Source organism: Glycine soja, chromosome 11 (genome assembly GCF_004193775.1).
Source record: "Glycine soja cultivar W05 chromosome 11, ASM419377v2, whole genome shotgun sequence".
NCBI lineage: Eukaryota > Viridiplantae > Streptophyta > Magnoliopsida > Fabales > Fabaceae > Glycine > Glycine soja.
Window position 1 is genome coordinate 44,500,724 of NC_041012.1, and position 136,088 is coordinate 44,636,811.

Here is a 136,088-nt window from a genome sequence, read left to right on the forward strand (position 1 = left end):
TTCTCACATATACTCAAACCTATCTTAGTAAAACAACGATCTGAGACTTGCTAACCGTTGGATTATTGTGAAAACTGAGCACTAGGTTTTCAACTCATATCCAGACATTCTCACCGTTGGAAATTACAAAAAATTGTTGAAGGTGAGAGAAATTCCCTTCGCGTCTTATCTTTCTCTTTTCCCGCAAAGACCCAAAATTTGTTCCAATAAAACTGTGACTCCGGACTCGTTAATCGTTGGATCATTGTGAAATTTGGACACCAAGTTCACAATTCATTTCCACACATCTTCACAGTTGGGATTTGCAAAATGATGTTTGGGGAGGGAGAAATATGCATTGCACGTTGACAGTGGAATGAAGGCTTCAATCTCTTTTCATTCTCTAACGTTTTGAAACCTTATCAGGGCAACCAGAGGAAAAGCTTGAGGAATGTCAAGGAACCGTTAGAGATGCCACTATCGCTGTCGAAACACGCATGAGCCCACTTAGAGGTAAGGGATAAATTTATCGCAGTTGGGGTTAAAATGAACATGTGTAGAGATCCTTATATGATTAAATTGAGGTTTATTTTTAGATGTTTATTGAATTATAATTTTTCCTTTACAATTATAAATACAATATTGTTGTGTTTGATGTACCAATTGATGTTCTGATGAGAATTGGTTGATAAACTTGAGTGCTCATGATGTTTTTGTGTTTTAACCTATGATTTTGATTCATTGATTTTAATATGATTGTGTGAAATTGTTTAAGGGGTTTTACTCCCCATGTTGTGAGAAATATTTTGTATAATTTGTTATAGTGAGATTATGAAATGGTGATTCAAATTGTGAGTAAGTGACAAATTCAACCTGTGATGAATGATATGTTTATTGAGATGTTACATGTATTGAATTGTGAACTATGAACTGTGCAATTACACAATTGTAAGACTCTTTAAAGGCAACAAGTTTTTGGATGACGAGTATTGTGATGGGATCCACTGTGGGAATCTGACGAGTTGAACCACTTTGAGGCGCAACGAGTTAAAATGATTTTGAAAACAAAACGAGTAGTTGTATGTATTACATAGTTCATAAGTAAAATGTATATGATTCATGAGGTGTGATAACATATTAAATTGAGATTATACCATTGTGATTGAGACCGAATGTATGTGATAAACTGAGTATGTATTAACTTGTAATATATATGTGCATTGAGATGTTGTGTGCATTAAATTGTGAACTATGAATTGTACAATCACACGAATATAAGACCTTTTATGGGCGATGAGTTAATGCGCAGTGAGTATTGTGATGGGAATCCTTGTAGGGACCCGACGAGTTTAATCACAAGCGTGATGAGATAATATTATTTTGAGAATAATTGAGGAGTCGTGTATTTTTTACAATTCATAGATAAAGTCTGCATGCTAAAATATTTTATGGGTTAGACCTGAATCAGAAGGGAGAGGTCTTAACGGACTCTTTGGAGTGTAGGCCTTGGGGGTAAATACACCCACTTTGAGTGCTTCTTTAAGTCTGTGTCGATCCCACATGGTTGGAGCATTCTTGTAGAACAGTGTGACCCTGACTGGTCCCTTTATGATTTTACCTAGTGAGAGTGACTTGACTTACTAGTGTGTGGTTTGTCTTGTCATGTACTCCTACGCGCCCAACAAGGTTTTTCACTAACATGATACCACATTGCATATAGGATTGAGTCTTAGTGTATTTGTTGCATAACGCTTGTGCATTGATCGATATTGATTGATATAGTAATATTGTGCTTTGATCCTTGAGTACGTGAATGACGTGAGCTATGTTTAAGTAGGTTGTATCTCATTTATATATGTATATCTATGTTGTCCCGTTTCTCTCTATTAGCTAGGGATGTGATAACTCACTTCCCGTGTGCTATTTGTGTTTAGATCCTATGATAATCTCAAACTTTGTATTCATGGGAGCAGATGATTAGGTGGATGACTATGGAGAACCTCATGCTAGAGGACGCGGGAACACAATGCTCTGATAGGATATGACATTGGGGTATAAGTTTTTATATTAATTGCATAAAGTCTTAGACAACCTTGTTTTGAGCTAAGATGATTTGATTATTTATTTGGATAAGTTTTATTATGATGTTAGAAAAGAGAATATGAGTCGTTTACCATTTTGAAAGACTTTTATTTAAATGTGTTTTAAAAAAATTTAATCAATTTTGATTTCTTGTTCCTTTAATTATTAGTACATATATGTGAGAGGTAGATGGCGTCACAGTTCCCTTCCCTTTGATAATAATGTAATCGCCATGACCAATTCTAACTTTGGATACTTGTGACTTATTCGAATCTCTAAAGAGTTCTTCATGACTGGTTATGTGATTAGTACAACCACTGTCTACAAGCCAATAACCATTAGAGCTTGAACAGCTACTTGTAAAACATGATGCTACGAATAGTTGTTGCTCTTCCTCTTGTTCGGTTACTGCTTGGGCATTGTTCTTCCGTTGAGAATTGCTTTTGCATATTCTTTCATGGTGGCCATGTTTATGGCACTTCCCACACTTTACATCAGGTCTTCTCCAACATTTGAAAGGAGGACAACCCTTCTTGTTACAATGTTTGCAAGGAGGAAAGTCTCTCTTCTTATTGCCAGCTATAACACTTGGTTGAAATTCTTCTTAAAACTCCTCCTTTTTTCTTTCTCTCCTTGATTGTTTTGTAAGTTAGCTTGCAATGCTCTTTTCACATAATCTTCACTCCTCATCAGTCTCATTTGTTCTTGATCTTGTAAGGCATTGGTTAGTTTTGCCAAGGTGATTTTTTATAGATCTTTTCTATTTTCCATGGTAGATATAGTAGCATTAAATCTTTTAGGAAGGGTTACAAGTATTTTTTGAACGATTCTAGAATCAGAAAATTCAGAACCAAGCAACCTTATTTGGTTAGCAATGCTAAGAAGCTTATCTGTGTACTCATTGATTGTCTTTGACTCCTTCATTCACTGCATCTCGAACTCACGAATTAGATTGAGCACTTTCATACCTTTAACTTTGTCATCTCCTTCATCTTCAATTTTAAGGAAATTCCAACTTTCAAATGCTGAGTTTTGGTGCATGATTCTGGTAAAAATCTCTTCTGAAACAGCGGCAAATAATGTAGCTTTTGCCTTCGACTTCCTTGATTTCTTTAAAGTATGACTCTTCAACTGAGTCATGGTTGGATTATCTATTAAGGGAAGAACTTCATAGTCTTCCTCAACAGCTTCCCAGAGATCATTCGCTTCGAGGTGGGCTTTCATCCCAAATGCCCATAGTTTATAATTTTTACCCTTAAACATGGGTGGCGCTAATGCTATAAATAGGTGTTTCAGAATCCATGTTATGGATTGAATTAAGGAAGGTAAGATTTGCTGTTGAATTACTCACAGATCCCCTTGAGAAAAATAGGTCTGATACCAGTTTGTTGGAGATATATTAATGAAGATGAGAGTTGAATATTGTAAATAACAAAAATGCACACTTTTATTGATTGCATCAGATATTGCTTAAATAGATTAAGTTAAAAAACTGAAAAACTGAAAATAACAACTAACTAGCTAAACTTCAGCAACTAAGCTTAAGCTGCTAAGTTACTCACACATAACAATCAGACAACCTAACAACAAACTCCTTAAAACTTGGTAAATAATTAAACATAAAAATAAAAAATAAAAAACCAAAGCTACTGATGCATACATTTGCACACGTTCAAACAATCACAAATAGATTTACAAGAAAGAAATGAATTTTGCACATAAACTCACAACAAAATAATTAATACAAAATTAAAGCAACTTTTCTCCAAAGTCTTTAATCTCTCTTCTCCAAGTAAGAAGAATCTAGGCCCACAGGATAAAGATCTGCTACAGAAGTAGATGAAGCTGTCCATGGTTCTTCCTTTGAGTTACTCAGCTCTTGGTAATACAATCTCATTTTCTCCATTTTCTTCTCATCCAATACCTCAGTTGTCTCTCCAGAAAACTCTTCATCAACAACAATTTTTCCTTCTAGCATGCTGACCACCGATGACATGGTTGGCCTAAGTGCTGCAGTCACATTAGTGCATAAGAGAGCTACCTTGATCATCACTAGCGCCTCCTCTTTGTTGAACTCTAAACCTAATCTTCTATCAACTAGATCCATTATATCTCCTTTCTCTCTCAACAGATGTGCCTGGAAAACATAATAGTATAAAAAACAATTTGATTCCAAAAGTCAATTTAAAGTTCAAAATAACCAACTATATATATTGAAACAATTTTAACAGATTTATAATCGAGTAAGAAGTTGTTAACCTAGCTATTGGCTCATAGTTTGAATATTTAGAATGGATCAATTTGTAAAGAAAAAGCTAGAAGAGTAAAAGGACTTCAAAAATAGGAAACAATTAACATATTCTCTCCTATTGGTTGAAATTCACATTGTTCACACTATGAGGAAATAAGACTAACATGAATTAATCACCTATGAGAAAATAGTGAGTTAGAAATATAGTTTATTGAAATAACACTTCTCTTTTTACATATCTAATCATGGGAAACGTGAAACATGTTACTCTTAAAGTCTAGTAATAGAAACTCAACAATATTATTTATAAATTAAATCTTATCAATGGTTTGTCAATATCCTCAAAAACAGTTGGTTGAAAACCACTTGAAAATACTTACCCATTCAAGAACAGAGAATGATTCTTCTTTTTGTCGGTGAATAGTATTGCTCCTTCCGTTTATGATTTCCAAAGCAACAATTCCAAAGCTATAGACGTCTGCTTTATCAGTCAAGTAACCATGCATGGCATATTCTGGAGCCATATATCCACTATATAGTAAAAAAAAAGTTTATTAGCTACGTACATAAACCGAGAAACCTGCATAATCCTTGGTAATTATTTTTACTACAACAAAAAACAACCTTAATTAGTCTTATCCCACCACTAAGTAGATTAACTGGCTACATGGATCAATGAAATGTCAGACTGTATTAAAGACTAAATTTCTCATGTAATCCACTTATTCATATTAGTTATTAAGTTGGATAATTCGAAAAGTTGAATTTGATTAGGTAAATCACCAGTATACAGTCCCCGTGCTTTTGTTTCTTTAGAGTCCAATCATATGCATAACAAAATTTCACGTTTGGTTTTGAATTAGAGACTACGTTAAATTGAAATCAAAATAAAAAAAATATTTCTAAATAAAATTTATACCAAAGGTATAGGAACTTACAATGTCCCAGCTATTCGGGTGCTAATATGAGTGTTGTCCTCTTCATCAAGCTTGGCCAAACCAAAGTCTGATATTTTTGGATTGAGATCTTGATCAAGCAACACATTAGTTGCCTTAATGTCCCTATGAACAATCTTCAATCTTGATTCTTCATGGAGGTATGCCAAACCTCTAGCAATACCAACACAAATCTTGTATCTTGTTGTCCAGTCCAATTTTATTTGGTGTTCTTCGGCGCCTTTATTTGGGAAAATGATTTAAATTAGACAATAGTTACGTGTAGTCATGTGTACATAAGTTAAACAATATCACGTAAATGACAACCAAAGTTGACCATATAAGAAGAATTACCAAATAGAGCGCGAGCAAGACTATTGTTTTCCATATATTCATATACCAACAATAGTTGATCTCCCTCCACACAACATCCATAGAGTTTAACAAGATGAGGATGCTGCAGAGCAGAAATCATGCCTATCTCATTTAAAAACTCACGATTCCCTTGCCTTGATTTAGAAGAAAGTTGTTTGACAGCTATTAGTGTTCCATCTGAGAAACATCCCTACATTTTAAAGGATCGATGCAATATAGTTATTGTAATGTTGAAAAAATTATTTTAAAAATAAATATGTAAAATTATATAAATGTATGATAATAAAGAGAATTTATTATATAATGGAAAATACCTTGTACACAGGACCAAAACCTCCTTCTCCAATCTTATTGGCAACATCAAAGTTGTTTGTCGCTGCTTTGATTTGTCTTAAAGTAAACAAACCCGTTCGCAGGTCTAAACCTTGTAGCTCTGTTGATTGAAGTAGAAGAAATATCAGATCGAGATCTCTTATAATGAGAAATTTTTACGAATGCATTCTGCATATGAGCATGCAACTTTCTACTTAGCTAGATAATTACTAGCCTCAAAGGTCCAATAACAAGATATAGTAATTAAGGCACATACTCAAACTTATTCAACATGCATAATTTCTCCTTTTTTTTCATATGAATAATACAGTGCGTTTAGCAAAATGTTTGACTGATAATCATGACAACAAAAGTAATTTTTTTGTAAGTACCTCTCTCTAAAGAACTTTTCTTTCCGAAGCAGCCTTTCCACCAAAGTATACCAAGTACAAGGATGATAACAACTGCTCCTGCTGCCACAACTCCAACCACAACTCCTACAGATATGCTACTTTTGTTTTTCGAAGGAGGTGTAAAATCTGCTTAATTATTATACACAAGACACACATATTACACAATAATATCATGATGGCATATATAGCATGAGAATAAACTTAAAGAGAATACAATAGCCTACCAGGTTCCACAGATATAGCTGATATAAGAGGACCATATACTGATCTAAATGGAAGACTGGTTGTTCCTTTTCCAGCCCAATACAAGCGGATCTCCAAGGTATTACTAGTCACAACAGCAGTGAATGATGTGATGACTGCCTTACCAATTCCTCCTGCTTCTTCTACAATATCAAAGTCCTTCTTCACTAGCGCTCCCTACAACATTTCAATTCAAACCCTAATGCTCCATGATAATTATAAGCTATGAAACACAAACACCTCTCCTGTTCGAAGCATAAGCATGTTGGACCCATTTTTGACCCCAACATTTGTTCAACATTTCTTATTAGATGTCTAGTTTAAAAGTGATTTTTTGTTGGTTGAAACACTTAAGTCATTAACTTTATGCAGCTAATATACTTAAAAAAACATAGAAGACCTATTTAAAAAAAAGGTGAACATACTATCAATTTAAATATATTGATATATGTTACTCATATTTCATTTAATTAAATTTTTTTTATATGTGTATGTGATATTTCAATATCCTATATTTTAGACATTAATATATTGTATTAAAATATCTGTGTTTATGTTATATCCTGTGTCGGTTAGAGTTCGTGTTTCATAGATTACAAGCCTTAAATATTTTAATTTTCATATTGTTTTAAAAATATTGTACCAAATAGCAAATGATTTGATAAATGAAGTTAAACTAGTGACTGTAGAGCCGAAAAATATATAATTGCTAAGATATTTTATGTATGAAAATATTTCAAAAGTTTTCCTAATAAAATCAAAGCTACCACCTTCATTTTATATATGAAAAAACGCCATGACAAGGGTAAAAAAATGTTGAGTATATATATACCTGAATATAGATGTCAAATACTCGTCTTCCTAAGCTGTTAAATGTTTGATCATCAATGAACATGATTTCCGCAAAATGTAGATTAACCGTGTAGTTTCCATTTCCCAGGCAAAATCCATAGTAAGTAAGAGAAATGGGAGAAACTCGAGCATCCATGTATAGGTCAACATTGTCCATAGAAAGCAAAGTTTTATTTTGCACGATATAATAGGCGCCAGCGTCATTATCCATAAAGTTACCAGTATTGATATATGCCCAATTTTTTGTTCCACTTCGGTGAAATCTTGCTGGACCTCCAGTATCTGAATCATCATCATATGTGCTTCCATTGTCTGTTACTATCTTTCCTCCACAATTTATATGAAGAGAATATAACGCTGTGATAAAAATTAAAAATAAAAGTTAGCAATAATTAAAATATTATTTAGAAAAATACATTCCTTCAAATTGTATTTTTCTATTCCTTTTCTTTTCTACTCAAAATAAAGATGCAGTGGAGTTATGTTAACTTATATAGGTCTAACTAGTGAAAGAAAGTGATGATATTTTTGCTGCTGATATTTTGTTTTTCATGGAACACATAAGATGATTTATGTATGCTCGAAGGTTGGCATAAGCAGGAAAAATGAGAAGATAATTATCTTGAAGTTATAAAATAGATTTTGAGAAATTAGAAAACAAAATAATTAGAAAACCATTCATGAGTTCCATGTTAGCCTCTTATATGAAACATTTCATGGAACTAGATGTCAAATGGTCAACAACAATAAAAGTCTTATCCCATTTATTCCAATTGGTCAAAAATAAAAATTCTTACAACATTAACAAATTCATTAGTGATTCATGGTTATAGAATGAAAGAATTTTTAACCTACTTACAACAAAAGATTAATTAATGCAAAAAGAAGAAAACTAAGATAAAATGTTATGTAAATCAATATATGTTGCTCTTTTGTCAGGCTTATATATTGTTAATCATTGATCATCTAAGATTTTTTTTACTATACTTCCAAAAGGAATCCAAAGAAAACCTAAATAAGTGGTTTATATTGTTGTGAAATGTCAAATGGTTCCACATTGTTAACTTTTAAACTACCAAAACAATATTTTTTATACAAGCGTGATTTCTTTAGTCTCTTTTCCTCCTTAAAAGGACTTAAACAAAAGCTTAAGTTAGAACAACATAACAGTTAACAAAAAAATTTCCACATGCAAAGAAACTTACTTTCTTGACAGACACTGCTTCCTAAGCATGCAACTGTTCCTCTGTGAGAACAATGGAAGGAACAAAATGCATTAGCATAATCCCCATCATGATCAATATAATATTCCTTGCATAATAAGGAAAATGAAAACTATATGCATGTAATAAAAATAATAAACTTACGAGTCATTGTGCGTCATAGAGCTAGCAAACAAGTTCCTGTGACATAAAGAGATGATTACGACTTAGGTTCTTGATTAAATTTGCAAACAAAAAAGCACACAACTACAAGGATTCTTACACATTTCCAATTTGACATGTACTCCCTTGGCTTGTGACGCTGAAGTTGTTAAATGAAATATCCCTACATACAAGTTATAAATTTTGATTCAAACTCTAAAAAAAGATTAATGCTTAAAAAAATTAATTTCATATTAAGGATCATTTATATGTTTTTGAAGATCAAGATCTAGAATAACTAAAACACATTTAGTGTAACTAGGTGGTGATGAGTCTCATGACTTAATGCCCAAGGACAAAAGCATAAACTATATATAACTAAAGCTACATTAATTTGCTTTAAAAAAAAACTAAAGCAACATTATTTCTTAAAATGAAAATAAGAGAGAAAATGGAAGAAAAAGGGAAAAAAATTAGAGTCTCCTTAGAAAGAAAACAAGAAAAAGGAATAAATGATACGATTCTATTTTATTGCTACACAAATGATGTGTATTGCTAAGTCCAAGGAATCATATAAGTAGCATTTGAAAGAGAACTCACACATTGTCACTTTTCTCTGTCCATGCAGGTACTTGTCCATTGAGAAGATTCCCAGTTAAATATCTACGTACATTAGAAAAAAATCAAGGGATTAATATGCAAAATATATCATTTATTGATGATCCAAAACTATGGAAAATAAACTAGTCATCCTTAACCAGACCCATTTATCTATGTTCTTATTCTCACACAAATCCTTCTATCTGCAACTAGTATTTTGATTCATAGAAACTAATCAGGATCAGTGAAATAAATGGAGTAATATTAATGTACTCAAACCCAAGATCCTTAGTTTATTGAGTTGGTTCTCATTATATCTGATCATTATCTTGTTCTTTCTCATTATTTATTTTCTCTTTTTAAAAAGATAAAGACACGTGATCCTTTTTTATAGAAAAATATTTCATTATGAGTCTACATATGAATAATCTTGATATTTTGAAATAGCAACCAATATTTTTGTTAACTTCAATTATATCTCTTTTAGGATGAAATCAAGATATCTTCCACTGAGATCCAAAGATTAATCCCTGGAGGTACAAAGATTTATTTATAAGACTAACATTTGCCTATAAATGTTTTTTCCATATATGTGGATGTAAATATCAATCTTTGATTTTATATTAAAGGGTCGAGATTATTTGTTAATCATATCACATCATATTAATAAAAATAACTTATACTTAATATTTTTGCATTTATATATACAAATTTCAAAATAGTTCATTCCTATCTATTCTAATAAAACCTTGGTTTTTGTTACTTAAGCCTCCATTAGGTATTTCACATGTTAATCTAATTAGGATTATCCTGCTATCATACTTTAGACTAAAAGTGGAGCATAGTACTCAAATCAATGCATTTATGACTAAAAATATATCACAAATTAAGATATGCTAGGAAATATGATAAATATTTCTTACATGTAATCCACTTTTCTTAGGGCATCATAGGTACTTGGAATTGGTCCAGTCAATTTGTTAAAGCTAAGGTCTCTGAAAGAAAACATATTGAGAATGAGTTTAGAACTGGCAAAGAAAACTATTATTGCAAAAAATATCCTACAATTTAATGGTTTGGATATAATATTAAAGTTATATCATCGAAACAGGTACTATGAGACATAACAATATATTAGAAGTTACAAAATAATATAAATCACATTAAAGAAAATAAATCATTAATTGCAATAAAAAATGGAAAAGTATGCAATTACAAGTTTTTTAAAGTTGTCATATTCCCAAGATATGGAGGTAGTGTTCCATTGATGTTGCAATTCCTTAGAATCCTACCAAACAACAAAATTGATAAGATTATGTTATTGGTTCCTTTTGCTTAACTTCTTTGTATTTTTATTCAAGAAAAAAGTCAAAGCAATAAACTCACAGATATTTCAAGTTCTTCATCTGATTAAGTTGTGGGAAAAGAGAATGTTCAGATCCATTCAGATCACTAATTCTCCTGTATATCACATTAAAATAATAGCTAAGTAAACACGAATAAAATTATCATTGATATTGAAACCTTGCTTACTGTATAAATTCACACATACAAGTCCGTTAAGTTTTCTAGAAATGAAATTCCAGACGGAATTGGCCCGCTTAATCCACTCCCTTGAATCACTCTATATCAAGTACAATAATCATATCATTAGTGACTTCGGGAAATAAGACAACCTAATTCAAACAATAGAAAAACAATTATATTAAAGTACACCAATTCAATAAAGTAAAAAAGGAGAGTTCATACAGTTTTTGGAGACTTGTCAAGCTTTGAATAAAATTAGGTATCTTCCCAGAGAATTGATTATCCCCAATTCGACTGCATAATGAGAGGGTATGAAATGAGCAAGGGTTGTTTTTAATTCAAAAACAATACTCTTTAAATTTTTCATCACTGAGTAGAATAAATAAATAAAATCAAGCTTACATATCCTGCAACGTAGTGAGCTTGACCAATGTTACTGGTAATTCTCCAATAAAATTGTTGGAGGAAAGTAGCCTGTGTATAATTGATAACAACAAACAAGAATAAATTATGAATCTAAACCATACAAATAGATTTCAAATATTGGCCTCTGGCCATGGAAAGAAAACAACAATGAAGGAAGTTCGAAGAATTTGAGCTTAGGTCTTAGCTCAAGTCAAAACTAGTTTGGGAGGTTCTAACTAAGGTAACCAGACCCCACAGAGGTCACAATTAAGGCAGGTTAGTTGTCACCGTTATTAAGGAAACTTTCTAACACACTTCCTCACAACTAGGTAATGAGCCTAGAGTGTGACAATACAGGTGATATCAATATTGAATTTAAGATAAGTTCTAATATCATAAAATTTGAGATAAATATCTAATTAAATTTTACAAAATTGACTTAGATAAGAATTATCAAGTCATATATAAGCATTATTCGGGCCATATTTCTAAACAATAAAGGACTAAACAAGAAACACACCTCATTGATGCTACAATTAAGAAAGCTCCCAAAGAGGCCGCAATTATAACAAATCAGAAATAATCAAACTTATGTGGCTTTCCAACATAATTCAAATTGCCAAAGGGTATTTAACATAAGGAGGTGTAAATGGGAAATAAAATAAAGTGCATACAGTCTTTGAATTTGGGTTAGATTCCCAAGCTCAGGAGGAAGATTTCCAGACAGTTGATTGCCCTCCAAGACCCTGCCCAAATCAAGTTGAAGTTAGGTTCCATTCCAAAACTCTTTAATTTTGTTACATAATAATTACATAATATTTGAAATGGAAAAAATTTCTTTGATAAGGTATATATGGATAACAACAAACTCACAAACTTTGAAGAGTGGATATGTTTGCTATCTCTATTGGTATTGAACCTGTTAATCGATTTCCTAGGAGGGAACTGTCATGATAAAGAAATATGTTGGCATTAGCTTCAAGAAATATTGATAACAATTATTAAGTCTTTTAAAGAATGTAATGTACGACAAAACTCTGATACAGTTCTATAGGTGTTATTGGTAATATATTCTCCGATTAAATTAATTAGAGTAATTCATCTCAATAACCAACACCAACCTTAAATGTCAACTTTTATAATAGAGGTTAATGGAGTGAAACTCTAATTTTGATTGAAAAGCAATATAAAAAAAACATCTAAAAGTATGTATGTAGAATTTATCATATTATATAATTCCCTTTATGTCAGGAAGCAGGAGCGAATTATATAAGCTGATGATTTAAAACTCAATAAAAATGACCGGAAAATCATACATTATGGCAAGTTTCGTGGAGCCCCATTCTTTAGGAATTGTACCGTTTAGGTAGTTGCGAGTAAGGTCACTGCAACAAAGATTGTGTTGACATGCAAAATAAATACATAGATGTTAGCAAACAAAGAAAATAAGCAAATTCGTTATCTGTGATGGAAGTTGAGCAAAGTTTGAGAATTACATACATTTCTTGAAGGAAAGGCAACCTGAACAAATCCCGAGGGAGAGTGCCAGGGAGGTTTTGTGATTTCAAAAGTCTACACATTTATTTAACCATGAAAATGGTTAGAAAATAAGATTTGGTTCCTCTAAACTGAGAAAAATACATTTAATAATAACCCTTAACAAGTCTAAAAGGCAAATGTAATTTAACTATTCATTAATTTGACATGATTGATGAAAATTACATTAAATAGAAAGAAAAAAAAAATTGGCAAGTATGAAATCTTCCCACTTTTAAGTTCAATTTAAGCCCATAATCTTTGGGCTCTGAGAAGTAAGTACAAGCAAATTTGGGCCTTAAAGAAACCATCAACTTAATAATTAGAAATTGCAATTTACTGTACAGTAAACGTGTATAAGTTTTTTTACATCAAATGTAAAAATAGGAAAACAACAAAGAGAATAGATAAAATGTGTGATATAACGAAGAGTAGGGGTGGAAATAGGTCAGGTTGGACTATAGGGCCTACGACCTGGCTTATATAAAAAAATTTATTGGCCTATTTAATTAAAAGGTTAAGCTAAGACTTTTTTAAAAGCCTATTAAATTAAATAGACCAGGCTTAGGCTTATTAAAAAGTCTTATAAGCCTGATATATATATATATATATATATATATATATATATATATATATATATATATATATATATATATATTTTGATACCAATATATAATATTATTTTTTGGATACAATTAATTTTTTTTGAAACTATCCGACTGCTCCATAATTTCTATTCTTATAATCAAGGACTTTAATTACAATTTAGGTGTGAGTCATGTTCCATTTTATATTCCTCATTATTTTGATTTGACTTTCCTTTTTCTTTAATTTTCCTATTACGTTTCTACTCCATAAAATATTAAATATTTATTGTGAAGAAGACTTTTAAAAAGGCTATCAGGTCAGACCAGACTTTTAAAAAGGTCAAACCGAGCAAAAAATAAAAGTCTTTGATAGACTATAGACCAAGCTCAGGCCTCAAAGATTCATCATAGGTTAAGTTCAGGCCTTTCAAAGCCTGACCTGACCTATTCTCACCCCTAACGAAGAGATATATAAAAATAATATGTAGGGACGGAATTGGGGTGGGGGTGGGCAGATGCAAGACCATGGAGCAGTCCCCAGTCGTTTAGCTAATAAACTACAGTGAAATGAATAAAAATTTCAAAACAAAATTCTCATTTACCATTGTCAAAACAAAATAATAAAATGTGAATATCATGCGTAAGTTTATATAAAATAAGGGGTGTGGGAAATGACTTGTAATATCCTTCCCATATATGCAGGGCAGTAGCGGATCTAGGATCCTAGTTTAGGGGAATAATTTATTTTAAAAAAATTTAATAATTATTATCAGAAAAGGGAAAAAAATTAAGAACAGGAGATTCAAATGTATTAAAATTAGGAACAATAAAATATACACATTTAAATTATTTATATGTAATTTTCTAAAAATGACCGGATACATTTTCATTAATTTCTTCAAGTAAGTGTGAAATTAATCAAATGCAGGAAGAATGAATAGGAAACATTCTGTGAAAATCTATCATTGCTAAGCAATATTGTTTAAGTTTGTGAAGCTTTTTTAGGTGTTGAAGTCTCCCACCCACCCACCCTTTGCTTGTAGCTAGATTCCCTTGTTATTTTAGATACTTCTCCTTTCATGTTTGTTACTATGAGACTACATATTATATTTTTAAGAAAATGTTAAATTTTTTTAAGAACTGGTTCTATATTTGGCAATAATTAATTAATCCCAATGAGATTAACCTAATGATGAGGAATTTGCACAAAGAACCAAACTAAAATAATAGGTTAGTTGTATTTTAAAAACCTACAACTGCTAACAAGAATATAATATGTTTGTTGCGTGCACATTGAATACGGACTTTGCTTTCATGGTGATCATATTGAAATTCAACGCTAAAAGATAGAGAAATAAAACAAGCCAGACAAACCGACATCTCAGAAACAAGTTGCGAAAAAAATACAAATCTCACAAACAAGTTGCGAAAAAATAAAAGATTTTAAAGATGCATGGTGGGTTCAGAAAAGTCCAAAGTGAAAAATAGATTAAAATTCTTCATTCTGCAGCTAGCACAGTCTGTACGTATACGGAATCAATGAGCTGCTGAAAGTTGACTGAAGTGCTATTTGACGACTTTCATTTTGTTTACATTATATTTAGACAAAATATATAGCTTTTTGAATGATTCTTTTAATTGTTTAATTAAGGTTAAACCAGTAAGGTCTTAAATTATTTGGGAATTTTTAACTAATTTTTTAAACTATTTTTTTATAATATTGTATGTTTAATTTTGTAAGAAAAATTATATTTGAGTCTCTGAAATTAGATTGTCAAAAAAATAATTATTAATTTGTCACAGTTTTTTTTAAAAATAGGAATTTAATTAAAAAAATCCATATATAGTTATGGAACTTATTGATTAACCTTAGTTAAATATAAACGATTTTTATGATATTTTCCATCTCCATGAAAAATTGAAGAATTGAAATAGAATGTGTTTTCTTAAAAAGGAATCTAATGAATACCAAATAATTAACTAAATTTCCTGATCATAATTACCTAGCTATCATACCCTTAACTGTTCCTATCAAGAACATAAAGAAAAGAAAAGGAGTGAGACATTTACATGTTGGTGACATGGCAGACGGTGCCATTGGCAAAGGTACAATCACATGTGACATTGTTTTCACTCCCTTTCACTTGAACCGCAGAAGTCCAATTACGTTGTCCACTGCACGGATCTACGTTGAAATCCCAGTCCTTCTTCCCAAGTGTCTTGGCTATATCTTCCAGAGCTTTCACTGTAATAATATATAACAAAATCATCAAGCCATTTTTCTTGATTCGTACAATTCCAAGACATATAGCAAAAATTTATAATTACTCAACTGTTCAACCCTCTTCTGTAATCATGAAGTCATTTAACTATGTATAATTTTTTTATCTGTAACGCCCACCTAATCATTCTTATCTGGAACGCAACTAGTTAATTAGTTTGATCTTTCTTTCATTTTATTAGAATAGGAGTAGTCTCACCATCATATTTTATATTGATCTCTAATGTGAAAACTTTTATTACGTGAGGAAATAAAATAAAATTCCAATTATATATGAATAAAGATTAATATAAAAAACATCTAAAAAATTAAATTTGTCTAGCTGGGGCAAGCTATTTACGTACCTTCATCTTGAAGCAGAGTGGCTCCAGAAGCAAAGTTGGCAAAGCTAAAGGCAGCAAGAAACAAAAGGAAGAAGAAACCAGGGGAACTTACTGATCTCATGCTTGCTCTTGCTGTTTTGATGATGACTAAACTATTAAACCTCAGAATTTATGAGAAGAAATTAAGTAGCTGCGGAGAAAGATATAATTAAGTAGCTATCATTCTATATGGCATGAAAGAGTTGGTGGGGAAACATTAATGGCAGCCAAAGATATAACGCAGAAGATGACTTTAATTTGTATGGTGAGAAATTGAATAAGTGAAAGTTCACACGAAGTTACATAAAAAAGGGGTGCTGAAATATATATATATATATATATATATATATATATATATATATATATATTAAAGATAATGATTAAATAAACACTATTGTATGTTCTGTTTAAGATAGAGGCAACGCCGGAGTGGCTGCCCATTTGTATAATTTTATGAAATATATAATTGAATAAAGAAACAATAATGCATGACAATTGGATTTTAATTTTGAAGACATATTGTTAGAGGAGATAAGCATTATTGAAAAATATACAAGAATCCAAGACTACTTATTTAATTTTTATACACACACTCTCTGCAAGTGGTTGATTGGCAGCCTCTAACAGTTGGCTTAGTCAACTTTTTATAAAAACTTTAAACGTTATAGAGAAAATATAAATTGTCAACTTGTGCGGATAACACGGTTTCTTATAATATTATCAAGATTGATATATTAAGTTGTTAGGAAGAAAACAGGGTTTTTATACTTTTTTAATTAGAGTTTAATTTTTATGTATTATCATTAAAATTTTATATTTTTAACTAATCAGTAATTATCATTAACTTACTGTGATTTTTCAAATAATTATTTTTAAAGTTAATAAATTTATTATATGATACATCTTTTTACACTGTGAATATATATATATATATATATATATATATATATATATATATATATATATATATATATATATCCCCTGCATGTTTGCCATTGAGTGAGAGTATATGTGCATAGCCAATATTGATTCCAAAAGAATAATAACAACATTTAGTTTTGTGCCTTGTATGTCGATGATTATATCCTTTGTTCCAATTTTGATCTTGCTTTGCAGTATCACAGTTCTTGAACCAACAAGTGGCGCTGTATGTGGGAAGTAACGCAAAGGTTAACAAGATCATTCAAGAAATGGCAACGAAGTTTGACATTGAGAAGTTTTCTGGCTCCAATGACTTCGGACTATGGAAGATCAAGATGGAAGCAATCTTGATTCAACAAGGATGTGATGAAGCGTTGAAAGGGGAGTCGAACATGCCGCCAACCTTGACGCATGCAGAGAAGAAGAGCATGATTGACAAGGCAAGAAGTGCAATCATACTATGTCTTGGTGGTAAGGCACTAAGGGAGATTGCAAAGGAGAAAACTGCGGCTGGGATATGGGCAAAGTTGGAATCACTGTACATGACCAGGTCTTTGACCCATAGGTTGTGTCTCAAACAACAACTCTATTAATTCAAGATGGCGGAATCAAGGACGATCGAGGAACAACTCGCAGAATTCAACAAGAACATTGATGATCTTTAGAATATCGGAGTGAAACTAGAAGATGAAGATAAAGTTGTCATTCTTCTAAATGCTTTACCTAAGACCTTCGAGCACTTTAGAGATGCTCTTCTGTATGGGAAAGATCAGCTAATTACCTTGGAGGAGGTGGTCAACTCAATTTGAACCAAAGAATTCCAAAAACTCCAAGATTCAAAGATTACAGAGGAGGTGTCATTTGGTCTAGCAGCAATGAAGGGAAAAGGTAAGAAAGGAGAAGGTAAATGGAAGAAGTCAAGGCCTGAAACCAAGAAGCAAATCCGATGTTTCAAATGTCAAAAGGTTGGCCATATCAAGAAACACTACCCTGAGAAAGGTACCAAGGCCTCTTAGGTTACTAAAACTGTAGATGTTGCAGAGGCTTCTGAAGGATACGAATCTGTTGGGGTCTTGGTGGCTTCATCTGATGATTCACAAAAGAGTTGGGTCATGGACTCAGGATGCACATACCATATGTGTCCTGTAAAGGATTACTTCGAGGATCTTGAACAAAAGGAGTATGGAACAGTACTCCTTGGGAACAACAAGGCTTGCAAGGTGTATGGTATTGGGACTGTCAGACTGAGAATGTTTGACAACAGGGAAATGTTGCTGCAAGATGTGAGGTATGTTCCAGAACTCAAGATAAACCTTATCTTTATAAGCATGTTTGATCTTATGGGATACACTACAAAGGTTGAGAATGGGATAATGAAGGTGTCTACAGGAGCCTCAATCATTGCTAAGGGAAGGAGAAGCAATGGTCTATACATCCTGGAAGGATCCACAGTAATTGGACAAGCATCTGTTGCAAGTCACACAATGGAAGATAAGTCTAAATTGTGGCACTTGCGGCTAGGCCACATTAGTGAGAAAGGCTTGATAGAACTTGAAAAACAACACCTGCTGATGGTGATAAACTCCACAAATTGGAATTTTGTGACCACTGTGCCTTGGGGAAATCTTACAGGGTGAAATTTGGGATAGGTAAGCACACCTCAACCAGACCTTTTGAGTATGCTCATGCAGATCTATGGGGACCATCTAGGATCCAAACACATGGGGGTGGATCCTATTTCTTGAGCATTATCGATGACTATTCAAGAAAAGTATGGGTCTACATCCTAAGGAACAAAGCTGAAACATTTCAGAAGTTTAAGGAATGGCATACTCAAATTGAAAATCAGCAAGGAACCAAGTTGAAGGTCCTAAGGATAGACAATGGGCTTGAATTTGTCTCAGACCAATTCAATACTTTCTGCACACATCATGGAATCAAGAGGCACAAAATAGTTGCTGGTACCCCTCAACAAAATGGCCTTGCAGAAAGGATGAATAGAACCATCCTGGAAAGAGTGAGATGCATGCTTCTTGGAGCAGGTTTGCCCAAGGTTTTCTGGGGAGAAGCAGCAAATACAGGTGCGTATTTGATCAACAAGAGTCCCTCATCTGCCCTTGAATATAAAACACCAATGGAGGTTTGGAGTGGAAGTCCAACAAATTACTCTAACCTAAGGGTGTTTGGAACCTTGGCATATGCACATGTCAAAAAGGACAAGTTGGATGCTCGAGCTAAAAAATGTCTATTCCTTGGGTATGCTGAAGGAGTCAAGGGGTACATGCTGTGGAGGTTAGGTCCTAATTCTTTTAAGCTCATCATCAACAGAGATGTGACATTTGATGAGACAAGAATGGGAATGTATTCTGAAAACTCAGAGTGTGGAAAGGAGAAAACTCACATTGAGGTGAAGCCTTTTACTGATAAGGTGCAGGAAAACACTCCGATAAATCCAATTACTGACCTAGACAATATAGCAGACGAAATTGGACACTCAATTTCAAATTTGAGGAGATCAGATCATGCCATTAATGATTACCAACTGGTTCGTGGTAGGGAAAGGAGGATTCCTAAACCAAACAGAAAGCTTACTCAAGTTGATCTCATCTGCTGTGCTTTAACAATAGCTAAGGAAATTGAAGGATTAGTAGAACCAAGGAATTTCAAGGAGTCACATGAAAGTGAGGAGAGACAACTTTGGCTTCCTGCAATGGAAGAAGAACTTGAAGCACTCAGGAAGAACAATACTTGGAGACTTGTGGAACTACCTAAGGGACAAAAGGTAGTTGGCTGCAAGTGGATCTTCAAAAAGAAAAGTGAAATTCTTGGGGTTCAGAAGACAAGATACAAGGCAAGGTTGGTGGCTAAAGGATTTACCCAAGTTGAGGGTGTGGATTATAATGAGATATTTGCACTTTTGGTAAAGCACTACTCTGTCAGAATCTTGATGTCAATTGCCAACCAATTCTAGCTACACCTGGAACGATTGGATTTCAAGACAACCTTCTTACATAGAAACTTAGAGGAAACCATTTACATGAGGCATCCAGAAGGTTTTGCTTTGGATGATAGGGTATGCCTCATGCAAAAATCCTTATATGGCCTGAAACAAAGCCCAAGGCAATAGTATAAGAAATTTAATGATTTCTTGATAAAGATGGAGTTCAAGAGATACAGTTATGATAACTGTGTTTATGTTTTGCACCAGGAGGATTGCCTATATCTTCTACTATATGTAGATGATATTTTGGTGACTAGCTGCAACAAATGTATGATTAATGACCTAAAGTCAAGGTTGAACTCAGAATTCGAGATGAAGGATCTTGGGGAAGCTAGACGAATCCTTGGTGTTGATATTAAAGAAGATTAACTGAAAGGAACCTTGCTATTATCCCAACAAGCCTATATGCAGAAGGTAGTGGCGAGGTTTAGGATGCATCAGTCCAAACCTGTGAGCACACCTTTGGGGCAGCACATGAAGCTCTCGAAAAGCCAAGGTCCAATATCAGATGATGATAGGAAGAAGATAGATGTAGTTCCCTATTATAGTGGGGTTGGAAGCATCATGTATGGAATGGTCTATACAAGACCAGACTTGGCTCATGCTGTGAGTGTTGTTAGCAGGTTCATGGTGGAACCTGGTCAAGCACACTGGGAGGCTTTAAAGTGGATGTTGAGATATATAAATGGAACTCTCGACTCTAGCTTACTGTATCAGAGAAACTCTCAAGGTGGAACAGTGATCGAAGGGTTTGTGGATGCAGATTTTGCAAGGTGCTTGGACACAAGGAAATCATTGTCAGGATATGTGTTTACCTTGTTTGGAACTGCAGTTAGTTGGAAATCAAACCTCCAGTCAGTTGTAGCTCTATCCACCACTGAAGTTGAGTAATGTCTTGGCTGAAGGAGTGAAGGAAGGTCTATGGCTGAAAGGGATACTACATGAATTGGGGATTGAACAAGAGACTATCCAAATACATTGTGATAGTCAAAGTGCTATTCATTTGGCCAATCATCAGATGTACCATACAAGGACCAAACACATTAATATAAAGCATCACTTCATTCATGAAGTGGTGGAATCAGGAGCAATCAAAATAATGAAGATTGCATCTAAAGACAATCCAGCTGATATGTTGACTAAATTCCTACCAAGGGATAAATTTGAGAAGTGTTTAAGCTTGGTAGGATTTGGCTGAGATTAGTGTTGTTAGAAATGTAGAGTCAAGGTGGAGATTGTTGTTGTAACTGCCGACTCTATATTTGATTGGTGCCTCTACCTATTTCTTGTAATTGCTTTAAGTGTCATGATTGTTATAATTGTTAGGGTTACTGCTATATATATATCCCCTGCATGTTTGTCATTGAGTGAGAGTGTATGTAGAGAGCCAATATTGATTCCAAAAGAATAACAACACCATTTAGTTTTGTGCCTTGTGTCTGTGTGTGATTATATCCTTTGTTCCAATTTTGATCTTGTTTTGCAGTATCACACTTCTTGAACCAATATATATATATATATATATATATATATATATATATATATATATATATATATATATATATATATATATATATATATATATATATTATTTATTCTTTTTATTAAAAGCTAAAAATAATAGTCTCTTTAAAAAAATATTATAAAATCAATTTACCATGACTGATACATAATTGAGTTTGGCATGTTCATTAGGTTTCTCTCGTATGATTTTCTTGTTTTGATTTTTCTTTGGCTGCCGACCTATAATGTGCTGGTCCCTCTTATTTTAATTTCGCCTTCTTTTTTCTTTCTTAAAGTATTTTCATTTTCCTTATTTTCTATGGTATATGGCAGTTGTTGTTCCCATGAAACTTCTTTCACAGTAGTTGTTGCTAATAAATTCCTTGGTCTTCTAGAATTGAAACAAAAATAGAAATTACAAGGAATTAACCTATTACAGCACATGCCTGTCACAATGCTCAATCGTGATGCTTAGGAGGATGGGGAAAGAAAAGTGAAGGGTATATACAACTTTGTAATCATAGCCCATATAACCCACACTATATATGCAGGAATACAACTACGTACTGAACTTTTTCTATATCATGCTAAGATACAATTTGTTCATGTAATTGTATTTGCGTCAATTCTCTGATGCTTAGTTCTACGAAAAATAAACTAAAATGAACGAATATTTTAGATCTTTTTAGTATAATTTCATCCCCGTTTTTCATTTATTTGTGTAACTATTGCACCCAAAATGTTTTTAATTATATTTCATGTTAAGAATCTGTTAGGTGATAATGTAACATTCTATTAATTTATTATATCATTCATTTTAAAGCTGATTTCAAAATGATTCAAACCAATTATAAAGTTAACATTTATCCTATTATACTATAAACCTAAAGACTATCAAGATTTATTAAACTAAAAATATTAAAAGTCAAACAAATGAGACTTAAGTCTAATATAAATGACAAGGTCCAACAAAAGTCAAAATAAATATGTCTAATTTGTTTGCAAGTAAAACTCCTTAGATATGTCTCCATCATAATTTTTGTGTAAGAATTGAAAATGACAATAAGAAATACTTAAGTCCAATTTTTGTAGTTCTAATGGTATAGATGAATCATTATAAAATTTGTTGCGTTATTGCTTTTTTCCCTCATATGTTTTAACTGATGCCTAGGTTGTGATTTTCATTTTACAAAACTAAGTTTTTAATCTTCTATAAGAATCTTCGTCTGTGTCTGCTTGAGTTTGTAATCTATTTTTGAAACAGCTATCAGATGCAAGCCTGATTACAAAAATCTTGCGAAATTTTTTTAAGATCACAATCAACCCCCTTGTGATTTTTGCCTTAACACCAACAAAGTACATACAAAAATTGAAATACTAAAGTTGAAGAAGCGAAACACTGATTGCAAATTTCTTCTAGCATTGAATGTGAATACACTTTTTATATCCTCATTTTGAATACAACAGACTAACTGAGTAACATTTATCTACAACTAAAAAGTAACTAACTTTACTAACATTTGTCCTTAACCATGACTGTGCTGTTATGTACTCTAGAACTCTTTGACTTCTTTTTTTTGGTACTTCTGCTACGTACCTATAGTTATATATACATATACCCTTTTGCAGAGAAAAAAAACTACTATTGATACTTCATGCAAAATATAAACTATATGGTACCAAACACTTGATTAATATTCTATCAATACTTGTGTTATAGCCACAAATTAAAAAAGTTTTACAGTTCAGAGGAAAAAATACACTATATAATGGAATCATAAATGGATTTATAAGGAAAAAATGAACTCTGCATACCAACTGACAACAAAAATAATTGATAAAAAATATTGTAATTTCTCTCCGTATTATCTATCCTCTCTTCTCCCAATAAGAAGAATCTAGGTGTGTAGGATAAAGATCTGATGCAGACGTAGATGAAGCAGTCCATGATCCTTCTGTTGAGATACTCAGGTCATGGTAATATTGTCTCATTGCCTCCTACCTCTTCTCATCCAATACCTCACTTGTCTCTGAATACACTTCCTCAACAATAGTTCTTCCTTCTAATATGCTTACCACTGATGACATGGTTGGCCTTTGTGTTGCAGTCACCTTAGTGCATAAGAGAGCCACCTTGATCATCACTAGTACCTCTTCTTTGTTGAAGTCTGAACCCAATCTTCTATCAACTAGCTCCATTAGACTACCTTTCTCTTTCAACAAATTTGCCTAGAAAAACAGAATAAGTATAAAAGGCAAAATGATTCCAAAGTTCAAAATAACCAACTATTGAAGCATTTTGATATGTAACAGGAAGAGATAAAAGAGAGGGATAACTAAGATTGAGAGTTTCTGCTTGTTTATTCAATCTTCTTTCTTACAAATTTATACTAATGAATTCTAACAGAATTCCAATTTGTTATAACAGAATTATCCTAGCTAACGGAATGCTATAATCACTACAACATGGTGCTTCAAACATAGTCTCCTTAAGTGGGCTTCTTAGTGACCCTCTTTGGCCGGTTAGTGTTGCTGCACGTTTCTGTACTGAGTCCTGTATTATTATTGGTACGTGCTGAATTGCTATCACATTTTCTTTTAATTCCCATTACAAATTTTATAAATGAGTAAGAAGTTATTAATCTGTGGACTTCTAGTCTGAATATTTTCACATTTTAAAACAGAACAAATTTGTATAGCTAGAAGAGTAAAAGGACTTCAAAATCAATAAAAAGCTAAACATCATGGCATTTTCTATATGTGGAGTGCTAGCAACACACTCTTTTCTGTTGGTAAAAAATCATGTGGGTTGCACAATCTTAGGAATGGGCTAATAAATAAGGAATGAGCCTTGCATGAATTCCACCTAAGAGAAAAGAATGTGTCAAAAAGAAAGTGTATTGCTAGCACTTCTATGTTTATATATATATAATCTTGATTAACTTGATGCATGTTACTCTTAAAGTCTAGTGATAGAAATCAAACAATATTCTCAAAGATAGTTGGCATGATCAAAGCTTTTGAGAATACTTACCCATTCAAGAATTGAGAATGATTCTTCTTTTTTGTCGGTGAATGGTATTGTTCTTTCCATTTATGATTTCCAAGGCAACAATTCCAAAGCTGTACACATATGTTTTATAAGTCAAATAACCATGCATAGCATATTCTGGAGCTATATACCCATGATAATGGTTAAATATGAGCTATTTTTTTATAATAATAATAATATATTAAAAATATCTTTAAAAATATTTATTTAATAGTTATTTTTGGCTAGTTATTTTTGGATTAAATATTAAGAATTAATATTTTTCTTATTTATGATTTGCAAATATGAAAATGAGGGATTAAAAGCAAAAAAATTCAAAAAATATAAATAAGGAATATTTTTTTATAAGGCCCAAGTTTACTCCAATAACTATAGAAAGGGAGTCAAGTCCAAGTCCACTTCTAACCGCTATAGAAAAGGAGTCAAGTCAAGAAAAAGAAGACACATCGAATCTCAAAGCACTCTAATACATATCTAAAGGCTGAGAACTCTCCCTTAGGAAATTCTTTCTTCTCTTTCATCGTTTTCTATTCCTTTTTTTACATCCCAACCCTTTTTATAATGTAAGATCCCTTATGACTATGAGAGGCTAAACCCCTAGTTAGGGTCTGACAGACCTAAAAAGTTAAAAGATGTATTGTACACTTCATATTTATTAATACAAACAAATGTTTTATTTCCTATTATTCTTTCTTACTTTTAATTTCATGCATCATTCATCCTTGCATCATCTTTGAGGGTTAGGCGCTCGACAAAGGGTAATCCTTAATAGAAAAACAAGGACGATTTTACATGCATGTATTTTAGGAATTAGTTGCTCGACAAAGAGTAATTTCTAATAAAACTCAAAGGAAGGGATATCTTAATAAAATCATTACTAAACATAAAGTGATTGCATTATGTTCATGCATCAAAGCAAGTATTTAGAATTATAACAGCTTCATGCATTTTATCTATTGATTCTTTGCAAAGACATTTGAAAAATAAATAGGTAAAATAGGCTTGTCATCGTGAAATATCAAAGACAAGAATTCTAATAGATATGGGTAGGATAAATTCACCTGATTGATAAAGAAAAATCATAAATAATACATCTTAGACAAATAAGACATGTTAGGTCCGAACATCCTAAGAATGAAAAGAGGGTGGTGTAAGGTAATGATTGACACAATGGTTTTTTGCCAAATTATAACCTTTTGATATCTTAACATGTATAATATTGATGCACACTTGTTGGAGTCCAATGTACACAACTTGTTTGAGTGGTCCATGATTCAAGTTATTATTGAGTAGCTTTATTTCTAGCAACATATGTTATTATTGACTAGCTTTATTTTTGTCAAATTCCACGATATGATATATCATTTCATGTAAGAGACCCTATAAGCATGTTTCACGAGATAGGAACTATAAGTGACAGGATTCCAGAGTCTCATGCATCATTTCATGTATCTATAAGCATGTTTCACAATATACCAACTGTGAGTAGCATGTGCATGCTTCTTACACATCACTTTGCTTTTATACTATTCATGCATGTGCAATATATTGAAGTGTATAAAGTTTTAATATTAGTGTTTTCAACATCTTCTTCTTAAGTTACCATGTGCAAACATTAAAACATTTTCAAAGCGTGTGTTTTTTGCAATTTAAATTATAATGACTCTGTTGATCTTGCACACAAGTTGAAAAACATTTTCAAAATTTATCAATATCATTTTCATTCCCTTAGAAGTGAAGACACATGGACGTAATATTTAGATCCACATTTTATGACTAATCCTTCCAAACGATGGCAGACATCAAGCAGGTTAGTCACTATTTGAATACATAATGAGATAGACAAATCAATTCCAAATAGATATAAGAAATGCTCATTATGTAGAAGTGGAGGACATAATCGTATTAATTGTCCATACAAACAAGTATATGATTAATGTAGCTTGTACTTTTTATGTTTTTCTTTCATTTGTATTGTGCGTTTTATATTAATGTATTAATTTTGTTTTTAATTTTATTATGTATTTTTATTAATAGATTATCTAAATTTTAAATAAACAAAAACATTTAAATAAAACAATATTAAAAATATATAACATATTTTAAATAATAAAATATTAAAATAAATTAATATAATATAAAATAAAACCATAAAAAATATACTAATAAAAATTCAAATAAATATTATTTATTATAAATTAAAATAATTTTTTAAAAAATTAAAAATAAGAAATAAATAAAGCATAAAAGTTTTATAAATTTAAAAAAAATAACTTAAACATTAAAAAAAAAAGTGATTTACGAATTCAAAATCGTAAAATAAAAATTTACAACTTAAAAAAAAATTATAACTTTAAAGTCGTAAAATAAAATAAAAATTCTTACGACTTTAAAATTGTAAAAACAAATTTAATTGAATTTATAAATAATTTTATAATTTTTAATTCAGAATTCATAACACTTATTATAATTTATCTTTTTTAATTAATTTTTTAAACTTACCCCGATCAAAAAATATAACGAAAAAATATAGCCCTGGGAGATCGATAACATGCTCATACCACATGGAGAGCAGTCAAACTACTCCAATGCCAGAATTACTAGTATTAAGTGATAGGGTACGCATACATTCTACATACAAGAGCAGAATGTGAATTTCAAATTGGGTTATTTAATAATACAATTCATCATCAGTTCGTACATGATATATTAAAGACAAAGATGGGTCAAACATACCAATTAATAAAATTTTAAAAAGTACGTAGAACCCTGTGCTCCCTGCTGTTTCCCACATGGATGATGGACCTATACCTGAGTCCTGAGATGTTTTTGCAAGGGTTAAATTATCATCATCATTTTATTTTATAAAGCAATGTTTAACATGCTGCTTAAAAAGTTTGGGTATACATGGGTACGTACACTTGTTGACTACGGCGAATTTGATATTAGCCTACTATTATACTTTACCAATTAGGTCTTACTTGTTTATTGTTTACGACAATAGTTTTTGTGTTTTCCAAATTTATTTGTTTTTTTAACACATTTGAATGTCATGCATTGTCTCATTATCACATTTTTGTTTTATAAAAGTTTGTCCACTATATACTTGAACAGAACTGGTGAATAAACATGAGAATACGGGAAGACATCTTCTCACTATTTCTGGTTTTTTATAATAAATAAAAACTTGTTTTGAAAAGAATCTTCAAAACTTGATAGATTTTAGATGAAAAATCAGTGCTGATTAGCCTGAAATTGTTTTAAAAAATAATATTTAGGACAAAAAGGTGAAAAGAAAATCATAGGTGCAAGCTATCCTTGTAATTTCATCTCATAAAATGGCAATAAATAAAAGAGAAACAAAGCCCTTGTACTTTGAAGTAATCCAACCGCAAGATCTAACTAATTAAATAAATACAATACCTTATCATAATCAAGTGAGTTAATGTCCTCTAAACCAATTTCAATTTTTGTCAAGTATTAATTTATTACTTATCCTTTTATATTTGAGCAAGTCGAAATGTTGAAGAAAAGATACATTCATTGCTAACGATTGGTACGTAGGATCATCTCCAAATCAGGCCACTCACAGTAGTGATGAGCATTTAGTCAACATGTGGAAAGGTGCTAGAAAGAAAGAAAAATGAAAAAAGATGACAGTATTTTCTAGGCTTTATTGTGAAAAAGGATATATAGACTGGAAGTGGGGATCATTCCTCATCGTTCTCTGCAAATCAATTTTGGTAGCTATCTAGTCAAGGTCAATATTGTATGCTTATGAATTAAATCTGGTCCATTTGTATCCTCTTCTTTTACAAAACATAAATATATATATTAATTAAAAAGGGAATTAAACTATTATACAATTCCATTTTCCACTCAAAAAAATTCTTCTCCGAAGTAATCTTCAGTCCAAGTCTCTAATATCCCGTGTCAACCACAATAACCTTTTACTTTTACACCAATGATATATGATTGATATAACCCACTATTAAAACTGTTTCTAAAGTCACCAAATCCTACCATCGCCATTCCACAAAGATATTTCTCAAGTTATTTAGTGTTCTTCTATTTCTCTTTCTCGATCATTCTTTTAATGTGTAGCCTCCTATGTAGCCTTCCTAAGTCCCTTTCATCAAATAGGCCATTTTTTTAATATATCCCGTTCTCTTTGATCGTTACTTCCCCCACGATATTTGACCATTCCCATACCACCCTCTTTCAAAGAGCTTTTATATTTTAATTTAAGTTAAAATGTAATTTTTGTCTACTTATTTTTTAAATTTTGTAATTTTAATTTTTTTATTTTTAATTGAGACAATTTATTTTTTACTTCTAAAAAATCTGTAATATCAATTCTTTTATTTTTAATTTACATTTTGTCCCTCATTTTTTTTTAAAAAAAGTTAATTTTAATTTTTTTTCAATTTTAGATCTGATTATGTATTTTATTAATAAACTAAGTTTGTTAATAATTAAATAATTTAAAAAAATATTTTTTCATGTGGATAATAAATAGATATATATCAATCAATATTTACAAAATATATAGATTAATGTTTAAAATTGTGATTTTTTTAAAAATAGGAGTCAAAATGTTTTAATTAAAAAATATGAGAACTAAAATCATAAATTTAAAAAAAAAAATAGAAGAAGGAAAATTAAATTTTAACCTTTAATTTATTATGAAAACTTTCATCTCCACTTTGCCTGATAAAGCCAAACTAATCCTCTGGAATCCCGTTCTTCCATATATCCCATCTCACCAGTGCTATATTTGGACTCCTCACTCCCCCAAAAACAATTCACATGACAAACTTTAGACGTATATTTCTATATTAATTTGTCGTGTGTTTCAATGACTGAGCATTAGAATGAGACATTTCACCAATAAATTCGCTCAGTTGGAGATGGGCTCCATGTGCACCCTTGAATTGAGATGCATGCATGCACCTTAATTAATTAATTAATAACCCTTGCATTCATCAACAGCTACTCAGATAGCGAGTAGTCTTTTTATTTTTAAGGTGTGTCGCTAAACAATCAATTATACATACTAAAAAAAGCTTTCAGCAAAAAAAATTACTATGTGTTTTTTTATCAATAAGAATTAAACTCAACCAACTCAAATATATTCTAAATATTTATATATATGTTTGGGATTACAAAAAAATCCTTACAACATAAATAAAGTAACCTTAGTTTTGTAAAAAAAATATTAGACTGTGATTCAATTATATTTCATCATATAAAATAAATTTATTAATTTTTAAAACAATTATTTTAAAGTAATTCAAATAATTCAACGGTACATAAGTATTAAATTTCTTTAATAATTTAAAATAAAAAATGTTTTTTATATTAAGGATAAAAATAAGAAAATGTTAAGAATGAATATGCATTTTCTATAACGTACGTTCTTCTTAATATGATTTTTGTTATTGACTAGAGTTTACTGAGAATTACAAATTTTTGTAACTATCATTTTTTACATTTAATGAGTTCTACTAATAATTTTTAATTTAGGCAAAATGTATTGAAACTATAAATTTATTAGATAAACTTAGGTTAAATTATAATTTTGATGTTTTTTTAATTTTTATACGTGATTTTGATCTTTTAATTTTATTTTTAATTTCTCGTATTTTAGAAAATCTGCATATGAGGATCGGATTAAAAATTTGTGAATTTTTAAAAAATTGAGGGCTGAAATCATGAAAAAAATAGAAAAATCAAAATCACATACCAAAAATTAAAATTATAATTTAACCTAAAATTAAAACACCAGAGATACAAAATGAATATAAAATTTGAAAATTGTAGGAATTTTTTTTTCTTAACAAGGAGACCTAGAGCTCCAAAGGAGATGGTTATTTTTAAAGTTCGGATAGTCGACAATGTGGAAGACATAGTGGTTGAATGGTTGATGATTGGTGCCGATCGAAAGGACATATGTTTTCCTTTGGTGATGATATTAGAAAGAAAGAAAAGAAAAAGGAGACACCTTGGCACAATATCTAAGTCAAACCAAGGCGATCGATGCCCCAAATTGATATTTAATAATATGCTTCATCACTATCATCATACCAACCCTCCTTGTAGGTCCTACGATATGGCCACCCACGAAACCACCCATGCATCTTTAGTTATCCTATTTCGTACATTTTCCACGTCTATTAATTCTATTATTTTATAACTAATGATGGATTAAACTAGAATCATTCACACACAAAATAATGGATTAAAGTAGAGTAAATCACTCTCACATCTCCATCAGATTGTATATAAAAGTAGAATAAACTACACTCTCATTTTTTAAGTTCTGTGATATTACACAAAATCTTCTTATTCTTTCTATTGCTACGTAATTTTTTAAAATTATTTAAAAAGCATTACATTAATACTTTTTATTACACTGATTCTTTTAATTGTTTGAATGATATTATATTATGATTTTTTTATAAAGAACAATAAATTCTTATATGACATGCATTTACGGGAAAAAAAATATTGTAACACTTAATTACATGTAATGTGATAATTAATTATGAACAATGTAATTTAAAAGAACCTAATACTTTTTCTTTTACAAGAGGTTGTTGTAAATAAATCTTAAAAAAAAAAACCGAAAGAAGTTGTACAAATCTACCAAACCTTAGGAGATGTCAGTATATTTATTCATCAAAGTAATATCAATATACCAAACGGATATACGTGTCATGTTTTTTTATGCATTTTTTTTCCTGGCTAACTAGTTCCCATCAATCGGTCTCTCACGCACTTGCTAATTGCTATATTTTGTTGTTTTTCTACTTTCACGACGGATTCTACCGTATGTAAGTAAACTTTTTAAGAGCAAAAGGATAAATATAAATGAAAAATTTAAATAAATATATACTGTTAGATTAAATGGAGATTTTTTTATACATTTTTTTCCTTTTCTTTTTCTCTATCTTTCCGGATTTCTCTCACATTCCAATTTATTCAACTTCCATCAATACCTCACAACTGGCATCAATGACAATACCTCCACCACCTTCCAAACAGTACACCCACATCTACACCGAGTCACTTCTCTCTGCCAACAATCCTTCGTGCGGCGAAGAGATGATGCTGGCGTATAGAAAATTAGGGAAGAAAAAAGAGAGATAAAAAAAAAAGAGGGATAGAAAGGAAAAGATAATCAAAGAAAGAGAAAAAAAAAATAAAAAATTAGAACCATGAAAACTAAATTAAATCGGACACTCAAGATTTCTTTCGTATCCTGCAAATATATTTAGCATGAGACCATTCCTAAGATTTTTGGGGCCTCTGAATCCAGTGGTAAACTACCATGTTGATTCTAGGTATTTTATTTGATTTCTTTCGTATCCTGCAAATATATTTAGCTTTCGCACAGTGAAGTCTGTCTTTTTTCACGTTTTTTGTCTCTTCCATACGTCTACGTGCATGTGGCTGCTGTTATTTTCGCGGGATTTTATACACTGCGCCACGTAGAAGAGAAAAAATACAAAGTAGCCTCGATCAACGAGAATGGAAATTGCAATATCTTCTCCATAAATTTTTGTATAAATATTTATTAGAAAAAAAACAAATGAGTATTTTACATTAATTAATTTTATTTTATAAAATAAATATCTTCTTATTTTTTATTTGTCCTTCAGCTTGATCTTATGCCCTGACGCACTTTTCGTGGATAAAACTTACAGAGGAATCCTTGGATTTTTGAAGCATTGGATTTTCATCAATGTTTGTATTATTCAAGCCAACATTATATCGTAATATAAGACAAATTTAATATTTTTAATGACTTATTTATTTTCATGCCGTTCAACTTCAACCAACGACTCACTAGTATAATTAGTGACATGTCAATTATCAATTGGATTTCCGATAACACTACTTTCAAGTAGTAACTGATTAGTGTTTTTTTTTCTTCCAAAAAATAAGGTATTCTCATACTATATACACGATAAAAAAAAAACTTTGGCTCCATTTCATTTATAGATAATAGAAAATAATAGACATTCTTGCTTTATACTCTTTAAGCATGGAAGTTATACCCATACAATAATTTTTACTTTAATTTATATAACATTATATTTGTGTTTATCTCTTTCCTTCATGTTATCATTTATTATATTTTAAATTTAAATTTATTTTTCTTTTATCTCTTATCTCTTAGTTGCATATTTTATTGTACAAGTATAATTTCTGCTTTTCTAATTCATATAAGTGATAGATTAAATTATATTTTTTATTTTTTTCATTTAGATTCAATTTGGTCACTTTATCTTTTAAATGTGGTTTAAATTGATCCTTTAATCAATATATAAATAACATTGTTAATAATTTTAACATAATGACACTTAAAAATTACCACGAAACAATATGTGCATGTTTAGATGTAATTTTGTACATGTAATTAATAAAGTGATAATTTTTAGTTGTCATAATATATAATATTTAAAATTTATAAAAATTAAAAATGTCTTCGCAAATAACTTAAAGATGTTTGTGTTCGATTTCTCTTGGTTTCATAAATCTTAAAATTGATTGAGAGTTTTTTATCCTATATATTTCACTCAATATAGTCTAAAATCAAATTATTTCGGTGAAGCATGTGCGAAAATTGAATATTTTCATGTTGAGGATTGTATGAAATCCAAAATTTTTTATCTATGCCTTGAGTCCATGTTTTTGCAATGGACTGAACAATTCAGGTTCTTTCTCATCTAAGCAACATATTCAAAAAATATTTCTTTTCAATCAAGAACAAAAGAAGTTAAATGAATTGGATCAAGTTTCTGGATTGGATAAACTTGTTTTATGTAGGAGTGTTGCTAGGTGCACTCAACATTATTGTTGGTGCACCCAGCACTTAAGATGAAATGATAAGAATACTCTTGATCCGTAAGCCTTTTAAGTTGATCCGTAAAAAGCTTATGGATCAACTTAATCCGTAAGTCTTTTACGAATCAACTTGATCCGTAAAAGCCTTATGGATCAACTTGATTCGTAAGCCTTTTACGGATCAAGTTGATCCATAAGACTTTTACGGATCAAGTTGATTCGTGTTGTTCCATAAAAGGCTTATGGACTAACTTGATCCGTGAACCTTTTATGAATCAACTTGATCTGTAAACCTTTTATGCAACAACACGGATCAACTTGGTCTGTACAAGTCTTACAGATCAAGTTGTTCCGTAAAAGGCTTACAAATCAAGTTGATCTATATGCTTAATATCAATATACGGATCAACTTGATTTGTACGATTTACAGACCACCTTCATGCACACTCATCACAAATGCGAAAAAAATACAAGGATAGTGTTGGTATTTTTTAAAAATGTTGGGTGCACCAGTAATAATGTTGGGTGCACCTAACAACACCCTTTATGTAGCATGGTTTTAACATGACCCACTTTTATTTTATTTTTAGATGAGTTATTTTAGATTGTTACAAAATTTAGGACATTCTAATAGGGAATCAAACAATCTAAAATAACTCTTAATTAATTTTAGGTTTAGTTACCCATTTAGTCTTTATAGTTTTCAAATTTATCCAATTTAATTCCTATAGTTAATAATTGACTTTTTTAGTCCCGTGGTTTACCTTTTAATTTCATCCCTACCGTTAAAATTATTTAACACTCGTTAATGGACTTTGACAAAACTTCCTCTGCACCGCACCGCACCGCAAAACTCTCTATGCATTTTGAATTCATCTCCCTCTCGACAATTGTTGTCCATTGTTGGGAATTAAAACTCATTGTGATTTGTTACAACCAAACGTTGACCCATGTCGTCCATTGTTGCAACGAACTAAACAACAAATGTGTTCTTCTTTAATAGAGGATGAAGACAGGTTAAGGTACGAGGTGTGGTGCCATGTGCGAGGTGTCGTGTGAGATTGTATCAAATCGCAATGAGTTTTAATTCCTAACAAGGGAGAAGTGGTCGAGAGGGAGATGAATTCAAAATGCAGGGAGAGTTTTGCGGTGTGCTAGAGAGGGAGTTTTGCCAAGGTCGGTAAATGGTGTTAAACAATTTTAATGATATGGATTTATTGGGAATTAAAAGGTATACTATAGGACAAAAAAACCACTTATTAATTATAGGTACTAATTTTAATTTTAAGATTTATGTATCTTACGAAAGAAATTGAACGTATGAAAGAAATTGAACACAAATTTTAATGCTATTCACATTTTTTTTAATTTTTAATATTAAATATTATTGTAATAGCTAAAAATTATACCTTTGTTAATTACACGTAAAAAAAAAACACATTTAGGTTGCCTGTATCTGAAATGGTGGGCCAACCAATTACTTTTTTCATTAAAAGAAAGTTTTTAAAATTAACCATTATTATAAGGATGTGGGGTTATTCGTGGGACCCATTTAGTTAAACTTTTGTAAAAATATATAGCTGTGAGATACTTAAATCTTCTAACAAATAAAATACTTAAATTGAAAAAGAAAAAATTTAGTGATGTGTTTTCTTGTTCACTGCAACATATATTAATGGTGTTTGTAATTCATCAGTGAGTAAATTCATCACGCAACTGAAACAAATATTAAACATGCACGTGTAAAAACACGACTCACTTAAAAATTCAAGAGAAACCGTAGATTGTCCGAGAAACTCAATTTTTTTTTACACATATATTTATGAAGAAATTTATCTAAACATGATCTAACTAATCAAATTATTATTTAAAGAATATATATATATATATATATATATATATATATATATATATATGAAAAAAGGGATATGCACGATTAGTATATAAATTTTTGCATATTCATTAAATCACAATAAATTTATTAATTTTTTAAATAAATATCTTAAAGTAATTTAAACATTATTTGATATATAATTTAATGATAATGTAAAATTATTACTACATAAATATTAAACTTTATTTCTAAATTTATATCTTTATTTGTGTAATAGAACTGAGTTTGAATTTGTAATTTTAAACCAATTTCTAAATTAAAATTTCAAAATCGAACCCGCAAATGTTCAAAAACCACGAAATTGTATGGCAGAAGTTTACTTTGTATAGAAGCCTGATCATGACCATCTCTTTAAACCAAATTGACAGTTGACCAAGGAATTCAACTAAGTTGAATAATACTTTATTAATCATGAAGAAAAAAATCAAAGTTTGATTGAACTGTTTTACCTCATGATATGAATGGTATGTTTAGAGGGAAATAAAGAAATTGAGAAAAAAATACAGATAATATAATACATGATGTTTTTTTAAAAAAAATGGAAAGAAAAGAAATTGAAAAAAATAAAAATAATATCATACGTGATGTTTTTCTTTTTGAAAGAAGAAATGTATCACCATGTTATGAAAGTCACGAGATTAATTATCTGGGCATAAAAATTATTTAAATGAATTTTTTCTTTTCAATAAACTTTTTTTCATACACATGATCAAATATAACATTTTCTTTTAGATGAAGAGAAAGTAAAAATAAAAAAAAATATGACTTTAAAAAAATATTTATTTTCCTTTAATTTTCTTTCCACCATACCAAAACAAACTTTATTTGTTTTCCTTTTCAAATTTATTGGAGGTTAATAATGTTGGCAGGAACTGATCCAAGAGTTCTTCAAATGGGGGATTGATATTTTTTTTGTATTTTAATTATTAATTATCTAACATCAAATAAATAAACATTTAAGAAATAATGATTTTTATCAAATTATTTATTAATTTTATGCATAAATTTAAAATTAACTTTTATTTCAAATGATAAAGAAAAAAACATGTATATTTATACTAATTTTTTATTTTAAGTTTGGAAGACTTTTTGAGTTTACAAGCTGAATAACAATTAAACAAAACACACGACAATAATTTCACAACAAAAAGGGAACAAACTTATTAAATACAATGATAAACAAAATCATCCAATTTTATAACAACTATATATAATATATATGAATATGTTTATAATATAATGTTACTAATTAGATGTATAGATATATAAATAAAACTTATAATAATACACAAAATATAGTTAATCATCAAAGTAATAAAAATTGATGAAAATTCATAAAGATATTATATATATATATATATATATATATATATATATATTTGGATTACAATATAATTAATTACAAAATATATTATTAAAAAAATTAGTATATAATTAGTGATAAATGATAACATATATTATCAGATTTATTAATTAGTATATATATATTTTATTTTTTCTGGAACTAATATATATTAATTATTTATTAATATATTGTTTTTATTTAAAATATTTTTTTAATAAAAATATATTAGTTATTATATAGCATTAAAGGAGTTTGAGGGATGGGGGCTAAAGCCCTGGTGTCCCCGAAATCCGTCTCTGATTGTTGATAAAGTTTAATTGTAATTTTGATTTATGGAAATATTTGTCATTAAATTGTGCAGTGTTTACAATTTAAGGGTCTTTCATAATTTTTAAAATCGCAGTCCACCAAATAATAATAATAATAACTTTTTAAAGTTGATGCGTATATAGAATCAATATTTTGATTCATTAATTGCCAAAAATTGATTTGAAACTGATGACCATCATCATACACAGGACAGAGCATGGGTTGTGCTGTGTCAAATTGGCCAAGGGATACCTGCGGTAACTCATCCATACACATTCATCGACCAATTATTTTATTCCTATAACATGTTGGTTTTTAAATATTTTGTATTATTAAAATCTTGAATTATTATAATAAGATTATTATCAACAGGAATTAAATCTAACGAAAAGATTTAATTTTTTATAACATAGTAAACTAAGATTTTCTTTTATTATGATAAACCAAGATCTGAACCAATGCGATTTTAGTTAATAGTATATATATATATATATATATATATAATGTATATTTTTAAATTGATAATGTATTAAATTTATATTCTATATTTTTATAATTTATTTTTTCTTTGTGCATATTTATTTTATCTCTTTTTTCTTTCATTTCTCTTCTAATTATATTAAAAAGTAAAAGTATTTAAACCTGAAATTGGACCCCAAATTAGATAGATTTAAATTATGTGAGATCCTCTTATTAGTTCTCCACTTATCTTTCTGACTGTATCTAAAGCAAAAAATCCCTTTAAAAGTTTCTCATACGTCATTATATACCCTTTCCCTCCAACAAAAATAATCTTTGCCCACTCTCTTTGTTCTCTCTTCTTGTTTAGCCTCTGTTCCGTTTATTCTGCTTGCCTTTTTTTTTTTCTTTTTCTTTTTCATTCAATTCTGAAACTCTCCTTTTCAAAACCAAGATACGGTGGTTCTTTTCGGATCCTGACAAACCGCCGGACCATGATGCGGTTTGTGATGTCTTCAAGCAGCATACGTGTGTCGACTATGTTCTTCATTTTTATGTTCCTGGCTTCCCTACACTTTGGATCCAACGCTCAACTCATACCACAAGATGAAGGTACTTAATTCATTTCCATTTTTGTTTTTTTTTGTTATGATTTTTGATATGTTACTATCTCTGTTCGAAACACTTTTGTAACTATATATAAAGTGAAACTGTCTCTTAACTTTTTTTTTTTTTAGAGAAAAACTGTCCTTACTTTTTACACCAACTTCATAAAGCTTCAATCTTCATCACTTAGTGCAAACCCCATCTTCCAGAATTTAGTTCATCCACTTGCATTGTTGCTTCTGTCACCAGATCCATAAGGAAATCACCAATATCTATTTTTTTTTTTTAAAGAAGTTCTGCATCTAACTTGCTGAAAAATAAAAACAAATAAAAAGTTTTTCGTTTGATTTCTTTGATCTTTGGATTCATCTGCTTGCAATGGTGTTAGATTCTTTGTCATACTTCAATTAATCATTGAATCATCTCTGCCTTGTATTTTTTAATTTTCTGGGATTATTTTGGTTCCCAGTGAATGGAAGGAAAAATATTGATAAGAAGGGACAGAAAATTTTGAAATTTAATAAATTGAAAGAGAGAATAAAATGAAAGAAAATTTTGAATTTTTTCATCTATACCTCAACTTTTTGTTTTAATTCAACCAATACTAATTACTCGTGTTTTCTCTTCTTTTTATTTTCTTTCTATCATTGAAGCGAGGGACTTGTTTTTCAGTATCTGGATTTTTTTCCCTCTCATTGAAACAAGGGATTTGTATCTGGATTCTGGATTTCTTTTGTTGTTTTGACATTATCGTGATTTTGGAGTGTTTTTGTGATCCAATGAAATCACGACAATTGTTCTTTACTATCCCATGTGATATGGGTAGCCTCGTCTGTAAAGGACAAATTAAAGGGGGGCCATATTTTTTTATTTTATTATTGGCTAGTGAGACCCTTGATTGCTTTTTCATTTTTAATAGATGGATCATGCTGCTAACTAGCCTGAATAAGAATTCTGAATACATATTTTTTTACCAAGTGTATTTGATTTTTATTTCTTAATCACCGTCACATTAGCATTATAATATATGTTATTGTAGCCAACTCAAGGCATGAATCATGCATCTGAGATATAAGATATTTATAATTTGGAAGACCGTTGTTTTCAATTGTGTTTGGAGTATGTTTAGATGGAGAAATTTAAAATTTTGATAAATTTTAAATTTTAAGAATTTCAAATACTTCAATTGAAATTCTTTTATTTTCAAAATTTTGTGTTTGGATAAAAAAAATTAAAATTACGAGGATGAAAAAATGAATGAAAAAAAAGAGAAAATATGATTAGTGTGTTAGTTATAGTGTTCCTCTATGCTCACAACCGATCAATATTTTAGGAGTTCAGAGATGTTCTTGAAGAGGATTGTAAGAGAATTTCAATTTTTCACCTTTTAGAAAGAAATTGAAATTTCAAATTTTAGTTGTTTAAAATTTTGTTTTAAAATTCCAAAATTTTAAATTATTCATTAAAAAACATCCAAACAATGAATTCTACGTTATAGAAATTCAAATTCTCTGATAAATTATTTTCCTCAATTAAATTTTTTTATCTAAACGCACTATAAATAAATTTTGAATAAATATTTTTCACTGAGTATTTTATTTTTAGTCTTTAATCAGTATGACAACATTGATTAGCATTATAATATCTGTAATTGTATCCATCTTAAAGGAATCAAGTAGTTGAGATAAGACATTAATAATTTATGACTGAATTATGTTCACCATATATTACAACTTACAGCTGTGGAGCAAGCTGATGTTGAAAAATTGTTAAATAAATAGTGAGGGCAAATTGGTAATATAAAGGTCATGTGATAGTTGTCTGGATGTGTGCAATCAGAAAGACAGTGTGGCCGATCGATTTCGTTCCTTTTATAGATTTTTGCCCTTTTGGGGTAAGCAAATAGTTTTCCCTAGACATGATTTTAATTTTACTTTTATCACTATTTCAGTAATGAGAGAGGTTTCAGTTCACGGGCATTACTAGTCACTAGCATGGCAATAATTAATAGTGAAATGTCAATTCTACCCACCTGCTGCATTATTATAGCAACATTTCCCAATTCTATTCACATTTCACACGCAAAAGAGACTAAAAAGAACTTACTATTTGGCTCAAAAATCAAGGCAGCAATATGAGAAAATAAATTAAAGGAGACAAAAAGAAAGTTGAAATGATTTGTGATGGATGGATTTTGATTGACATGTGAGTCAAATCGTGTGTCAACACGCTCTAATAATACTTTATTTTAGGATAAGCATAGCTTAGATTTCAATGTAATGATTTGTACCCCTTAAATCACACGATTTCTCCAGAGGTTTAGACTTTAGTTGTCTTTATTGTGGACGGCACGATGATCATGTTTTATGTATTATTGACGGCTTGTTATAATAATATTAATCTAATAGGACTAGATGGATGCTGCCCGGGGTTCATATGAGTAGTGTTGACTGTCGACAATATGAAGTTTGGAAAAAGGATTATCTTTGCATGCATGCAATGTTCAATTTCTTATTATATTTATAGCCCACCTTGTTTGACTTGGTCAAATTATGGATAAAAAGATAGCGTCGTGCTCAATTTGTTGAGGCTATTGACTAGAATTTTAATGGGCCAATGCATATGTTTGTTAATGAAAGCTTGCACTTGTTAAAAATATGAGAAGGTCTCAATCTAAAATTTACCTAAATTGACATGGTGTGATTTTACACTTTAGCATTAGATCTTCTTTTGAAAAGATTATAGATCTTAATACCAAAGAACTGATTATAAATTTTCTCAAAATTGGCCTGATGATTTTATAATTTTTTTTGAGGGGTAAGACATAAGTGTTTATTTCATTAATATTTAATATTCTAGAATAATTATGATTTATGAAGATGCCAGAAAGATTTGTTAGGAAGCTATGAGATTATCTCTTAGATTTAATTATGTTACTCACTGCTTAATAGTACTTGTCCCATGTGATGTGAAGCACTTTCACACTTGTTTTGTATATCAACGAAGTTTGATTAAATTAAAAACTTGTCCCATGTGAGGCGAAGAAGCACCACTTTCACATTGTATTTCAAAGAAGTTTGATTAAATTAAAACAAATATGAGATGCATGTAGCCTAAGAATAAAACTAATTAGTTTATTTTCCTTGTATATGTTGCAGTGAAATTGCTACAAGCAATATCAGACAAGGTAGAGAACTTGAATTGGAAAGTTACACAACGTTCCTGCAACGTAAAAGGGGATAGAGGATTTGATAACAGGAAAATTTCAAGGGATCAGGCTCAAATCATAAGGAATGTCACGTGTGATTGCACTTCTAACAATTTCACTACTTGCCATGTGACATCAATGTAAGCCTTTTTTCCAAACCCTCCCTTACTAGTGTGTTATACAGTTTAATTTTGTGCAACTTAGACAATTTGTTATTAACACCAATAGGCAATAGTGTGAGAGTTTGTGAAAAAACAAAAAGATTTTTTTTTAAAATGAAACTAATATGTGAAAATGTCACCTTTGGTTACTTTACATTCATTCGTATTTATTAAATTATTACTATAAAGAATATTCATTTGAGAATGCTAATTCAACACATTGGCTATGATAGCTCTCTCAAGGGTCTCAATATATCTGGACCTATACCCGATGAATTGGGAAATCTAAATCGACTTGAAATACTGTAAGTGGTTATAAATTCTTTCTCCCTCTTACTTTTTTAGTTGTATGTTCACAAATGTTGTCATTGTGTTAGAAAATATGGATTAATCATGTACGTGATTGTTGTAGTCACAAATGAGGAAGCTACTGTGCTATCGTTTTGGGATGTTAAGCATTTGTTGATAGCTAATTTCATAATAAATAAATGCAAAAAATAAATAAATTTGGGTTAAATATAACTAACAATTAATGAAGTAACGTGCCACCAAAAAAAATTAATGAAGTAATGAAAAACTCAACCAAACAAGAAAAAAATAACTATGAACGGTAACCAATGAATGCGTGAGTTGATCCGGTTGAGTAGTGTGTGCGTGAGTTGCTATAAACCTTTTGGTACTGTCTTTCCAACTTATAAAAAAAACTATGGACTGTAGAGTGATGCCACACCATGCATGCTATTGTACAAATATGAATGGTGAATTGCAATATTTTTAGTGTTATTTTAACATTAGTAGTATACATTCTAGTTCTTTCATATGAAAGTGAAACATTATGAACTTCATCAAATGCAAAGGAATCTACTACGTAGAAATAACTAACTGATACTTTTATACTGAGCAGTGATCTCACTCGGAATAATTTCAATGGCTCAATTCCAAAAAGCCTTGGACGCCTCTCATCAGTTGTCACTCTGTAAGTCATCATTACCTACGCATCCGTGTGTTTTTATCTTGCTTGCTCTATTTGTGAGGCATGTTCTTCATTTGTTAACTAAGAAACTTTGAGAGTGTCGTTTTTTTTTTCTTTTTATTGAGTTTAGTTTTCATAAATTGCAAGTGTAAAAAAATTTACATTGTTAACCCATTAGAAATCACCCTAGACAAGGCTCTGGTTTTTAGTCTAGTCAAATGGTATTGTGTGATCTATGTAGTCACGTTTAGTGGGATAAAACTTTATCGTTGTCATAACCAACTAGGAACCACCCTGGATTTGAATTTTAAAATACTTATTACAAAAGTCAATAATCTGACCATATATGACAACCTATAGTTGGATGATAGTGTAAAAAATTTTTATACTATCATTGTATTTTAATTAAAATAAATCCTAAATAGGGTTTGCATGATTCCTCACAGTACAATTGCTACGATGCTTCAGGTCACTTTTGGGAAATCGACTTACTGGTTCAATTCCCTCAGAAATTGGTGACATGGCTAGTCTGCAAGAACTGTAAGCGTTTGAGAAAGCTATGATGCCAATTGATTAATATTGGAGGTGGAATAATCATAATTGTAATCCATGTTTACAGGAACTTGGAAGATAATCAACTTGAGGGACCTCTTCCTCCGAGCCTTGGAAAAATGAGCAGCTTGCTGAGATTGTGAGACTATTTGTTTCATTTTAGTAATTTTCATTTTGATGTCCCTAATCAATTTCAATCATTAATCTGTCTCCATATTATCTACAATTTCGTACTGTTTTTGTCCACACATCCCTAACTCCTTTTTTTGCACTTTAACTAAATGAATCTGCAGACTTCTTTCTACAAATAATTTCACAGGGACAATACCAGAAACATATGGAAATCTAAAGAATCTCACCATGTTGTAAGTGATTTAATATGATGCAATTTTTCCCTTTGGTCTTCATTTTATGTCTACGTTAAATTGTGAAATAACACAACATTTTCTGCATGCAGTAGGATAGATGGGAGCAGTTTATCTGGGAAGATACCCACTTTTATTGGGAACTGGACCAAACTTGATAGATTGTGAGTCTAAATTTTGGTTCATCCATGACCTTTTCTCTATTGAAGAATAAAATAACGTTATATAATGTTTGCATTTTATTATATGAGAAAACTGTTTTTTTTTTTTTTTTGTAGGGATTTGCAGGGCACATCCATGGAAGGCCCGATTCCTTCTGTCATATCTGACTTGACAAATTTGACAGAATTGTGAGTACTTTCTCCTTTTAAGAGTATTCCAATAGAGAAATATTTTCTTTTCATTGATGGAACATTTATGTATCAGGAGGATATCTGATTTGAAGGGACCAGCTATGACATTTCCTAATCTGAAGAATTTGAAACTCTTGCAAAGACTGTGAGTTGAAACCTTCACTGCTCTTACGTGAAGGACTATATAATTCGTTTAGGCTTTTATCATTTGATTTATTTGTTACTCAGGGAATTGAGGAATTGCTTAATAACTGGTCCCATTCCAAGATACATTGGAGAAATAGAAAGTTTAAAAACTATGTAAGTTGCATCAAGAGTATATTACTAGCTATATATGCTTTTAAGTTTTTTTTATCTACCTGTTTACCGATCTCATTATTATCTTACTTTAGTTTACAAAAACACATGTAAATTTACTTGACTTAAACAGAAGCACAAACACCTTTCTTGTTTGAAGTGTTGCCGTGTCAAACACGTTTCTGACAATGACACATCCGAACACTTGTTCGACATTTGTCCAACATTTCTTATTAGGTTTCAGATTTAAAAATTATATTTTGTTGGCTTGAACACTTAAGTTGTTACCTTTACACAACTAATACACTTGAAAAAACATAGAATGTTGGTTTAAAAAGATAAATATACCATCAATTTAGATATTTTGTTATATCTTATTCATATTTCATTTCATTAGAATCTTTCTAGTTATGTTTGTATGTGATGTCCTCATCTTCTATATTTTAAACATTAGTCGTGTCAAAATGTTTGTGTCCGTATCGTGTTTGGTGTCCATGTCAGAGTCTGTGCTTCAAAATAAACACACACAAAAGAGGGACGATGCCTAGTATTGTAATAAAGAAATTTCTGGTTGCAATCACAATGATTAACGAAAGAAGTTAAATCATCACACAAATAAGGATTTAGAAGTGACTCTGTAATACTTTGATTCTTTTTATTATCTTCATTTCTACGGTCTGTGTGTTTATTTGAATTTCGCACATATATTGTTATGTAGCACCTTTTTCTCCTTCTATTCTTTAGATTAAGTTTATGAGTACGGAATTTCTTCATTATAAATATCAGGATGTAGGAAATAATTTGAATCCAATTAATGTTGTGATTAACACTTCTTTGCCTCGTTGGTAATCAACTGATCATTGTTAGATATTTTAAAAAACTTATTTTTAGACACTCTTCAGCCGTTTGTGTAATCATTGAGAGCATGTCCTTTAAGGTAATTGTGATTTGTTGGTTAGTTATACTAGTATAAAGACAGTATACAAACCAAGGATGTGGGTATAAATTTTAGTATGCATCATCTGTACAAATTATTATCTGCAATATTGTGTTTCAAAATACCAGCAAAAAGAGAAAAAATTTAAAAATTATTGGAAACTTGAAATTACCTCTCATTATATTTTGTTGTTAGAATTTGGCTGTGGCATGTTCCACTACTTCATCATATTAATTTCCCTTTTTCTCTTTCAGAGATCTGAGCTCCAACATGCTGACTGGTACAATCCCAGATACATTTCAAGACTTGGGAAAACTAAATTACTTGTAAGTGTGTATTTTCATTTGCCAGCAAGAAGATTAACTGAAAGGATGTGGATGCTCCTATTAATTTGATCTCAAGAATGTTGGCTGCTTTTCTCAATTTATTTTTCTCTGATATAATGAGGCATGTTCATGATGGACGCAGGTTTCTGACTAACAATTCTCTAAGTGGACGAATTCCTGATTGGATACTGAGCATAAAACAAAATATGTAAGCATATTTCCTTGAATTTTTTCCACCCCTTTAATTGCATACTTTAGACTCACTTGGTCGAAATTTAGCTTGAACTTTTTCTTATGCTTAGTCTTTAGCACTCACTGAATTATGAAATTTAGTCTCACTTTATTTTCTCTTTCAGTGATTTATCTTTGAACAATTTCACAGAGACTTCTGCAAGTAATTGCCAAATGTTGGATGTGTAAGCTTCTTTTTGTCTAGAAAATATTTAAGCATTTCACCTATGTCAATACTAAGCATGTCATTATTATTGAACAGGAACTTAGCTTCCAGCCTCTCTCGCTCAGCAAACACTCCGTATGTTCCTTCTTGTGGTCTAGTTTTAATTCTATATCAGCTTTGAATCATCTGTTGAAACTAACTTTATATCTTGTAGAATATCTTGTTTGAAGATGGGCCAACCTTGTTCAGGAAAACCCCAATGTGAGTGTCTACCCTTAAAAAATCAATCATGTTTCCATAAACTACAATGGTTTTGTTAATGAAGTTATGATAGTTTCATATTGAAATTTGAAGTACCATGTATGAGAGAACAAGTTTTTTTGTTTATCTATCCCTGCTCTTTCATTAAGCATATTCCTTTTTCTTAATAAATTATTCACTTTCACTGTGTCCCTGCAGTTCATTCACTGTTCATAAACTGTGGAGGACCTGAAACAAAGATTGAGGGCAATGAATATGAGGCTGACCTCAATCTACGTGGCATTTCAAACTATTTTTCTAGTAATGGTGGCAAATGGGCTTATAGCAGCACTGGAGTATTTCTAGGAAATGATAAAGCTGATTATGTAGCAACAAATCAGTTTTACTTGAATATTAGTGGTCCTGATTACTTCAAAACAGCCCGCATGGCCCCTCTGTATCTTAATTACTATGGCCTTTGTATGCTGAACGGCAATTATAAAGTGAAACTTCATTTTGCTGAGATAGCATTCTCTGATGACCAATCATATAGCAGCCTTGGAAAGCGTGTATTCGATGTTTCAATTCAAGTGAGTAATGAAGCAAACAATTTGTTACATTTTTTTTTTGTTTCTCCTAAAATTTTACTCATATTTTGTATCTGGTTCTCCAATAACACAAAAGTTCTGAAGGTAGATATTTTCATTACTGTATATTGACAGGGTTTTAAATATTTGAAAGATTTTAACATTGCGAAAGAAGCTGGTGGAGTTGGTAAGGGAATCACTAGGGAGTTTAATGTGAATGTTACAGACAACACCTTGGAAATCCACTTATCCTGGGCAGGAAAAGGAACTAATGCCATTCCTATAAGAGGTGTATATGGACCTCTCATATCTGCTATCACTGTGACCTCAAGTAAGTAGTTTTCATAATATTGGTTTTCTCTGTCAAATACCTTGTCCTTTCATGTTCTGTAAGCATTTCCACTTTGTTGTAGACTTTAAAGTTTATGGACATGGGTTCTCCACTGGAACAATTGTTGGAATTGTGGTTGGGGCATGTGTGATTGTCATATTGATACTCTTTGCTCTTTGGAAGATGGGTTTCCTTTGTCGGAAAGATCAAACAGACCAAGGTAAGATTAAAGTCCAAATTAAACAGGCAGTTAGTGCCCTTATGATTTGGTTTTTGCTAATACAAAGTTCAGATTGGTTTGCAGTGAAGCATGATGAATATAGATCTATTAGAATCTTATAATATACTAATAGACATGACTTTTTTTTATAAATACTAATATTAGATTATTTGACAACATAAAATTTATTGCAAAGATCTAAATTGTGGTAAAGGTAACAGAAAATGCACACTTGGTTTCTCAAAAACAATTCTCTGATTTATCTGTTTCTCTGTCTCTACCATTTCTCTTTCTTTTCAATTATACTTTTATTTCTGAGTAGTTACATCTACCTTGTTGCAGAACTTCTAGGTCTGAAAACAGGTTATTTCAGTTTAAGACAAATTAAAGCTGCTACTAATAACTTTGACCCAGCAAATAAGATAGGTGAAGGGGGCTTTGGACCAGTATACAAGGTAAATTTGATAGATTATAGTCATTTTAAGCAGTATGAAGTTTTGAAACATTATCCCCAATACTTATATAAATGAAAACATGGTACTAAAGACATCGCTATTCACAGGGTGTACTATCAGATGGTGCTGTGATTGCTGTTAAGCAGCTCTCCTCCAAATCAAAGCAAGGGAATCGCGAATTCATCAATGAAATAGGCATGATATCTGCTTTGCAGCATCCAAATCTTGTGAAACTTTATGGCTGTTGCATTGAAGGAAACCAGTTGCTGCTAGTATATGAGTACATGGAGAACAATAGTCTTGCTCGTGCACTTTTTGGTAAATGCTTCATGAACATCTTTGGCTGTGTATGCCACTATCAAGTTAAAATCTAACTGAGAAGGCTTCCTTTTCTAGGTAAAGAAAATGAGAGGATGCAATTGGACTGGCCCAGAAGAATGAAAATTTGTGTGGGGATTGCAAAGGGATTAGCTTATCTTCATGAGGAGTCAAGGTTGAAAATTGTGCACAGGGATATTAAGGCAACCAATGTCTTACTTGATAAACATCTGCATGCCAAGATCTCTGACTTTGGTTTAGCCAAACTTGATGAAGAAGAGAACACTCATATCAGCACAAGGATAGCCGGGACAATGTTAGTACTGTGCCACAGCACTTCCTGTTTGAATCCTAGACTTTGCTTGTCTTTAATAGGCTTGCAGTGTTATCCACAATATATCTATAGCTTGCATTTATAATCATTTAAATAATAATAAAAATACACATTTCATTGTTTTGTGAAATCACTGACACAAGGGTATTAAATGTTTTCTTATCAGTGGTTACATGGCTCCTGAGTATGCTATGAGGGGTTACTTGACTGACAAAGCAGATGTCTATAGCTTTGGAGTTGTAGCTTTAGAGATTGTTAGTGGAAAGAGCAACACAAATTACAGGCCAAAGGAGGAGTTTGTATATCTTTTAGATTGGGTAAGTTACACTTTTTTGTGTGGCTTTTGTGTTTTTGATTAATTGAAGTGGGAGCATAATACGCAAATTATCCCGTCATCATCACAAAATATACCTAGTTTAATATTTTCAAAATATCTTGCCTTTTTCATCTATATCCTACTATAATAATGATCGGGGATAATTTGATACTATAAATTTAAGTAGGCATCATTATGCTTATCTTTTTCTTATTACACAATTTCCTTTCTTGTTTCCTAGTTATGGTTTGCTTGAATTTCTAGTGCTATTTGTTGCATGTCATTGAAGGCCTATGTTCTCCAAGAGCAAGGAAACCTTCTAGAGCTGGTGGATCCAAGTCTTGGTTCAAAGTACTCCTCGGAAGAGGCCATGAGAATGCTGCAGTTAGCACTCTTGTGCACCAATCCTTCTCCCACTCTTAGACCATCTATGTCATCAGTGGTGAGCATGCTTGAGGGAAAAACTCCAATTCAAGCACCAATAATTAAACGCAGTGACAGTGTAGAAGATGTAAGATTTAAAGCCTTTGAGATGTTATCACAAGACAGTCAAACTCATGTCTCTTCTGCATTCTCACAAGATAGTATAGAGCAAGGAAGCAAATCAATGGGGGGACCATGGCTTGACTCCTCCATATCTCTTCCAAGTAGAATTGATTATGCTTCAAACGATCAACTTATTAGAAATTCGAATAATGTGTGATTTACAAGTCGGGGAAGTTAACTCATTAAATTTAAATTCTTTGTATCAAAGGATGTAAACAGTAACCAGTCAGGGAGATAGAATACATACAAAATGTGGTGAAGTCAAACATCAGGTTTTAAAATGTATAGAAGATTTTTCATAGTTATTTGCTATATGTATGGTGGTTTAAAGGTGTTTCATGTGTTAATCTTACGAATATGACATTCAATTCCAGTTTCAAAGTGCCAACAACATTGATTTCTGAGGCATACCTCCATAATGGCAGCAAGAAGGTTTAATTTACATCATACAAAACCATCAAATGTTTTTGGGTGAATATTATTGTTTATTAGACTTCGATGAATTAAAAAACTTGGAGATAATTCACAGCCTTAAAATTTGACAACGAATTAGACTAAAAAATAAATGAAGAAAAAGTTTATGTCAAACAGAAACCAGTTATCGCCTTAAGGATGTAAATTTATTTTCATGGTTTGTTAAGAACATGCTACAGCCTTGCTAGAAACTGTCAAAACTTTAGCCAATAGTCTCTATGATCCCAATGAAAGATACTAGTTAAGTAAACTTAACCCACAGGTTAATCTTCAAGCTTTTTCAGGTGATAATTGAGTGGTTCTTTTTAATGTCTGATTTAGAAGCTATGATCACAAGCAAGACTGACGAAGATCAAGGGATCTTACACCAAAATTCATATCTAATTTTCCCATTTGAAGGAAAAATTGCTTGAGAAGTTGCAGTTCACTTACAAAGGAAAGATCCTCCCCAATTAATTACTATTAGAATATGAATATTAATATTATACTGATCTAAGAAAAATAACAACTAGAAGTACTCCCGCAACTCAAGAAAAAATAACGAGAAGTACTCTCACAACTCAATTTGAATCTAACTTTTAGAAGTTATACCCGCAAAATATTTAGAAATTCAATAAAGTACACCAGGATCCAATATGACAAAACTAATACACTGGCAAAATAGGAGGGTTTTTTCTTCTTCTTTTTGGATTTCTTGCAAGTACGGTCAAGAAACCAAACCTATATGTACACTTTCATGCAAAATATAGAACTGATTATACCAAACTCTAGAATGCTATCAAAACTCAATGCCACTATTTATCTGAATGGAGAAGGAAGGGTGCCCAACGGAGGATCAACTCTTAGAACAAGATCTGAGTTCCCCATATTTCCATTCCACTTTGATCTGCCAATCTGTAAGACAAACCATTTAGATTATGATACATAAGCACTCTCCTTCCACGATGGACTTTGAAAATAATAGTTAGCGCTGATAGAGTCTACAAATTTTCATTGTTATTGTTACTTCTCTGACTAAAATTAACCGCATATACATATATGTATGCACATGCGTATGTTATCTTGACAAGTACACACTCAAGGTTTCTTAGGATGTGTTTGGTTTGCATTTTCATTTTCTGTTTTCATTTTCTGTTTCCATTTTCTGAAAACTGTTTTCATTCTCAAAAGATTTGAATTCTGAAAACATGTTTGGTTTGATTTCTTGTTTTTTGATTTCATGAAATAAAAATACTGAAAATTTATGATATATTGACTTATTGTCTTTTTGTATTTTTAGATTTGCTTAAAACTACACTCATTGTCACCGCAATTTCATTTTAACTGAAATGAGATTTCTGTTCTCAACTGAAAACACTGAAAACGAAAATTTATTGTTTTCATTTTCTAGTTGTTTTCTGTTTTCATTTTCACTGAAAATGTTTTCAGAAATAAAACCAAACACATTTTCATCACCATTTTCTATTTTCAGTGAAAATGAAAACAGAAAACAACCAAACCAAACACCCCCTTAGATATTTTTCCCATTTTTGGTGGTAAGATCATGCAATGTCTGGAGACCCTTTGGGTGTGATAATAATCCACACTTAAATGTCACCTTGAACAAGGTAATCCCAGTGGGTTTCAAATCCTATGGTGCTAAGTTAGCCAACAAAGCCTCACATAGTGGTTAGTCAAATGATATTTCCCTACTTTTGATAAACTGATAAGAGTCATTTTGTGCTTAATCAACAATAATATTAAGCCAGTAATGAGTAATAACACACAGGCTCCTTATTCTATCATAAACATGTTTTACAACATTAGGAAACATCGAAGATGAATCTTGCATAATTCAAGAAGTTATGCTTATTAAGAACAAGTTAATGAGTTCTGCCCGCAATGTAAGTGTAACATCTCATTTTTTGTAAACTAATTTAAAAAGAATTATTATTTATAAATAAGTAGAGTTTTAGAAAAATGATCATGGTTTTATAAATAAATAAATAATGAGAAATAATGATTTGAAGAAAAAAAATATTTGACTTATTCATTTGATAGGAAATATAATAGAGTTCCTTTTTATAAAATATTAAAAATAAATAAATAGAGTAATAATAAATTGTATGTACTCTAGATATAAATAACTATGCCTCTTCTTTCATTCAAAATAGCTTTTAATAAAACTCTCTCAATAAGATTTTTATTAAAAGCTATTTTGAACAAAAATAAACTAATCCAAAACACACTTGACGATTATGTTATTAGAATAAAACAACAACAATAGTCTAATCCTACCAAGTAAAAATCAACTACATGGATCACAATACATCATTGAACTTATTAAAAACCAAATTCTCATGAAATAAGGATATTATTCAATATAAGATCCCTTTTATTAATTTCTGTCAATGTCCTTGTACTACTACAAAAAAGGGCTTCTACCACGCTGGATCAAGATCGATTTTGTAAAAATTGATGTCTTCAAATGGAAAATCCCCCTTCTACCAGATTTCTCTTCATTTCTCAGCTACCCTTTAATTGAGCAGGGTCCGACAGTTACTTTCTATTGATTCTGTTTGGGTTTTTGTAGGTTGGAGAAGTGTGGTGGGTGAACTAATGAAGTTCTTTGCTCAGAATCATTTGTCATCAATCAATTGTATGCAATCCTTTTTCTCTATCTCTAGGTGTAACTCTGTAGTACCTATTTTATCTCCTTTGTTGCCAATTTATGATGTGTTTATTGATAATCTTAGCAAATCTGGAGTTTCGGACTATAGTTTTTTTTTTGGTCAGCAAAATTTGCACTATAGTTGTAATTTAGTTTGAGATTGATCAAAGCATGATATATTTGAGAGATAAACTACAAGAACTTCTTATCCAAATATTAGAATCCCAGATCTCTGCATTATTTTTAATCTCAATTTGAGTAATGTACTGCTAAAAAACCGCTATATTTTTTTTTGAAAAAACGATAGGCATCGGATCTAAAGAAAACCGATGTAATCGGTTTGTCATGTAACCAATGTAGAAAGTTTGAAGATTCATGCATTTTAACACACTCTCTACATCAGTTGGCGTAATAATCGATGTCTGAAGTGACTTTCCACATCGTTTTTAGTAGTTTTGATCTTCTTCTACCCCTTTTCACAAGGCTGAAAACCAGGTGATCAATAATGTTATTAGAATGTTTGAAACAAATAGTTTGGGAAGCAGAGGCAAAACAAATACAACAAAAGCACATTGGTATTCAGGAAACTAAAAGTTACATTAGTCATCCAAATTTCTCAATTGTAAAGTACATCTTAATTAAAGAATAGAGCATTCCATGCCATACAATCCAATGCTTCCTCAACAAGGCTTAAAATCAAGAAAAGACAATTTCAAAATCTTTTTTTTCCCTAATGAATGAAACCATCAAACTACACTACAATTTAATCTGTGTAGAAGTTAATTCTAAATGTCAAAGCAGATAGACAAGCAAGGAATCATCACATCCAGACAACATCAACAAGTGAAGCAGCACAAATATTAGTTCCAGCCCACAAGGAAAACAGTTAACATATTGTGAACTTCAAGAAACATCATTTCATCAAAGCCTTCAATAACTTGGATTCTTCTAACCTTGCATGAAAAGCTGAATCTCATTTCCCCAGGATATTGACCCTGTGCTTGAAGAAGATCTCCACAAACAGGAAGGAAAGCACTGGTACAAATGAGCTCAGTTGAAATTAATGGAATTGAAGTATAGAGGAGGAAAAGGGATAAGCGATATAAATATTTATGACATGCTACAAGATACAAAGCATAAACCCCTGTTTATATTAATACTAAACTCTTAATTCTAATTAAACATAAGGAACAAATAATGAAATCTGAAAATCACTCATCAAAGATCATCTACGGCACCATAAAATATAGCAAGATAAAATAATGATATTGAGATACTCTCTGCATATTCTAAGGCACTCCTTATAAGCTTAGTTTATGAAGTTTTAAACTTGTTATAATAAAATGCATCAAATGAAATTAAATTAAAAGTATAATGTAATAACAGATATAGACAGCATCTGGGGCTGGAAACAAGGCTAGAGAGTACAAGAATGATTGAGTTACTCAACAATTCTGAATCTAATTTTCAGAAATGTTGAGTACTTATATCATAAAATTCATCATGGTACTGTATTAAAAAAAATAAAAATTAGAACAAATGTTTTTAGAGGCCTCATAAGTCATAATTCATAACAGCAAAATCCCTCGCACCTTACACAAGCTAGGGGATTCAGGCAAAGCATTGACATAAACAGCCACCTTCTGTGTTTTGACCACACTGTTGGACAAAGAGAATGCATTCCATTCTGACAATGAAACAATTGATCATGTAAGCTAATAAAAAGCTAAATTTGGGTAAGGATCACTGCACTGAACATCCACATGAAATATAACACAGAAGATGGAGACTAAGTAAGCAAACTCTAAACAATAATACAATAATTAAATAATTTTACCAAAGTATGAAAGAGTAGTTTCAACAAGAAAACAAATGCATATAAATTCAATGGCGGAGCTACAGCCATATGAGGGTGTGGACTTGTATTCCTCATTTTTTAAAATTCACCAAATTTGTAAATAAAATCTTATATTTTTATATTTTATTTCACCTATATTTATATAATTGAATCTACTGATTTTATTTTTTATAATTTGCACCCACTGACTTAGGGTCTTGGATCTGTCATTGCAAACTGTAATATAAATTGCTGCTGCCTTAAAAGAAATACATAAATTATAGTATTGTCATATAAATTAAAGAATATTTGTGTAAGATTAACAAAAAATATTAATTGTAATATCATCAATTCTATTATGTTGATAATAATTAAAAAATCTGAAAAAATAGGTGTAGCTAAAAAACAAATGAGAGAATTATGTCCAAACTAATAAAGGATGGGCTAAATTACACTTTTAATTCTTATCTTTATTTTAGATTTAGTTATTTATCTTTTAAAGTTTGGTTCAATATAATCCTTCTATCAGTATAAAATTAACATTATTAATCATTTTAACATAATAACGGGTTAAAAACCGCCACAAAACAATAGTTACATGCCTATACGTGTTTTCATACATGCAATTAACAAAGTGGTAGTTTTTAGTTGGCACAATAATATTTAAAAATTTATAAAAATTAAAAACACATTTGCAAAGAATTTAAGATTTTTGTGTTTGATTTCTCTTATTGTTTCATGAATTTTTAAATTGATTAACAGTTTTTTACCCTATAAATTTCCATCAATATAGTCTAGGATGATTTCGTTGAAGCATGTGAGAGAATTAAATATTTTTATCTTGTGGGTTGTACAAAATCCTGATGGTTTTGATATATGCTTCGAGTCCACGTTTATGCGATGCACCGTGGGATTTAGGTTACCTTTCTCATGCAACCAACATATAAAAAATTGTTTCTTTTCAATCAGGAACGAAAGTAACGAACTGAGTTGAGTTAAGTTTCTGGGTTTGAAAAACTTGTTTTCTGCATCATGGGTTTAACATGATCCACTCATTTTTTTTCGATCTAGGCATCCATTTGTTTCAGAATTTAGGACTTTCTAATTGGAACCAAACAATCTAGAATAAGCCTTAATCAATTTTAAAATTTAGGGAACCATATAAGAGAAATTGAACACAAATTTTAACGTTATTCACAAAGGGTTTTTAATTTAAATAATTTTAAATATTATTGTGGTGACTAAAACCAATACTTTATTAATTACACGTAAAAAAATATTTCTAGGCCCGTAAGTATTATGAAGAAAGTTAAAACCCTTGGTAAGCGAGAAGTTTTATTTATGTATGTAAATCATCATTTACGAGAATCATGTTGTTTCATTCCAATCCTAGGAGTATTATAATAATCAATATTTTTATTCATTAATGGCCAAAAATTGATTTGAAACTGATGAGTGATGACCATACACAGGACAGAGAAGGACTGGCTAAGGAATACCGTGCGCTGACTCATCCATACACACTCATTGGAAGACAAATTATTTTATTCTTATAACATATAGTTTTTATTTAATTAGAATGATTTTAAAAAAAATTATATTATTAAAAAGCCATTAATTATTATAATAAAATTATTACCAACAGGAATTAAGTTTAACGAAAATAGTTAATTTTTTATAACATGATAAATCAAGATTTGAATCAATGTGATTTTAGTTATTTACAAAAAAAAAATGTGATTTTAATTAATAGTTTATATATTTTTATATTGATATTGTATTAAAATTATATTCTATATTTTTATAATTTATTTTTTCTTTATACATAATTTATTTTATCTCTTTTTTTCTTTCATTTCTCTTCTAATTACATAAAAATATTATATAAATAATAAGTAAAAATATTCAAACCTGAAATTGGACGCTAAAACAGATAGAGTTTAATTATTGTATATTGGGTTAGTACGAAAACTTTTATGTTAATCAATTAAAAATTATTCTATAACTGATTTTAAAGTAATTTTATAACTCGGGTGGAAATGAGTCAAGTCAAGCCAAGTCTTACTAGGTTGCTCGGCCTGAGTTGAATACGTAAGGCTTGAACTTGGTTCATTACCTGTCATAAGCTTTTTTTAAGGCTCGGCTCGGCTTATATAAAAGTCTGGCTTGGTCCACGAGCCTATTTAAAAATCTGCTTAAAGACGTCTTTGATTAATTAATTATCTTAAAACCTAGTGAAATACTAACTAAAAAAAGAAACTTATAAAATTTCGTATAAGTAATGTACAAATCCAAAAATAATCGATAAATAAAATCATATTGAATTCAAGTCATTAAAGCACAAAGTATATCAAAAGAAAATAAAAAAAACATAATATTAAAAAATGTATGGATTAGAGATGATTTGTAAAAAATGAATTTTATTCTACGTGAACAGTGTGCATGAATAGTAATAAAAACTGAAATTCTAAAATCCTAGAATTATTCTCCTCTCCGAAAAAAAAAATCTCTAAACTAAAACCTTGGTACTGTTATATAGGTCCTCAACCCCAAAGCTTACAAATCTATTTTAAGTCCAAACCCATAAACGAAATAAAATAAAATCTGAACAAGATGAGATAAGATGAGATGAAATAAAATTTGGATGAAATAAAATCTGAATAAAATAAAATCTAGATAGAATAAAATTTGGATAAGATAAGATTTGATAAAATAAAGTTATTATTATTATTATTAGTTAAACAAGTCCGCTTGTCAAGCTTAACAAGCTTTTTTTATGGTTTGAGCTTGGTCTTTTTATCTAAAAAGACTTTTTAAAAAAGCTTGAGCTTGACCTTTATAGTAAACAAGTCAAGCCGAGTCGAGCCTTACATAGGTCGAGTCGAAGGCCCTCAGGAAGCTGCGGCTCATTTCCACCCCTAATGACTATGTACGTAATAAATTCAAATGAATAAATAAAGTAACTACTACTAAAAAATATCAAAATTATGAGAGCCGAACACATTTATTTTATAAAAAATAAAATAATCTCCCGTGAGATCCTCTTTTTAATTCTCCACTCACCTTTCTGACTGTATTGCCCTTTCCCTTTAAAAGTTTCTCACATGTCGCATACCCTTTCCCCCAACAAAAATAATATTACCAATTTTCTTTGTTCTCTCTTCTTGTCCTTTCTTATCCTGAAACACTACAACACTACATGACCATGATGTGGTTTGTGATGTCTTCAAGCTCCAAACGTGTGTCTATGTTCTTCATTTTTTTGTTCGTGGCTTCCCAACACTTTGGATCCAACGCTCGACTTATACCACTAGATGAAGGTACTTAATTCATTCCCATTTTATTTTGATGTTATGGTTTTTTATGTGTTAATTATATCTGTGTTGGAACTCACACTTTTGTAACTTCCAAAACTATAAAGTGTAATTCACAAAGTTTTTAATCTTTATCACTTTTTGTGCAAACCCAACTTTCAGAATTTAGTTCATCCACTTGCAGTGTTGTTTCTGTCACCAGATCCATAAGGAAATCATCATGCTGTTGCTCCTTGCACTTCTAAAGTTATTTCCTACACTTTTTTTTAAATATTTTTTTTACTTTCTAGATCAGTCATTCTGAAAATTAAAAAAAAATTCTAAAATGTAATTTTATATTTCAGATTAGCCATTAAAGGAAAAAAAAAAAAAAGAATACAGGAGCTGGAAGCAAAGTGTCTAGAGCAATAACCAAATCACCACTGTGAGGTAGCCTCATTAAAGGACAAAGGGGGCCATTTTATTTTTATTGGTGCAATTGCATTGATGGATTATTTTTTTGGCACATTTAATTTTTTCTGGGTACATAATTGCATTAGATGGATCATGCTAACTAGACTTAATAAGAAATTCTGAATAAATATTTTTTACTAAATATATTTGGTATTTATTTCTTTAATCACTGTTAGCATTGATTAGCATTAGAATAAAAAAAGCATTGGTTAGCATTATAATATCTGCTTTCTTAAAGAAAAAACATTATAATATCTGTTATTTTAGCCCACTCAAGGCATGAATCATACATCTGAGATAAGATTTTTATAATTTGTATTCTATATTATTATTAATTTGCAATTGCCTTAATATTGGAGTTCTGAATAAATATTTTTCACTAAGTATTTAACTTTTATTCTTTAATCACTATCACAACATTGATTAGCATTATAATATCTGTAAGTGTATCCATCTTAAGGGAATCATGAAGTTGAGATAAGACATTTATATTTTGACTGGATTACGTTCACCATATATTAAAACTGTGGAGCAATCTATAAGGTTGAAAGTAATATTAAAAAAAAAAAAAAGCTATAAGATGCATGTAGCCTAAAAATAAAACTAATGAATTTATTTGCCTTGTATATGTTGCAGTGAAATTGCTACAAGCAATATCAGACAAGGTAGAGAACTTGAGTTGGAAAGTTACACAACGTTCCTGCAACGGGATATAGGATTTGATAATAGGGAAATTTCAAGGAATGGGGAACACATTCTAAGCATTTGACAAGGAAAATTAGTTTCCATATAATCTATCATTTTTCAAGAAATTAATTTCTGAAATATCTAAATACATTTTGAAAAATAATTTCCATATAATCTATCATTTTTTTAGGAGAAAAAAAATAAAAAATTAAGTGTATAAATATAAAAGGAGTTGCAAAAAACACAACTCTTTTTTGCGTGCTTTGGCAGGTTAATCATTCGACTCATTTCTTAAAATTCATTCGAACTTATTTTGGTCTTCAGTGATTATAACGCCTTATTTTTTCATATTTTCCAGAAAAAAAAAACATTTAGAAATATTTGCCCAGAAACCATTTGTCACCAAGAGTGTTATTAGTTAAATCATATCATATTTAGTCACATCCAAATTTAGTTTCAAGTTACAAGAAATAATAGAGCCACTTTCATCAATGCTGTCAAACAACTCCAATACTCCAGAAACATAATTTAACTTTATTTTCATGGTTTTGTTAAGAACGTGCTACAGCCTTGCCAGAGACTGTCAAAACTTAAGCCAATGGCGTCCATAATCCCAATGAGCCAATGACACATAATAGTCAAATAAACCCACGGGTTAATCTTCAAACTATTTTTCAGGTGACAATTGACTGGTTATTTTTAAATGTCCGATTTAGAAGCTACGAGCACGGCAAGACTGACGAAGGACCTTACACCAAAATTCATACTAATTTTTCCATGAAGTTGAATTTCTCTTGCAAAGGAAATATCTTCCCCAATTAGTAACTATTAGAATATGAATATTAGTACTAATCTATACGTAATATAAAAACTAGGAAGTAAATAACGAGAAATACTCTCAACTCAATTTGAATCTAACTTTAAGAAATTTCGGCCTCAAAATAATTAGAAATTCAATAATAAGTACAACAGGCTCCAAAATGATTTGGGCTGAACCATAGAAAATGACAACTAAAACTAATACACTACCAGAATAGGATTTTCTATTCACATAAAAGACTGTAAGCTTTGTTGTTAGGAGGGTTTTTTTTTTTTTTTAATTTCCTGCAAGTACTGTCAAGGTACCAAACCTATGTACACTTCATGCAAAATATAAAACTGATGATACCAAACACTAGAATGCTATCAAAACTCAATGCCACTATTTATCTGAATGGAGAAGGAAGGGCGCCCAACGGTGGAGAGAGGAACATCAACTCTTAGAACCAGACCCGAGTTCCCAACATTTCCATTCCACTTTGATCTGCCAATCTGTAAGACAAACCATTTAGATTATGATACATAAGCACTCTCTTTCCACAATGAACTTCGGAAATAATAGTCAAGAATTAGTGCTTATACAAGTCTACAATCGTAATAAAGCATGAAATAATCAACATAGATAAATATTTGTGATCTTATTCTGTGATTTCCAGCTGGTGTAGTAACTAAAAAATAAGAACTTAATAAGGTTAAAGTATGCCAATTTTATATACCTACTAGTCTACTACATATTAGACATTTAGACTCACGTTGTCTTTTTACTTTTTTTTTCCCCTTGTTATCAACTGAATAGTATGTTAAAAACTAAAGAAATTACTTCCTACTTCTCTTACACAAAAAAAAGATAGCAATTAGCGAGTATATATGTTTAACACTTAACAGATAGTCACAATACTATTCTAATCATATATCATATGCCTTCAGGGCTATTTTGAATTTAAAGTCAGCTATTTTCTATAAAAAAATCACCAACATAAACTAAATAGTATTTCATATCTCATTTCCAATATTTTCACCCAAATAAAAACCTAAGAAAAATTACAGCTGGATTATAACAAAATCCATTGTTATTGTTAGTATGTACTTGAACAAAATAGTAGATGTGCACATGTCTAAGTATCTGAGTTGACAAATATACATTCAAGGTTTATAAGATATTTTCCCACCTTTTGGTAAATCACGCCAGGTCCTGAGACCCTTTGGGTGTGATACTAATCTGCACTTAATTGTCACCTTGGCCCTAACCACAAGGTAATTCCACTGGGTTTCAAATCCTACAGGGGCTCAGTTAGCCAACTAAGCAACACCTTGTGATTAGGGAACTGATTTTTCCCGGATCAACTGATAACAGTCATTTTATGCTTAATGAACAATAACCTTAAGCCAGTGGAAAATTATAACATGCAGACTCCTTATTCTATCATAAACATGCTTTTACAACATTTGAAAACATCCAAAATAAGTCTTGCATAATTCAAGAACAAGTTATGCTTATTCAGAAACAACTTACAGATACAGAAGCAAATGCAGAAGGATATGTCATGAAAGCGCATCCACAAATTAGATTAAGTTTCTCTTTAACTGAATGAATAAGTTCTGCCCGCAACCCTGGATTGCTTCCACCAACAGTAGGACACACACTGACCACATATAGAATATCAAAACAGATCAGGGTGTATGAATGAAATTGAAATACAAGTTAACGAGAAAATTGGAGACAATAATGAAGTACACCAAGAGATTAGTTACATTTGTGTTATAGATGCCCTGGATATATTAGACAATTAATCAGACTAGCATAATTTGCAGGGCCAATAGCTTTTTCTGAAAAGTTCAAGCCCTCTCAGTAAGATTTTGATCAAAAGCTATTTGAACAAAAATAAACTAATCCAAAAACACTATTATGTTACCAGAATAAAACAACAATAGCCTAATCCCATCAAGTAAAATCAGCTAGATGGGTCACACGACATCATTGGAACTGATTAAAAACCAAATCCTCAAGAAATAATTCACTATAAGATCCCTTTTAATTATTTATGTCCATGTCCTTCTTGGTCTCCCTCTACCCCTTTACACAGGGCTGAAAACCATTAGATCGATTATGTTATTAGAATATTTGAAACATATAGTTTTGCAAGCAGAGGCAAAACAAATACAGCAAAAACACAGTTCAGAAAACTAGAAGTTGCATTACACATCCAAATTTCTCAACTGTGAAGTACATCTTAATTTAAAGAATATAGCATGGCAGGTCGCACAGTCTAATGCTTCTTAACCAGGCTTAAAATCAAGAAAAGACAGCTTCAAAAGCTGCTTTTTTTCTCATGAATGAAACCATCAAACTACACTACATTTTATTTATTTAGAGAGTGAACTATGCTTCCAAAACTTTAATGCACTACTTGAACACAATGAGTTTTGTACCATAAAAATTCATCCACACTTTAGAGTATACAATTTTATCTAGACTGGAGAAGTTCATTCTAAATTCAAAGCAGGTAGACAAGCAAGCAATCATCACATCTAGACAACATAAACTAAGTGAAGCAGCACAAACATTTTCTCCATGATAACGTTATATAAGTGTCTTAGCAACCCCAATAACAATCACAGCACCACCATTCCCTTCCCCTGCCACTTTGTAACATCTTACCTGAATTGAACGGATGGCCTCACCATGAGACCAGATCGCTTCCAGGCCAAGGCTTGAGCAAGACCCAAAGAAAACGATTTGTCAGGCCATTGCACCATTGGTGTGATTCTTGTTCCCCACTTATTCTAAAAAAGTAGAAGAGTGACTGATATTAGTTCAAAAAAACATCATTTCATCAAAGCCTTCAATAACTTGGATTCTAACCTTGCATGAAAAGCTGAATCTCATTTCCCCAGGATATTGACCCTGAGCTTGAAGAAGACCTCCACAAACAGGTAGGAAAGCACTGGTACTTAGACCCTCACCAGATACGTAGGTTAGTTGCCCATTAGGGAATTGAAGATCCACAAATGACTGCCATGCAGAAAGAGGGGAAAAAATGATGATAGGAAATTTTTTTCAGGGTGATTATCATAAAAATCATCATGGCACGGCATAAAAAATTAAAATTAGAACAAATGTTTTTAGAGGTATCATAACAACATAATCTATCAACTTACACAAGCTACGGGATTCAGGCAAAGCATGGACATTAACAGCCACCTTCTGTGTTTTGACCACACTGCTGGACAAAGAGAATGCATTCCATTCTGACAATAAAATTTTTATCACATAAGCTAATAAAAAGCTAAATTTGGGTTTTGAAGCACTACACGGAACATCCACATGCAATATAACTCCGAAGATGGAAACTAAATAATTAAATAATTTTACCAAGCATGAAAGAGTAATTTCAACAAGAAAACTATACTGTAAATTGCTACTGCCTAAAAAAATACATAGATTATTATAATGTTCAAGATGAATACTTATACTAGCATGAGCATCATCTCAGCATACTTAGCCATAGCTTCAAAAGGAAAGCTGATAAACAACTCAATGAGCAAATAATGTTTAATGATCAAATGCATATGGACATGCTTACACAGTTGCTTTCAAGGATAAAACACAATGTCAATGGGCATGCTTTATTCACCTTCCCTATATACCAATTTTGTAGCAAAGTCCAATTAGGCAGCTGAACCTCATCTTTACCTTTCTATCATAGCCATACCACAGCAAGTGCTGCTTTGACAAATGAACAGGCAAGAGGAGAGTTGAATCACGGATAAAGAGAAGAGGTCCAAGCTGAACCAGGAAAAGAGATGAATTTTCATTTCCAGACGTAGAACCGCCATGAGATGCCTCTACTCTCCACAAATCTCCCCTTGCAACTAAAGAACCTTCCACTTCTTGAGTTCTGCTATCATAAGTTGACGTAAAATTTATGATCCCCTGTAGATGACAAAATATAACCAGTAAATGAAATAGATAGAGGAAGGAATCAACAGAGTGAGAAAAGAAAATTTAGCCATACAAAATACAGATTCCAGAGCTTGCACATCTTTTACATACACTTCAAAATAAATGTTGAAAATAAGAAATTGTCCCAAACAATCAAAATTTTGAAAGCTAGTTGGCAAATCAAATCATGAAGGAAGTCAATAATAGTGTCTGCTGACTGCTCCACAAGGTAGATCATTTTTCAAGAAGAGATTCTAATTCTAACTGAACGTCAAGTCGGTCAAAATCAATAGTACTGTTGATATGCTCAATTGGATAAATATCATAAACAAATAATTTACTCTGAACGTAAGTGCAAGTTCTCATTATCAAAACTTACATGTTTAATGCTACATATATCAGGCAAAATTGTGGGCATTGGAGAGAAAATATATTTCCAGGTACAGATTTTACAAATGATAAAGTAGGAAACCATTTGTTCAATTCTTCTGTTTTTCTTTCTCTAAAATATGACTTCTGCAACTATACTAAGACCCCAAGATGCCACTGCACCTCACCCATCAAAAGTCCCAAAAAGAAAACTGCAAACCAATGAACAGAAAATAACTCCAATGTAACATCATACAGGTTAGCAATCCTCTGCGGTTTTGATAGGAACTTGGGTAGTTCCCCAAGTGCTTGGGTACTTATCAGGCTTCCTCTTACTTACATTAATACAAACAAAAACACAACAGAGACCGGGGACAGATCCTCCTCACAATAATATTTGACACCACCATCTCACCATCCATGGCACAATCTAATCAGAATAGTCACTTGATCTCAAACAGAATAAACTTTTAGAAATAAAAACTGTTTCTTCTGCACATGAACGCCACAATTTCACAGTAAACTGTAGCAAACAATTACTTCAATAGCTCTTTTACAAGCATAAATGTTATCCTCCCATTACACAACAACTGTTTATTACTCTCCATCAACAAACAAGCAATTAAACAGAAATAATTAATCACTTCCACAGTCCACATCAACAATCAATCTGCAAATCAACAAAAATAAAAAACATATAATCCTAAACCACAAACATATACAAAGCAAAACCAACACCAAGAGATTTTACCTGTCTCCTACCCAGAAGACCAATAGACCCAAGGTTAAACCCTCCACCACCCTCTTCCTCCGCGCTTCCGCCGCTGCTAACACTCTCAGCAAACCCATGATTCTTCAACCTCTCACTAAGCAACCCCAAATCCTCCTGCACAGCAACCACAACCCCTCCTCTCTGCCACCCCTTATCCCCACCCTCCACCCTCACCGAACTCTCCTCGTGCTTGAATGGCACCGGCACCGGCAACGACCGGAAAAACTGCTGAACCAGCCCGTTCAAGCTGGCACCGAAATCCGCCCCGGCCTGCCCGATCCGGTTCCCAATATTGAAAATGGCGGACACGCCATTAATCCCATACTCCTGGGTCGCCAAAGCGAAATCCCTCTTCCCAAAGCTCTGCGAAGGGAACTCCAGATCGAAGAGCTTCGATGTCGGAGGGTTCGGCCACGCGAACTGCGGAGGGCTCATATGCGTATGAATCAAACCGCTGAAACCCTGGGCAAGCCGGTCAGCCAGGTCCTGCCCGTGACGCTGCACCTCTTCCCATGCCTCAAACGACCTTTCCACAGACATTTTCTTCTTCTTCTTCAACAAAATTCACTAACTTTCCATAAGACCTAGGGTTTCACTTATACTCCCAAATCTAATTAGAAGACAACAAATAAAAGCGTAAACGAACTGAATCTAAATCTAACTCTTTCTTATCTAATCAAAGGAAAGAACAAATTCGTCTTATTCACAAGGGTTTAGGGTTTCGGTTTCACTAGTGTTTGCAAATCTAATTAAAAGAAAACGAATCAAAGCTACAAGAATTGATTCTTCTTATGATTGAGGTCGTAAAAAATTTAAAAATCAACTAATCAAAGCGATAAGGATGGATATAATTGAAGGGGTGATGATGGATTGGAAGATTGAGGAAGGGGAGAAGTGAAGTAGTTGAAGGGAATGATAAATGGAAATGGGAAGGAAAAAGGTACGCAGTGTGCGCGATGCGCACCTGGTTTGGTTTAGCGACACGTCGCGTAGGATTTGGTCGTTGTGTTGTGGATGAGGAGGACCAAGATTTTAGTTGAATGGAAAAAAAAAATTGAAGTGATAGTGACAACTGATAAATGATAACGATGAATGAATGGGTCGCCTGAAAAATTTAAAACAAAAAAATGGCACTGCCAATTATCACCCAATCAGAACACATTACGTTTGGCCAAAGTGAATCTCTTGATTTCAGAGATTTTCTTAGAATGAGAAAAAAATATATATTTTATAAGCTTAAATATGTTTTTCTTTTTATAAGTTTGTGTTTGTTTTTTATTTTGATTTTTGTAATAAAAAAAATCATGTTTAGTCCATGTAAATGTGTGTTTTTAAGTTTGACCCTTCTAAGTGAAAACTTATGAGACTTGAAATGAAAAAAAAAATTAAAAAAATACAAATTTATATAATCTACAAATAAATAAATAAAACTTAGAAAGATTAAAATTGAAAAAACTTAAATTTATAGAGATTAAAAATAAATAAATAAACTTATACAGCCCAAAATTTTTTATAAAAAAAATATTAATTTACATGGACTAATAATATATGTAAGTCATTATTTTAAATACTGAGAGAGAATAAAGAAGGATATTTTAAATCGCTTATAATACATTGGGATAGGTAGCTACTGCATATGTACCAGAGCTGTGGGCTTTTTTTAGCAAAATTGCATGGAGTTCAAAAGCTGGAACTGGAACTACCTATGAATTAAGAGGAATAATTATAAGATTAATTTGATGGTTAAAAAATGATTAGAGAAAGAAGAAAAAGAAAAGGATGAATTTGAATTTATTTTTCTAATAAATTAATAATTAATACTTATCGATAAAAGTGAAACATGAATTTGGAAGCGTGTGTGCGGAGCATAAGAAATAACAAGAGTGGTAATGCAACAGGGAGGATATGGGTTGTTAAGGATTTATGATCAACCTCCTATTCAGTTAAACACCAGTTGTTGATTTACGATGTTTTGGAGTTCTTACTTGTCGTTTTTCATAAAAGAAATGTAATACTTAACCAATCTAAATCTAAATAGTTGAAAAAGTAACATCTTTCTCTTATTATCTTTTCCCTTGTTTCCTCAAAGAAATATAATAGTTGAGATATTTGAAAGCATAGAAACAAAAAAAGAAAGAAAGGAATGTTGATGAAATGATATACAGTCATACAGAGAAGGACAACATGAAAAAAACGAGTGAGACTAGAGATTTGTCGAACTCTCGAGATATTTTCAGTAGAGTGGGATGGCCAGTTTTTAACTTTTATTTTGTTCTGAATTTGTTTTTATTGATCTACAACGCAGTCCTACGAATTACCGTAAACATCTTATATTTTTATTAGATATAGCTTTGTTTGTTTGAGAGGGAAGAAACAGGACCAAAGTATGTGTTGTTGGTGTCCTTATATGTAATGTTTGAATTGGAAACAAATGAAGTAATGTTGGTGTCCTTACATGTTGCGAAGAAGTAATGTTTTATATAGTAAAAGAGTGTAAAAATAGCTGAATGACTAAAAAAATATTGGAAAATAATCATATAAGTTACAAATTTTCATGTTCATAAAATAACTTATTTTTTCAAAAAAAAAATTAGATAAGATTCTCAAAGAAGTGAAAAAAATTTCAAACATATCTTTTTTAACAAAAACAACTGAAATATGAAAATAAAGCTATCCCAAACGCTCTTATAATTCTCATTAACACACTCACACAAACGTATAAAATTATGAGTTTAATAGACATTCATGGTCAAACACACTCAAATTTAAATTATGAGTTTAATAGACATACATATTTAAATTTATTGTAAAAAGTTTTTACATGTAGATTAATAAAATGTCATTTTTAACAAAGGTTAATAAAATTAGTATATATAATGAACCATAATTAGTGTGTAAAAAAACATTTACATATCAATCCATATACTACATATCCTTACATTATACTATTTACACACCACTAACTTTAAATAAAATGTTTTTATCAATCATATTTTTAAATTATAGCCATATATTAATTAAAATATCTATGTCAAATCTTATGAAAATTAAATATCAATAAAAAGATGATAAAATGTTATAAGGTATCAATAAAATGATGATGAAATGTTATAAGGTGTCAATAAAATGATGATCAAGCATTATAAGATATCAATCCCTTATAGTATCTTGAATAATTAATCTATGACCCAATCAGAAGTTATCCTAATTCATCCAACCAAAAGATAATCAAGTGATTTTTACACATTCATATTTTTCACAAGTATTAATTACATTAATTTTTATATACATGAATAATGTATATATTCTGTCAAAAAATGAATAATGTATTATACAATTTGAAATTAATATATTTTTTAAAAAATATAATTTATATAATGGGACTTTTAATCCAATAGTAAACTTTTAAGACACATTTTTTCCAAAAAAAAAACAATATAAGAATGAGATGTACTTTACACTGGTATCTTTGCATAGAGATCCCCTAACGATAAGCCGGACATAAGCCAATTACAAACTGTATATTCTTATATGTAAATTAGCTTCATCCTCAAGTTGGGCAGCAGAAATTTTCCAGTTGAAGGGAAAGTTGGATTAGTTATTAGCATTAACAGTATAACCTGTAATAGGCCTTGGGCGTTTTGGCCTTTATAATTGGTAAATAGATGTTAAAGTTATCAAGACAAAAATTATACCAGTTCAGTGAAGGTCATGCCCGATGAAAATTACTATGTTAACAAAAATTAAAGTCATACAAGCATCCGTGGAAACATGTACAAATGCCATCCACATGCAGAGGAATAACTGACAACTTATTTGTTAAAAGAACAGGCACAAAAAATAACTCAATTCAATAAAAATGGACCATTCAATCAAATTTCCACAAGGGTTTTTTGCCATTGAGTTAGGTTGCAATCTGAGGAGTTCTTTCAGTGGCAAACCAAGCCAATCCATAAAATGTATACTGATGTTTCCAATAATAAGGTTTAACAACACGTACAATGATGAAATGAATGGGTTGCAAATCCACTCCACACCTAACTAGACATGTATATTACTGGAGAACTGTAGAAGGAAAAGGGAAAGCCACCAAAATAAAAATAAAATAAAAAAGATAATTAAAAAAAAAACAACTTCCTGCACTCACCTCACTTACCTTCTAACATATCTACTAATCAAAACCAACAGAAGTCAATGTTCAGTTGTCCACATAATCACATTCAATTACTTTCATTCCTATTTGTGACTTCATCTGCAAAAAAGTAAAAAGATCATGTCAAAAGGGGGAGAAAAATATTTTAAAGAAAGAGTTGAACTTCTCTGCACTGACAATGTAAAGGATTTTTACACTGGCAACTACTAGCAAATTATGTCAGATATGAGTTTTTAAGATAATTATTGCAAAAGTCAGAAAAAAAACCATATATGACAAATTCTTATTGGTTACTAGTAATAAAACCCTTTACACTATCGACTATCAATCCACGTTCAAATTGATCATGTAATAATGGTGGAGTACCTGGTCTTTGAGTTACCAAGTGTGAGTTCAAGATCATCTGATCCAAATTCCTCATGGATCCTTTCTCCTTCCCAAGGCTTGACAAGCCCCAACATGTTGCTTCCAAATGCAAATTCATCTGAAACAGCTTCAGACATAGGAATGTCAGCATTTTGATCAGAGCCAGGTGGAATAGCAGGAGAGCATGTTCCACTCTGAGCAGGAGTCCACATTCGCGAACCGCTTCCGGGCAAGCCATCTTCCTTGAAGGCAAAAGGGTTTGAGGAGACCAAGCTGAATGTTGGTGAGGTTGGACTAACATGGGGAAGTTTGATCCCAGCAAACCATTCAGGGTCAACAACCTGGCGACCGGGGCTGGGAGGACTAGAAGATGGAAGGAATGAGTAGTGCTGCTGTCTGGTCCACCCCGGCCGCGCAGACTGCTCGTCCCACTCGACATTGATTCGTGGCGTTCTGGAGGTTGGAGAGCTCAGAGGAGGTGTGACAGGAGCACTGATGGAGCCACTGTGGAGGTAGAGGTGGGGAAGCTTGGGAGAAGATGCTGAAGATGAAGCAGTGGAGAGGTTTTTGAGCCATGGAATGAGGGAGTTGCCATCAGCATTAGGAATTTGAGTATAAGGGGATGAAGATGGACTTGGGAAGGATGATGAGCCAGGGCTTGGATTGTAGGAAGCACATGGACTTGGATGGTAAGATGAACAAGGGCTTGCTGCTGATGATCCACCAACTATGTCCATGCGCTCTAAAGGCTTGCATCCCTGATTGTACAAAGAAAATATTTTCATTAACTGATCATAATATGTAGCATGTTGGAACCTACCATGACCAAAATCCTTTCAAATATAACAAGTAAATGGTTAGTAAGACACTCTAATAAACTCCCTCATGGTTGGTTCCAGTAAATATGTGGATCCCATTTTCTGGTAGATTTTATTCCCAAATTAGTGGGACTCTGATGAATTTCAACCAATAAAAAAAAGTGCATGTGTCGGGAAGAGAATGAGTACGTTACTAACACTCATTGTGATTACATATTTGCAAAGAAGTACAAGAACGAGTAATTCAACTCTGCATGTTCTCAGTAGATTGTTGCTATCAAATCTAACCAACATGGCATAACTAGCCCATGCAGGCAAAATCTATATAATGGCAACGGAATTGAATGAGCAGCATAATATATGATGGCACGTTTAACTTATTTCATGCTATTGCAGAAAAGGAGAAAGTCTCAATCTAATGCACCAATGAGTGATGAGATGATGAATTTGTGTAGTTAGTGACTGATTTATTATTGTTCTGCAGTGAAATTCGGTTTGCATGCTAACAAATATTAGTCAATGTGGTTAATTTACTGCAAAAAATCTTAGAATTCCTTGCTTGCATTTACTACCAAGCCTAAAATTAAGAAACAAATGCTCTGGTTTCCTTCTTGTTCAAGGCACTGCAAACAAAGGATGAATGATGTGATAGAGAGAAAAAAATAATTTGTAAAAAGTGTTAGAAGGAAATATTTTTCATTTTAAATCTTTTGTCTATTAAATCTAACATACCTTTAAAATTCGCAATGTCAATAATTAACCTTTTATGAGAAATCTGTTTTACTACTACAATAACAACAAAATCTTATCTTACTAGGTGAGTTTGAAAAAAAATAAAGTACCAGAATTTTGTTACTCAGAAATTTTTCTAAAGGCTCGGCTCATGTAACCACATAAAATTTACAATGAAGAACTTTTCAGTAAGTTTATTACAGATTAAAAACTAAGATGAACTTCAGTGCAATTTTTTATGTTGGTTCTTAAAATTAAACAAGTCGGTGATACTATTAGAGTAAATGGATCCAGTAATAACAAAGTTGCTTGACCATTAAAAAAACAATTTTCAGAATCAAAAATGAGTTTTTGTGTGATTGGGAAGATAAGATAAAATCCACTATTATTTTGTTAACAAACTAAGTTGATCTCTATTATTAAATTAAGAATTAATGATTTTTCTTAAATTTTATGTGACAAGACCAAAAGAAAATCAAGAACTTGAAATTGAATTATTGAAGATGCTCCAATAACATATTATATATGATACTAATTATAAGCATGCATCTTAAAAATGTCTCTCTCACTTAGTTAAGAAATGTTATAAATTCTTAAATATATATTTTCAATTTTTACTGGTAAAAAAAAAACATGTCTCTCTCAATCAAGAGAAGGAAAAAGAAAGAAGAATAGTAACATTGGAGTGTCCCTCCAGAAAAGAAGGGTCAATAATAATGAGGCAAAAGACACTCCAAAATGGAATCCTACGTGGGCATGCTGTCTGAAAAAGTCAAAAAGCTAATGCTACCATGGCACGCAGCAACGCGGACATTACAAAGGCAAAGCAAAGCAAGATATCAGACAAACACGCCAACCACGGGAACACCCAAGCTGGCAAAATTGCCCTCTCCCCTTTTTTATATAACCAAAATGCCCCTTCGCCAGGTTCACTTCATGCAATGATTGAAGCACCCACCACCGAGGGCATTTTCGTCCCATGAAATCAAAAATACTAAAAACAAAAAATTGTCCTGGTTTCTCAGGTGACCATCAGTCAAGAAAGAGAGCGAATCTTTGATGCTTCACTAAAATGCCAGGACCACTGCATACCAGATCCACCGTACACACCAATATACACATATATAAAATAAAATTAAAATTTTAAAAAAATTGCTATGATTAATATTTAATCTTTACTATATTATATCATACCAGATAATTAACAGCTATGATTAAAATTAAATTAAATAAAATGGCATTTATTTATAAATAAGTAATACTAGATGATAAAAAATATAATTTTTTTGTTTCGAAAAATTTAAGAGAAAGTATTACAGCCTACTAAAATAGACAAACTTTTCAGACTCTGAATAACGGATAGGAAGTCAAACCTGCTATCAATGATCCATCATGTCTAAGATCTCATCTTCTTCCCATTAATTATTATCCTAACGGTTAAAATAATTACTTTTCATTACATATATTAAAAAAAAGAAAAATGTTGCTAAAATATATTTATTACACAACAAAACATAATTATTATGATATTAAGCTATAACCAATTAAAAGCATTTTAAAAACAAAATTATTATATTACAAAAAAAACTATTTAATATTTTTCAAATAATTAAAATAAAATGCTAACTAGTGTCAAGAAATTAAACATGAAATTTTTGTAATAAAATATAATGTTTAATTTTGTCAAATAATTTATCGTATTTTTAATTAATTTGTTATTTATTAATCAACATCCTTTAAATATTTGTCAATACCATCTTAAAAACATTTTTTTCTTTAAGACTACAAATATATCTTTTTACAAGAGATGATTCTACTTCAACCAAATAAAATCATTGTGTTACTACACTCCTCTACAGAAAATTACTTAAATTAAAGTAGCTAAAATTGTGAGTGAAAAGAAAAGAAGAAAAAAAAAGGAAAAAAATGGAGTTAATGTACCTTGCGGTAAGTGGTTCCATCGGGTTCAACGGTCCACCCAGCTTCGTTGCAGAGAGCTTTGAGAACTTCATTGTTGTCGCAGTGTTTGGGGAGTTTGAAGTTCCCATACATCCTCAGACCCGCGAAGATCTTCGCCGCTATGGCTCTTCTCCTTCTCTCTCTCCTCTTGTTGTTTTCTCTCTCCTTCGACGTGGGTAGCCTCGTCCCCGACGTCATCGATCTCAGACCTCAAAAAAACTCAAAAGGGTCCTCCTCAAACCTCCCAAAGAACACAACTTTGGACCAGATTCGATCCAACAAAGTTAAATAGCCTTCTGGGTCGGTCACAAATTGAAAAGGGTGTGTGTGTGTTAGAAGAAGAAGGTTGTGTTATAAGGAGAATGTGGAGGAGATGGTTGGAAGTGACAAAGTCAGCACATTTGGTGAATTTGGGAAGTGGGTTTGTGGCCGGAGAGTGATCGGAGATCGGAGGAGATCTGGGTCGGAGAAATGGGAAATGGTTTTGATGAGAGTGTGTGTGGATGTGTGTGAGAAAGAAGCGGAGGAGAAGAAGAAGAAAAGGAAAAGAGTGAGGAGGAGGAGGCACTTGATTAGCCAAATTTGCGGATCAAATTCATGATCACGGCGTTTGGATTTGTATAGAGAGAGAAAGAGGGAGTGGGTGTTGGAGATTTTAGAATCCAAAAAACATGCCGCCGCCGCCACCACCACCAGCCTAACCTTTCCCCCCCTCACTTTCTCTCCCCCTCTTCCTTGCTTATGTCAGTGAGTGTTGATTTGTGAGAGAGCCTTCACAGTTCACACTTGTGTTGTGAAGTATCACTCTGTGACGACTTTGATTTGGTTTTCCTTTTTGGTTTTTCTATTCTTTTTCTGAATTTAGCCAAGTTGGTTACTTTCCGTTAAATGTGAGAGGGTATGTTAAGTTTCTTTTTTTCTCTTTTAAAATTTGTATAGTCTATTTAATTTTTTTTATGAAAAATTACATTGTTGTCTACTTGTTTGTGGTTATCTAATATCTATAACAATTATGAAAGTAATTGTATCTTTTTTATAAAACAACCAAACTAAAAAAATGTTAAAAAGGAAGGGATCAAGATTTTAATTTAGTCTGAAGTTAAAAAAAATTAACCTACTATAAATCATCTCCCAATTATGTTTCAAAATCTCTTACTTCAATTATTTTTTTCTCTCACTAAACTACTCTATATAAAAAATATGGATAAAAACTACACTAACTAATATATATATATATATATATATATATATATATATATATATATATATATATATTAAGTCCAATTCCAACAAATATAAATGTCAACATACAAGCATAATATTGCTTATCTTTCTACTAGTACTGAATAGAATAGTTATGAATGTGTTTAACGTATTATTGATATATTTAAATTTATTGAATAATATAAATGTAAAATAAAAAATAGATGATAAAGTAAATAGAATCATGCATCAAAATGAATTTCTTTTTCAACTAAGAATATCTTTTTGAAACGGCATCATATTGGCTTTGATAAAAGTGAGTTACTAATAGTCAAAGCAGTGCTAACTTTTATTTTTGTTCCTGCCTTCAAAAGTTAACTCCAAAAAACATAGAAGTGTGGAGCATGATTTTTAACCTACCCCTTTTTTGCCATAGCCATGTGGGTTTTATTAATGAAAGTTCAGGAACTGGGTTCAATTAATGCAACCTTTTTCCCTACATTGGTCAGGGATTCTATTATGGAGAAAAATTCTTTGTTGTGTAAAATGGATTTCCAGTTGTGCCATTTTCTGTTTAGATTAGTATACCACTATACCCTCTTCTCCCATACTATATATTACATTTCTCTTACAAAAGATAAGTGCTATTATCAAGTTAGATGAAAATTTCAAATAAAATTTATTTTAACTTAAATATATAATAATATAGCAGTATTATATACTGTGAAATTTGTAATTAAAACTTACATATATAAAGCTAACGGAAAATAAGAGAGAAAAAAAAGTGAGAGAGAGAAAAGTTAGGACTAGAAAGAAAGGGAATGAATGGATGGGGGTTAATTGATCTTTACACCCTTAATGTATTGAAGATTGAACATGTAATATATAAAGTTTACAGTAAGAAATTAGAAAGTAGAAGAGATGAAATCTAGAGATATTAGTATATAAACTTTTTCTTCAATTGTCAATGGTAAATGAGAAAGGGGTAATTCGGTGCTGCCACAAAATGAATCCTTTCGGAACATGGACCAATTTCCTTTTACATGTCTTCTTTCCTACCAACCATGGTACCTTTAATTAGTGTTTGGAGATGAACACCCATGGCCTACAGCACAGAAAAGGGGCAATTTTCACTGCCCAGACGGAAAAAAAATAATACAAAGATATCTGGAAGAAAAATTGCAAAAAGAAAAGAACCAAAAAGTCCAGTTAATATATATAGGTCTTTTTTTTGTTATAATATATTTTTATTCCATTTTCATTAACCTTATTCAACCGATACCATGCTTGTTTTGAAATCTAGAAGTCAATTATGATACTGAAAAGATGTGCTAAGGATAAAGCTATGCCAAATGTGTTAAGGATAGAGCCAATGTCACACCAATGAAAAGATGGGTTATGATGACCGTTATGGGACTTATATTATGCATGTGTTTGGTTTAGATATAAAACCAACACAAGCGTGAAAAAACATAAATGTTCATATGAATTTGACTTCTCAATAGATGATTATAAGGATTTTTTTTTCCTTCTTCTGCTGAGACCACCAGTTGGTGTTGAATGAACATGGAAACGAGCACACATTTAGTTGATGGGCTCAGGCTTTCTTATGAAGTGTGCGAAGTCAAAATGTTAAAGGATTAGTACAATAAACTCATGATATGGCGTTTTACGTGACATTTAAGACCTTGGCAAATCAGTTCTTGTAATAAATTATAAAATGGTAATATATTAAGAAATGAGTATGATCATTTCCATAGATCTAAAGCTAATTTGTAATTTTTCAAAAATATCAAGGTTTCTACTTTGTAAGTTTGGGATCAAGGCTATATAGACTATAGTGGAAGATAGTTTTAGAAATTGTGGAACATTTTGGCAAGGTCAAAGAGCATTAGTTGACAAATGCATAGGTTTTGGATTTTGATTTGCTAGTTAATAAGGATTGGATTTGAGTATTAGATTACTCGTCAAATCAAAAACCGAAATACTAGTACAAGAAATCATCGCTAACAAGATGTCAAAGGCATATATAGGATTTATATTTATTGGCTATAAGTTTAAGCTTTTTTCGACTTTACGCAATTGAAGAAGTCTATAATGGTTACAAGCCTTTTATCAAACTGAGGTACTAAGGTACCTTTTGGTAAAGAGGAAAGAAAATGAAAGAAATAAAACTGAGATGAAAATTTTAAATCAAAACAAAATATAAAAGTGTGAGATTCACACCAAAATTTAAAACTTTTCATCTATTTATCTATTTTTTTCCCCCTCATCCGAACGTACCTTAAGCTGGAACTTCTCACTGATTTTGTTCTTCATCGATATTAAAGTTTTTTAATATAATTCTTATTATTATTCATTGATAATTTGATATACATATAATATAAATATCTCACTTAACATATTATATTAGGGTGATTACTAAATACTAATATAATACTAATACTGTATAACTATATGATATTGTCATATCATCATTAGATAATTACAATAATTATTTTAAAAAATTATAAGAAAAAAACTAATAAAAATATTTAAAAGACTTAAACTAAATTTAGTCATATTTACAATAATTAAAAACTTATTTAATTAAGCATTTAATATTTAATAATATAATTGTTATAAGTTGATCATCCAATTATAAATACACCATAACATATAAACCTAACCTTTCAATATTTTTTTGTTTGAGAAAAGCCTTTCAATACTCCATTGGTGCTGTTGAAAAATATTAAACACCATATTTTATAAGATTATACTTAAAAGAACACTAAAATGATAACATGTATATGTGTTTAAAATGGATATTGATTCCTTCAAATATTGGGAGACCTAATGAACCGTGAAAGACGCACGTGCTAATGAAAAGGGTCCCTTAACTGCGTTGAAGATGCGTGGGGTGCAAAGCAATGAAGGATGAAGATGGAATGATGATTGTTATTATCTATTGATAAATTGTTGTGGGGAGAATGCACTATGGAGGGTCCCAATCCAATCCAAGAGTCTCTTTTACGTTGATCCCACCTTTCTTTGTCTACCCCATGGCTACCATACTACCATTGTTTCATTTCTAGTTAACCAAAATTTCTCTAATAACAAACACTCTAGTGCATGGTGTTAAATTGAGTTTGGTCTAATAAGCTTGCTCCAACAACCTATAAATAAGAGAATAATGGACTATAATTTTGAATTTTTTAGACTTAAAAAGAATGATTAAATTGATTCTATTAAGATCGTGTTTGTGGTACCGTTCCAAAATCCTTCAAATATAGTTCGTCCACACCAAGGCCTTTGTATCTTTTGTGTCTCATAATTCGTGTTTTGTGTCTCATATAATTTTGAATTTTTTAGACTTAAAAAGAATGATTAAATTGATTCTATTAAGATCGTGTTTGTGGTACCGTTCCAAAATCCTTCAAATATAGTTTGTCCACACCAAGGCCTTTGTATCTTTTGTGTCTCATAATTCGTGTTTTGTGTCTCATATAATTTTGAATTTTTTAGACTTAAAAAGAATGATTAAATTGATTCTATTAAGATCGTGTTTGTGGTACCGTTCCAAAATCCTTCAAATATAGTTTGTCCACACCAAGGCCTTTGTATCTTTTGTGTCTCATAATTCGTGTTTTGTGTCTCATATACCAATTGGATCGGGTTAGACCTATAAAACGTAAGTATGAAAGCAATTGAACCAATTAGCTATAATATTATTTATTATAAAATTATATACATTTAAATTTGAAAAACTGGTCATTAGGCTAGGCTAAGACAACAAATCTTCAACTCATAAAAATTTGATCTAGTTTGGCTCACTTTCACACCTTGGTCAGATAGAGTCGTAGCTCAATTTGTCTCCTCTTTTAGTGCATCTTTAACAATAAATAGATAATTTTATATTATAAAAAATGTGAACCATCATAGTCTGATTTTGTTATAAAAAAATATTGTAATAGTCTGATTTTGTAAAAATAAAAAAAAAACGGTTATAGTTTATTTGGTTCAAGTTGGTATTTCAGGTTTTTTAATGGAAATTAATTAACAATAAAGTCAATGGATATTTTACATTAATTTTATGGTGATAGAAAAAATAAGTATTTAATTAATGAATTTCTAGTAATGTCATTCAATATATTTTTTTAACATTGTATAATTAATTAGTTGCGCAAAAAAAATGTTGTATAATTAGAGAAGAAAATTAAATTACTTAAAATTTATAAAATAAAAATACTAAATTATCACGGTGGGACTCATGAGATGAGAAATTTAACTTAAAGAACTCACCATGGTTGTTAATTGCATCATTATAAAGTCACTCTAAATAAAAATTCTGTGAATTTTTGGAAGGATTTTTAAAGATCTAAGAGCTACTCCTTCTGGGATCATTTCACTTTATAAGTTAAGCAGCAGTTTCTTATTAAAGCCTCGTAGTAGTGCAAATGAATTAATCGCGTGGGTGGTAATCCTAGTTGATTATGCAAGAGGACAAGAAAAATATTGAGTGAAAGAGAAGAGACAGTTTTGAAAGAGGGTCAAAGGAAGGGTGACAAAAATAAAAATATAAATCAGAGATAATTAAAGACATGAGGTAATTTATGAATCTTAATTTTTTTATGCATGAGAATAAAAATAGACTCAACACATTATATTCAACTTAGACTCTCTGTTTATGAATTCATATTTAGAAAAACTTTTAGAATTGTTCTGTTTGAAAGAAAAATTATTAAAAATGTAACAAGTAAATGAAAAAAAAATGTCATTGTGATTTGTGAGGCTCATACAATAATTATTTAGTAAAAATAAATTAAATATAGCGTATTACTTTTACGGTGTTATTTAATCATGAACTTTAATTTTATATTTGGTAAGTTTGATTTTTAAAAATTATATATTAAGTGATTTTTAATTGATTGATAAAAAAGTACACTAAGAATACACTAAAATTGAACTAATTTTCTTAAGAAAAAATTGGAGAGTATCACCGTTGGAATCGTTCAAACATCATAACTTCTATTTCATCATATGGTTTGCACGTGAACGGTAGGCGACCTTTCCATGTCATTTTCATGGTTGATCTGGCGTTTTTGGCACAATCCATGTTGCGGTTTGGTTGTATTAAATTTTAAGAGGAATTAATATTATTTATTATAGGTTGAAATGCAATAACTTTTGAATTATTAATAGGGATGTTTTTAAAAAATTAATTCTTCTTATATTTAGAGTTATTTTTTTTACTCCTCTCAAAATTAATTGAGTTATTAAATTTGAGAATGAAATATTTCAATCAAACACAATTAATTTAAGCTCACCGCGTAAGTGTTTCTTTGACTGAAGTCTAAAACTAACATGCAGAAAGAAAAAAAATGATTTTCAGGTTGACGAGCATGAACATCAAACTTTTCTATTTTCTAACTCATACGAAAAAGAAAAGGCAAAGAAAGAAAGAAAAATAAGATTGTTAGAAATGACAAATAATAAGGCTGATGGTTAACATTACATAGGGATAAATTTGTTATTTAAAAATAAATGCGCCAGGAATGTTTTATATTTTTTTATAAAGGAATGATTTATATTTTTATGACAAAATCAAATTGTCAGGAAAATAAAAACATTATCTTGAAAGACACACAGTTTAATGACACGTTCCTTTCCTTTTTAAATGCCTTGCTTCAAGTTTTTTTTTATGCATGTAAAAAAATGCCTTGCTTCAAGTGATTTTATTAATCTTTAAGAAGATTTTGAGTAAAATTTACCTCCTGTGTAACTTTCTCTTCTTAATTGCCTACACTTCCTTTATACAGAGACAGAAAGAGATTCTAATAACCTCGTCACTAGTACAAATTTTCAACAAAAAACAATTAAAACAAACAAATGTAGTCATAAAGCTTTTCCGTCCCCTTTTCCAATAAACATAAAAGGAAAAAAAATACAATTAAAGAAACACTTTTATTATAAAATGGAAGCTTTAAAAATTTATCAGTGAGATTCAAACACTGCATAAGGTCATTTTTCCCCACAAAAGATCTGTTTGGTATGACCATAATTAAGACCTTAAACTTTTTAGTAGTATCTAAAGTATTCTCAAAAACTTCAATTTTTTTATCGATTATAAGACTAATCATCCATTGTAGAAATCAAACTCATATTTTTTCCCAGAAATTTAACTTGTTTTGTTAATAAAGCTCCAACCATTCCATTGAGTTTCCATGTATCATAGCCTCACTACATACATATAAAGCCTGTTGGAAGACCTCATGAGGTTGCCCACTAAATATTATGGAACGACTTTTATTTTTTATTTTCTTCTCTAAATTATGAAATTGAAAAACTTCACGACCTACATATGTTTTTCTCTATTGTATGTTCCTTTTTCTCAATTGGCCTCACCATATATCCTTGCTCCTTTTATTCCATGAAAATGACAGTAACACTCAAGAAAAAAGGAAAAGGAAAAGCACTTCCTGCACAAAGTGAATTTGATTTCATGCAAAACCCTGTTCAATTGTGATCCATTATTGACTAGAAGTACGATAGGAGTAACAAGCACTTTGCTTTTTATTATTTTTATTTTATTTGAATTGGCTAGTTAGTGAGAGCTTTTCGGTGACAATGAGTGTGTGAAGGACATTGCTCTTTCACACTAGCAAGGGCTGCCACTCAAATTGGCTTAGTTAGTTTAGAGCAAGTATTGACAGGAACCAAAATGGCTGCTATCAAACATCAAGCAAAAATTGTTCGAAAAATAGACTCATCCCAAGAGAACAGAGCCATGTTCGGAAAATCTGTGATATGGTAGTTTTAAGTATTGTATTGTAGCTCACTGCTCCACCCGTGATCATTATAAACCAGAACTAAAAAATTTACATATTGTTTTAGGCAAGTTTTACAATAAGCATGCGTTTGAAAAAAATATATATTTATTATGAAAATCAGAAGAGAATGTAAAAAATGGACAATATAATTTTATGCAGTCCTATAATTTTATTTTTTTAATTTCTTAATAATATTTTTAAGACACTAGTTATCATTTTTAAATACCATTAAAATTATATTCTAGCTCATTTATAATGTGATTTTAACATACAAATACATTTTTTTTTTATTTAGCATAGAAAGATACCGGTACCAATGCAATCATATTTATTTTATCAAAGTCTACAAAAAAATGATAAGCACGCCTACAAAATGATAAAATCTGTCGCCATATGGGGAGAAACAAAATCATAAAAACAAAAGAGTGAGGGAAGAGAGATTTTGTAGGCCCATTCAGTTGGAATTTGCATAACTTTCTTGATCATTCAGTTACAGTTGAAATCGAGTAATTTTTTCCTTTCAATATCAAACCAAGCCAATCCATACAGGTATATGATGATCTTTCCCAGAGTAATAAAGGTTTTAACAACATTGACCAAATGAAAGGGTTGAAAACCACCCGACACCTAGCTAAAGCTGTATATATAACTTAGGAACCAATAAAAACTAAGAGAAAATAAAAGAATAAAATAAACTGCTATTTTTTTTTTCTGGTATGTAATAAGAACAACTACTTGCTGCTCATCTTAATTCCCTCCTCTAGCCTTTCTACAGAATAAACAGAGTCAAAGTTCATGTTGTTGAAGGGACCATTGACTATTCACTTATGGAGCAACCTGCAAAAAGAACAAATTCAGGTTCAAATTAAATAATAAATAGATAAACAGAAATGAAATTCCAACTGATAAAAAAATATGCATAACTTTTGCTCTGTTTAATCAAATATTGTCACTACCTGGTCTTGGAGCTCCCAAGAGTGAGCTCAAGATCATCTGTTCCAAAAGAAGCTTCATGGATCCTCTCTCCTTTCCAGGCATTCACTAAACCTGATGAGCTGCTTCCAAAGGCAAATTCATCTGAAACTGCTTCAGCCATTGGAATGTCAGAAGTGTTTTCGGAGCCTGCAGCTACGGCTGGAGAACATGTTCCACTTGCCCCTGGTGTCGTCCACATCCGGGAACCGCTGCCAACCATAGCATCTTCCTTGAGGCCAAATGGGTTGGAAGAGACCAGGCTGAAGGTTGGAGAAGTTGGTGCTAGTCCTCCCTGAGGAATCCTGATCTTGGAAAACCAATCTGTTTCGGCAACCTGGCGGCCGGGGCTTGGAGGAGTTGAAGAGGGCACAAAGGTGTATGCCGGTCCGCCCCACGCTGTCGGACAATTGGACTGATCCTCCCAATCAGCTCTGATCTGGGGCTTTCGGGATGATGGAGAGCTGATTGGAGGAGTGACTGGAGCACTGATGGAGCCATTCGGAATGTACAGCTGCGGAAGCTTGGAAGAGGATGCCGATGATGATCCTGATGAAAGGTTTTTGAGCCATGGAATGAGAGAATTGCCATCAGCATTTGGGTTTGGAGGAAAGGGGGATGCGCGAGGGCTCGGTAAGCAAGAAGAGCCTGGACTAGGGTTGTAGGAAGCACAGGGACTTGGATGGTAAGATGAGCATGGGCTTGCTGCTGCAGAACCACCTACTATGTCCATGCGTTCAACAGGAGGCTTGCATCCCTTCATATAAATAAAAAAATCATTTTGTTAATAATTCAGAGATAAGTAGATAGCATATACAATATATAACAAGTCTCCAAATGACTAACATTTGTAAAACCAAGATACTTTTGGCAACTAGATGGATTCACTGGCTATAAACAACAATGTAGCCATTTCCTCTTCAACAAGGCATCTATAATGCCTTTAAATCCCTGTTTCACTTTCACACATATAAATGTATTACACAGGACTAATTTGAAAAGTAACTGCCTATTGTTGGACCTTGTAGCACCCTAATAATAAACCAATGTCATGAAACCTACAAAGAATAAAGAAAACAAGCATATCCAACAAAAGTAATTTTAAATCATGAAGTAAATTTTTTCAATGGAAAATTATATCATTGCTTAAATACCACAGTAAAGGTATAAAAATAATATAAATAATGGAGAGAATTAACTAACAAGCAATAAAAGCAAAGACATTGTACGGGCAGGATGCTTGTTTGTTTGTGTAGTTTTCTTTCTTTTCTCTGTTTGTTATTTTCCCATGTTAAAAAGAAAAAACGTTTGTGACTAACATCTTTTTAGCTAGAGAACAATCAATGCATGCAAACAAAGAAACGAACTTTGATGGTTTATAAATGGTCCACTAATAATTATACATTTGTGGTAATTGGGAAACTAAGAGTTGATATTTCTACATAAGGGAATGAGGTTCTTTTCTTTTTAAATGAATCGGTGGATTTTATTAAACATGCATCAACAAAAACAACAACCAACCAACAAATCAATTGCTGGAAACAGTAATCAAGCCATCTTTACAAATATTCCTACAGCTGTCAGAGTTGGAAAACGTTTACTCTTTACATTAATTTTGCCTAATCCAACACGTCAAAATTTGTCTGCCTTCAATTAAAACCATTTTGCAACCTAAAACTCATCACAAAAGTGTTCTTACTTCTCAGAATATCAATATGATCTCACTTTTATGGTAATGTGCATTAAATTAAAAGTATATAAAGTAATCCAACTAGATATAAATTCTTTCAAAAAAAAAAAAAACTAGATATCAATTCTGTAGGCAGCATCTACAAATTAATACAGCATTTAAAACTTGAACTGACTTAATAAGTCACCTCTAAATATTGAAAAAAGTTGCTTGCTTTTTTTTATGAAATTGGATTGCTTGCCATTCTCATTAATTTTTGTATCCACTTATAACAAAGATAGAATAAGCCCCTTTACACACACGTACCCACACCCCTTTTTTTCTTTATTTTCAAAAAGAATATATATAACAAAAAATTAAAATGAGTCCTATAGAGCACAAACAAATCTGGTGAATCAAAACAAGCCCTCTCTCCAAATAGTGAAGAGCGTCGTCATCAACATAAAGGCACTGCATAAAAATAAATAAACGCAACCGCGCCCCCTAAGAAAAGAAGACAAAATCACGGGAACTGAGGAAAAAAGGTACCCTCCAGATAAGAGAGTACCATGCAATGTCTGCAAAAGCTTCTGCCATGTTACAACAACAAGCACACCAAGCACGCAGACACCTAAAAACACTGTAAATTACCCATTTACCCCTACCAATTCCTCGAATTCCCGCTTTCCAGCCAAGAAACTTTTGGCATTTCCATTACCCATTACCATAATAACGGCCATTTTCTTTCTCTTTTTTTCTCCCCCCTCGAGTTCTATGCCCCCCACCCCCCCCCCCCCCCCGAGGTTTCTCTCGCGGATTATTATTATGACTCATCAAAACACCACCACGGAGGATGCAGAGAATCTTTTCACGCCCCAAAGCAAAAAACGCAGATCTAACCCCACTCACACACTCACATTTCACATAACACACAGCAATAATAACATTAATAATTAATAAAAAATAATAATAATAACAGAATCAAACAGCGTCATCCTTTCCGTAACTCCCTGCGCCTTTCGCGTCCTTCTGATTCCCACCACCAGTAGCATGTGCCATGCCACTGCCATTAAATTAAACCAAAACGACACCGTATGCACACGCCACCAAAAACAATCCACATTACAAAAAAAAAACGCTAAAAAAAGCAAAATAAGCAAATTCAGTAAAAAATAATATCCAAATTCATTAAAAAAAATCAAGCCAAATTTCTCATATTGCACATCAAAACTTAGATTCAATTCCAAACAATTAAAAATAAATTTTCAAGTCGAACACTAAGCGAAATTATTTCGCGAGTTATTGTGATAAAACTCCAATTCTGATTAGAGAAAAAAAAAAAAAATATATATATATATATATGAAATTATATCTAAGTTTCGTTCTCGAATATAATATACCTTGCGATAGGTGGTGCCATCGGCTTCTACGGTCCAGCCGGCTTCGTTGCAGAGAGCCTTGAGAACTTCGTTGTTGTCGCAGTGTTTGGGGAGCTTGTAGTTGCCGTACATTCGCAGGCCGGAGAAGATCTTCGCCGCGATGGCTCTCCTCCTCCTCTCTCGCCTCTTGTTGTTCTCCCGCTCCTTCCACGTTGGCTGCCTCGCGACGGACGTCATCCTCTTCTCGCCGGAAAAATCAAAGAAGCTCCGAAAAGAACAAAGGAACAAAAAAAGAAACGCACACACGCGAACACGAATGTTAGAAAGAAACACAGCACACAGCGCGAGTAAGCGAATTATAGAGGAAACGACATCCTTTCTGCTTTTTTTATATAAGGTGAGCTAAAACGACGACGCCGGATTTGAGAGATTTGGGATTGTGATCTGAGTAGATCTAGGCGAGGGAGGTTGGGTGGTGGAGGCGGAGGAGCATGGTGGCCGGAAAAGCCGCCGGAAAAGAGAGGAAGTGGGTTTGTGTTAGGTGTGAACTGTGCACAATGGGGAGAAGAGAAGGTTGAAGGAGCGAAAGAGAAAGAGAAGTGGACTAAATACGTTGAGGAGAGGGAATTGGGCTTGATTTGGGGGGTATTTACGGATGTGCCACTAGATTTAGAGAGAGAGAGTGGGATTTTGGTACGTGCGTGACTGGACTACGTGTTAAGGTTGACTGAGCCAAACTCTGCCTCTGTAATCTGTATGGCAGTGTAGTTAAAGAAACGAATTTGTCAAGGAGTTTTACTAATCAAGGAATTTAATTTAATTAAAAAAATTAATGAATGTAGGATTTAGTATTTATTTATTTTTTAAAAATTAAGGATGTTTTTAATCAGGGGCGTTTTTGTTTAGGACAATTGAAGCCTGAAAAAGATGAAAGACTCTGTTTTAAGTAACATTTAAAGTTTAAACTTAAGCAAAGACAAAGACAAGGTTTGAACTGTAAGTTATTATTTGATGATGTAATGTTTTTTATTTTTTCTATCAAATTTTGTAAATGATTTTTACTGTAAAGATATTTTTTATAGTATTTGATACATGAAAATATAACCACTTATTTGTGTGTGTGTTTTTTTAGCAATAACATATATTGAAGTAATTTTTAAATCTTACTAATTTAATGCTTAATAATAAGTTTTTAATGCCAATTATATATAAAAATTAAAATTGTTTTGAAGGAGAAATTTAAATGATTATAATTAATAAAAATAATAATAATTTGATACCGGAAAAATAAAATCATAATTTATTAAGTAATAAAATACATAGATATCTATCTAATAATTATTACCGTCCTTATTGTAGAGGCAGTATCACAAATATGTCTGTAAAAGTAATTAAAGAAAGAACAAAATATTTAAGTTGTAAAGGTATTTTAAGTGGAAACAATTTTGATATATTTAATTAAAAGTGTATATAATTAACAAGTATTTTAATAATAATTATTATTATAATTAATAAATATTCTCATCCATAAATTGAGTAGAGAAAATAATTATATGGATGTATTATTTATCTTTGTGAGTAAATTTAATATCCTTAAGTTGAAAAGCAGATGATGTTAAAATATGTTGAGTTATAGGCCAACCATGAACTTAGAGGGTGCATAATTCCTTAGCCTTGAGTGAATGATGCTAAAATTTGTGAGTTATATGTTTTACTACCAACTTGAAAGAGTTCAAACTCCTTAAACCTCTAGTTGAAAGACGAATAAAGCTAAAGCATGTTAATATATGTTATCCATATATATTTAGTTTCTTTTTCCATTATTTTTGCATCTTATCTTATGCATAAATATCGATCACCATTATCATATATGTCAGCTTTGTACTCTGGTGTCAACAATAAGATAAATTTGATGTTTATGGTGCTTCCATATACCCAAACTCACATTTAAAGCATGTCACGAAAAAAGGTTATGTCCAAGGTGACTTCACGCATGGGGTTGTGTCATTTTGAGGTATAATAAATATAACTCTCGGTGACTATATATGTTGTTTCATATTTATCTATTAATTTGTCACAATGCTTGAAATGTGTTTGTTTCTCCCATATAAATAGTCTTGTTTATTGCTCATTCTTCACACTTTCTAATCATGAAAAATCCTCAAAGATTGATTTGGAAATCACTTATTTATAGTCCATTAAGAGTGAATTTGATTCTTCTTCTCAGTGAGTGTGGAGTTGAAATATCATTCAATGGGTAGTTATTCCCTCATGGGTGTGTCCTATTATGGTCAAATCCTAACATGTTTCTTAACTACCTACTTATCTAAAAATCACAATACCATTGTCCATATGTCACATAACATGACTGGTGAGGCTTTATGATTTATAATTTGTCTTCATAGGTTGATCCCAAGGGTTGGTCAAGAACCACAAAAGAGATGATTGAAACACATGTTTTCCCCCTATAAATAACCTTGTTTGTTTCTTATTCCCCACGTTATCCAATCACAAAAAATCCTCAAAAATTGATTTGGAAATAATTTACATATGGTCCATCAAGAGTAGTTTATTCATCCTCTTAAGGGACAAAGAGGTTGAAATATTATTTAATAGAAGATTATTCTCTGGTCGGGTATCCTATTATAGGTTGGTCTCATATGTTGACTATAAACTTAAGAAGGTACATGCACAATTCTCTAGTCTCGAGTTAAGAGGCAAATAAAATTAAAGCATGTTGAGTTATAAGTTGACCACAAACTCGGGAAGGTACACAATTCTTCAACTTCAAGCTTAAGTATGAAAAAGGCTAAAACATGTTAAGTTATAGGTCAACCACAAAGTCTAAAGGCAACATATCCCTTGAATCTTGGTTAAAAGGAAAATGAGACTACAACATCATCATGCATTCGAGCTTTGTACCATTGTGTCAACAATAAGATGAATTTAACGTTTATGACACCTCAACTTTCCATACTTCCATTTAATGTATGACATAAAAAGGTGATACCTAGTTGACTGCACACGTGCAGGTTGCGTCATTTTAAGGTTTAATAAATGCATGCAACCTTAGGAATTATGTGCATTGCTTTAGATTTGTACTTTCATTTTATGGGATGCTTGAAATGTGTTTCTTTTCATTTGTTATAAATAGTCTTGTCTTTTGCCCATTCTCCACACTTTCCAATCATGAACAATCCTTAAAGATCGATATGGAAATAATTTATGTTTGGTCCATTAAGAGTGAATTTTGTTCATCTTCTCAGGGGACATAGAGGTTGAAATATCACTTAAGGGGGCTACTTATTTCCTTGTGGGCTATCCTATTATATATAGTCGTGTACTCAGTATGTTTCTTAACTACCTATCTAACTGAAAATCACATTATTGTAATCCATAAGCTAAGCAAAGTAACAAAATTCATGACTTATAATTTGTCTTCATAGGTCAGCCTCACAGGTTGACCATGAACTTGAAAAGGTACACAATCATCTAGCCCTTTGCCAAAAGACAAATAAAGCTAAAGTATGCGGATTTACAAGTCAAGCACAAACTTAGGAAGGATGCACAATCCTTTAGCTTTGAGTGGAAAGACAAATAAGGCTAAAGCATGTTGAGTTATAAGTCACCATGAACTCGAAAGGGTATAACCCTTTAGTCTCAAGCCAAAAGTTATGAGACTAAAGCACGCTAAAATAAGACACCCAGTATATTAATGTCTTTTTTCATTTTTGCATAGTGTCATGTGTACAAATGTTTATCAGTGCCATGATGTATTTGAGATTTGCACTGTAGTGTTAGTCATAAGATAAATTTAACGTCACAAAACTTCTCTTTTTCATACTCGCATTTAATGCATGCCATAAAAACGGTGATGCCTAAGTGACTGCACACCTGCGAGTTGTGCCATTTTAAGATTTGATAAATACAACCTTAAGAAATATGTGCATTGTTTTATATTCATCCTTTAATTTTTTGACATGCTTGATATGTGTTTTTCCCTTCCTTATAAATACTATTGTCTTTTTCCTATTCTCCACACTTTTCAATCACATAAAATATATCCTCAAAGATCAATATGAAAATAATTTATGTATGGTCCATCAAGAGTGAATTCTATCCATCCTCTCATGGGTCACAAAAGTTGAAATATCATTTAATGGACTTATTTCTTCATGGAGATAGCCTATTATGGTCATGTTCTCAACTTGTTTGTTAACTATCTACCTATTTGAGAATCACATTATTCTCGTTTATAATCTGAGTGGAGTATCCAACAATATGAATTATAATTTGTGCATAGGTCACAAATAAGGCTAAAGCGAGTTGAGTTAAAAGTTGGCCATGAACTTAGGAGGGTACGTAGTCCTCTAGCTTTGTGTTGAAAGACAAATAAGGCTAAAACATGTTGAATTATAGGTTACCTACAAACTCGAGAGGGTACATACATAACTCTCCAATTTCAAGTAGAAATTAAGGCGAATGAGATTAAAACATGCTAACATGTGCTGGTCCTATAAATTGGTGCCATTTTTTATTTTTGCATCTTGTCTAATTTATACATATCTATGAGTGTCGTCATGTATTCAAGCTTTGTACGATGATGTTAGTGATGAGACATATTTCCTTAAATAAAGCATATTCACATTGTTAATTATTTTTTAAAACACAAATGTCATGACCTATAATATACTTTATGGTGTACCTTGTATTTGTTAGATTTTTTTTTTGAGTCATCATGTCATTAGCTTACTAGCTTTGTTGATGATTAATCTTCATAGAAAAATCTAGGTGACCACCTTTAATATGATCTACTCTTTCAATTATATTTTTTTCTATTTACAAGACTCGAATCTCAAATCCTTATCTGAGAATACTAAGTTCAATTTTAGTCAAACTAACAATATTTATTTTTTTAGCAAGATATTCCAACACAGACTTTGCAAATACATGACCAATGAATCAAATCTTTATTATCATGCTTATGAAATCTAACTATCTCCCATATGTTGAGACCGTGTTTGGTACTTGTTAGAATTACTATGAATGGAATTAGTCTTCTCGTGATAAAAAAGATTACAAAAATTAAAAAAGTGAAACATCTATAAACACTAAATAAGGGAAATACATTTTTGATTTTTAAATTATTATTATTATTGTAAATATTGAAAATTATTAATACATCTTTAACTTAGATTAATCTTGTCTATAGGATGCTTCAGTAATTTTGAAAATACTGAAAAAGATAAAGGGAAAACAATTTTTTTAACTTTAAAAATATCTCTTATTTAATTGAAGACAAAAAAAAAATGTAAGAAAAGAAAATCCTAAAATCAATAAATGTGCAAATGATTTGTTATATTAGCTTGATACTACAATATAACTATATCATAATTGAGAACCAAAAATAGATAATATGTTTAGTATTTTGTTACTATAATCTCATGAAATTAATGTAAAGAGTAAAACATTTTTATTATTTTTAAAAATCTAGACAATTACCAATTATTGAGACTGGATATTTAGTTTTTACGTCATTTGGTTTCTTTCTGGAGTGTAACAAAGCTTTATAAGTTTAGTAAGTTCTGTTATTAATTGTCATAGTTTTTCCTATATCCGGATAAACGCTAACGATATCTTTAATTTAATTTGTAGTCTAAAGTCAAGGTAACTAGTACAGAAAGTCATACATGCAATCAGGGATAACAAACCCAAACAATGTAAGTAAAATATCCGAATAATTAATTAAGAAGCATATCATGTGTCATTCTCAGTACACCTCCATCTCAAATATAGCTAAGATGCATTAATTACAGCACAGCTTTATTATCCGGATATCAACATGATTTAATTAACATAAATCCCCCGTTAAGTGTTAATTATATATCATAAACATAGTCTCAGATAATTATGAATGTGATGAGTATAAAAGAAAAATATTGGAGGTACGTAGTACAAGTTGTAGTTCTCGAAATTTTCTTTGCCCTAGTTTTTGTGGTTGGGAGTTGACACGCCAAAATGTTGCATTATTACAAAGCACGCTTATTTGACCTGAACAGCTAAAACTGATGTTGAAAGTCCATGAGCCCTCGTTGATAGGGATAGATAGAGGACGCACTCATAATTTCAACCAGAAAAAGACCCCAGGGGTATTTTCGGTACATAGCACTTACGCAAGGATGCATTTACACACACATGATACTATTCATTCTTAATAATAAAATTTATAACACCATGTTTTATATATATATATTTTTTATTATTACCTTTTGCGCAATTCAGGTAAGAATACGACATTTCAGGGGTAGTTTGGGAACTTTGACAACAGAAAAAAGCACATACACAAGGAGAGTTTGTTACATATTGATATACATGATTATTTATATTCAATAAAATTTACATTACTTTTTCATATATTATTTTATATACACGCGAGATGCCGGAATTGTGTTCGCGTAACCGTAACCGCCCGAGAGCGAGGAAAAGATGCGATGCGATTCGCGAGGAGGGCCAAAACGGCGTCGTATGGAGAGAGGGAAGGGACACGTGTGAGGGAGTTCGGCGCACGTGTTGGAGTGTGATGCCTCGGGGACAAGGCGATGATGTTGGTGGTGTGTATAACTCTCTTCGTTGCTTCCACTTTCACGTGACCACACACCTTTGCATGACTTTAGTGGGTCCCACTTTCTCTCTCTTTTCTGTTTCAACTCGCCAACGTGTGCGAGACTGCTACTTTTTTTTTTTCCTTTCTTTCTAGACGGGTAAATAAAATGAGTTGTGATATTAGGACATCCAAAATTTATAAATGCCCCACTAATATCCTTCATTAATTTCTGTTTATCTCTCTCTTGCTATCATCTCACATCATTAAATTTTATCAATTATTTATCTCTTTTTACTCTAAATTACTCTAAAGTGAGAAATTGCATTTTAGATGATAGAACGTACGTACAATCATTGATTAAAAAAAATTAAAGATTGAAAATTAACTATAATATCAATAGTTATTTTTTAATTAATATTTATTATTGACTTATTGTGCTTTGTCTTTTAAAATGCATGATCCACACTTTAGAGGAGCAGATCCAATTAGAGTATGTAGTATAAGATAAAAATATCTATGAAAAAAAATTGATTATTTTGATTTTTAATCCATGATAATGAATTAATAATATCTAATCTTTTAATCCATGATCAATAGATCAAGATTACGGGCAAATTTGTTTTATATTAATTATTGAACATAACTGAAATGTGTTTAAAATAATTTTAACTGTTTCTTTTTTTTTTTTTTTGCATTTGAATGTGTGTATGGTATGAAGAATTGATTCATTGTGTAAATTAAGTAAATATAGCTTCAGTTATGACAAATGCCACCACACAGAAATATATAATAAGTATCATGTGCTTTTTTTATACAGGATAGTAAGTATCGTATTAAATAAATCAATTACAACAATTATAATAGATAATAACATTATGAAGTTAGTAACTTTATTGTATTATTCTTATACTGATAATAATGAAGTGACTATAAAACAATTTTCTTAACGTTCATCGTATATTATAATATCTTATAAAGTTGAATTAGAGAATATTTCAGCTATCAATATTTTAAAAAATAAAAATGTCAGTTGAATTTTTTAAAATTATTCTAAGATTCTTTCGGATAAATAATAAGAATAATAAATAAAAGTGCCATTTATAATACAAAATTAAAATCAAAATACTAAATTAATAATAAAATAAATATCTCAAAAATAGTTTAAAATATAAATAGTAATTGTTATGTAACAAGTATAAAATTATATTAGAATATTATAATTTTTACATCACAATTATTTAATTTTTTTAATAAAATAAAACATTATTTATGTTTTTAAAGAATATATAAAATGCCTAATCAATAGGCGTGTTTAATTTTTTGTATTTTTATAAAAAAAATGGAAAAAGTATGAAAATATTTTTATTAATAATAATGTGTCTTGAAGCTTACTCACTAATGTCAGCACAGAAAAATAATATAATAACAGAAATAATTATTATAACTATTATATTTTTTATGAATGAATAAAAAATTATAATAATACATTAATATTAGAAAGGGATGAAATAAAGAGAAAAGAAATAGCAAGGATAAAAGAAAAATAAATAGAAATGATATAATAAACAAGAAAATAAATATAAATATATTGTTTGGATAGATAAAAATAAGGAAAAAATGATTTTTTTTTCCTCCAGTGTAGTTTTAATACTTCTTCTTTTCTTTTTTTTGGAATGACAACGAGAATTTTCTCATGCATCTACCTCACCTCTTATCATTATAATGCACAATTAGTCTAATTAATCTTTAATCAATAAGAAATCATCTTAAAAATCATCACACTTATTATCGTTAGGCAATATGTGAGGTAATATGTGAGTTGATAATAATATAAAAATGTATATTTTTAATTTATTTTAATTCTATTTTTTTCAATATATAATTATTTATTGACAAATATTAAATAGTGTTCTAAGGGCACTTTTGAAGAAAGTCAAAAATAATTTCTTTTTTATTAGGATGTGTAAAATGTGATTCCTTATATACGATTCATAATAAAAAAAAAATTCACTTCTTAAATTTCTAGGGATTGTTTGGGCTGGCGGTAAGTTTTTATTTTTTGGATTTTAAATGTAATTTTTAAAATAAAAGGTGTTTGACAAAAATGAATGTGAAATGATTTTTAAGTTATTTTTAAAATATTTTTACACTCATTTTCAAACTTAAAAAAAAATTGTGAATTTAATTTTTTTAAAAAAACACACATTTATTTCATTTGATGATGACACTTTTTTTTGTCACTATCATTATCACTACCAATATCATATCTCTCATTGCCATCACCATTATCATGGTTATTATTGTCATAACAAATTATCATCATCGTCATCACCTATATCATTACCACTACCACTATCATCATCAGTGTCACTCTCATCAACGTCAATGTCATCGTCATCGCTACCAACATCGCTGACATCACTGCAATCACCACTAATATTACTTCTGTCACCACAACCACCACCACCAACAACATTACCACCATAGGCTACCACCACTAATATCGCCACAATAAGCTACAACCACTAATATCATCTTTGTCATCACAACTGTCACCTCCACCACTATTATTACTACCACTGCCACCATTGATATTCTTATCGTTGCAGTTGCTACTCACATTATCATCACACAAACACTTTTAAATTAATTTTAATATGATATGAAACTTTCAAAATAAATTTATTTGAAATTAATCATATTTTAAAAAATCGTTTAATTTTTTAAAACTAAAATTAAAAATGTTATTATTTTTAAAAATCTTGAAACTCAAAATTAAAAACTACCCCAAACAGGTCCTTAACTAGTGGTAGAGCTTAGACTAAAATTCTTGGGGGGCCAAAATAAAATTTAACATTTACATGGTTTCTTATGTGTTTTTTACGTTGTAATTTGGTTCTTTATTTTTACAAAAATTTAAAAATTATATATTATTTTTTAAAAGTTGTAAAATAATCCAAAGTAATTTTTATAGCATGTTTATCCTTAAAAAACAAAAAAAAAAATATTTGAAGGAGTAAAGATGTTATTAAAAAATTGTTTAAGAAACTATTTTATAACTTTCAATAAATAAGAGATCATTTTACATCTTTAAAAAATAAATGACCAAATTATAACCTGAAATAAGAATAAGGGAACAAAAAAATAATTTAGTCAATATTATTATTATTATTGACCTAAAATTAAATTTGCATACCGTAAACAAAAGTGAAATAAAAATATTAAAGTAAATTATAAAAAAGTATATTATGTTGCATAATAAATTATTTTGTTTCAAATTTTTTTATCAATTTATTACACATTTGGATTAAAAAAAAAGTTGATGCACACATATAACATATTTCAATACTTAAAAATAACTTTGATCTCACACTTGTAATACTAATAACCTTTGTTAACTCATTGATAAATGTACCAATTTGTCACAAGCAGCAAAGTTTAAAATGAAAGTCTAAATGTCGAGTTTACTTTGTTTGTACTTAAATTGATTTATCCTCAATTTGTAAGCAAGAGATAAAAAATTGTAGCAGAGATAAGAAGAAAGAGAGAAATTGAATTAAAATACACAAGAGTAAAATAAACAAAATTATTGCAAAAGATAACTTTAGAATTTAAATATATTGGCCTAGCATGGCTAAAAAAAGAGAGTTTCCTCTTAGGAAGAGACTTAGACTTTGAATTTATTGAGTTTTGAGACTTCTTCCTTCTCCTCCTTATATAATGTTGACTTCGCATCTTTAGGCTTCACTATGGGCTTTTTTTGCTCTAAGCGTGGAGTATCAAATTCTTTAAGGTTTTTTCTTTTGATTTTTGCATCAATTTCCTTTCAAAGTACTTGAATTCTTCTTCTTTTGACTTTTGTTATTAAAAAATTATAAATATATTAATTTCTTCATTATTTCATTAAAAATAATAATAAAGTAAAAAAATTATAATCATTATTTATCAAAATTAATTCAAATTTTATAATTATCAACCTCCAAATTCAATTGGATACAAATACCTTTGAATGAGAGATAAAGTGACAAAGTAATCCAGAGGCCCATAATCTACCTCTATTTCTATGTAGACCCCCAACAAAACATTCCTTATATATATTTTTTTTCTTTATCGTAAAATTCTTTATATGCATATATATATGCAGTTAAAAAAAAAAGGGAGGCAGAGCTCCCCTGTCCCTTCAAAGAGCTCCGCCAGTGGCCTTAACTCATTAGCAAAACCCTTATTTTTATCACTTACCATTATAAAGTTAATTATTATTATTTTTTTATTAAAAAACAAGAAAAATAAAGATCAACTTCCTTCCAAGTCCACGTTTTTTGTGGGGGAAAATCTCAATCTCTAGCTCTTACTTTTCCTCTTAATCTCCATCTCAGAAATATTAGTTTTGTAAAAAAAGAAGTTATGAAATGGGAATAATAGAATAAACAGAGTAAGATTAGTCTCTCCCATAGAACAACTTGAAAAGAATCAAAAGCACGTGCAAAAGAAAGACTCAAAGACCAGTCAGCGTAGAAAACCAAGACCAGTGCGTGTTTTCATACTTTGCTTTTCCCCTCCCGACGTCAATAAACAGACAAACGCAAACTTCTGCCATCTACGCTTTCCTCACGTCATCATAATATCTTTCTGATTTTCTTTTCCTCCTTTTTTTTATTCACTTCTTTCTAATAAAATTTCTTTTTCTTTCTTCCTTATATCCAAAATCAGCCTTCACGTGCTTGCTCTGGTATGTACTATGTACAAGAGGCAAATATTTGCTTTGTTATTATTCCAAATTATCCAAAAAATTTGAGAGCGTAATTTGGTAAAAGAAAACAACTAGGAAGCGAAATTATAATCTACTATGGTCGGCATAATAATAATCTTTGAGTAATTTATTATATGTTCTTAATTCAAATCTTGGTGTTGTTATTATACACTAAAAAAAACTAGGAAGAGAAATTTGTGCATGTGCTCTTGTTTTGAGTACATGTATCCTTGTCCTCATGCGAAGGCTAGTTCATGAATTTGGATGGGCTTGCTTAGTGTGTTGGGCTGATTGGGTTTATGCTTTCAGTCCATAATTGTTTGTTGAAGCAAAACTAGACATGAAGTGTGTGGTAGCTGTTCATTCTATGAAGGAAACAAGAAAAATATAACAATGTCTTAATAAGGTAGTTTTTTTTTTCATGCAGCGGATGGCTAGAGGATCGAAGAGAGAAAACAAAGATAAAATAAAACTTTGTTAGAGGCATCAGATTCAGGATAATTCTAAACTTGAAGTTTGAATCTTGACTGGGGAGCCTAAACAACCCATGCTTTTTAGAAGTTGGGCTAAAATCAACGAATTGGCATATCCGAAAACTCAGCCTATAATGAAAAAGCAAACAAATAGAGCAACCTATTAGATACACCCCTTCCAATATTGAATAGCCCAAAGTTCATGGCAGTGCATGTTTGGTAACATTTTTACTTAAAAAAATAATTGCTTAATTTATTAAAAATTCATTCAAGAAATTGATAAAAATAAACAACTATTCTTTTAAATACTATGAACTAAAGAATTCAATACTTTTACCAAAAAAAAAAAATCACCTTACTTCCCCAAACCAAAACCCATACTATTAATAGTCCATAAAGATGACTTTCGTCCTTTTCATACAAGCATTTTATCCAAAGAAAACGTTGTCACTCATGAGAAATTCTGCATTAAGGAGAGGTAGGTTGTCCATATGAATTCTCTTCTTTTGACCCGAGCATCATTTTGAAACATTAAGGCTTGTGTAGCAAGAAAGGTAATCTCCAAAAATGGTCTGCAAGGTTATTACTCCATATGTGAGAATAAGTTAAAACAATATACGATCAACCAGAAGCAATCTCAGGTCGTTTGACTCAGTTTCACAACCTCCTTCAGCAATTGACTCACCGACTTCTTTACTTCATCAGGCACTTCCAGTTGGGGGTGCACTGACTCTAAAGCATATGGAGTAATAACCTTCATAACAGTCAAAAAATCCAAATTATTGGTGTCGTCACATTTCCATACACTTCGATTCGCAAACTTGCATGATTGTTGCAGTGCACATCCACTGCAAACCTGATGGAAAAAGAAAATATAGATAACATAGGTAAACAGATACTAGTACAAACAAAAGACAAAACTTCAATGTAGTTTCTCAAGTGTTTGCCAAAGTGAAACTCCAATTCTGATCGGAGAACAACAGCAAAAGTTTCACCAAAAGCACCTAAAGAACTGCATCTATGTTTTGTCCACAAATAATTAGAAAATGTAGTGAAAGTACTCTTAAATCTTAATGCATGCTATGCCTTACAGTGTTTTCTGGAACCTCAAAAAACTTTCGCAGACTTTTAGCAGGAAAGACGCCACTCCTGTGGGGGTAGGGGCAACCAAACACGGCCACTTGCTTCAAGGCACTTCCTGATAGCCATCTGTCAATCCAATTTCAGGTTAGGAATAAATAATTTGGGGAAAACTGCAAAACATAAGCACCAGGAAAAAGGAAAAAGAAAGAAAGCCAAATTTATCATGCTGCCAATTCAATTTCAAAACAGATGAGGTTACCAACTTATCTAAAGGGAAATGTAAATTGAGTCACTTGCAACTTTGCATACACAATGTCAGACAGATGAAATCAGAAATTTGATAATTTCCTTAGCAATGGATGACAGCCTGATGGACACTAACATACTCTAAGGATTCTTTTTCATAAGCCATCAAATCATCCAACAAATTTGGAACCAATAGATGTGGAAAATGAACTCCATCCTCAAATAAGATATCAATTATTAAAATCACCACAACAATAAAATATAAGCTAAATATTTGATAGTTAAAGCATTTCCTTGTGTTTGGAAGACCATCATCAAACTAATTTTTGGTAACACTATATGCTCCTTTAATATCAGGGATCCTAACACTACATGAATCGTTAATCTTAATCTAACAATTTTTAGTTTGAGACCATAGGTAGTATGCTCCTAAAGGCAATCTTACTCAAGCTCATTGTGAAAAAATCCTATGCTACCTACCATGCATATAGTGGTTAATCTAATGAATCTACTTAAACGTTTTCACTACTCATAATAACAATTAACAAAGAGTTCTCCCCTATATATATACATACATACATATTTTTTTAATTAATTAAAGACCATATGATTTTTTTTTTTAAAATCACGTGAACCACAAATCAAGAGTTTAGTAAATGCGATAACAAGAGTATCACTTTAACAGGCTGTTCAAGGTATCAAGCACAAGAGTTTCAAGTAATTATAGGAAAAATGATAGCCACATTTGCATAAATATATAGAGAAAAAAGGGGTAAAATATGTTTTTAACCCCTCTAAAATTTGAAAAATTCGGTTCTAGTCCCTCTAAATTTCTAGAGAAACTAAGAAGGAACTTTTAAAATTTTAGAAGGACCAAAAAAATATTTTTACCAAAAGAGGACATGTTCATCAAATGTTGGATAGGAATGGAGTTTACCCCCACATGAAGTTAATCTTACTTGGCGATTTCTCGATGATCTCTGGCGAATTTGTTGGCGGCAAACTTGATATAGCCTAAGGCGAAGACATTGGAGAACCAATCAGGATTAAAGTTCTTCCTCCCCTTAGCGAAATTGGCGTCGTTGAAATACCCCTTCTTGAACAAGTACTGCACGAACACCGCCACATCGGGGGAGAGCTTCTTAGCAGCAGCGAGTGACTCCTCCTTTGGTTTCGGTTCCCTCTGCTTATTGGTAAACACAGCGAACAAGCTCATCTTCTGCTTCTTCTTCTCTGATTTTAGGGTAACATCTTTTGTGCTGTCTTTGAAGGTCTTAATCTCTTGCTCTAACTGCTTCAGGTTGTTCTTGAGTTCGGTTAGGGTTTCGGAGGCAGTTTCTTCTTCTTCGTCGGAGGGGGTGGGTTTTTGGGAGAGGCCGAGGGCTTGGGTGAAGAGGACGTGGAGGGGCTTTTTGGTGGGGCCGGCAAGGGTTGGGGTTGGGGTTGGGGTAGGGGCGGGCTGGGAGGAGGTGGGTCTGGAAGGGATTTTGAGGAGGGAAAGGGAGAGGGTGCGGCGAGAGAAGAGGGTACTGAAGATACCCATGGAGGGCGCAGTGAGAAACCTAGAACGGAAAAGGGAGGCTTTATTTATGGGCTTCTACACTAGTTAATTTAATTAATTACTTTTATAATATCATTTTAAAATTATCTTTTTCTTATTTTTATAGGATGAGAAATAAGAAGAAACCTGGATACATTTTTAAGTTTAACTCATTAACTGTACAAGAGTTTAAAAATTTATAAGAAGGGGAACCATGCAACCATGATTTTAACTCTGAATGATTTTAACTTTGTAGAACCTGCAGTCTTGATTTAAAGAGTTTAAAGTTTTATAGAAAGGGGACCATGCAACCATGATTTTAACTCTACAGGCATGATTTAAGGACGGGTCTTGTTAGGTGCACCCAACATTATGGTTGGAGCACCCAGCACCCATAGTGAAAAGACGAAAATAACTCGTGAGCATTTAAAATGATTATCGTGTATCTAACTGACGTTATTTGATCTGCGTGTATTGTAATATGATCTGTAAATGTTATAGTTGATCTGCAAGTTTGTTATGAAGGAAGTTAATCCACAAGTATGTCACGGATCAAGTTGATCCGCAAGTTGCTCGCGGATCAAGTTGATCCGCAAGGTACCCGCAGATGAACTTGATCCGTAAGACACTTGCAGATCAAGTTGATCCGCAAGTTGATTTTTAAGAAGTGTTTCACGGATCAAGTTAATCCGTAAGCTTCAAACGGTTGTAACTTTTGATAGAAATGTATGTTTGAGGCCCATAATATGTCAAAACGCTTGAAATTGAAGGAGGAATCCCCTAAAAAATTCCCAAAGGGGATTTGGTCAACTTGTCAACTTATTTAAAATGCTTGGTGGTGGTGCTGTTGTGATACTCTGCTCTGCTTCTTCCTCGCGCATTCTCCTCAATTGGCGTTTGGCGGTGTGGTGGTGGTGCTTTACGGATCAACTTGATCTGCATATAGATTTTAAAGTTGCAGATCAAGTTGATCTGTGGTGGTGGTGCTTTACGTTTCAATAAAGTTAAACTTTTAAAAAAAAATTCGTCTCATGTGGATCAAGTTGATCCGTGGAAAACTCGCGGATCAACTTGATCCGCGTTTGGTCCGCCTGTGTTACACGGATTAACTTGATCTGTATGAGTCTTTCGCTGATCAAGTTGATCCGCACAACGAAACATTGGAGGAGCATTTTTGGCATTTTTAAGTGATGTTGGGTGCACTAGCAATAACGCTGGGTGCACCTAGCAACACCCTTTAAAGACTAAAATTAAATTTTCCTCTTCTCATACATAAAATATTATTAAGGATTGGTTTTCAACTTTTCTTCATCCGGGAGAGTATATATAGTCCTGTTTAATTTGGATCATAAAAATAGAAGAAAACATAAAAGCAAGATTAGTTGGTACATTAAACCTTGTTCATACTATCTAGCTAGTCTGCCTTGTCTAGTTGGGGGTGTTCTTAATTACTATGACCATGTTATGTTGACTCAACTCCATAATCAAAGTCGAACTACTTTAATCTCCAAAATTACAATCTAAGTTAATTAAACAATCCTTAGCTGTGTCTTCAAATAGAAATAAATGAAGTAATGAGGCCAGTGAATTGAACGAGCTTGCTGCTTTTCCACATACTCAGCATTGTTAACATGTAATAGGAAAACACTCCCTCTGTTTTGGAACAACTGATTTTGGCAGGATAGAATGAAAAAAGAAAGAAGAAAAAACAGATTGAAGAAATACTAAATACTAATAAATGATGTCACTAGAAAGAAAAGATTTTAAAAAAATTAGGTGGAAATAAGGTATCTAAATAATTGCATTTTTTTTCCTTTTTGGATTTTCCTGCAGAAACACGAATTTATTTTATTAATTTTTAGTATTTATTATATAGTAATTAAGAATATTTTGATAAAAATTAATCAATATAAAAAATGTTTTTTTTAAAGAAACTCATAAAAAAACAAATTTTAAAAAAGTCAAATATAACGGAGGTAGTAGAAGTTCAATAAACCAATTTAATTTTAAAAAAAGTCAACTATATGGAGGTAGTACTGGTACAACAACATTAATACGATACGACCCTTACGTATAGTTTATTATCAACAGCATCTAAACTATTATTGAATTCATAGACAGGCAAAAGCGTAAATTAAGAAGAGAAGTGCCCCCTTACGTATAATAAAACTAACTAGTAACTACATATTCTTGCTCCTTCGAGCCTTGTGTGTTTTCCATAGAGGGTCATTGAATGATGTTGGCGTTTTGCAGTGAACAAGAATGGTTGTAGGTTTTACTTTTCTCTGTTTCTTCCTTTTCCGTGTTCTCTCCTTTCTTTTCCTTTTCACCCTGCACGCTGCTACAATAATTCTTCCCATCAATTTGAGGATCATTATTGATTCTGCTGTTCTCTTGCTCTACAATATTCGTTTTCGGATCGGTCCCTTTCCCTGGGTCGTGTACTACTGTTTTTTCTTTCTCTTCTTTTCCAGCTTCTTCCTCTTTCTCTTCCTTTTCGGTTACCTCTTCATCAATGACACAGGCACAAGAAATGTTCTCATCAATTGTGCTGTTTTCTTGTCCTGATGTTCTAATATTCGTTTTTGTATCGGTCCCTTTCCCTGGATTGTGTAAATCACTCTCTTCTCTCCCACCTTCTCCTATTTCATCACTATTGTCGCAAATGCATGCCCATTCTCTGGTATATATAGATGCAAAAAACATATTAATATGGTTAATTAATTCATGTCTACTATACATGATCAAATTCATGCTAATTATATAATTATTAATAGAGATATAAGATTTGTCTGATGAAGGATGAAGGGAGAAATTAAGAGGGAATTAAGGAAGAGGTCTACCGGCACTTCTAACAAAAATAACAAACAAATATTTGCTGATTAAACAAAAATTATATAATTATTAATTAATAAACGATTTAAGTCAAAAAGCATATATTTTAAACAAATTAATGAGAGTCTTATGACATTATTATCGGATGCACCGGATGAAAATAAGTGGCATAACGAAAGTGACATTATTAGTTATATCAAACATGTACACTTACATGATCATTGTCGTAGGTTTTTGGTCGCTAGAGTTGGACGTTTGCATCGGTGGCACGTCCATGGAGCTAACAGAAGAAAGAGCCATGAACAACAGAACAGACCAAATTAAACTGGATTTTCGATCTCTTGTTCTCTCAGATATAGTTAATGCAGAAGTTTCTCACAGCCCAAAACGTTAGTGTGTTTGATTTATGGTGGTGTAGTGGTGTACCCTGAAGGTGGGATTTATAGGGAAAAGCTACGCAGTAATGGAAGAAAATTCTAATTATATACACGTTACTGTTTGAAGTTGTCAAAAGTATGCAGCGCGTTTCTATATTCCTAGCTAGGGATGGAGGGTGGCATTTCTGAGAATGAATAATTCGCATTGACCATATATTTCCTCATACTTTTTTGTCTTTACTCTTTTAAAATTATTGTCTTTTTTCTATACACAAACTCCTTTTAACAACATATTGCTTTTATAATTAAAACTGATAACAATATTTAGATTATAATTAAAAAAATTAAAATATATTTATTGTTCTTGTGAAATTGATAAAATTTATTTGTTTTAAATTTTAATTTATTTTTATTCTTATAAAATTATAATGTATCATTTTTAATCTGTAATAAAGTTTTATTAGCATATGTTTAATAAGTGGATACTTTTATCAGCAATGCTATATGGCAGGAAGGGAGAAGAGTACGGAACGCACGGAATTTCTTGTTATAAATTCGTAAGAAAAGGCTGACATTGTTTATGATGTGTAATTAATTTTTTAAAATAATAAATTAAAACTAAAAGATAAAAAAATAAAATATCAAGATTTTATCCCAGATTTTCCGCTAATTATGGAGTTATCTTACCAAAATAAAAATAATAATATTGTCAAGCAAATTTTAAAGGTGTTCAAATTTAAACCAATCTAAAATGAAAATTAAACCGATTTATGGTCAAACTGAGCAGTTTGATGCAGTTTGCGGTTGATATTTACATAATCGAACCAAATTACAGTTAATTTATATTATAATATTTATAGTTACATATAATAATATATAACATTTATATTATTTATTTTAATATTTTTATTTCTTTATTCTGATAATAGAAACGACAATACTAACTAGGAATATATTTATCAATAATATATGTTGTTAATATTGAATACTAAAAAAATATTATTGATAAGTTTTTTATTTTCTATTATGATATTTATTAGTTACATGCAATATATAATATAACACGTACAGATTCAATTTATGCTATTAGTATATAAAAATTTGACAAATTTTTATTAACTAAATTTTATAGATTGTTATAAACTTTTTTTTGATATAATTTAATTTAAAAGATAAAAGTAAAGTAGAAAATATTTTAATTCTGCGACTAATTTTGCGACCGACAGTAGCTAGTTGCTGATTTGGGCAAGGTAACTGAAGCGATCAATGCTTCGGTCGCCATTTCGGTCCTGATCATTGTGGCGATTGAGTTTCTGCACATAGTGACCGAATTTTCGGTGGCTAATCCGCAATTTTTAGATGGCGCCATGGAATTTGCTTATGATAAAGGTTGGTCCAATCTTTGGTTAGAATGAAATGCCTTGGAAACTCAAAAATAGATGGAAGATCAATTGCATGGGCTTAGTAGGAATATGAATTTTTCGTTGGTCATATTTTCTGTGAAGGGAATTTTTGTACAAATAGGTTGGCTTTTTATGGTTTTTCCATTAACAAAATTTACTGGTAGAATGACATCCCTCCCTTCATTAGGGCGGAGTACAAAAGAAATAGAATGGGTCTCCCATCTTTTATATGCTTGCAAAATTTCTGGGTTTTGATTTTTGTCTCCCTAGGGCTTTTGTTTGTTCTTTTGATTTTAACAAAATTTTCTGTCGTGCTGCTTCTGCATGTCGGGTTTATTAAGAAAAAAGATTCCAATACACAATATGCAAATATAAATAATACAATGAAAGCCTTTCATCATTACATATTTACAGTTGTTGAGATCACAATGAAATCAAATTGGTATATGAAAATATAAATCAAACGAAGAAACACATATGTAAGTCATAATATTTTGTTATCTGTATTCTTATAAGGAATGCAATGATCCTCTGTCGTTACTTGGGTAGAGGACTACGAAGACCCAATTCTTACCTATTTCAACTTAAAACTATAAATCACCAATTCTTTCCATGCTTTTCTTCACGCCTTCACTAACACTCTGCAAATTGGTGACTAAAATGTTATCAGTTTGATGACTATAGGTTGTGTTTTTGAGTGGCCATATATATGCTATTTAATTTGTTTGATGATCACTTCCTTTTCCTCCGTGGTGTTTTCTTTTTGTTTGTAGAACAATCCCTCTCCTTCTAGTTGTTGTGCTTTTGAGTAGTCCTTTGCTATTTGTTTGTGGATCACGTCCTCTCCCTCCATCGTGTCTTCTTCTATTCTTTCGTAGAACTATCCCTCTCCTTCTAGTTATTGTGCTTTTGAGTAGTCCTATGCTATTTGTTTGTGGATCACGTCCTCTCCCTCCATTGTGTCTTCTTCTATTCTTTCGTAGAACAATCCCTCTCCTTCTAGTTGTTGTGCTTTTGAGTAGCCCCATGCTATTTGTTTGTGAATCACGTCCTCTTCCTCCATCGTGTCTTCTTCTATTCTTTCTTAGAACAATCCCTCTCCTTTCGGTTGTTTTTCTCTTAAGTAATCCCATGCTATTCGTTTGTGGATCATGTCCATTCCCTGCGTTGTGTCTTCTTTTCTTTTTTAGAACAATTCCTCTTTCCGTTGTTGTTGTGCTTTTGAGTTGCCCTAAACTATTAGTTTGTGGATCACGTCCTTTTCCTCCATCGTGTCTTCTTTTGGTTTGTAGAACACTCCTTCTCCTTTCTGCTCCTTTTGTACTATTGTTGTGGCAAGTGCATGATCTGATATCCAAATTAAGTAACGAAATACGTCTGTCAGTATTATCAAATTAATTATAACCATATATTATAGTCGAATTAACTATGATGTCAGAATAGTATTTGAGGCAACAAAAACATATATTTATGTTAAAACATAAGGGATACGAAATCATGAAAATGACATAATCTTTTGACATTATTATCAGAAAAATGCATGATAATGGCATAATGTTGAGTTAATTGTTGTGTGAAATTTAAGAGAATTCTCATATATCAAACACTTACATGGTCATCGTCGTAGGTTTTTGTGCCCTAGAGTACTTGGACGTTCGCAGCAGTGGCATGCGCATGAAACTACCAACAGCAAGAGCCATGGACAACAGACCAAATTAAAGTTGATTTTCTATATATGCTAATTAATGCAGAAATTGATCAGAGCTCAAAACGTTAATGTTTGGTTGATGTCTTGGTGTAGTGGTGTACGTTTAAGGTGGGATTTATAGGGAAAAAAGTATGCAGTAATGGAAGAAAATTGGAACATGTAATTGGTTGAAGTTGTCAAAAGTATGCAACACGTCTGTATATTTCAAATTCTAGGGATGGTTGGTCCAATTAAGTGGCATGGCCGAGCATGAATAATTCGCATTGACCATGTATTTCCTAATTTCCTTATCCTTTTTTTGTGCATTATTCTTTTAAAATGATTTTGTCTTTATAGTTTTCTAACAACATACAAATTGTTTTATGGTTCATAAAAAAAATTACTAGTTTTGATCCAGGTTTATCTAATTTACTTAACTAAAATCTATTTTCTTATAATATATAAAATGAAAAAAATATACCATTTGATTCAAAAAAGTAGTAACGTGTTTATTCTTTCCCATTAAATTAACAAATTCGAGTATTAATTAAATTGTATACGTAGTACATACAAACTTTTATGGACTAAATTTACATCCCATGGCATATAAATAGTTTCCTTTTTATCAAGACATGTAAATAGTTTTAATGGCACATAGTTTTTTTATTACTTATTTTGTAAAAAAGTCTAACAAAGAGTGGCTTTAATTAATTGAAATATGGATAGGGCTTTGCCCAAACAGCCCCATGAGGTTTTTACAAGGATGGAACTACACAGACAGCTATGTCGACTACTAACTAGCTAGTACTACTAGTCTACCAAGTGTGATGCCCCGCATCTCCTTTAACTAGCTTTTATTTTGTTGTATGCATGTTAACGCAGTGTTCTTGGCTTTTCATAATTATTGTTTTGATGGCCCTACCCCGACAGTGGTTTTATGGTAATTATCATCTCTTCTGACCTGTTTGTTTGTCTGGTAGGGGTATATGGGGCTTGCTTGTGTTACTGCTAAGTCAATTTCAATAAATATATCTTGATTACGCCCCTAATCTACATTCATATAAATTTAAATCATCCTTCAGTCCAAAATATATAACTAGTTAATGTGCATTTGACTTAATTAACAATAGGCTTGCCCAGCTCAAACAAGAACTAATAAAATAAAGGCATCGTGAAAGAGACATATATAAGCAAGAGTTTAAAAATTAATAGGACAGGATTTTTTTTATAAAGGAAATCACTTTTCAAGAGTTTTCCTCAAACGCCTAGCTTTTGTTTTCGCAACCATAAAGCTTAGGCACAGTACAGTAATCTACCAATTAATATGTGTTGCTCAAAATAAAACTGGGTTCGAATACTTTAAAGTTTAAAGTGAGGCTCGACAACTAAATTTGCCAGTAAAAATTACTCCGCGTTTTTACTATGGATTAATGGTCAACTTAAGTGCCACTTGCTGTTTGACTCAGAATGAATAATTCGTATTCATATAATATATATATATATATATATATATATATATCTTTCACACTATCATCTAAATTTATTTCTGCACAAAAAAATTATAATTTATTTATTTTTATGATAATTATTCTAAAAATCATATTTAAGATAAATTTTAATTGATTGATAATGTAAAGATATTTACACATGCATGGAAATAATTTAACTCTTGATGAAATTCTTATGTAATTAACAGTGACATTTACAAAAATTTAAAATTAATGGTTTTTATTTTAAAATCATATCTGCTTTAAATTAAAGAGTTTAAAAGAGGGGAGGGGGGCAGTTAGGTACCCCGAATAATATACTTATATGGTCAACCGTTGAAGGTTCATTGAACATAATTGAATTGAACTAGACAAATTCATGGAGAGCGGATTTCCAACCAGCTCTACTGGTATGTTTACCTTGTATCACCATCGAACTCGTGCAAAGGCAAATTCATGCAGATGGTTTTATATAGGAATGGTTATTGATTACATGTACACTCAATTCAAATTATTCAATAAAAATATATTCTGAGAATAGTTTTAACTATGAAAAATGTATAAATGTGAATAGTAATGTGGACATGAAGATTGTTTAAATTGGAACGTAGACTTTGAATTCGTTCCTACTTTACTTTTTATAGAGTTAGAAAGTTGACTGTTGATATAATTCTTGCCGCGTACCCTCACTTCCTATCCGTAAGTCGTCCTTTGGTTTGGTCGTAGTAAGTCACGTAACACTATTTTAAGATTTCAAATAATGAATTTTATTATTAATATAATATTTTATGACAGGTTGGACCTACGACCAATTCGAACAACGACCCACCTAGGCCGAAAAATCACATTGGTCCAGTTAATAAGTGTTGACTGAGGTCAATGCTAGGAATAATATTCTTAACAGTTTAGCATACATTTGTGAACGATATATATATATATATATATATATTCTGGTGATGCATAGACTTTGTGCTAAATGGGTGGGTACTTGTAATGTAAACGACACCCCCAACAGTTAAGTCAATAATTATTCCACCAGCCTAACGATATGAAATAATTGTTGTAAACCACAAGGTCTGAGCTTGTTCATGAAACCATGATAGAGAATGGAGATGCAGTTGCTAATCCAAGGGACGAAGTAGTATGTCACCTTGTCAATGAATTGAAACAATTAAGCTCCAAAGGTGCTACAACAAATAGGAAATGATTTAAAATGTGCTTGACAATGGAACACGATATCGCGAAATCAAAACTTAATATGTTTAATAATTAAAAATATATGTTTTAAATATATAATTGATTAACTCTAATATACAATTTGCAAATAAACAATGTAACAAATTAAAGCCTTTCATCATAACAATGGTACAGTTATATATTGAGATAACGATCAACTATAAATTCTAAGAAAAATAAAAATTAATACAAAGAGTCTGAAGATTATATATATGTATATATATTGGTTGTGTTTTTGAGTGGCCCTAGGCTATTTAATTTGTTTGTGGATCACTTCCTCTCCCTCCGTCGTGTTTTCTTTCTGTTTGTAGAACACGCTCTTTCCTTTCCGTTGTTGTGCTTTTGAGTAGGCCTATGCTATTCGTTTGTGGATCACGTCCTTTTCCTCCATCATGTTTTCTTTTTGTTTGTAGAACTACACTTCCTCTCCTTTCGGTTATCGTCATAGAGTTTTGTGTGCTAGAGTTGGACGTTTGCACCAGTGGCATGTGCATAGAGCTAACAGCAGAAAGAGCCATGATCATGAACAACAGACCAAATTAAAGTGTATATGAATTCCTCTTCTGATCAGATATATTAATGCAGAAGTTGCTCAAAGCCCAAAATGTTAGTGTTTTGTTTATGGTGTTTGTGTTGTGGTATAAAGGTGGGATAAGATTTATATATATAGGGAAAAGGAACGAAGTAATGGAAGAAAATTATTATAAGTTGGAACTGTTTGAAGTTGTCAAAGTATGGAAAGGGTCGTCTCTATATTTCTAGGGATGGATGGTCCAATTAAGTGCACTTGTTGTTTGTTCGCAATATTGACCATGGATTTCCATATCTTATTTTTTTTTTCTTTTTCTTTATTCTTTTAAAATGTTTTTGTCTATAGCCCCTTTTGATAGCATATATACAACTTGTTTTATGGTTCATAAAATTAAATCTTTATCTAATTTACTTAAAAATTATTTCTTCATAAAATATAAAATTATTAAATTTATAATTTTTATTCAAAAGATAATAACATTTGTTTATTCAATTCTTTTGACAATAAATTAATAATTTTTCGTATTCTATTCTAGTTTTGTACTTGTTTTGCCATGAGAGCCTTTGTATCATGTAAGTCAGAATGTCATTACATGAACACAAATCTATCCCAATAAAAGAAAATTACTTTTAGCCCTTTTAAAACTTTTTAATTAATTTAACACTAACGAAAGCATTCATGATTTTTTTCTCCAATTATCATAGATAACACGCGATCAAGTCGTAAAACATAATAATATTGTGCCTTAGAGCACTATAACATCAAAATATCTGAAGTAATCAAAATAATTAAATCTCAAAGATTCTCTTAAAAGAATAAATACAATAATCCAAAACATAAAATCTATTCCCTAATTAAGTTGGTTTCCTACTACCACAACTAAAGCAAACAATATAATAAGGGTCGAATCTTGCTCTAAGTTCACCATCAAATTCATTCCATTAATTCATGAGTGACATGCTGCCTGGTTAATTATTGCGGAAGTATTGTATTTTAGTTAGTTACTGTGAGTGCAGTTAGTTAATAGTCAGTTAACTAATTCTTCACTACCGTATTTTATATAAATATACACTCAGAATCAATGATTAATCTCATGTAATTTTCTCACTCAATTATTCTCTCTACAGGACATGTGGAGGAATAGACGTCTTTGCCCTCACTCTCAAGTTGTCATATTTTGCTGACTCGGGCTCACCTTATCAGGAAAAAAAATGGATATAAAAATAGTGGCTTTGTAATATGGATAGAGCTTTGCACATTTGGATGCAACTATATGGATATGTGGACTAGTATCTAGTGTGATGCCCTGCATCTCCTTTTTCGCACCTTGTATTTTGTTGGATAGTAACTATATTCTTGATTTTCCATAATTATTGTTTTGATGGCCCTACCCTAACATGGATTTTAGTTTATAGATAAATATGTTAACAATAATTTTTCTAGCACTCTCTTTATTATTGTTAAAATTTATTAAAAATCATAATTATCTTCTCTGACATATTTGTATTATCAGGTAGGGTAGAAGATGGTCCTGCCTGTGTTATTGCTAAGTCATTTTCAATAGATAAATTTTAATTTGATTATAAAAAATATCTTATGAATGCAATTAAAAAACATTCTTCAGTGTCCAAACTATTGTGCATTGACATAATTAACAATAGGCTTGCTGAGCTCAAACAAGAATTACTACTAATTAATAAAATAAAGACATCGTGAAAGAGATCATACAAGTTTACCCCTGCAAGAGTTTAAAGATTAATAGAAGGAAAATAAATTTAAAGGGAATCACTTTCAAAGAGTTTTCCTCCCTCAAAAAGTTTAGCTTTTTTTCGCATCCATAAAGCTAATTAGGTGCAGTAGAAGAATCTTAGTAATAGTTTTTTTGTTTTACATTTTTTTTTTAATTTGTCACTGCAACAAAAGTGTGAAGTATTTATTAAGTTTATCAATGGTTAATCTATGTCTAAAATTCTGTCTGGCCCCCTTAAAGAATTTAAGCCCAGTATCGAAACCTTGTTTATTCTTTTGTTTCACATTCTGTTATATTCTTTCATATTTTAACTCAATTTTTTCAAACAAGGAAAATTAATACAGCTTTATTTAGATTTCAAGAATAGAATAATATTGCCAAGCAAGATTAATTAATTGGCCTGGTACCATACTGATGTACGTTATGAAGCACAATCAATATGCCATGACAGGACAGAACTGGAATTAATTAATCTACACATCTTACTAATTAATGTCTTATGCTACCAAAGCACTCATACAATCACTAACAATGACGAACACTCAAAATCACTAGTCTTAATTAAAACATCTATCAAATATGTTTTCTGAAACTTTGCAATTTCTAATTCTCTAATTGCCCAATTTCTTTGCCGCGTTAGCTTCAACCCTAGCCTCGTCATTTCATTTGCTTCCGTTGTTACCATTCGGCATTTTTTGAACCACCTCATTATGTTGTCCACCTTTCCCCTGGCTGATGGGTGACCTTCTTTTCCCTCCAACGCTTCCATGGCTGGGGCCTGACCCTCTTGTTCCTCCGTGCGTTCTCACTCTAAACAACAATAACGTCAGTTCTTAATTCATATTTCATTTTATATATATATGCAGAACATCTAGCTAAGGCTGAATGAGATTTATGCATGTAAAGAGTGTTTAACTTGATCACTATCTAGTCTTGTTTGAATAATTTTATCATAAACAATAATAAGAGAAGAAAAAAAAAAACTTCTTCATAAGCTAAATTAACTTTTGCATAAGTTAAAAATAAATTTGTAAAGAAGCTAATACCAAAGAATTTTTATAAATTAGTTTATAGATAGACTAATTTTAGTTTATGAAAATGAAAAAAAAAATCCTTCTTCTATAAATATTTATGAAGAAGTTTATTTAATCTTACTTCAAAATAGTTTACTTTAAATGATATTCATGGAGTAGTTGCGTAATATTAATGGCTTAAAGTAACAAAGCAAAAAATCCCGTAAGTAGATAGAAAAAAAATGCAATTGAAAGAAGAGATTTTACTGTAAGTTTTCAGTCATATTCTTCGCGGACCAACAGAGATGTTGGTGAAACATCAATGATTTAACTAAGTAACAAAGCAAAAGATGCAGTAAAAGGACACATATATTTAATAAAAGAAGAAAGTAGTTACTTGAGCGAGGATGTAGCTTGGCGAGGCATGGATCTAAGTGCCTGAACAAGGATTTGAGGTGTAAGGTTTCCCAATAGGCGAGGCATGATATGGGTAATGACTAATGAGCAAAGTGCAGTGCAAGTGATGGTTTGTTCTTGGAAGTTGCTCAGATACTAAGAGTCAGGGGAGGGTGAGGAGTAGGACTGATCACTTGAAGCTGCAAAGAGGGCAAGAATGATGCCAAATTTATAGAGCAGGACCTTGGTTGTTGGCAAATAATTGAAGCAGAACTCTCTTGACTGTCTTGATCAAATGGGTCCCTTTTGATTCAATTACGGTTGTTACCATATATTTATCTGTGTATATGTATGTCCGTGTTCATATTGCTAAGACTGTCTTGTTTAGACAATGGACTTATGAGTGCATTGACTTATTTATTATGTATTAATAATATATATATTTTCCAATAATACATCATTTCTATCACATATTGGTTAAAATTTGTTAAATACTATAAAAGTAAAAAAAAAAAATCATTAAATAAGAGGTTTGAAATTTATAAAAATTTATGATTTTTAATAAATTTAAATAAATATTAAAAATTATATTCATAAGAGTTAAAGAGATATATTTAGATAGTTTAGTCTAAGCATATACATTATCGTATACTATAAAGTTGAATAACTATGCAATCTGGCGTTCTGAATTGAAAATCCGAAAAGGACAAACTACGTAAAGTAAGCAATTTAATTTGCTGCTGTCATGCACTACAAATTGAAATGGTCAATTATTGAATGAGGTCAGTGAGGATGAAAACATGGAACGTGCTTATTGCTTTCCCACTCCCACATTCTGATCCATCGTTATTATCATAATAAATTAACAAACACTTGAGTGGTCCTTCTTAATTCCTCAGCTTTTTATCGAAAAACATTAAGACCTGGACGTTGATTTGGTCGACGGTCAAGTCTAGGAAGAACCCTCATAATTTGGGTATTTATATTAACTATAATCATATCTAATAAATAATTAAATTATAAGCGAGTATTATAAATATAATTAATTTTTAAAATAGGGATATAATTTGATATAATTAGTTATTATTTTTAAAATATGAGTATATAACTAGTTGTGAATAAACTAGTTAGATAATTAATTATATAACAAGTTATGTCTAAAATCAATTATATAATTAATTATGGATGACCAAAAATAAGTTATCTAAAATATTCATTTTTATAAAACTAGTTATAATTATAAAATTGGTTATAATTTTATACCTACTTTTAAATAATTAGTTATATAAAATTAGTTACAGTTATAGATATTTTTTTAAAATTAGTTTTTTTTAGGACTCCTAAAGTCTAGTTCAATATATCCTCCTGTTCTCTTTGTCTTGAACAGTTCTATAATCCCTACAATAGGTAGAGCTTTAATTTCTTTACCATTGATCAACTATATAATATGAGTTTGTTTGGATAATTTTTTTCAGAAACACTTTAAAGAAAAAGCTTTTGCATAAATTAGTTTATAAAAATTCTCATATATATATACACTAAACTTGCACAAGTGCCCTTCGATTACATGTAACTTCTCCAGCTGAACAGTGAATATTATTTTATCATTTTCTTAATTAAACTTAACCTACTGTAAACCAATACTAATTCTCACCAGTTAGCGTGAGAGGTATCAAAATTACCATTTTTTTAAGAGGAAAATAGAATTAAAGCGGGATTTAGAGTTGACACCATTTTTTTTCATGCTTTATATAAAATTAGTTATAGTTATAGATATTTTTTTTAAAATTAGTTCTTTTGAGTACTCCTAAAGTCTAGTTCAATATTTCTGTCAATGTAAGATTTTAATTATTTTCAACACATTCCCTCACTTTGAAAGTGAGATTTTGGACTTAATTCAATCTAAAAGTTAATTGGAATAAGATTGTCACTCACTTATATATTATAATGTGAAATTACTTTTAGCCGATGAAATATTATTTCCAACAAAAACGTTCTCAATTTGAAGATTGCCCCCTGCACTATTCGTTTGTGGACCAAGCCCTCTCCCTCCGTCGGATGTCTTCTTTTATTAATATTGTTGCTATCCAAAGGTTAATTCATCTCACTATTAATATCAAATTCATTCTAATTACATTATTAATTGTATAACCATATATTGTATACAACCATATGATGTTGGAATAGAAGAATTTGATGAAGACAATAATCTTGAAGAAACAATTAACGATGCTTGTGATGTTTTGGAGAAGTGGATGAAGACAGCATAATCTTGAATACCGATATTTCAAGATTAAGAGAATTCTCATATAAGAAACACTTACATAGTCATTGTCATAGGTTTCCACGGTAATTAATTGGACGTTCGCAGCATATTAGGCATGTGCATGAAACAACCAGAAGGAAGAACCGTGAACAGCAGACCAAAGTAAAGTTGATTTTTCCATGATCGAAGTGCTTATCTTGGACAATATTTCATATCTCATAAACCCGTAACATCAATTATATATAGTTATGGCTGCCACTTCAACAGAGTTGCCATTTTTTTTTTCTTGCTAGTTAATACGAGTATTCTGATTTTTTTATATCACATTCCTTAGCAAGAAAAAATTTGGGTAATATTAGGATATTCAAATTTGAGAGCAAAACGTTCTTTTTTCTAAAAAAATTAATTTCATGATTTATCTTTTAAAACATAATCTGAGGTGGATTTGTCCAAATGATCAGGTGAAATGATAGTTTATATATCGCTCATTGTTATCAATGGTCGTGATGTGCATTTTTTACTAGTGCATATTTTAATCTAAGGAATCAATTTCTTAAACAATAATCTTCATAAAAAATATAGTTAATATGTAATTAAAAATATATATTTTAAATAACTGATCTTATCTCTAATATACAATATACATACAAATAAATAATACAACAAAAAGCCTTTCAACATTACATGATCACAGTTGTTGAGACCACGATGAAACAAAATTACCATGAAAAATACAAATAAAACAAATATTTTGTTATCTATAGTATTCATATTAGAATGGTAATGATCCGGTGGTCACCTATCACCAATTGTTTGGATGCTTTTTCTTCACGTCCTCATTGACACCCTTCATACTGGTAACTAAAATATCCTCAATTTTCTGAAGATCGATTATTTGTTGTGGTTTCGAGTAGCCCTACACTATTAGTTTTTGGACCATTTTCTGTGCTTTTGAGTAGCCCTACGCTATTCGTTTGCGGATCACGTCCTTTCCCTCCGTCATGTCTTCTTTTCGTTTGTAGAACACTCCCTCTCCTTTTGGTTGTTGTGCTTTTGAGTGACCCTATGCTATTAGTTTGTGGATCACGTCCTTTTCCTCCATCATGTTTTCTTTTCGTTTGTAGAACTACTACACTTCCTCTCCTTTCGGTAATTGTCGTCATAGAATTTTGTGAGCTAGGGTTGGACGTTTGCACCAGTGGCATGTGCATGGAGCTAGGGCTACCTGGAGTAGCTAGAGCCATCATGAACAACAGACCTAATTAAAGTGGATTAATTTAATCTGTGTCTCAAATGTAAAAGTTGCTCAGAGCCCAAAACGTTGTTAGTGTTTAGTTTTTGGTCTTGGTGTGTATATTGTGGCAAGTTGATGATGGGATTTATAGGGAAAAAGTACGCAGTGATGGAAGGAAAATATAGCATTTAACTGTTTGAACTTGTCAAATTAAGTATGGAACGCGTCTCTATTTTTCTTGGGATGGATGGTCCAATTAAATGAGTTTATTTTCAGAGGAGGGTGCGGACTGATCATTTTGAATAGCTGTTCGGAAAATATTCTTATTTCTATTCAAGCAGAAATCCTTTGACTAAGCTGTTAGTTCTTCTTTTGTATTGTTTAATTTGTTCAAATGGGTCCTTTTTAATTTGTTTCATACGTATGATTATCATCTTATATTTCAATTTGCTTTTACCAAATATTGATCTTTGTATTTTAAGTCCATATTCATACTAGATTGATTGTCTATATACTGGTTCTTAGTGAGTTGACTTGACTTAACTGTTCTATAATCAATGTCAAACCACTCTACAAGCTGGATTTCAGAAACTCCCAAAATAAGAATCTACGTAAAATAAACAATTTTTTAGCTATGTCACTTCAAGTTGAAATAGTCAATTAATGAATGATGTCACTGAGGGTGATACCATGTGAACGAGCTTGCTGAATTCCTACATACTGAGCATTCTTTGATTGCTATTATAAATATAATGTTAAAATAAGAATATAATAATCATGCCGGAACTCAAAAATGATCAGAAATGGAGGGAACCAAACTAAAGACACAGTAGCTAAGATCAAAGTTTATATCTTGGCAATGGCTATTGTATAGACACAGGGTTAGATATGGAAAGAAAATCCGTACTTGTGGGTACCCGCCCGAATCCGCCTCGATTTTGACAGGTAATATCCGAGTTGATCGGGTATGGTTCGGGTTTTTCCCGATAACCAAAAGTCGGGTACGGGTACGGGTATGGGATTACTAGACCCGTCCCGACCCCGAACCCAAACCCGTTCCGCCACTTAAAATCTTTAGAATTTTTGTATAATTTAATCAAAAGACATATAATTTTTATTACTAGTTAATTTTATTTTAAATTTTTTACATAATTTAATATTATTTTTTTTAACTATTTATGTAGACACACGCGTTATAATAAATTTATTGATATATAAGTAGTTAAAAATAAATGTTTAACAATTAATTTATTTTTTTCTAAAACCAAATTTTTAATATTTTTTTACAAAAAAAAAATATTTTTCTAAATGGTGTGTGGAACGGGGTTGGGGATACCCGATACCCGACGGGTACGGGGATGAGACAATAAACTCAAACCCGTCGAGTATCGGATACGGGTATGAGGATATGTTGAGGAGTCGGGGTAAGGAATTGGAGAGACAATACCCGTATCCGACCCGTCCCATTGCCATGTCTACACAGGGTTAGTTCCGAATTCTTCTCATGTTGGTTATACCCAAGAAGTTGTCTTGTTGGATAGTTTCCTTAATTTTGATTGTTTAGCAGATGGATTTACCTGCTTTTTTTTTTTGGTGCTTTTTGAAAGTTGTAAACTGTACACCTTGTACAGAACATAGCACTACATATATAATAATACAATGCACATATTTTGCAGTTAAAAAAAAAAGAATACAATCATACAAAATTATGACAATAAATTGATGAACACACACTGGTGAGTGACACACTCAAGCATGCACACACACTCACTCATATCCCCATGGATGGTTAGAACTAAGGGTCTCTTTAGGGTAGATTGAAATGGAATGAGATAAAATTTTTGAATTAAAATATAATGTAAAAATATAAATCTCACATGATTTTATTGTTCATTTCATTATTTCTAGTTCTCTTTCACAGCAAACAAATGAACCTTAAAAGTTATTATATAATCACATGACCATTTAAAAAATCACACGACTTCTTGATTTAATTTTAACCATTTAAGTATGGTATAGTTATGAATATTATGTTTTAAGGTGATTGTGACATATTTTTAAAGAAAAATAGAAGCTATATTTTAACTTGTGGTGCCAGTGATAGTTTTATTATGATTCTTGGTATTGTTGGAAATTAGGAGCAAATTTGTTAGTAATTATGATCCCAACAAACTTTAAAAACTTGATGTTATGGTCAAAATTATAATCACAAATCGTCTTTAAAACTTTGAAAAGAAGATATGCACATGCTTATTTTATTCTATCTAATTAAGTATATGTATTTGTTATTGAAAAAGTTGCATAAAAGCATATTAGTAAATCTAAAAGTTTAAATTTAAAGAACAAATTAATAAATTTATCTTTTAAAGGATTTATCTAATCTTATTTCTGAAGAATGATTTTTTTATTCAAATTATTTTAATATCCTTATAGTTTCTTTCTTAAAAAATATCAAATGGATTTATACCAATAAATCATGAATAATCATATAAGAAAAATTGACATCACGTTTTAATCTAAAATTTTAAGATTTAAGTTTGAATTTTATTCTCACTTATGATGTTCAATTTCACTTTTACTCAATGTAAGAATTTGCCTCATACTTATATTCTAACAAGAATCAAATTTTGAGTGCTGTCAATCCTCCAATTATATGTAGAACTCGGTTTGTTGACCTAACAGAATAATTGCCTGAGAATTCAGCCAAACCCCGAGATCAGGGCTCCCAAAGTGTAGTTTTGCTGAGTTTAACAAAGTCTCCAGCTATTGAAGTTCCCAATAAAACCAACTCCGGTGCCATTTTAGGTCACACATCCCCCTCCCACATACCCACCTCCCCAACAAAGTTATCGTTTTGCAATGAATTTGCAAACAATCTAGGGGGAATAGATAAATCAATGAATTTGCAAATTCAATGTGTCACCGAACAAGATAGAAAAAGGTGATGAATATATCTTTCTCGGAAGAAATTAAAAGCAAAATACACATTTAAATTCAGGAACCAAACTGTGAGCAGGGACGTATAATATTAGAGAATGAGTTTCCTACCTAGCTACTAATATAGGTCCCTCAATCACTGTAAACTGTAAAGGCTTTCTTAATTAACTATAAAGCATACAAGTAATTAAGCTCTGTTCGAAGATGAACTTACCAATGCATTCCCCTTACAAATTTAAATAAATTATATATGTAGAATCCGAAACATGCCTAGCCATCAAATTCCTGATCACTCCGACAAACTTCATCAAATTGTACAGATTCAGTGGAGGATAGCATAGTACCATACCTCGAATAATTAAAATCAAGATCATAGTCACATAACATGTGGTAATCTGATGAGGGTAATTGGTTGTGAACAATATGGTCTTCATGAATCACTTCCATAGGCTCCTGTTTCATGGATGAATAAAGTGATGATGAAAATGGGTATTCTGCTTTGCTTGGGAAGGTGTTACTGAAACTAAGAAACATAGAAGAGTCAGAAGAAGAAGCTGGTTCCAACATTAAAGAGCTTTTGCAATTGTGATGGCCATAATAAGTTGTATGGTACAACGGAGGATCTTCTTGAATTCTTTGGACCTGTTTGGTTGCTAGACAACCCTGATCATACTTGTGAGTGCATCTGTAGTAGTTCCTACATGCATTCGTTATTTGAATCATACTGGATAAGAAAGAGTCCTATAGAGAGAAAAAGGATTTTTGGTTGGTTACAATTTGAAATTGAAGAATATATACCTGAGGTATTTTGCATTCATTGTCATTTTTTGTCCATACTTTCTCCATGCATAGCCATCTTCCATCAGAATTGAACTGTTCTTCTCCCATGTTGGTGCACTTGATCTCATAAAGAGAAAAAATAATAAAATTTTAAACGATCTTATTTAACTATATGCTCAATTAATCCTGCAATCTACTACATAACTACAAATATTTATGCAAACAACTGCAATGTATAACAATTAATCAATTGATTGTACTATCCTAATCATTCAATCCCTTAAAACTGCAACCAAACTAAGGGTATTTGTCTAGGTTAATTATTTGGGGCAAAATATCATATTTGCACTACTAAGGGTCAATGAGATATTTTCAACACACGATATATATACTATTAATATTTACAAATTAAAGTGTTTGAAAGCAAATTAAAAGCTTTGGAATTTAATTTTCTCTTTGAAAGCATTGAGGCAAAAATAATTTTATGAAATTAAAGCGACAAAATTTAATAAAACCTAAAAATTAAATGACTTAAGAAAGACTAGCAAAAAAGATTTATAATTATTGAGACCAGCTGCTAAAGAAAGAAAAACACATTACTTCTGCTCGATTGATGAAAATAATGGTCCCTCTTTGATTAGGAAAATTGCATATCTTTATCAACCGTAACATAAAAGGACAGTGGAATTTTAAAGAAGAAATAAACGATCCAAATAAGAAAATCAACAATAACCATCACACATAATTTTCTAGCAAAGCAGGAGTTATATAATTCTTACTTTCTCTTGTAGCTCCCACTTCGTCTTTTAGCGTTGAAAGACTCATCCTTATACTCAGGCTTTTGGCATTTCACGGACGAAGAGACACCTTTGATAGTGACAGGCAAAACAACCTCATCGGAGACATGATCACTATGAGTGTTCAATAGCAAAAGGGTATTTGTGAGTGATCTGAGAACCTTGCGAACAAGATCTTCAGCAAATGGTAACACTAACGCTTCCACTTCTACACCCTTATGTTGAGTAGTATTGGATTTAGGAGCAAGTATTTCAAGTAACTGGTTTGCTATGTCACGCCCTTTGATTAGTTCTTCTTCTATTGCCTTTCTTCCATTTGATGGCTGATTTTCCATTGCTTATTTGAAATGGGGAACAGATTGGAGACTCACACACTGTCGTCTTTTACTCAAAATAGAAATAGCAATGCCCCCAACTAGCAATTTTAAAATTCGTTGTCTTCAGGGTTGAGACAAAAACATCCCTGGCAGATAAGATTAATTTACGAGCCTAAGGATGAGCTATTAGGGCTTATTTGTCAAGCTGTAACCTCTGATGACATTGCAAAGGACACACTTGTCCTTTTGGTTTTGTGCATTGTGGTACTGTGGGAGGCAATCATGCTCAGTCAAACAGAAGTGAGGGTACATAGGATTCTATCCAGAAGTATTAGGTTGGACAATTTTACTTACGATAATGAAACTGATTGGTACTTGCTGGTAGGAAGGTACAGAATATAATTTATAATTGCTCCGGTGTTTATATTCATTTTTTTAATGGATTAAAAGGAGTTTAATCCTGATCGTGGTTATAAGCTTAATTATATAGGTATAAAGTCCCTTTTCATTAATTTTTAAAATAGTGCTCTAATCCGATGACTTGAATCACTATAGGTTCTTTTGTTTAAGGGTAAATTATTAGATTATTCATTATTGAGGTAATGGAGAGAGTAAAATCTCTGAGAAAAAGTATTCTTATTAAAGAACAAAAATCCCTTAACATCTGCACCAAAAATAAAATAAAAAAATGCCTCCCTTCCTCTTATATTTCTATTCAGCTTTAAGGTTGGTGACAATTAAAGTCAAGAATAATGGAATGTGTAGTGACTGGCCTACATCGCATTTAAGTTGAGTCTGGGCTTACTTCCCCATTTTTCTTAATTCCGTTCATCTTTTTGCAAACGGCGTTAGTAAAAACTTGGCCCTGAGATTAAAAGAGTATAAAAATTACAACTATAAAGACTAAAAGAAAATGCTTTAAACTATAAAAGATTAAAAGAAAAAATTGTTACAAAGACAAAAAGAGTACTTAAACCTTATTCTTTTTAGAAAAAGAACTCACCAATCCATGAAAAATACTATTGCTATGTTAATATGTGAAGTGTATTTAATTAAAAAAATTTCAAATCATGAATTACTTCCATGTCTTGAATTTTGGAGCATTAATTAGCAATGTCGTTCCAAATTTTTAGTCTGTCCATCATCAATAGGGGTGGGAATAGGTCAGGTCGGCCTACAGGGGCCTACGACCTAACCTACATAAAGTTGGACATGAACTGACCTATTTAATTAAAATGTTAGGTTCAGGCTTTTTTAAAAGCCTAATAAATTAAATAGACCAGACTTAAGCTTATTAAAAAGCCTTATAAACCTGATATATAGGTCGACCTATATATATATATGTATACTTATATTATTTTTTGGATACCAATATATAATATTATTTTTTGGATACAATTAATTTTTTTTTTGAAACTATCAGACTTTAATTAAACATTACTGATTCATAACTTCTATTCGTATAATCAAGTAAGATTTTAATTACAATTTAAGTGTGAGTCATGTGCCTTTTTATATTCCTCATTATTTTTATTGACTTTCCTTTTCCTTTCACTTTCTTATTACCTTCCTATTCCATAAAATATTAAATATTTATTGGAAAGAAAACTTTTAAAAAGACTATCAAGTCAGGCTAGGCTTTTAAAAAAGTGAAGCTGAGGCAAAATAAAAGTCTTTGATAGGTTATAAATCAAACTCAGACCTTAAAAATTCATCGTATGCTAGGCTCATATCTCGAAGGAGAAAAAACTATTAAAAGCCAAAGGGTATTTGTGAAGGATCGATATATCTCTCTGAGTATTCATATCCATTTGTTTAGCTAACAAGTTGAAGAAGTTGTTTCGGAAACTCGCCTCCTCTGATAATTAAGCCTTTCTGCGATCCAAAGCTTTATTAATACATCACAACATATATAGCCGATCACCTGGAATATAGTTTTTCTTTTCTATTTTTTATTTTTATCTATTTATTTATTTTCCTTTTTGGGTGTGAAAAAACGATGTGCAACCCACAGTCTGCAATTAACGATAATAGCAATTTAAGTACAGAAGTTCAACTTTTAGTTTGGAATATCGAGGCATGTTCTTGGGCAAATGCAAGTGCTAAAACCAACTTTTCCACCATCCAAGGCGGTGTGTGCACAATGTTAGAAACACAACCTATGAAGGTCTACAACATATAGGCAGTGTGACGTCACAAGGATTGCGTAAGTATATATCCAGCTGTGCCCGTCCCAAAATTAATTATTATTAATTATTCAATAAAACACTATATTTTTGTAGACTCAATTGCTAGGGCTAACTAGGATTGTAATTATGGGGCTTTTCTTGTTATTTGTAGTTTGAGTTTATGGAATATGGTTATAGACTATAGAGGTTTCAGAACAAATACAAGTTTAAATGAAATAAGCTAGGATTGTAGTGCTAGAAGGAGATACAGGTTTTGACTTGTGCTCAACTTAACATTTATTAATGAATCTTTTGCTTATTAAAAAAAAAGAGAAGAAAATATCATTTTTTTCTTTTCAATTAAAAAAGCATGTAGAAATAAGTAAATTCTTTGGAATCGGAAGTAAATAATGGACAATAGAATACTATATCATATATAATAGAAGATTGAAAGATTAATTAGTGAAATCAAAGAGGGAATTAATGAACTCATCCTACATGTAGTGAGGAAAGTTTCTAAAAATATTCTAAAGTTGGGAATTTATTTCAATAAGAATTGCTTCATGATTTACTGGAGGCAGTGGGTACGGTCAAGCAGCTATGCAGATTAATGTTCGTGATAATGGGTATGATTGTATGAAAAGTGTATAAATTGGAGGGCCGAGCCCAGCTGAAATTAAAAGAATGAGGTGATGGGAAGGTTGATCTTATTATAGAATATTGAATATCAAAATCAGATGATAAACGTGGTTACAAAAGTTGGCAGAGATACTTTTATGGATTGAGTATGTTATTCATTTATGAATAACTTTCAATTTTTTTTTTCAAGTTCCTAAAAGAATTATTAATTTTACTTCTAATGATGTGATTTATATCTTTGATTAATAACTAAAACATGTGTAATGAAGGACTAAGAAGACATTATTTTATTACATATAGGGATTAAAAATATTAAAAAATAATTCTTGAAGCATAAATTTGTAACATTTTTAAGGACTGGAACATATTTAACCTTTTTTTTTTGCACGGTCTTCTTGACTTTTTCAATGTATTAAACTAGCTTATAGTTCCCTAAGAATATTCCTTGTATTTTCTTAATATTAATATTGTTTGATAAAATGTAACTAAAATTGGTAAGCACTTCGTTTGGCTAGTATATATCGAATATAGCATAAATGGAATATACTAATTGTGTGCTGCGTTGGGTATGTATAGTCATTATGCACTTGAAAAAGACAAAGATATACAACAGGCATCCATAAATTCTTTGAACCTGAAGGAATATTAGAGATAACATTTTATATTAGCAAAACTGATCATTTGCAGAAAAATCATTTAATTTTGTAAAAGATATTACCTATTATATAAGGAAACTAATATTACAAACTCTGTATGTTCCAAGAAGATGAAGACAACAATGCTGGATAAGAAAAAGTTAAACAATTGCAAATTAACTAATTAAATTTTTAACAACTTGGTCATCTATATTTTGGAAGCTGGTACAGCTAGCAATGTAAACAGTTCATGGAGTGGCTACTCTAATACATGTATGCCATATCCCGTGAACCTGAAGTATATAGGAATAAAAAAATAACAGGTTTGTTAAGTACATATTGAATCCATCTGACTACTCTAATATCATGTTGTAAAAGAAGTAAAGAACACATGCAAAGGCTTGCTTCTCATATGCTGAACTTATCCATAGTTTTTTAATAAGTCCTATTGATGAGTATACTATAACTATATTAATAAAGTAATATTTACTATATATATATATATATATATATATATATATATATATATATATTAAATAATTATAATTATTTTAATAAATACCGTAAGTATTAAAAAAGTTTGTATCCGCAAAACCAGAGTCATAATTCAGTAGGCTTGCACCCAGTGTATTATTGGAATTGTATCCGCACGATTTTCGCAAAGGACGTCGACTGTTCATATTTCTTTATGCACCGTGCAAGACCTACAAGGCTTACATGGTAACCTCCATCGCACTATAGATGAAAAACTAAGAATAAAGACTCATCCTACTTTACTTTCACACAATTACTATTGATACTTGATGATGGATAACATTCTTTCTTGGTTAACCAGTCGCTAGTCTATGCAGCAAGTTAAGGCAAAAGATAGACAAGAAATTGTAATGGTTCATGAAGTACTAAAGACCTAACCCAATAAATGACTTCATTCACAAACAATATTAGAATTAAGCCAAACTTCCCTTGACGTCCCCTAGCAAAATGAAAACAAAGTTTTCCCTTGACCATTATCGTTAAGTTCAATTTCCACAAGGTATATATAATAAATGTGGCTGTAATTATACATATACCCATATAATAAGATTTAGTAATACAAAATATTTTTGAAAAAAGATATCTAAGCATGTACATTTCAGAACTATAGCTCTACTTCTTATTGCATCAAATAATATGTCAGTATGTACTAAGTATAAAATAAGTGGGTTAAAAGCAGGTTATTGATAGTTGATAGTTTTAGAGAATTGTTTTAAAAAGAAGACTATGTCATTGATTTCTTGGATTATCAATTACAACATATCAATTGTCTATTTATAGACTCAAGTCACCAGTCTCTCAATGGTAGTGAATGTTTCGACATTATTTTAAGTTTTTCTAGAATTTTCATGATAGATTAGTATCATGATAGTTCTAAATTCTACTATCTTATACATACATTTATAGTTCTAGATTGTTCTATCATATTCATACACATTATAGTTTTAAATTGTTTTACCATATTCATATACATTATAATTCTAAGATATTTTATCATTTTCATACATATTATATTTAAAAATATTCTAAAAATTTGTAATAATTTTAACACAGATATATATACTACACAAACACATACATAATAGTATGTAAATTAAACTTTCGAAAACACTACACCATTTGTTTTCAGCCTACACCATTTGTTTTCTGCAACTATTAATATGTCGTTTAATCCTTCACCAATTCTTTTACTAGTGATTAGTGCGTGTTTGTTCTTCTGACGATTTTACTGTAACACGAAATACGAGATAAATAACTTCATCGTAGAAGTATAGATGAGCTTGCTTCTAGATTCTCCGTTTCGGATTACTGCACCGACAATCCAAACATGTTATTAGTTAATGGCCAATGTATTCCTGGATCAGTGGTAGTATTACCGGTAACATCAAGTGATGATAAAGATCCGTTAAAATAGATGAAAAAACTAAAACTGACAATTTTAATTAGTGACTATTTTAATGGGTACAAAAGCTAATTTTCCAATTACCCCTTTCGCATCAATTTGCTTACTTTTATGTATTATTGATAACAGCTTAAAACAATATTCACCCTTATCACAAAAAGCAACACTATTCTTTTATATATATAAATAGGCAAACAAATTGTTTTGATACTAAAAGCTTTGCTGCTATTTTGACAAGATTTAAGGTAAAAAGATTCTACCTATCAAATAGCCAATACAATAGATTTCAGGTGTTTTCAATTGGCAAGATGAAGTATACTCTCTAATGCCTTGCCCAGGAAAGAATTTGAGGACCGAAACAAATATCAATTAGCCATCAAAATCCAAACTGCTCATAAACATTCTCAAATTCAACGGTTTCAGTGGATGATAGCGAGGCCACACGCTTCGAATAGTCAAAAAAAAAATCATAATCGTATAATAGGAGATCTTCAGGTGAGGACAACTGATTTTGAGCACTATGATAATCTTGAATCACTTCCACGGGCTCTTGTTTGGTTGATGCAAGTAGTGATGAGGGAAACGGGCTTTCTTGTTGTCTTTGAAAACTATTATTAAAGCTAAGTAAGGTGGAAGAAGCAGAGGGAGAAATAGGTTCCAAAATAATCTCGGGATTCAAAGGGCTTCTACAAGTATGATGGCCATAATAGGTTGTTCGGTACAATGGAGGGTTATCTTGAATTCTTTGCACCTGTTTCATTGCTTGGCATCCCTGATCATTCTTGTGAGAGCACCTGTAGTAGCTCCTGTAACACATTTCAAACATTTTCGATATTAATTCACTGCTTAGCTTAGAAAACAAAATAGAGAGGCTTAGACACATATATAAGAAAGACTTAATTACTATTTTAATCTTCAATCGTTTTTTTTCAGATGTATTGATATTCTCTTTTTTTTTCATTCTAATTATTGACATGGAAAGGGGTGAAGAAGATTATAGATCCAATTAAGTATTAAATATATGTAATTAATCTCCTCTTCTTTTTTTTATAATTGGCCTCATTGAAATTCGGAGTGGATTATGTTTTCTAAGCTCTTGAAAATCATTTTTTTTAATCCTTGAATTTTGATAACTTATTTTTTTAGTCATTAACATAATAAATTAATATTTTATGACAATTTCTAACACTGACAATTTTTTAGCATTATGATAATTTTAAAATTCAAATTCAAGTAATTAAAAAGTAAAAATTAATTTATGAAAACTAAAAAGTGTCAGAAAGTATCTATTTATTATACTAGAGATTTATTATACTAGAGATTAAAAAGAGTTATTTATCAAAATTTAAGAATAAAAAATAATTTTAAATTTTAGGAACTAAAAAAACATACATCCCAAATTTAGAGATTAAAATAAAGCATTGTTTAAAACTAGTTTTTGATGTCAAAAATCAATTTTATACTTATTTTAAAATTTGTTGAAACTAATTTAACAAGAAAATAGATTAATTTTACAAATTAAGTCATAATGCTAATTTATTTTAAATTTATTTTTAAAATTATCATAAAATGTTAAAAAATCATCGTAAAATATTAAAAATTGACATAAAATGTTAATTTATTATATCAAGAAGAAAAAAAAATAATTTATCAAAATTTTAAAGATTAAAAAAATATTTTTAAATGTCAACAACTAAAAAAAAACATTTAAATTTAGTAACTGAAACAATAATCAAACTTATACTTATAAGAAAAAGGGTGATTTGAAAAGGAGCATTACCTAAGGTATTTGGCGTTCAATGTCATTTTTTGTCCATACTTTCTCCATACATAACCATCTTCAATCAGTATTGAGCTGTCCTTCTCCCAAGCTGGCGCAATTGATCTTATATATATATAAAGACCAAAATATCAATTTTAGAATTCTTATATATAAGTTTTTTCACAACTAATCCCAATTATCTATTGAATTGAATATTTATTAAATCATTGTATTAATCCTAATAATTGTGTAATAATGGTTGTTATAATTTCCGGAGGCTTTATTCTAGATGCAATTGACGACCAGCAATTATTTAATTTGTAATTCAAGCATTCTAAATCTGTTTCTACAAGTATTTTGTATTGAAATTACATATATGAACCACAAAGTTACTTCTCTAAATATTTAACGCAACATATATAAAAAGACTTAAAATTAAAATTACTAATTAAATTAATTAGAACAATCTCACACTGATTATCTATGCACTACATTGTTCTTATTTATTAAAAACATAAAATGTTAAAAATTTAATTATGAGGTCCTTTGTATTTATTAAATACATAAGACATCAAGAAAATTAATTAAAAGGTATTATAAAAAAGGTCATAATTTGTTTATTACTCGGGTTTAACTCTCCACTTCAAAAAAAAAAAAAACATAATTGATATAATGACGAGTTTTGCTTTGACCGTTGAGCGTCTACAACAATACTCCTTAACCAGGGTTTGGAACCCACTATGAAAAAACATAGGCGGAGTTCACTTCAACAAATAAATAAAGAAGTTTAAAAGTGTATAGGATCCTATAACAACACTTTTCTTAACATTAAATTCAGTTTAATTAGAATAGTGAATCGTTTAAAAAAACAAAATAGAAGAATAAGAAAAATTATACATGATGATGGAGATTATTTTTTTTAAAGGCAAAGTTTATATTATTTTGTAAGAGTATAAGGGATACTCACCAAAAAACAGCTAGCCTTACAGAACAATTAAAGAAACTAGCAGACACACCATTTGAAATACACAGTGCTGTAGAATAAGAATATAGAGAAAAACTAGCATGGCGATGGAGAATTAATAAGACAAATTATTTTTTGCATGATCGACAGAAACAAATAGATCTTTTATTTTTTTTTCTGGATTTGCAAATGTTCCTCAATTTTATTTGAAGAATTTAATTTATGATAAAAAAAAATATTAATTTTGTGGACGAATGGTTGATCCCTTTAATTACAATAGTACTGTACTGATTGATCTAGCTTCATATCCTATATCATATTCTTAAACAAAATGATCAGATCCAAATCACATAACAATTATATCAGACATATATAATTTTCAAGCTAGGAAAAGATGAATTATATATAATTCTTACTTTCGCTTGTAGCCTCTTCTTCTAGTTTTAGTGTTCATGAGACTCTTGCAGGTTTCATCCGAAGACTCCAGCTTTGGGGAACTCGTGGACGAAGAGACATGTTTGGGAGCAATAGATGCCACCACCTCATAGGAGACATCGTTATTGGAGTTCAAAAGCAAAAGGGTATTTGTGAATGAACACAAGACCTTGCGCACAAGATCTTCAACAAATGGTAACACTGACTTTGAGTTTGTTGACCCTTCATCCTTATCATGAGCAAGTACTTCAAGAATCTGATTTGCCATGTCACGCCCTCTAATTAGTTCTTCTTCCATTGCATTTTTGCCATTTGGAAGCTGATTCTGATTCTCCATTATCCTTTTCGGTATAACACCTTACCTATTATGGCAGCGAAGCAGAGAGACACTACCTTTTTATTTAACGAGGCACTCCCCCACTTGCATATTTAAAAAATGTTGCACAGGGAGTATATAGATTAAAATTCCTGAGCACAAATTGACTGGTTTAGTTCACGTGCCAAGGTTTTAGGTGAAGAACACGCACCGGTGAAAATTTGCAACGTAAGCAACAGGGTTGTCTCTTATAGGAAGGGTTTATAGCGTGGGAAGAGAAGTAGTGGGTTTCTTCCCATGGACATGCAGGATGAGCTCACTATGCTAACTTCATGCTGAGAACATAACCATCTGTTTGACAATAACACCCTTGGGCATTGCACGTTGTGACAGTGTGAGAGGAATCCATGTTTTGGTCATAATTACTGATTTTTTTTTCACTTGTAGATATCAAAAAAATTATATCAATTCACACATTTTTAAAATCAACAGACTCTCTTAGTGATTATAAGTTACTGGATAACTAGATATATATTATTATAAAAAAATTAAATGAAATTCATGATGGCTGATATGGTGTTTAATATACGATACCTAACATTAAGGAGAAAATTGCGCAAATATAGTTTAATAACACAAAGTGGGGTGGGGTAATTACGTTCAGAGTGGCACATGGGGTATTTGATTCTTTTTCTACATTACCATTTGACTGCTCCATTATGATCAGATCACTATAATTGTTGCTAGTTGGTACGTTTTAAATGTGACTAATGGTGTAATTTTTATAATTATTAATTAATGCAGTTATATTTGAATAGTCACTTTATCAATCCATTAATACTTTGACTGCGAAAGCACGGGTTAGTTTCCTTGTAAGTGGATTACGTAGGGAGATTAGTCATAGACACTAATATAAAATAAATATAACAAAAGTTGATCCAATATATTGCTAATGTATTGATTAGGATTTGATTTTGAACTATATGTTTCAGGGGGGGACTTAATTAGAAGAAACAAAATATATTTTGAGTTATATCACTTAATATAACAAAATCTGGTTTACTTCACATCCAATTTGAGAAGGACAATATTCTATCATAAAGTCCCTCGCTAATATTTCATTTTTCTTTTGTGAAGGATTCTGTGATGAATGCATGGTTTTGAGAGGGACAAACTTGGGTCACAGAATTCCTCTCAAATAAAATCTTATTTAATTAGCAAAAGATTTTGTGACGGAAGGTTTAGAGAGCAAAATGTTTCTTCACTAATTCCGTCACAGTTATTTTTCGTAGTGAATGGTTGTTCACTCTAAAAAAAAAAACAATAAAGATTCCATGCTTCATGCTTCCTCTGAAGCAAAAACAAAAAATTAAAGCAGAAGAAGAGACAATAAAAAAGGAAGGTAAGATAATGGAGAAAGAAAGAAAAAAGTTAGAGAGATATAGACAGAGTGAATGAAGAGGGGATCCAAGTCCCTTGAAAATAGACACTCCTAGGAATAATGTGTTGAAAGAGACCTCCCAGTTTTCGTGGTCATCAGATGTGTAGCTATTGTTTCAACTAAGGTTGGAGCCTCGAACCATCACCAACCAAGTACCAACGCATATCTATGTAGATCTTATTTTTCAACATTTTTTATTAATCTCACTATATATACATTACACAAACATAGAAACTAACCCATTCTTTCTTCTCAGCTAGCCATATATAGATTAAGCACGTGTCGATGAAATAATCAAACTGATGACCATTCAAACTTCAAAAGATAACAGCGTCAGTAAATTTAATATCAATCTTACTTACCAGTAACAAGAAACATATCAACCAACACGACAAAGATAGTGATAATAATAGAATTCCTAATATAATCTAGAATTTCAAATGGTGACTAGAAAAAGAATCAATCCCCCTACCTGGTTCTTGTCTGCATATGCATCATATATCCCAAATTACCCTCAGCTTTGTACAAATAAACTAACATGCATGCAAATTAAAACCGAAGGATATTATTGTCTAATAGATGGCTGTGTTCTCAGCATGAAGTTAGCATTCTGAGCTCACCATGCATTCCCTTGCAAAAACACACACTGCTTCTCTTCCCACGCCTTGGACTCTTCCAATACGAGAAAACCCTCTTGCTTACGTTGCACAATTTCACTAGTGCGTGTTGTTCACGTGAAACACTAGCTCGTGAACCAAACCTGTCAATTTGTGCTATGGAATTTTTGTCAACACTCTCTGATGCAACAATTTTTAAATTTGCGAGTGGAGGAACTGCTACGTTTAATAAAAGGCAGTGTCTCTTGTGCTAGCAGCCACAATATAGTGTTATCTTAACCATTCCAAAAAAGACAATAATGGAGAACCAGCTTCCAAATGGCAAAAAGGCATTGGAAGAAGAGTTAATCAGAGGGCATGGCATGGCAAATCAGTTACTTGAAGTACTTGTTCAGGATAAATTGAACACTCACCTTGAAGAGGAGGGTAGCTCAAAGTCAGTGTTACCATTTGTTGAAGATCTTGTTCGCAAAGTGTTGTGTTCATTCACAAATACCCTTTTGATTTTGAACTCCAATAATGATGTTTCCAATGAGGTCGCAGCGTCTATCACTCTCAGAGATGTCTCTTCGTCCATTAATTGCCCAAAGCTGCAGTCGGTGGATGAAACTTGCAAGAGTCCCAATATTCTCAACCCTAAAAGTGGAAGCGGGTGCTACAAAAGAAAGTAAGAATTTTAATTCATATCCTTCCTAGCAAGAAAACTTTACTAAAGGATAACCGCCAAGAAACTACAACATATTTTTTAATATACCCTTTATATTATGTTTTTTTTTTATTAAAATCTGTTTAAAATTATAAGTAAAACTCGTTAAAAAAATTGATCAACCCACCAAATTGTTATTTTTAATAAATTTTATCGTTTAATATGATATTCAAAAAAATGTGTTAACTAATATGTTGTTAATATTTCTCTGAATTACAAATAACATGATTAGTAAGAAAATTTTAATATTTTTTTAGTACGATAAAAAAAGATTGATAGTATAAAAAGTACTATATGATGAGAAGATTAAGAATTATTTAATAAGGAAAGAATTTGTGCTGTTGATTGCATCTTGGCCAAATGCCCCAGACGTAAATAACCATGATCATGTATACAATTTTTAGGATTAATTATTTTTCCTGCAATATTTCATAAATATTCAAGTAAATTATGACAACTGGATTCGTTGTGAAAATACTTGCATATAATTCTTAAATTGATAATTTTGACTCCATATATAATAAGATCAATTGCGCCAACTTGGAAAAAGGACAGCTCAATACTGATTGAAGATGGCTATACATGGAGAAAGTACGGACAAAAAATGACGCAGTCCAAATACCTCAGGTATTCTTCCCTTTCAAATTACCCTTTTTTTAATTTATGAAATTGATGTAAAATATTCACTGATTTTATTGATGAATGACTAATTTTTATCATAAAATTCATTTAATCACACGTAGTGGGATTTTATTTTCCAATCACAAGATTCAAACTCAAAATTTAAAAAAATCGAGTTTAATATTACTTGAATCAATAATTTGTTGGTTTAATTTTTTTTTATCTTGAAAGTATAAATATATTAAGTTACACGAGAAGTGCTTAACAAAATTACATCTCAAGAGTTCTCAGAGCATTCTGACAATACTAAACCAGTCAAACAATAAAAATAAATACATAAAAGAGGAGCTGAATCTTAATATATACTCACTAAAGGCTACATAAAGAAAGATACAACACCTTAACTCTAAAATCAAACCAGAATTTGTACTCACTCACCTTACAAACTTAAAATTTGCTAGAGAAGCACTTTGATTAATTTGCCAAAGTTGATAGGTGACAGAAAAATCTTGTTTAAAAGCCTTCATGTGTATCTAATATGATCTATTACTGACTGAGACCAAATTATCCTTGTCTTTTTATTTTATAGGGAAAATAGTGTATTATTATAGACTCATTTTTTCTACATGTGTATCTAAGCCCCTCTCTTTCGATTTTTCAGCACTGAATTCAATATGGTTGAAATATGTGTTGCAGGAGCTACTATAGGTGCACTCACAAAAATGATCAGGGATGCCAAGCAATCAAACAAGTACAGAGAATTCAAGATAACCCTCCATTGTACCGAACAACCTATTATAGCCACCACACTTGTAAAAGCCCTATGAATCCCGAGATCATTGTGGAACCTTTTTCTCCCTCTGCCTCTTCCATATTACTTAGCTTCGATAACAACCTTCAGAGCAAACAAGAAAACCCGTTTTCCTCATCAATACTTGCATCAACCAAACATGAGCCCCAGGAAGTGATTCACAATGAACATAGTGCTCAAAATAAATTGTCTACATTTGAAAACCTCCTATTTTACGATTATGACATTCCTTTTGATTATTCGAGGAATGCCACTTTGCTATCATCGACTGAAGCCGTTCAATTTGAGAATGTTTATGAGCAGTATGGATTTTGATGGCTAGGTATTTGTTTCGGAGGGTAACTTCATCATGTTAGAATTGCGCAGAGCTTAGATCTGTATGTTGTATTAGCTAGTAGTTCTTCAATAAAACTTTGTTGTCTTAAATGTTGTCAAAACAATACACACGTACACATGTGATAATAACCAATTTTATAATGAGAAATGATAGCTATAAAATATGCTACGAATTAAATTTGATTGATTTTATAGAAAAAAACCAATTAATCTAATTATTTAGTTTTCTTAATTTATCATCCATTTAATGTTGTTTAAAAATAAAATTCAATCCAGTCTAATCCAACATAAAGCATTTTACATTGAATCGATAGTTGATTTTAAACTATCTTTTACAGTATTTTCTTTGTAAAAGTATATATTAAATAATTAGTAAGATATATAATAAATATTTATAATATCAAATATCTCATTTATACATCAATAAATATAAGTAAATAATAGTATAAATCTTTAAATATAATATATACCATAGTTTTAAAAATCAATCTGGTGACCAACATTATCAAGGCATTGAGTTAATGATCGAATGAGTGAGTCATTAATTAATTTGTATGATCCAATTTATATTAAAAAAATATAAAAGCTTTATATTTATCTTTAAAAAGGTCCCAAAATCATTACTCATAATCACTACTTGTAAACAAACGTATCTAAAATAAACACTCCATAATTAAAAAGCAAGTTGAATAAGTAATATAAAAAAAACAAATCAAAAATCAAATTACAACAATAAAACAACGTCATTTTGAGTAATTTGAAAGAAAAAAAATGATGACCCAATTTGAATTAATGGGTTAATTATTGGTTCAACCACAAATTCAATCAAATTATACTGGATCATACCAAATTGGCTGCATGATCAATTTAATAACAAATCCAACCAGGTCAAACCATCGATTCGCAATCAAATTAGTCAAGTTGGTCTGATTTTTAAAAACGATAATATTATAGTTTTAATATAGACTATTAATAAAATTACACAATTTGATAATCACATTTATATAATTTTATAGAAACAATTTCTAAAATATTACTATCTTTAATCAAATATGTTTTTCATAAATAAGTATAAGTTTATTATTTGATAACTTTAAACACATATATATTATGAATAGTATAAACAGGATTGGTATAATAAAAATATAAATATTTGTGTGCCCGTGTGCGACTGTGTAACTTCGATTTGAATCAGATTGATTATGAAAGTCATATGTTTATATTCTACGTTGATATGTCAAAATAAGCTAAAAATTCTTTAACAAAAATTTGTTCATGTAATACATAAGGGGAAAAAAAGTAAAAACTAACAATAAAAACAGTAATGTTTTATTATCATATGTCAATTTTTATTTAGGTATATAAAAGGAAATGCAATAGGAGATATTGATTTCAATTTATTTATAAAAAATATAAAAAATTTTGCCTCACAATTATATAACTTCTTTTTAAAAAAAATTGAGTTCATCCTAATTATGGATCTTGGGTCGTTGCACCTGTAGAGTAGACTCTACTCAAGGCCAACCCTATTTGGAGATGAATGTTTTATCCCTTATATTATAATAATCATGTATATTTGATTTATCATGATTGTCTTGTAAAAAAATATCCAAAAATTTGTTATGCAAAAAACATATAATTAAGGTAAATATTTATTATAATTAAGGTAAATATTTATTTTGGTTCTTGAAAGTATAATTTATTATCACTTAACTTCCTCAAAGTATTAAAATTTCAAAAAAGGCTCATGAAAGTGCAATGTGCTTGTAAGTTTAGTTTTGTCAGTAAAAGATACTTCGCATGTTATTTGCCTATGTTGCCGTTGATAATAAATACATGGATGATATATAACAATCTTATGTATACATTACAGCTAATGGTACAATCATATTATTTTGGTTCTTGACTGAATTGTTAATGTTATCAGTTATCACTATGTGCAAAATTATCACATATAATTTATGTGCATTATCAATTGTTTAGGACAAACATGATACCACTTTGGAACATTGGCTTTTACAAAAAGTCTTTTAAGCACAAGATTAAAGTGATAAGCAAATTAAACTTTCAATAATTATTTTGAAAATTTAATAATTTAAAAAGCTACGTGAAAATAAATTATAACTTTATTGATTAAAGTGACTATTTAAAATAGAGATTGATGCATAAAAAATATTATAAAAAAAATCATAAAAAGTATAATTTTATGTCTCTCAATAAAAAAATTATTCTTAATTTCTTAATTGGTATTCTTAAAATATTTGTTAATATTTATCTTAAAAAACATAATTTCAGAAAAGGATGGTAATTAATATATTTAATTGAGTAATTAATTCATCTTGGAGGTGGCTAACGTCACAGCTGGAGGCCCTTACGCAATATTAGTGACGTCAGTCTGCACCTTCATTGTAGACCTCCGTTGGTTGTCTCACACCTGGCGTTGGAGAGCGGAAAAGTTGGCACTTGCACTTGTCGACCTTTCTCCTTGCCTCCACATTCCTAATCAACAGTCGAGCTTTCTATATTAATACTTAATTATAAACATTAAATTATTGATTTTGTAATTATTTCAAAGTTATATATATAATTTAATTATTTGTTTGATTAAAAATGGTTG

General features: G+C 31.1%; 10 protein-coding genes, 3 long non-coding RNA genes and 1 pseudogene across 17 annotated transcripts; 3 read left to right on the top strand and 11 right to left on the bottom strand.

The window, feature by feature from the left end:
* Window positions 1–3,483: 3,483 nt before the first annotated feature.
* On the bottom strand, window positions 3,484–16,408 carry LOC114377261 (probable leucine-rich repeat receptor-like serine/threonine-protein kinase At3g14840). Its single transcript, XM_028335699.1, has 24 exons — window positions 16,087–16,408; window positions 15,532–15,706; window positions 12,839–12,910; window positions 12,655–12,723; window positions 12,212–12,283; window positions 12,013–12,084; window positions 11,336–11,407; window positions 11,156–11,227; window positions 10,959–11,030; window positions 10,793–10,867; window positions 10,623–10,694; window positions 10,330–10,401; window positions 9,407–9,469; window positions 8,928–8,990; window positions 8,810–8,845; window positions 8,648–8,688; window positions 7,423–7,799; window positions 6,572–6,767; window positions 6,327–6,473; window positions 5,937–6,055; window positions 5,602–5,812; window positions 5,251–5,488; window positions 4,693–4,843; window positions 3,484–4,198 (listed from the first exon to the last, which is right to left on the bottom strand). Exons 1-24 carry the CDS (start codon window positions 16,184–16,186, stop codon window positions 3,836–3,838), a joined length of 3,000 nt encoding a protein of 999 aa, XP_028191500.1. The 5' UTR covers window positions 16,187–16,408; the 3' UTR covers window positions 3,484–3,835.
* A 6,851-nt stretch (window positions 16,409–23,259) lies between these two features.
* Window positions 23,260–31,639, bottom strand: LOC114373339 (annotated as a pseudogene).
* A 6,112-nt stretch (window positions 31,640–37,751) lies between these two features.
* LOC114375986 (probable LRR receptor-like serine/threonine-protein kinase At1g53430) lies at window positions 37,752–49,354 on the top strand. Its single transcript, XM_028333877.1, has 24 exons — window positions 37,752–38,053; window positions 41,206–41,395; window positions 41,650–41,721; window positions 42,321–42,392; window positions 42,858–42,929; window positions 43,009–43,080; window positions 43,235–43,306; window positions 43,399–43,470; window positions 43,585–43,656; window positions 43,733–43,804; window positions 43,888–43,959; window positions 45,148–45,219; window positions 45,362–45,427; window positions 45,576–45,635; window positions 45,713–45,751; window positions 45,831–45,877; window positions 46,076–46,446; window positions 46,579–46,774; window positions 46,857–46,994; window positions 47,337–47,449; window positions 47,557–47,767; window positions 47,846–48,083; window positions 48,268–48,418; window positions 48,707–49,354. Exons 1-24 carry the CDS (start codon window positions 37,936–37,938, stop codon window positions 49,118–49,120), a joined length of 3,072 nt encoding a protein of 1,023 aa, XP_028189678.1. The 5' UTR covers window positions 37,752–37,935; the 3' UTR covers window positions 49,121–49,354.
* Window positions 49,355–57,022: 7,668 nt separating this feature from the next.
* On the top strand, window positions 57,023–58,490 carry LOC114375988. The gene is made up of 3 exons (XR_003658875.1): window positions 57,023–57,244; window positions 57,583–57,667; window positions 58,328–58,490. It is a non-coding gene; the product is annotated as an uncharacterized LOC114375988 (long non-coding RNA).
* Window positions 58,491–59,276: 786 nt separating this feature from the next.
* LOC114375987 lies at window positions 59,277–65,299 on the bottom strand. Of its 2 annotated transcripts, XM_028333878.1 has the most exons (7): window positions 64,261–65,297; window positions 62,892–63,131; window positions 62,357–62,446; window positions 62,061–62,210; window positions 61,857–61,981; window positions 60,711–60,840; window positions 59,277–59,689 (listed from the first exon to the last, which is right to left on the bottom strand). In XM_028333878.1, exons 1-7 carry the CDS (start codon window positions 64,819–64,821, stop codon window positions 59,564–59,566), a joined length of 1,422 nt encoding a protein of 473 aa, XP_028189679.1. In that variant the 5' UTR covers window positions 64,822–65,297; the 3' UTR covers window positions 59,277–59,563. The 2 variants fall into 2 exon arrangements, with proteins under 2 accessions (XP_028189679.1, XP_028189680.1); XM_028333879.1 differs by lacking the exon at window positions 62,357–62,446 and having other exon boundaries at window positions 64,261–65,299.
* A 2,823-nt stretch (window positions 65,300–68,122) lies between these two features.
* On the bottom strand, window positions 68,123–73,153 carry LOC114377241 (BES1/BZR1 homolog protein 4-like). The gene is made up of 3 exons (XM_028335670.1): window positions 72,292–73,153; window positions 68,801–69,558; window positions 68,123–68,533 (listed from the first exon to the last, which is right to left on the bottom strand). Exons 1-3 carry the CDS (start codon window positions 72,505–72,507, stop codon window positions 68,530–68,532), a joined length of 978 nt encoding a protein of 325 aa, XP_028191471.1. The 5' UTR covers window positions 72,508–73,153; the 3' UTR covers window positions 68,123–68,529.
* Window positions 73,154–80,768: 7,615 nt separating this feature from the next.
* Window positions 80,769–84,933, bottom strand: LOC114376476 (BES1/BZR1 homolog protein 4-like). Of its 2 annotated transcripts, XM_028334616.1 has the most exons (3): window positions 84,363–84,932; window positions 81,278–82,050; window positions 80,769–81,158 (listed from the first exon to the last, which is right to left on the bottom strand). In XM_028334616.1, the coding sequence occupies exons 1-3, from the start codon at window positions 84,576–84,578 to the stop codon at window positions 81,143–81,145; spliced, it is 1,005 nt and encodes a 334-aa protein (XP_028190417.1). In that variant the 5' UTR covers window positions 84,579–84,932; the 3' UTR covers window positions 80,769–81,142. The 2 variants fall into 2 exon arrangements, with proteins under 2 accessions (XP_028190417.1, XP_028190418.1); XM_028334617.1 differs by lacking the exon at window positions 80,769–81,158 and having other exon boundaries at window positions 81,274–82,050; window positions 84,363–84,933.
* Window positions 84,934–96,352: 11,419 nt separating this feature from the next.
* Window positions 96,353–99,074, bottom strand: LOC114372928. The gene is made up of 3 exons (XM_028330493.1): window positions 98,457–99,074; window positions 97,260–97,377; window positions 96,353–97,024 (listed from the first exon to the last, which is right to left on the bottom strand). Exons 1-3 carry the CDS (start codon window positions 99,038–99,040, stop codon window positions 96,806–96,808), a joined length of 921 nt encoding a protein of 306 aa, XP_028186294.1. The 5' UTR covers window positions 99,041–99,074; the 3' UTR covers window positions 96,353–96,805.
* Window positions 99,075–101,087: 2,013 nt separating this feature from the next.
* Window positions 101,088–102,297, bottom strand: LOC114375582. The gene is made up of 2 exons (XM_028333407.1): window positions 102,087–102,297; window positions 101,088–101,717 (listed from the first exon to the last, which is right to left on the bottom strand). The coding sequence occupies exons 1-2, from the start codon at window positions 102,170–102,172 to the stop codon at window positions 101,264–101,266; spliced, it is 540 nt and encodes a 179-aa protein (XP_028189208.1). The 5' UTR covers window positions 102,173–102,297; the 3' UTR covers window positions 101,088–101,263.
* A 1,719-nt stretch (window positions 102,298–104,016) lies between these two features.
* On the bottom strand, window positions 104,017–105,433 carry LOC114375642. The gene is made up of 2 exons (XR_003658800.1): window positions 105,264–105,433; window positions 104,017–104,999 (listed from the first exon to the last, which is right to left on the bottom strand). It is a non-coding gene; the product is annotated as an uncharacterized LOC114375642 (long non-coding RNA).
* A 5,227-nt stretch (window positions 105,434–110,660) lies between these two features.
* Window positions 110,661–111,966, bottom strand: LOC114374579. Its single transcript, XR_003658582.1, has 2 exons — window positions 111,755–111,966; window positions 110,661–111,154 (listed from the first exon to the last, which is right to left on the bottom strand). It is a non-coding gene; the product is annotated as an uncharacterized LOC114374579 (long non-coding RNA).
* Window positions 111,967–118,185: 6,219 nt separating this feature from the next.
* LOC114375585 (WRKY DNA-binding transcription factor 70-like) lies at window positions 118,186–120,155 on the bottom strand. Of its 3 annotated transcripts, none has more exons than XM_028333412.1 (3): window positions 119,750–120,155; window positions 118,989–119,093; window positions 118,186–118,875 (listed from the first exon to the last, which is right to left on the bottom strand). In XM_028333412.1, exons 1-3 carry the CDS (start codon window positions 120,100–120,102, stop codon window positions 118,461–118,463), a joined length of 873 nt encoding a protein of 290 aa, XP_028189213.1. In that variant the 5' UTR covers window positions 120,103–120,155; the 3' UTR covers window positions 118,186–118,460. The 3 variants fall into 3 exon arrangements, with proteins under 3 accessions (XP_028189213.1, XP_028189212.1, XP_028189211.1); XM_028333411.1 differs by having other exon boundaries at window positions 118,186–118,887; window positions 118,989–119,087; window positions 119,750–120,154; XM_028333410.1 differs by having other exon boundaries at window positions 118,186–118,887; window positions 119,750–120,152.
* A 5,463-nt stretch (window positions 120,156–125,618) lies between these two features.
* On the bottom strand, window positions 125,619–129,000 carry LOC114375389 (WRKY DNA-binding transcription factor 70-like). The gene is made up of 3 exons (XM_028333163.1): window positions 128,605–129,000; window positions 127,243–127,347; window positions 125,619–126,268 (listed from the first exon to the last, which is right to left on the bottom strand). The coding sequence occupies exons 1-3, from the start codon at window positions 128,958–128,960 to the stop codon at window positions 125,839–125,841; spliced, it is 891 nt and encodes a 296-aa protein (XP_028188964.1). The 5' UTR covers window positions 128,961–129,000; the 3' UTR covers window positions 125,619–125,838.
* Window positions 129,001–131,249: 2,249 nt separating this feature from the next.
* On the top strand, window positions 131,250–133,626 carry LOC114375811 (WRKY DNA-binding transcription factor 70-like). Its single transcript, XM_028333675.1, has 3 exons — window positions 131,250–131,664; window positions 132,229–132,330; window positions 133,021–133,626. Exons 1-3 carry the CDS (start codon window positions 131,297–131,299, stop codon window positions 133,448–133,450), a joined length of 900 nt encoding a protein of 299 aa, XP_028189476.1. The 5' UTR covers window positions 131,250–131,296; the 3' UTR covers window positions 133,451–133,626.
* The last annotated feature ends 2,462 nt before the right edge of the window (window positions 133,627–136,088 follow it).

Bases quoted from the DNA above. Each gene is read 5' to 3' on its own strand.
- LOC114377261 (XM_028335699.1), bottom strand. From the start codon at position 16,186: ATGAGATCAGTAAGTTCCCCTGGTTTCTTCTTCCTTTTGTTTCTTGCT. The intron at 12,085-12,211 runs GTGAGTTTGTTG...TGATTTGGGCAG, and splicing joins ATATCCACTCTTCAAAGTTT to GGTCTTGGAGGGCAATCAAC. The intron at 8,689-8,809 runs GTAAGTTTATTA...TTGTTCTCACAG, and splicing joins TCTATGACGCACAATGACTC to AGGAACAGTTGCATGCTTAG.
- LOC114375986 (XM_028333877.1), top strand. From the start codon at position 37,936: ATGATGCGGTTTGTGATGTCTTCAAGCAGCATACGTGTGTCGACTATG. The intron at 41,396-41,649 runs GTAAGCCTTTTT...TGGCTATGATAG, and splicing joins ACTTGCCATGTGACATCAAT to CTCTCTCAAGGGTCTCAATA. The intron at 48,084-48,267 runs GTTAGTACTGTG...TTTTCTTATCAG, and splicing joins ACAAGGATAGCCGGGACAAT to TGGTTACATGGCTCCTGAGT.
- LOC114375987 (XM_028333878.1), bottom strand. From the start codon at position 64,821: ATGTCTGTGGAAAGGTCGTTTGAGGCATGGGAAGAGGTGCAGCGTCAC. The intron at 63,132-64,260 runs GTAAAATCTCTT...TGTCATCTACAG, and splicing joins GTCTTCTGGGTAGGAGACAG to GGGATCATAAATTTTACGTC. The intron at 62,211-62,356 runs GTAAGTTGATAG...TCTGCATGGCAG, and splicing joins GCCTGAATCCCGTAGCTTGT to TCATTTGTGGATCTTCAATT.
- LOC114377241 (XM_028335670.1), bottom strand. From the start codon at position 72,507: ATGACGTCGGGGACGAGGCTACCCACGTCGAAGGAGAGAGAAAACAAC. The intron at 69,559-72,291 runs GTACATTAACTC...TTGTACAATCAG, and splicing joins ATGGAACCACTTACCGCAAG to GGATGCAAGCCTTTAGAGCG.
- LOC114376476 (XM_028334616.1), bottom strand. From the start codon at position 84,578: ATGACGTCCGTCGCGAGGCAGCCAACGTGGAAGGAGCGGGAGAACAAC. The intron at 82,051-84,362 runs GTATATTATATT...ATTTATATGAAG, and splicing joins ATGGCACCACCTATCGCAAG to GGATGCAAGCCTCCTGTTGA.
- LOC114372928 (XM_028330493.1), bottom strand. From the start codon at position 99,040: ATGGGTATCTTCAGTACCCTCTTCTCTCGCCGCACCCTCTCCCTTTCC. The intron at 97,378-98,456 runs GTAAGATTAACT...TTGGATTGACAG, and splicing joins GATCATCGAGAAATCGCCAA to ATGGCTATCAGGAAGTGCCT. The intron at 97,025-97,259 runs GTAAGGCATAGC...TTTTTCCATCAG, and splicing joins TTGAGGTTCCAGAAAACACT to GTTTGCAGTGGATGTGCACT.
- LOC114375582 (XM_028333407.1), bottom strand. From the start codon at position 102,172: ATGGCTCTTTCTTCTGTTAGCTCCATGGACGTGCCACCGATGCAAACG. The intron at 101,718-102,086 runs GTAAGTGTACAT...TATATATACCAG, and splicing joins AAACCTACGACAATGATCAT to AGAATGGGCATGCATTTGCG.
- LOC114375585 (XM_028333410.1), bottom strand. From the start codon at position 120,102: ATGGAAAATCAGCCATCAAATGGAAGAAAGGCAATAGAAGAAGAACTA. The intron at 119,094-119,749 runs GTAAGAATTATA...TCTCTTTATGAG, and splicing joins AGTGGGAGCTACAAGAGAAA to ATCAAGTGCACCAACATGGG. The intron at 118,888-118,988 runs GTATATATTCTT...GAATGCATGTAG, and splicing joins ATGAATGCAAAATACCTCAG to GAACTACTACAGATGCACTC.
- LOC114375389 (XM_028333163.1), bottom strand. From the start codon at position 128,960: ATGGAGAATCAGAATCAGCTTCCAAATGGCAAAAATGCAATGGAAGAA. The intron at 127,348-128,604 runs GTAAGAATTATA...TATATATATAAG, and splicing joins AGAAGAGGCTACAAGCGAAA to ATCAATTGCGCCAGCTTGGG. The intron at 126,269-127,242 runs GTAATGCTCCTT...AATGTGTTACAG, and splicing joins TTGAACGCCAAATACCTTAG to GAGCTACTACAGGTGCTCTC.
- LOC114375811 (XM_028333675.1), top strand. From the start codon at position 131,297: ATGGAGAACCAGCTTCCAAATGGCAAAAAGGCATTGGAAGAAGAGTTA. The intron at 131,665-132,228 runs GTAAGAATTTTA...ATATATAATAAG, and splicing joins AGCGGGTGCTACAAAAGAAA to ATCAATTGCGCCAACTTGGA. The intron at 132,331-133,020 runs GTATTCTTCCCT...TATGTGTTGCAG, and splicing joins ACGCAGTCCAAATACCTCAG to GAGCTACTATAGGTGCACTC.